The sequence below is a fragment of the Schistocerca serialis genome, chromosome 2 (genome assembly GCF_023864345.2).
Source record: "Schistocerca serialis cubense isolate TAMUIC-IGC-003099 chromosome 2, iqSchSeri2.2, whole genome shotgun sequence".
In the NCBI taxonomy this organism is placed as follows: Eukaryota; Metazoa; Arthropoda; class Insecta; order Orthoptera; family Acrididae; genus Schistocerca; species Schistocerca serialis.
The window spans coordinates 817,740,129-817,854,513 of record NC_064639.1 but is presented as its reverse complement, the minus strand read 5'-3'; the positions used below and the strand labels follow the sequence as shown (position 1 = coordinate 817,854,513).

At 39.5% G+C, this 114,385-nt stretch overlaps 2 protein-coding genes across 2 annotated transcripts; both read right to left on the bottom strand.

Moving 5' to 3' along the window:
* Positions 1-8,004: 8,004 nt before the first annotated feature.
* On the bottom strand, positions 8,005-83,233 carry LOC126458062 (cryptochrome-1). The gene is made up of 10 exons (XM_050094862.1): positions 82,700-83,233; positions 82,472-82,617; positions 72,481-72,675; positions 47,877-48,147; positions 44,420-44,548; positions 44,163-44,342; positions 43,902-44,042; positions 43,556-43,707; positions 40,178-40,365; positions 8,005-8,406 (listed from the first exon to the last, which is right to left on the bottom strand). Exons 1-10 carry the CDS (start codon positions 82,781-82,783, stop codon positions 8,339-8,341), a joined length of 1,554 nt encoding a protein of 517 aa, XP_049950819.1. The 5' UTR covers positions 82,784-83,233; the 3' UTR covers positions 8,005-8,338.
* Positions 83,163-87,606, bottom strand: LOC126456444 (uncharacterized). Its single transcript, XM_050092194.1, has 2 exons — positions 87,081-87,606; positions 83,163-83,218 (listed from the first exon to the last, which is right to left on the bottom strand). Exons 1-2 carry the CDS (start codon positions 87,604-87,606, stop codon positions 83,163-83,165), a joined length of 582 nt encoding a protein of 193 aa, XP_049948151.1.
* Between the last annotated feature and the right edge of the window lie 26,779 nt (positions 87,607-114,385).

The window sequence follows — 114,385 nt, the reverse complement described above, 5'->3', positions numbered from 1 at the left end:
TGAATATTTCTTGGTAGGGGAGATGTAGCATGTTATCTTGGATGGAGAGTCTTCGACACATGTAGAAGTAACTGTGAGTGTACCCGGGGAAGTGTGTTGGGTCCATTGTTGTTCATGTTGCATATTAATGACCTTGCGGACAATATTAACAGTAACCCTCAGATTTTTCACAGATGACACAGTTATCTACAATGAAGTACAGTCTGAACAAAGCTGCACAAATATTTTGTCAGACCTTGATAAGATTCCAAAGTGGTGCAAAGACTCGCAACTTGCATTAAGTGTTCAAAAATCTAAAACTGTGACTTAAAAAAATGAAAAAATATAGTATCCTATGAATATAATATATGTGAGCCAGAGTTGAAATTCATAGTCATACAAATACCTTGGTGTGCGCATAGTGGAAACATGAAATAGAACAATCACATATGCTCAGTCATGGGTAAAGCAGCTAGCGAACTTCCATTTATTGGTAGAATAATTGGGAAATGCAATCAGTCTGCTAAGGAGATTGCCCACAAATCACTTGTGCAACCCATCTTAGAATATTTCTCAAGTGTGTGGCACCCTTATGAAATAAGACTAACAGGGAATATTGAATGTATACAGAAAAGGGCACCTTCACAGGTTCGTTTGGCACTTGGGACTGTGTCACAGAGATGATGTTGAAACTGAAATGGCAGACTCTTCAAGGTAAATAAGGTAAATGGAAACTACCCTGAGAAAGTCTACTTACAAAGTTTCAAGAACTGATTTTAAATGATGACTTAGGAATATAGTCCAGTCCCCTACATATTGCTCCTATAGGTATCATTAGGACAAGAGTAAATGAGCACAAACACAGGCATTTAAACAATCATTTTCCCTGCACTGTGTACGTGAATGAAACAGGAAGAAGCTATAATAACTGGTACAGTGGGACATACCCTCTGCCGTACACTTCACGGAGCACAGATGTGGAGGGAAACAGAGTGAGATGCTATGCAACAAGAAGTAATGGACAATAATGCTACACTGAGCCTGAAATAGCCAAGGACAGCTCAAATTTCAGTATGGGTGGTGACAGTCACAGAACGAAACACAGACCAGTTTGATATCTCATGGCAAGAAGCGTAATGAGCAGTGTGGCAAAAAATGTCGGTGCAGGTTAAATGGGCTGGTAACATGCATGGGATTTGATTCATCATTGCCAGGTCATGCCGGCGAGTAGCAAGGTAGCATTGTAAACACACCCTAAGGAACTTGGATGTCACTGGCATAGGGGAGAACTGGAGCTGACTGTATAAAGTAAGAGGACTGAGTAACACTGTTAAGCAAACACTGAAGAATGTTAGTTGCATGTAACCTATTGAAATTAATGTTACAGTTTAAATATATGCAAATGTTCAGAATATACTGTATACGTACCTGGTATGAACTAGCAAAGGCCACAAGTACAAATAATAAAAAGGCCCATTGCTTTCAGTATAAAACATAGATTTAATAACATAAAAACGTTCTCTCAGGGTATTTTGTTTGATGTCAAAGGAGGAACTGTGTGAGCTATATCATGCCACTGTAATTAAATATACTAATTGTTTGAAAGACTAAATCCATTCTGTCCATGAGAGAGAGAGAGAATCCCAACTTAAATGTTGTGTGTTGTTTGTATTTAAAATTATATGTAAATTTTTTTTAAGCTGTCAACAATTATAGTTTATACAAAGTAATTCTCATCATGAGTTTTCTTTTGCAAACAAAAATATTGCATGCAACAAAAAAGCTGTGTGGAGAAAAGAATTTATTTTCATTTTTTTCAAAGTATACAGTGTTTCTTGAATTTTACCTGTCATGGTACAATAACAAATTTAGCCAGTATTATCTACTAAATAGAACTAAATTAAATAAGGGAAATATAGTTTTCCATTGTAACAGTGTGCAGTTATCCAGTGGCAATTTTTTGTGTGTTCGCGTACTTCATTTATAAATGGGGAAGAGATTAAAAAATACGGCAAGCACCTTTACGCATTGCACATCTGTGGTAAAGGATCACATTTGAGCCCAAGATTAATTCGCAGAAACAGAAAAAATAAACTTATTTAACATATACTGCTCAACCCTGTTGCGGGACAGAGCCAAATTTTAAATCACAATAGCTTGTTTGACAATATTACCGAAGGTTTCCAGAGTGAAATTTTCACTCTGCAGCAGAGTGTGCACTGATATGAAACTTCCTGGCAGATTAAACTGTGTGCTGGACCGGGACTCAAACTCGGGACCTATGCCTTTCGGAGGCAAGTGCTCTACTGACTGAGCTACCAAAGCATGACTGATGACCCATCCTTGCAGATTTATTTCTGCCAACACCTCTTCTTGAACACTCTAAACTTCACAGAACCTTTCCTGCGAAACATGCAGGATTAGTACTTCTGGAAGAAAGGTATTGTAAAGATATGGCTTAACCAGAGCTGGGGGATGGAATTTACACACTGCTGCAGAGTGTGCACGGGTATGAAGCTTACCTAATGTTACTCATAATACAGACCTGTAAGTGGAATGAGGAGATAATTAAAGAATAACTTCTCTATCCAGTTGTAAACAGGCAGTATCTTCAGAAGCATTTAGGTCCCATTCCATTAGGCTGTCACATGAATTAGGGCGAACACTTTTAGTTTTCATACTATTCTGTAGCTTGCTCCGTGAACAGCAAATTAACAAATATTAAACTGATACTGCAGTTTGACATTCTCTCCCGCAAGCATTGGGAGAGGGAACAATGCAGGGTAGGAAAAAGTGGGGGTCTAGATTGTGACATACACAAATAATTTCATTGTTTTTATCTTTTGAAATTCTGCATTTTTTTTTTTTTTTTAAAGTAGGAGACTAAGTAATGCATAGTTAAAGAAGATACAAAAATAATAGCAGAAGCATTCAGTTTGAAGCTAGAAAGTTGAGAGGAAATGAAACTAATGGACTGATTCAAAAATTCTGGTTCATTCGCAAGATATATTCATCAAACAAATTTGGGAAAAAGCAACATGACATTTAAACAGTTATTATACATCACATCATACTTGCAAAAAGTAAAAATGTAAGTAGCACTAGAAGAGCTAAAGACTTACTAACATCATAGTTCTTGAACTAATCAGTCACAAATGAAGAGGCCCGAGGAAGAAATTTTGTGATAATTAGTCTGATAATGCTATCTATTATGGTTCTGATTGCACTAAATGTTATTAATATGTAGTTCCACTTACACCCCTAGAAAGTGCTGATGGCTATATGAATCATTTTGTCTTGTCATAGTTTTCTTCTTGTCTGTGAATGAAAACAATGCCATGCCACAGAGTAAACATGGCAGTTATGTTGAAATCTTTTAATCGAATAAATAAACGGATGTTTGGACAGCCAGAGAAGTGGTCATGTGTGTGTGAGTTGCATTTATGTGAATGTGAGTTAATGTATGTTGTCTAATTCAGAACAAGGCCTTTTGGCCATAAGCTTACTTGTTTCCCAGTCTTTTTGCTGTATATGTCAGCGACTCAGCATGTCTACTGTATGGTGGGTAGCAATCCGTCCTCCTCATAATATTTTCAGTATTCCATCCCGGATTTACCATTTGTTTGTTTAAGTGTAGCTTAGCATTATACTGCCACCAGTTTAACCACAAATGACAAATGATTTAAGCACAGCATTTATTAAAATTCTGGAGACTTCGTTAATGTTATGAGTACATAAATGTAATGTGAAACATATGCGTGAATGTGTGTAATGTTATTACAGTCTCCCATTTCACCTCATAACGACAGAAAAATCTATAGTGCTGGTTTAAGGTCCAAGTGAAACAAGCAGCCGCTTGGTATGCCAAGTTGTGTGAGGGGCACCAGGGATGCCCCTAGTGCAGAATTTATATGGTGTACCATAATTAGTAGCCAAAACAACCCATTTCCACACTCACTAGATTTATATTTATTTTTGAAGGTCTTACCAAGAGGCCAAGAACAACAACTTGCGTGTATAAGGAGGGAGGGAGGCAGAGAGGGAGAGAAATGGTGGGGGCCACCAATTGATATGTTGCTTGTGTGCATAAAAGTTATCAAATACTCCCTGTTACATGTTTTTGGTGCTTAGCATTGTTTTGGTACTAATGTTAAACACTTTGGGTTAGCATTATTTTTATTGGTGTTTAATCCTCTAGAAATGTTTGCCTGTCTGTATTTTTATAACAATGAAAACAATCAATTACTGACAAAATTGTGTAATTGGATAGATAAAAACTCTACTCACCAAGCAGTGGCAGAACACACACATAAAAGACTGTTGTAATTGGCAAGCTTTCGGAGCCAGTGGCTCCTTCTTCATACATAAGGGTTGAAGAGGAAGGAAGAAAGGTGAAGGAAAAGGGCTGAAGAGGTCTAGGAAAAGGAGTAGATTTCAGGAAAGTCACCCAGAACTGTGGGTCAGGGGACACTTGCTGCACGGGATAAGAAGGAAATACTGATTGTTGTGGACTGCATCGGCCAAGATTTGAAAACCTCAGGTTTTGGGAAAGTCACCCAGAATGTAAGGTTCTCAAATCTTGTCCGATGAAGTACCCAACAATCAGTCTTTCTTTCTCATCCTGTACGGTAAGTGTCCCCTGACCCGCGGTTCTGGGTGACTTTCCCAAAATCTACTCCCTTTCCTAGACCTCTCCAGTCCTTTTCCTTCAGCCTTATACCCTCCCCTTCAACCCTTCTGTCTGAAGACTGGCTCTGAAAGCTTGCCAATTACAACAGTCTTTTATGTGTGAGTTCTTCTGCCGCATGTTAGTAGATTTTTTATCTATCCAATTATATATGTTATATCTAAAAACAAAGATGATGTGACTTACTAAACGAAAGTGCTGGCCGGTCGATAGACACACAAACAAACACAAAAATACACACAAAATTCAAGCTTTCGCAACCAACGGTTGCTTCATCAGGAAAGAGGGAAGGAGAGGGAAAGACGAAAGGATGTGTGTTTTAAGGGAGAGAGTAAGGAGTCATTCCAATCCCGGGAGCGGAAAGACTTACCTTAGGGGGAAAAAAGGACAGGTATACACACACACACACACACACACATCCATCCGCACATACACAGACTGTCTGCTTGTGTCTGTGTATGTGCGGATGGATATGTGTGTGTGTGTGCGAGTGTATACCTGTCCTTTTTTCCCCCTAAGGTAAGTCTTTCCACTCCCGGGATTGGAATGACTCCTTACCCTCTCCCTTAAAACCCACATCCTTTCGTCTTTCCCTCTCCTTCCCTCTTTCCTGATGAAGCAACCATTGGTTGTGAAAGCTTGAATTTTGTGTGTATGTTTGTGTGTCTATCGACCTGCCAGCACTTTCGTTTGGTAAGTCACATCATCTTTGTTTTTAGATATATTTTTCCCACGTGGAATGTTTCCCTCTATTATATTCATAACAATTATATATGTTTGTATTTTCAGGAAGAAGCACTGTCTACATCCACTTGAAAGAGAAACAGGAAGTGAGTCATCACATCCTACATCAGGTAACCCACAACACAACTGAAAAAGGAAAAGAATAATTTCTAAGAAGGCAAGAAAAAAGCAAAGACTAAATGAAACCAGGCCTTATACAAATTGTAAAGGGGAGATAGTTCCTGAACATGCCCTTGGAGAACTGAAACGTGACGAAAAACTTTCAGAGGTGAAGAATGATATTTTTAATGGCTCCTGGGATCTGCTTGACTTTGACATACAATTCATATTTATTTGATCTTATAAAATCATATGCTGTGAAAAGGAGGTATGATCAGCCCTCAGCACCATATTCTTATAAGCGTAAGTGCTATAATTTTAACATCAATAAAGATGGGTAATTGTAGAGAGGGAGAGAGAGAGAGAGGGAGGGAGGGAGGGAGAGAGAGAGAGAGAGAGAGAGAGAGAGAGAGAGAGAGAGAGAGAGAGAGTGTGTGTGTGTGTGTTGTGTGTGTGTGTGTGCACACAGAAAGTCTTTTCTGGTTGTCAAAGCAGAAAATATAAAGACTGCCCAAACTCTATTCCTGGAATACAGAGTCCAGGGTGTCTATGACCATATCATAGCATACCTCCATACGAGATGCATTATAACAAATGCAAAGCCCAAATAAAGTGTATTTTAATAGTGACTTGAATATAACAGCATTATATCATGATTACTTTGTAAAGTACTGTGACGAAAGAAACATTCAATCTGTCAGTGAAGACAAGTACACGCAGATATTTTGGCAATTGTATAATAATGGATTTCAACTACCAAAGTCAGATACTTTCAAGAGTTGTGACAAACTGCGTGTTATACTCACCAACCTGATGAACCCTGAAGATGAAAAGAAAGAAGTCCTTAAAGAAAAACAGCGGTACCTGAGGAGACCTGAAGGTTTTAGGGAGAAATTTCAAGAATTGAATGCCAAAGCAAAAGGTAAGCCAGGAAACATGCAATTTCTATTGATCTCCAGCAGATGCTATCCTGCCAAAACTTCCATCTGGTCCTGCTTTTTATTTGTGCAAAATTTGGGCATGTAATGTGAGAATTCATGACTGCACCACAGATGTCAACATTGCATTTATGTGGGACAACAGTGTTGGTGCTAGAGGCAGCAATGAGGTAGACAGCTATTTACTGAAATAGGTCCATAATATGAAGATACAGTATGCAGGTGGTAACTGTGATGTCCAAAATAAAAATTACAACATGGTTCCCTTGTAAACTAATTTATCTTAACATATGTCTTTGCAGAAACTGAACATTACTTTCTATTACCTGGTCACTATTTTCTTTCATCTGATCGAGATGCCAAAAAAGTTGAGAAATATCCAAGGAAACAGTCATACTTTTCCACAACTGGGCAGTGAAGAAAACTCATTTCAAAATGTGGGTGTTAAAACACTTTATAATTACACAGTTAACCAGTGAGGACTTTTAATTCCTACACACTGAAAACAAAGCTTAACACAGCAAAGAAAAATATGATGAGGGTCAAAATATCAACTTCAAAAATAATATTGGTCTTAATTGGATCACAAAAGCCCGACAGTAATGAAGATCAGACACCAAGTAAATGCAAACTTTTTAAATCAAACTATAGAAAATCCAGGATGGAATGTAACAATATTATGAAAAGGATATTTGCTACTTACCATATAGCGGAGATGCTGAGTCACAGGTAGGCAGGCACCACAAAAAGACTGTCACAAAATGAGCTTTTGGCCAGCAAGGCCTTCGTTGAAAGTAGACAAAACACTCGCACACACATGACCAAAGTCTGGCCTTAGCAGCCACAAACTTTCGCCTTGTATGTGTGAGTTGTGTGCGTTTTCGACAAAGGGCTTTTTGGCCAAAAGATCACTTTCTGACAATCTTTATGTTGAGCCTATCTGTGACCCGGTATCTCCACTAAATGGTGAGTAGCAACTATCTTTTTCAAAATATTGTTGCCAACTTTTTAAATGTTTCATAACAAAAAAGGGGGATAGAGACAATTTTCAACATCTTAAAGCTGGCTAGGAATTAACAGTGGCGCAGGCATGTGAATTTAAAAAAAATTGAATGATATAAGTCAGTTACTTGCATGTGCACCACCTACACACCATAACTATTTTGAAAGCCCTCACATGAATAATGAAGAAACTGGAGATCCTGAGCCACTTTATTAGTGTTGTGACTACAGTTAACTAAAATATGTTGTTTCTTTGTGAGTGTGTTATACATACTGCATTGTAATTTATGTATGTTTGAAGATTTAGTTGCCTAGTATTCAATTTTTTAATGCAAAAGAAAACAAAACATTTTATCTAGTTACTAAATTGTGGATGAAAACTGATGTTGTCACACTGTGAATGTTTCATCATTATTGCAGTAACTGTTTAATCTTTCTTGTGTTTAGAAACTTTCGTATATTATTCTCCGATGTATTATAATAAAGAAGTTTTGCAAGTACTTTTGATGATGAGCATTCAACCACAAAAGTAGGGACAATGTTACAAATAAGAAGTTTTCTGGGACTGACCAAAAATTTTTTACACATAGATCATATTGTGTAGCTTAACAAATACTATAACCATCTGTAGAAAAAGTTACAGTTAAATCCATTGTGACATACAATTTGTAGATTCAACCAAACATATAACATGCAATAGCTCAAAACTATGCTCTTGTGGGTTAGCACTTTCTTCCACCGACCCCTTCAAATCATAAGCTATGCAGGAATCAGAATGTCTTAAATGAAATTTTGAAGTGCTTCTCTCTGAATCCTGACATTTCACAGTACAAAATTACAAAACTATGAACCTGATACAGCATTTGAACAAATGATTAAAATCCACTTGCTATGTAATCTTCATCTTCTTATTCTTGACTGTGTTTGATATTTTGTCCTCTTGCTTACTTTTCCCACCTGAAAAGGTAAAGAAATTGGGGAATTAAGTGTTATGGCATGCTCTGTTTTATTTTATGAAGATAAAGAGATGAAAAAATAAAATAAAAAAAATATTCAAAATGAAAGCCAGGAGAAAATGCTTTCTACTGCCAACCAATAAAATTTCAACACCAGGTAGAACAGCAAACAACAAATTTTACTTATTGCCTGTGTACAGCACGGTAGGAAGAATGCATTTTAAAATTTTTATGTGATTTACGGGTGTCCACCTTTGTAGCTCAGTGGTTAGTGTGTCTGGTTGCTATGCAGAGGAACCAGGTCCAATTTCTGGTTCTGCCAGGTATTCTACCTCAGTGGGAGAAGTGTTATGGGGTGCACTCAGCCCTGTGAGGGCGATTGAGGAGCTACTCAAATGAGAAGTAATGGCTCCAACATCAAGAAAGCCGACAACGGCTGGGGTAGGCAGACATGAGGCCACTCCATACCACATCCAATGATGCTGTTGGCAGCAGATGACGCAGAGGTCATCAGTCGGTCAGTCCTGACCGTCAGACATCATTGCCAGAATGCGGAACTTTGCTTTTGCTTTGCCTGATTTTGAGGTACACAATGTGCAAAATTTATTTACAGAGCAGTAACAACGGCGCTGCCCGAGCTGGACATCAAATAGAAATGGATGGCAGATACGCGTATCTCATTCCATGCTGTTACAACTGTATGCCACAGTGTATCAGTCACTGTGCTTGGCAAGTGAGTGCCATGCTAGTCTCTTGGCAACTCGTGAGCAGGTGACTTCAATGGCTGAGAGATTTGGAGAACCTGCTGGTCAGAGCAGCAATCAAACACCCTCAGTCTCGAGGTAGGTTACGACACCATGTGCAACTTCACTGAAACCTCGAAGGTAAGGCAGCGTTACCATAAAATATGTAATGTTTGGTGACCAAATTACAGTGTAGGCAAATCAGAGGTGATCATGTTGTGCACACAATAGCACAACAGCACACAATAGCACAACATATCATCATGTCACATGCTGGACCCTCAACAACATGACAATGACAAATGCACCCTGGCAATGTTCATTCTACTCAGATACATCCATCATGATGATGTGTGCACAACTAGTACTTGTTTCAAAAGATGATTCAGTGCTGTTCGTGAGTCAAGGGTTGTTGGGCATATTATTGTTCGCACTTCTCTCTCTGCTGTAGTGTGAAGGGAAGCCATAACAATAACCACCAAGTCAACAGTCTGTGGTGCTCCAGATGTCATCGCCCTATCTGTGTGGCTACTTCCCGCAAACAAACCCATTTCCTGATTCGAGGCATGTGATGTGACTGTATGATCCTACACAGCCAAGCAAAAAATGTGTGTGTCCTTTTGGTTAGTAGTCACATTGGCTGTTGAGATCCTCCATGGTGTGGATTATGGCACTCCTGAACCAACTGATCCATATTTGTATGGCAGTCATGGGATCCCAACCAACACAAACAACAATTATCATATAACTATAGGCCATAATCTCAGCAGGAATCCTGCTGCTGTTGAATTCCGAGATGTACTGGTAGATGCTTCTTATTCTTAAACAAGGCACAAAAAATCGTCTCACAAACAACCAACATTCAGATGGGATACAGAATATAAGTTGTGCTGTTGCATCAAAATGCTAATGATATGCATACCCAAACACACCAGTTCAACATCTGTTGCGTACCACAATCACGACATTGCAGTTTTAATGGTCAGAGGTGAGCCATCAAACTCCCTTTAATTCTTGTTGCTTACAAAATATTTACAGTGGCAAATTGTTATTAATTAGTGTTTTTTTTTAACTTTATATATAAATGAAGAATTGGCTGACACTATACTAAATTATGGAGAATGATAGCAATGGCAGAAATAGTAACAGCTGTTAATACAGTTATGAAAAGCTTCTGGCTGTTATTTTATGAGCCCACTGAGAATTTTTATCAGAGAGAAAGTAGATTATCAACATCTTTATTACACAAAAAATCCAAAGTGTGAGATGCCTCACCTATATGTGTGGCCTGCAGGAGTGATGTACCCTGAGACCATGAAGGCCAGTTGTTTGAAATTCCCTTGATTCTTATTCAACTGAAAAAGGTCAGAGACTGAATGAAATGGAATAAAATCTCCATTTCAGGAAAAACTAATCTGTGACCGGCAACTAGCATGTAACTTGGCTACTAGTTTGATCTTGGCATATCCATCAAACTTACTAGATACAGTGTGCATGGTAATATAAAGTCCTTGGTGGAATATAAATAATAGAAGGACTAAAGGCAACAATTTGCTGTTTAGATGAGGCATTAAGTGGCCAACAGTCACATACAACAAACAGGAAATATTACTAAGCTTTCAGATTATCTCCTTCTTCAGAGCTAACAATACATATTACACATACAACCACACAGTTACATTTTCCAGGCTGAGTATATTTAATCAGCACCACAGATCATTTAAGCTGAGGGGTTGCATTGGGAGGAGTGAGCATCAGGTGAAAAGAGGCTGGGAAGGGAAATGGGTGGGCGACAGCTGTGCAGGAAAATTAGAAAGCACACTGGATAGGAAAATGGCACCAGTGAGCTCACTTAGGTAAAAGTAGGGGAACTAGTGAGTGGCACACAATGATGCGGAAGAGAGGACTGTCCACCAAGATGAACGGCCACTGCTAAACTATGGCCAAGAGCAGAATTGGCCAGCCACTCACTGTTGAGCACAACACAAGCTGAACTGCTGTGACTGTTTCATAACCTGTGTCATCTGGATTCCCCCCCTCCCCACACACACACACACACACACACACACACACACACACACACACACACACACACACACACACACCTACAGTTGCTTATCTGAACTATACAGATGGAAACTGTACTTACAATATTCCTGATCTCAACTTCCACAAGCCCCTGCCTCTGCCCCATCTCCATGCCCGCCACTTCACTCATTATGCACTCTTAATCCCCCCCCTCCTCCATGCCATTAAGCACTGCATGCATTACCCCCTGCCTGTAGTCAAAATGAGCTAACCAATACCACACTCCTATTCCATGCCTGTTCCTCTCAATCGTCAGATAACATTCTCTGAATTCCTCTCTGTCCTTTCCTTCCTCTGTTCGCACACTATCTGATAAATCCATCATCCCAGCCGAGTTACACAATGTAGTCATCTGGACACTCAACGCCTCACAGTATATGGTGAGTTATTACTTTATTCCTTCCATCATATATTGGTATGTGTGATTCTTATGCCTTTCTATAAAGGAAACAACTATGTTAAGGAATTAGGCTCCCAGAATGCATCTTTGATGTGTCTCACAGGACTGTCATCACTAGCATCAATGGTGCACCATTGGTATATGGATATGGAGAGCAGCACACTATTATGCAGGGTTGGCATCAATGCAATTTAGTGTGGGTATTTGTCACTGTGAACACATCATTCTTACATCATTGCTTTATTGGGTCAGAAAAATCAACAGATGTGTCTTGGACATATCCCCATCATCAGAACATCGGTCACATGGAAAATAACTGTCATGGAAGTACAAGCTCAATGAGTACATGACAGAAATATTTAAGAACATTCGCAATTAATTAAGTTTACACGCCATACAAGTGGCCTAATAGAGTGATGTTACAAGTGGTATGTCCACTGTATAAAGTCTTAAAAAATGGCAGGTTTGGTGGAGCATCATGTAGCTGGTAAGTTACTATGAAGTGACTAGATTACCAAATTGTTTATAACAACACAGACAAATGCTTCAGAAACACTAAATACGTGCACGAAACACCATTGGATAGGTCTTGGAAGACAGCTGCAAAACAACCATATCTATTTTAATACCGAACACACAATACACAGCGGTGACAAAAGTCAAGGGTATCTCCTAAAATTGTGTTGGGCCTCCTTTTGCCCAGCATAGTGCAACAACTCTACACGGCATGGATTCAACAAGTCTGCCTCTATAATTCTGAAAATGTTGCTGGTGCAGGATTTTGTGCATGAGCTGACTTCTTGATTATGTCCCATAAGTGTTTGATGGGATTCTTATCGGGCAATATGGGTGGCCAAACCATTTGCTTGCATGTTTTTCAAGCCAATCATGAACAATTCTGGCATGGTGACATGGCGCATTGTCACTCATAAAAATTCCATCACTTTTTCAGAACAAAGTCAATGAATGGCTATAAATGGTCTCCGAGTAACCAAACTAATGATTTCCTGTCAATGATCGGTTCAGTTGGACCAGAGAACCCTGTCCATTCCATGTAAATACATCCCATACCACTACGGAGCAACCACCAACTTGCACAGTGCCTTGTTGACAGCTTGAGCCCATGGTTTCATGGGGTCTGAATCAGACTCGAACCCTACCATCAGATCTTACCAACTGAAATTGGGGCTCACCTGACGAGGCCACAGTTTTCCAGTCATGTAGGGTCAAACCGAAATGGTCATCAGCCAGGAGAGGTATTGCAGGTCATAATGTGCTGCTAACAAACGCACTCTTGCTGGTTGTCTGCTGCCATAGCCCATTAATGCCAAATTTCGCCACACTGTCCTAATACATATGTTCGTCATATGTCCCACATTGATTTCTGCAGTTATTTCATGCAGTGTTGCTTGTCTGTTAGCTCTGACAACTCTATGCAAATACCATTGCTTTCAGTTGTGAAGTGAAGACTTGCGGTCACTGCGTTGCTGTGGTGAGAGATAATGCCTGAAATTTGGTATTTTCCTCACACTCTTGACACAGTGGATTGCGGAATATTGAATTCCCAATGTCCCATGCTGCATTAGCTCCAACTACCATTCCAAGTTCAAAGTCTGTTAATTCTCATCATGTGGCCATAATCAAGTTGGAAATCTTTTCACATGAATCACCTGAGTAGAAATACCTTGTGTACACAGTAGCACCGCCAACTGTATATGTGCATATCACTATCCCATGACTTTTGTCACCTCACTGTAATTGTTATAAGTTATTTATTCAAAAGTTGTTAATATTTAATTAGCATGAATGATTTGTTCTATTACTCAAGTTTGTTTATGCATGTTAAATACGAATTTTTATAATATAGCGTTTGTAAGATTGATATTTGAGTAGAAGAGTATAGCAGCTGCAAGCTGAATAAAGTTGTGTGTTTGACTAGCTCTTGTCATTCCGTTTTGCAGTGTATAAATAAATATCACAGCTGATTATTCTGCAATGTTTAATGTGTAACAAAGTAATAACTGTCTGCAAATTGTCTAAAGAAGGTAGGCTATATATGAGTAGTGTTCAGATGAAAAGGTATTTGAAATTTGCATATGCTTCTTTGGGATAACGTAGTGAGGCATCTAGGGACATGGATATAGTCTCATCACCTCCATCAAAAAGATTAAAAAAAATTGCCCTCAGCAGGCAAAGTGATGCTCACCATCATTTTTGATGCCCGAGGTACGATACTCATCGAATTCCTTGAGCACAGGGAAAAACCATTAACAATGACATGTACACTCAGTAGCCTATGCAAGTCCATCAAGAGCAAACGGTCTGGGCTGCTCACAGATGTAGTGACTCTGCTCCACAATAATGCATGTCCACATGTCTCCAACATCCCACAAAGGGTAAAGGCCAAGTTCAAGTGGGAGCAGCTTGAGCATCTGCTCTATAGCCCGAACATGCTACTCTGTAAATACCATGTGTTTGGTCTACTAAAAAGACATCTCAAAGCTAAATGCTTCAACTCAGATGACGAACTGAAGGCCACAGTGGAGAACTGGCTCCTGTCACAGCCAAAGGAATCTTTAGGCTCGAGAAACAGTGGGATAGTTGTGCCTAAGCTTATTTCTGTGGAAAGACTTCAATTATATTCACAGTGTTATTTCATACCTTTTCTTCTGAACACCCCTCATGTGTCTGAAGTATGTAAAGATTTAAAATATGAACTTATGAGAATGGTGGCCTAGATCATGATGCTTACATGACTGTAGTCGTACATCATGTGAAATAAATTTTAATTAGGCAAGCAAGGCATAATTCATGGTCTTTTGATGTTTGTGTCTGGCTGTGCAAGGCCACTGATAAGATCTGAGCAGCCAGTGAGCCGTGTGTGTTTAAGAAAGTAATTGAAAAGTGGGGACTAGTAGAGGTATCAGTGACTGAAGTTTGCTATGGTGAATTGGTTATTGTTCATAGTCTTGAATGAACTTATTGAACTTCAGGAATTTTATTCAGTTTGAGTTATTTAGTTGCACTAATTGTAAGCTTTGGCTTACATTCATCAATGCCTGTGAATGCTAGGTTAGTTATTTCATCTCTTATTGCTTCACTGTGTTTAAAGGTTATCCTGTGTAAACCCACCATTCGAAGTAACTTGTGTTTGATCTGAACAAAATTATATTCAATTTAATCCTGCGGTTAGGCTACATCATTAACCTTTCTTAATCCCTTTATTTAATAATCTATTTATTTATTTGTGTGCTTTTGTAAACTATCCATTGAGTGTCTGCTAGGCACATCATATGAGTAATCAGTACTATTTTAGGGGTTTAAAGCAAAAGTGTATGACCAAACCCCTAATTTGTGGACAATCCATATGCAGGTTTAAGGTTGTGTACTCCCCATCTTAGGGTTAGGTAGTAATAAATTATTGGTCTCAACTGGTGATCAATTTCACAATATTTATCAGTTAATGAAACCTACAGTGTAATTGTAATTGTTTGGTCTCGTCTGGGATTAAAACGGTTGTAGCTAGTAGCATTGCCTGTATGGCCTGTATTTGATCTACAAAAGAACTTGCGCTAACTTGGACCTGCTGAGGTCAATATGAGCAAGCAAATTCAAGCCCTAAGAACATTGTATGTGTGTAATGTCTTTTGTTTTATTCTTGGTCTTTGTCTAGTTCATTTTGGACTGTCTGTGATAACACATGAGTTTTATGTTGCACGATCATTCCCGTCTAATAAAGTGGTTACATATCAGTATGTGCATCTTATTCCACTTGCTCACCACACTGGTGACCTGTGACGACCGCACAATTTTTATGGACTCAAGAAATGTGCAGCATTACCTGACAACCAAGTAATGAACACTGATACTCAACAAAGGTTATTGGGACTTTTCACTTGTACTGATTGTGTTTCTTGTGGTTTGTTGGGTGCAATGAACAAAACGAACACTATATATAAATGAAGCTGTCAATGGGCTCGATTCTTCTCTCACTCGTGTTTAAGAGCACTTAGATCACACAGATCACTGTTCTGTCATACCTTCCTCGGATTGTGTGGATTTCTTTATGGAGATGAGCAAAAGAGACCAATACAAACAGGTGTTCCTGGACTTGCATCAGATTTCTTTGTGCAAGTACTGATTGTGTTTCTCGTGGTTTGTGGAGTGCAATGAGCAATATGGAACACTATATACAAATGAAGCTACAAATGGAAATGATTACAATTTTCCTCTCACTCATGTACAAGAAAACATGGATTAAGCAGATCACAGTCCTGTCTTCTTCCTCAGATCATGTCCAACTAGTTCATCAGGCAATTTATTCATAAAAGTTTAAGTGGGTGCGGAGGGGGTGGCGGGGTGGAGAGGGGGGGGGGGGGGGGGGGTGAGGAGGAGGAGGAGGAGGAGGAATGTCTTCACAGCCCTGTACCATCTACAGAACATAGTGGATCCAGTGGATGCCGGACAATACGTTGTGGGCAATATAGGAAAGTGAATTGCCTCATGTTACTCAAATGTTCTTGACTGCAAATGAAAGACTCATGTAAAGAAGACCCAGGTCATAGCAATCTATAAAAAAGGTAGAAAATCAGACACACATAATTATTGGCCAATTTCACTGACATCAATTTGTTGTAGAATCGTGGAACATATTTTGTGTTCAGACATAATGACCTTTCTAGACTCTTGAGAAGCTCATCTGCAGAAACCAGCATGGTTTTAGGAAACAGCGGTCATGTGAGACACAGCTGGCCCTCTTTGTGCATGATATACAACAGGCTCTAGATACCCGCTACCAGGTTGGTGCCATATTCCTCAACTTTCGAAAGGTGTTTGACTCAGTTCTGCACTGTAACTTGCTCCAAAAAGTGCACACTTATGGTCTATCCGATGACATATGCGGCTGGATAGAAAGTTTTCTAACAGACAGAGAGCAGTATATTGTCCTGAATGAAGAGACTTCAACAGAAAAAAGCTTAACAGCAGGTATGCCCCAGGGCAGCGTAATAGATGTGCTGCTTTTTACTATTTACATAAATGATCTGGTTGATGGAATTGACAGTTGCATTAGACTGTTTACTGTTGATGCTGTAGTCTACAGGAAAGTCGTATCACACGAAAGTTGTGAACAAATCAATGAGGATTTGCAGAAAATAAATGTGTGGTGTAATGACTGGCAATTATCTCTCAACATTAGTAAGTGTAACCTACTGCGTATAATAATGCAAAAATCCCCATTAATGTACGAGTACAAAATAAATGCCCAGTCTTTGAAAGCAGTAACACCCATCAAGTATCTGGGTGTGACTATTCGAAATGATCTCAAATGGAACAATCAGATTATACAAGTAACGGGTAAGGCGAACTCTAACAGGTAAGGCGAACTCTAGACTGTGTTTTATTGGTACAATCCTGAAGTAATGCAGTCCTTCAACAAAGAAAATTGCTTACAATACTTTAGTTCGTACAGTCTTAGAGTACTGTTCATCTTTGTGGAGCCCTTACCAGTTGGGTCTGATTCAAGAGATTGAGGAGGTGCAAAGAAGAGTGGCAAGATTCGTGACTGGTACATTTAGTCATCATGAGAGCATTACAAATCTCATAGAAAGTTTGAAGTGGGACACATTTGCAAGTAGACGATGCGCTAAACGTATGGGGCTGCTCGCTAAATTCCAAAATCCAATCTTCACCAATGATGTAGAGCATATACTATTACCATCTACTTTCATATTGTGCAATGATCACCATTCAAAGATAGGGGAAATTAAAGCTCGTACTGAGGCACCCAGATAGCTGTTTTTCCTTTGCGCGATCTGCGAGTGGAACAGAGGGGAGGAAATATGACTTTGGCATGAATAGTGCCCTCCTCACACACCGCTTGGTGGCTAGCAGAGTATATATGTAGATGTAGAATGTCAGACTACAGATCACCATCAATGTTTCCACACTCTAAGATGGACACTTGCTATCCAGAAGCCACCAGCAAGCAACACCTAAGGCAAACATATTCAGCTATGACAAGCATTTGGCAACCAAACAGGGCCAAATGCATCCAGTGTATAATGATGCACCTTCCATGGGTCATCACTTCCTGGCTCCCAAGATTCAATGCTATCAGCTGTATATAATGGACTTGCTACTGCCTGATACCACTAACAGCTCTAATAACAAGTGACTGAGAGCTGAGCACAGGGCACTTTTCTGAGAGGACTGCCATTAGACATGTCAAGAAGGGTGCATACAGCTGTACCAAAGGATCTGTATTCTGCTATTAGGTTGGTGATAATGCAAAGAAATAGACATGTCAGCAGGGAGAAGAGGTAGACGTGGAGTATTTTGAGCAAACATTGTGTGTTACAGGTGCGGACGAAAGAGGCTTTTACAGAGGCAGTGTTGCCAAACACATGGAAATAGAGGAAATGGAGGGTTACCGCGGCAGAATTTTGGTAATGGATGTATTGGTGAACGAGGAAGTGGCAAGCAGCCGTTAAACACAAGGGCGAATCCAAAGTTCACCCATAGGTATTCCTGTTAAAATCAGATGCAATGAATACATATGCAGAGGTGTGGTGTGCAGTAATGGATGTTGTAAGAGGCAAAGAGTGCAAGTTTTTGTTGGGCACAGGGGTGCATGTGTCGGTTAGCAGCAGACACATAGTGGACTGAAACCAATGGAACTCACCATGCTATACTTGACGTGAGGCCAGGGATAATAATGTGAGACAGTTAGGTTCAGTGGAGACAAATTTTTGTATGTGGGCTGTTTGATTTATGCAGTGTGGAGGTAGTACCGCATGTGTGTGAGGGCTACAGCAGGCAATGTAGAACAGTATTTAGCAGAATGACATCCCAGCTAGAGGAAGCTGTTGACAGTGTAGAACTGTAGTGAGGGACATCTATTGTACGGGACAAACCAGTTGAACCATGTAAAACTGCCCTACGGCTTGATTCACATGAATATCAGTTGGCACCAAGATGTTGCTGTGGGTATGTTAAGTGTTGCAGAGCCTCTGGAAAAGAACAATGAACTTTATCCAGCAAGTTATTTTATTAAGGTAAGTATTATATGCATACAAGAAAGGTATATATATAAATATTGAAAATCATGGCACCAAGAATGTAAAGCTGAGTAGGGGATATTGATACCAAGTTGAGACATTCTGGATGTGAATGAGTGGTGCATGAAGAGCTTGAACCACAAGCAACTGCGAGCTGCCATTAAGGCTGCATTACCTAGGAAAGTGGAGCACCTAAAGGGAACAGATAAACAGAGCAGATGGTAGAACTATTGTTCTAATTTGAGGATTTATTTTTTCAACAGTGTCCACTGACAGTAACGTCTGTGACTCAACACTGAATACCAACAGGAAATGAAGCACAAGTATACCAGAAATATATCGCATGGCTGTGTATTTGCAACTGATTAGAGCAGGTTTTATTAACCAGCAGTTAGCTCATAGGATAATAAAATAGAGTGGCAAGCCGTGGAATGCTGGAATCGTGGTTGTTCCAAAAAAGCCAACAGATGGTTCTAGGCTATACAGGTTCTACTGTGATTACCATCACCTGAACAGCAAGGCCATAATGGATGCACAGCTCATCTCCAACATTACTGGGACCAGAATGAGATTTTCACTCTGCAGCGGAGTGTGCGCTGATATGAAACTTCCTGGCAGATTAAAACTGTGTGCCTGACCGAGACTCAAACTACTGATAAGACGTCACCGCACCAGTTATCAGCGCCGTTGCGCAACCGAACTGAGTTTTTCTGCAACACGGTCCTAGTAAAACTAGGGACCGTGTTGCGCAACCGCCTCGTTCTGCGGCTAAGTCCCGCTGTGTGCGTTCACCGTATGCCGCTGTGTAAGGCGGGTGACCTTGAGCGGCACTTAGCCGCAGAACGAGGCGGTTGCGCAACACGGTCCCTAGTTTTACTAGGACCGTGTTGCAGAAAAACTCAGTTCGGTTGCACAACGGCGCTGATAACTGGCGCTGTGACGTCTTATCAGTAGCAGCATCCGGTACTGAGGCAGCTGCACGCTCATTCGACTCGAGGCAGCCGCACGCTACACATCGCCATGCCGTAACGACGCAGAAGATACATGAGGAGGAGCAGATTGCCAGTGTACAAGACAGTGTAATTGAAAAAGTGTCCACTGTCTTGTACACTGGCAATCTGCTCCTCCTCATGTATCTTCTACATCGGTACAGCATGGCGATGTGTAGCGTGCGGCTGCCTCGAGTTGAATGAGCCTGCAGCTGCCTCAGTACCGGATGCTGCTACTGATAAGATGTCACCGCGCCAGTTATCAGCGCCGTTGCGCAACCGAACTGAGTTTTTCTGCAACACGGTCCTAGTAAAACTAGGGACCATGTTGCGCAACCGCGTCGTTCTGCGGCTAAGTCCCGCTCAAGGTCACCCGCCTTACACTGCGGCATACGGTGGACGCACACAGCCATAGAAATATCCTTTCTTTCAGGAGTGCTAGTTCTGCAAGTTTCGCACGAGAGCTTCTGTAAAGTTTGGAAGGTAGGAGACGAGATACTGGCAGAAGTAAAGCTGTGAGTACCGGGCGTGAGTCGTGCTTCGGTAGCTCAGATGGTAGAGCACTTGCCCGCGAAAGGCAAAGGTCCCGAGTTCGAGTCTCGGTCTGGCACACAGTTTTAATCTGCCAGGAAGTTTCATTACTGGGACCGTTGAAAATGTGATTACCATAAACTGGATGCTGACCCAAAGACTGTCCAACAACAGCATTTTCAGTACCATGGGACCACTATCAGTTCAAGAGAAGGCTGTTTGGATTGAAAACTACAGCTGCAAAATTTCAGAAGTTATTAGAGCGTGTGTTGAGAGGTTTGAAACTGTGTCAGTGTCTACTTTACTCAGACAATATCACTGCTTTCTCAGAAGACATGGAGCAGCACAAACAATGTCTGAAGGAAGTGTTTAAGATATTGAGGACTTCACATCTGCCATCCAGCACAAAGATTAAATAACTACAATATTTTTGGGGGATCTCAAATTACTACAGAAAAGTCATGAAAGGCCTTGCTGACATAGCATGACCACTCCTGCAGTTGCCAAGGAAAGATGTGAAATTCATATGGACAAGAGAGTGTCTGTGCACTTGAAGAATTAAAAGTATGTCTTGACATCTAGCCCAGTTATACACTCCTGGAAATTGAAATAAGAACACCGTGAATTCATTGTCCCAGGAAGGGGAAACTTTATTGACACATTCCTGGGGTCAGATACATCACATGATCACACTGACAGAACCACAGGCACATAGACACAGGCAACAGAGCATGCACAATGTCGGCACTAGTACAGTGTATATCCACCTTTCGCAGCAATGCAGGCTGCTATTCTCCCATGGAGTCGATCGTAGAGATGCTGGATGTAGTCCTGTGGAACGGCTTGCCATGCCATTTCCACCTGGCGCCTCAGTTGGACCAGCGTTCGTGCTGGACGTGCAGACCGCGTGAGACGACGCTTCATCCAGTCCCAAACATGCTCAATGGGGGACAGATCCGGAGATCTTGCTGGCCAGGGTAGTTGACTTACACCTTCTAGAGCACGTTGGGTGGCACGGGATACGTGCGGACGTGCATTGTCCTGTTGGAACAGCAAGTTCCCTTGCCGGTCTAGGAATGGTAGAACGATGGGTTCGATGACGGTTTGGATGTACCGTGCACTATTCAGTGTCCCCTCGACGATCACCAGTGGTGTACGGCCAGTGTAGGAGATCGCTCCCCACACCATGATACCGGGTGTTGGCCCTGTGTGCCTCGGTCGTATGCAGTCCTGATTGTGGCGCTCACCTGCACGGCGCCAAACACGCATACGACCATCATTGGCACCAAGGCAGAAGCGACTTTCATCGCTGAAGACGACACGTCTCCATTCGTTCCTCCATTCACGCCTGTCGCGACACCACTGGAGGCGGGCTGCACGATGTTGGGGCGTGAGCGGAAGACGGCCTAACGGTGTGCGGGACCGTAGCCCAGCTTCATGGAGACGGTTGCGAATGGTCCTCGCTGATACTCCAGGAGCAACAGTGTCCCTAATTTGCTGGGAAGTGGCGGTGCGGTCCCCTACGGCACTGCGTAGGATCCTACGGTCTTGGCGTGCATCCGTGCGTCGTTGCGGTCCGGTCCCAGGTTGACGGGCACGTGCACCTTCCGCCGACCACTGGCGACAACATCGATGTACTGTGGAGACCTCACGCCGCACGTGTTGAGCAATTTGGCGGTACGTCCACCCGGCCTCCCGCATGCCCACTATACGCCCTCGCTCAAAGTCCGTCAACTGCACATACGGTTCACGTCCACGCTGTCGCGGCATGCTACCAGTGTTAAAGACTGCGATGGAGCTCCGTATGCCACGGCAAACTGGCTGACACTGACGGCGGCGGTGCACAAATGCTGCGCAGCTAGCGCCATTCGACGGCCAACACCGCGGTTCCTGGTGTGTCCGCTGTGCCGTGCGTGTGATCATTGCTTGTACAGCCCTCTCGCAGTGTCCGGATCAAGTATGGTGGGTCTGACACACCGGTGTCAATGTGTTCTTTTTCCCATTTCCAGGAGTGTAGTATTTCCAGACTTTCAGAAGAAGTTAATCCTTCTGTGTGACTCATCTAATCATAATTTGGGATGTATTTTAAGCCAAGAAATTAATGGTGAAGAGCACCCTGTAGCCTGTGTGTCGAGACGACTGAATGTAGTGGAGAACTATTCAATGACAGAGAAAGAAATCTTGAGGCACATTTATGGTGTCACATATTTTAGTGTTATGTTAACAGGGGAAAATGTGAGTAGTGACTGACCTTGCTGCTTTGAAGTGGTTACTGGGACTGTAGACCCCAATCTAAAAGGCTGACAAGATGGGCCCTGAGACTTTGTGAATTTGAGTAAAAAGTAGTATACGGGCCAGGGAAGAGGCATGGGAATGCAGACATGTTAAGCAGGAAGCCAGCAGTGTTGAAAATTCTGGGTTGTGGTCTTGCAGAGTGGCAGGCAGTGCAGTGCAGTCACTGACAGTGACTAAACAGTACAGGATGCAATCACGGTTTAGCACATACGATGGACTTTTGTGTAAGGAAACAAGGATAGGGCCACAGGTTTCAGTGAATCTGAGGAGAATATTTTGGAGAAAGCACATGATCATGTGTTATCTGGTCATGGAGGGTGCAGAGCAACAAAGGAAAGTGGCTGAGTGATACTGGTCGAGAAGAAGAAAAATGGATGTAGATCAATATGTAAGGAAAGGCATACAGTGTGCACAGTGAGCTGACTTGAATTGTCAGTGAGTGCCACTGTAGAGGCTACCGGAACCATCAAAACCATTTGAAATGGTTGGGATTGATGTATTAGGACTGTTCAGTCATAAGCAACCAGAAAACCAATTTGTATAAACAATAACAGATCATTTTTACTGCTATGTGAAGATGGGTGATATACTGAATCAGCAGGAAGTGACAGTCACAAATCAACGGTTAGCAACTGGATGTTGAAGTCTGGAGAGCCAGGTATGTTGTTGTTGTTCTTGTTGTGGTCTTCAGTCCTGAGGCTGGTTTGATGCAGCTCTCCATGCTAATCTATCCTGTGCAAGCTCCTTCATCTCCCAGTACCTACTGCAACCAACATCCTTCTGAATCTGCTTAGTGTATTCATCTCTTGGTCTCCCTCTACGATTTTTACCTTCCACGCTGCCCTCCAATGCTAAATTTGTGATCCCTTGATGCCTCAGGACATGTCCTACCAACTGATCCCTTCTTCTAGTCAAGTTGTGCCACAAACTCCTCTTCTCCCCAATCCTATTCAATACCTCCTCATTAGTTACGTGATCTACCCACCTAATCTTCAACATTCTTCTGTAGCGCCACATTTCAAAAGCTTCTATTCTCTTCTTGTCCAAGCTATTTATTGTCCATGTTTCACTTCCATACATGACTACACTCCATACAAATACTTTCAGGAACGACTTCCTAACATTTAAATCTATACTCGATGTTAACAAATTTCTCTTCTTCAGAAACGCTTTCCTTGCCATTGCCAGTCTACATTTTATATCCTCTCTACTTCAACCATCATCAGTTATTTTGCTCCCCAAATAGCAAAACTCCTTTACTACTTTAAGTGTCTCATTTCCTAATCTAATTCCCTAATCACCCAACTTAATTCGACTACATTCCATTATCCTCGTTTTGCTTTTGTTTATATTCATCTTATACCCTCCTTTCAAGACACTGTCCATTCCGTTCAACTGCTCTTCCAAGTCCTTTGCTGTCTCTGACAGAATTACAATGTCATCGGCAAACCTCAAAGTTTTTATTTCTTCTCCCTGGATTTTAATACCTACTCCAAATTTTTCTTTTGTTTCCTTTACTGCTTGCTCAATATACAGATTGAATAACATTGGGGAGAGGCTACAACCCTATCTCACTCCCTTCCCAACTACTGCTTCCCTTTCATGCCCCTCGACTCTTATAACTGCCATCTGGTTTCTGTACAAATTATAAATAGCCTTTCGCTCCCTGTATTTTACCCCTGCCACCTTTAGAATTTGAAAGAGAGTATTCCAGTCAACACTGTCAAAAGCTTTCGCTAAGTCTACAAATGCTAGAGACGTAGGTTTGCCTTTCCTTAATCTTTCTTCTAAGATAAGTCGTAAGGTCAGTATTGCCTCACATGTTCCAATATTTCTACGGAATCCAAACTGATCTTACCCCAGGTCGGCTTCTACCAGTTTTTCCATTCGTCTGTAAAGAATGCGTGTTAGTATTTTGCAGCTGTGACTTATTAAACTGATAGTTCGGTAATTTTCACATCTGTCAACACCTGCATTCTTTGGGATTGGAATTGTTATATTCTTCTTGAAGCCTGAGGGTATTTCGCCTGTCTCGTACATCTTGCTCACCAGATGGTAGTGTTTTGTCAGGACTGGCTCTCCCAAGGCCGTCAGTAGTTCTAATGGATGTTGTCTACTCCCGGGGCCTTTTTTCGACACAGGTCTTTCAGTGCTCTATCAAACTCTTCACGCAGTATCATATCTCCCATTTCATCTTCATCTACCTCCTCTTCCCTTTCCATAATATTGTCTTCAAGAACATCGCCCCTGTATAGACCCTCTATATACTCCTTCCACCTTTCTGCTTTCCCCTCTTTGCTTAGAACTGGGTTTCCATCTGAGCTCTTGATAATCATACAAGTGGTTCTCTTTTCTCCAAGGGTCTCTTTAATTTTCCTGTAGGCTGTATCTGTCTTACCCCTAGTGAGATAAGCCTCTACATCCTTACGTTTGTCCTCTAGCCATCCCTACTTAGCCATTTTGCACTTCCTGTCGATCTCATTTTTGAGGCGTTTGTATTCCTTTTTGCCTGCTTCATTTACTGCATTTTTATTTTTTCTCCTTTCATCAATTAAATTCAATATTTCTTCTGTTACCCAAGGATTTCTACTAGCCCTCATCTTTTTACCTACTTGATCCTCTGCTGCCTTCACTACTTCATCCCTCAGAGCTACCCATTCTTCTTCTACTGTATTTATTTCCCCCATTCCTGTCAATTGTTCCCTTATGCTGTCCCTGAAACTCTGTACAACCTCTGGTTTAGTCAGTTTATCCAGGTCCCATCTCCTGAAATTCCCACCTTTTTGCAATTTCTTCAGTTTTAATCTATAGTTCATAACCAATAGATTGTGGTCAGAGTCCACATCTGCCCCTGGAAATGTCCTACAGTTTAAAACCTGGTTCCTAAATCTCTGTCTTACCATTATATAACCTATCTGATACCTTTTAGTATCTCCAGGATTCTTCCATGTATACAACCTTCTTTTATGATTCTTGAACCATGTGTTAGCTGTGATTAAGTTAAGCTCTCTTCAAAATTCTAACAGACAGCTTCCTCTTTCATTTCTTAACCCCAATCCATATTCACCTACTATGTTTCCTTCTCTCCCTTTTCCTACTCTCGAATTCCAGTCACCCATGACTATTAAATTTTCGTCTCCCTTCACTACCTGAATAATTTCTTTGATTTCATCATACATTTCGTCAATTTCTTCGTCATCTGCAGAGCTAGTTGGCACATAAACTTGTACTACTGTAGTAGGCATGGGCTTCGTGTCTATCTTGGCCACTATAATACGTTCACTATTGTGTTTGTAGTACCTTACCCGCACTCCTATTTTTTTATTCATTATTAAACCTACTCCTGCATTACCCCTTTTTGATTTTGTATTTGTAACCCTGTATTCACCTGACCAGAAGTCTTGTTCCTCCTGCCACCGAACTTCACTAATTCCCACTATATCTAACATTAATCTATCCATTTCCCTTTTTAAATTTTCTAACCTACTTGTCCGATTAAGGGATCTGACATTCCACGCTCCAGTCCGTAGAACGCCAGTTTTGTTTCTCCTGATAACGACGTCCTCCTGAGTAGTCCCTGCCCGGAGATCCAAATGGGGGACTATTTTACCTCCAGAATATTTTACCCAGCATGATGCCATCATCATTTAACCGTAGAGTAGAGCTGGATGCCATAGGGAAGAATTATGGCTGTAGTTTCCCCTTGCTTTCAGCTGTTTGCAATACCAGCTCAGCAAGGCCATTTTGGTTGATGTTACAAGGCCATATCAGTCAATCATCCAGACTGTTGCCCGTGCAACTACTGGAAAGGCTGCTGCCCCTTTTAGGAACTACATGTTTGTTTGGCCTCTCAACAGATACCCCTCCGTTGTGGTTGCACCTATGGTACGGCTATCTGTATCGTTGAGGCACGCAAGCCTCCCCACCAACAGCAAGGTCCATGGTTCATGGGGGGAGGTATAATAATTATGAACTAGGACGAATTTCATGTCAGACTTATTGAATGAGCTCTGTCGGTTATTGCATGTGGAGAAGTTAAGAACTAGATCTGTTCAGCTACAGACTAATGTTAGAACAGAATGGGTACATAGAACAAATGGGCAAATGTTAAGTTACTACATGAACAAACATCTCATCAACAGGTATACTTATCTAAGGTATGTCAAGTCAGTGTATAATTTGAAAGTACATGTGAGTACTGGGTTGTCTGTATATGGGGTGGTGTATGGTCTGTAAATGCCAACCCTGTTCAATTTGATAAAGACAAATCTGGAGGCTCAGTAAGCAAGTTTGTAAACACAGTACAGGAAGTAGGGAAATGAGTATATAAGACAAATACAAAGTGTTAGAGAGGCACGAGAAATCAGAGACGTATGGTATATTAAGTAGGACAATGGGTGATGTTCTCCAGTCCTTACATGCCAAAAGGGATGATGAAGAAGTCATCACAAGGTATCAAGGATCCTATCAGGTGGAGGAGATTTCTTTGCCAGTTAACATGAAGCTTCAGATGCCAACAAAAATGATGATAGTACGTGTTGCAGGTCTACGATGTTTTTGAGGAAGTCTGGAGTCGATACCAGAAGTTTCCAAGGAGTAGTCAGAGAAGAACACAAGAGAAAGAAATGCAGGAAGAGACAAGAAGATTTGGTTGAATATGTGCATGAAATACGGTATTTATTAGGATAAAGAAGGTGAGTGATGTTTGCCAAGGATTTCCTTTGTTTATATGTTTGCATATGTATAGGATTACAGTGAATAAGTTATGTTGTTGTTGTTCTTCAGTCCAAAGACTGGTCTGATACAGCTCACCATGCTACTCTATCCTGTGCAAGCCTCTTCATCTTGAGTAGATACTGCAACCTGCATCCCTCTTAATCTGCTTACTGTATTCATCTCTTGGTCTCCTTCTATGATTTTTGCCTGCCATGCTTCATACCAGGACTAAATTGGAGATCCTTTGATGCTTCAGAATGTGTCCTACTAACCAGTTCCATCTTTTAGTCAGGCTGTACCACAAATTTCTTTTCTCCCCAATTCAATTCAGTACCTCCTCATTAGTTACGTGATTTACCGATCTAATCTTGAGCATTCTTCTGTAGCACCTCATTTTGAAATCTTCTATTCTTGTCTTCTCTAAACTGTTTATAATCAATGTTTCACATCCATACATGGCTACACTCTATACAAATACTTTCAGAAAAGGCTTCCTGACACTTAAATCTATACTCGATGTTAATAAATTTCTCTTCTTCAAAAAAACTTTTATTGCCATTGCCAGTCTACATTTTATATCCTCTCTGCTTCAACCATCATCAGTTATTCTGCTTCCCAAATAGCAAGACTCCTTTACTGCTTTAAGTGTCTCATTTCCTAATCAAATTCCCTTAGTATCACCTGTTTTAATTTGACTAGATTCCATTATCCTTGTTTTGCTTCTGTTGATTTTCATCTTATATCCTCCTTTCAAGATACTGTCTATACCATTCAACTTCTCTTCCAAGTCCTCTGCTGTCTCTGAGAGAATTACAATGTCATTGGAAAACCTCAAGGTCTTTATTTCTTCTCCCTGGACTTTAATTCCTACTACAAAATTTTCTTTTAATTTCTTTACTGTTTGCTCAATATACATATTGAATAACATTGGGGATAGGCTACAATCCTGTCTCACTCCCTTCTCAACCACTGCTTCCCTTTTGTGACCCTTGACTCTTATAACTGCCATCTGGTTTCTGTACAAATTGTAAATTGCCTTTCGCTCCCTGTATTTTACCCCTGCCACCTTAAAAATTTAAAACAGAGTATTCTAGCCAACATTGTCAAAAGCTTTCTCTAAGTCTACAAATGCAATAAACATAGGTTTGCCTTTCCTTAACCTATCTTCTATGAGAACTCATAGGGTCGGTATTGCCTTGCATATTCCTACATTTTTTCCAGAATCCAACTGATATTCCCCCAAGGTCAATTTCTACCAGGTTTTCCCTTCTTTTGTAAAGGATTCTTGTTAGTATTTTGCAGCCGTGACTTATTAAACTGATAGTTCAGTAATTTTCACACTTGTCAGCACCTGTGTTATTTGGAATTGGGATTATTATATTCTTTTTGAAGTCTGAGGGTATTTCACCTGTCTCATACATCTTGCTCACCAGATGAAAGAGTTTTGTCATGGCTACCACTCTCAAGTCTATCAGTAGCTCTAACAGAATGTTGTTGACTCCCAGGCCCTTGTTTCAACTTAAGTCTTTCAGTGATTTATCAAATTCTTCATGCAGTATCATATCTCCCTTCTCGTCTTCTTCTACGTCCTCTTCTGTTTCCACAGTATTGCCTGCAAGGACATCTCCCTTGTATAAACCCTCTATATACTCCTTCCACCTTGCTGCTTTCCCTTCTTTGCTTAGGACTGGTTTTCTATCTGAGCTCTTGATATTCATATAGGTGGTGCTCTTTTCTCCAAAGGTCGCTTTAATTTTCCTGTAAGCAGTATCTATTTTACCCCAAGTGATATATGCTTCTACATCCTTACATTTGCCTTGTAGTCATACATGCTTAGCCCTTTTGCACTTCCTGTCAATCTCATTTTTTAGATGTTTGTATTCCTTTTCGCCTGCTTAGTTTATTGCATTTTTATATTTTCCTCTTTCCTTTGATTAAAGTCACTATCTGTTGTATCATCCAAGGATTTCTACCAGCCCTCATCTTTTTACCTACTCGATCCTCAGCTGCCTTCACTATTTCATCTGTCGAATCTGCCCATTCTTCTTCTGCTGGAGTCCTTTCCCCTGTTCTTGTCAATTGTTCCATAATGCTCCCTCTGAAACCACCAAAAACCTCTGGTTCTTTCAGTTTATCCAGGTCCCATCTTTTAAATTCCTGCCTTTTTGCAGTTCCTTCAGTTTTAATCTGCAGTTCATGACCAATAAATTGTGGTCAGAGTCCACATCTGCCCCTGGAAATGTCTTACAATTTAAAATCTGGTACCTAAATCTCTGTCTTACCATTATATAATCAATCTGAAAGCTTCTGGTGTCTCCAGGTCTCTTCCACGTATGTAACCTTCTCTCACATGTTTTAAACCAAGTGTTAGCTATGATTAAATTATGCTCTGTGCAAAATTCCACCAGGCAACCTCCTCTTTCATTCCTTTCCCCCAGTCCATATTCCCCCCACTACTGTTCCTTTTGGAATTCCAGCCCCCTTGACTATTAAATTTTCAGCTACCTAAATCATCTGAATAATTTCCTTTATCTCATCATACATTTCCTCAATCTCCTCTTCATCTGCAGAGATAGTTGGTGTATAAACTTGTACTACTGTGGTGAGTGTGGGCTTCACGTCTATCTTGGCTAAAAAAATGTGTTCACTATGCTTTTCATACTATCTTATCTGCACTCCTATTTTTTTTACTCTTTATGAAACCTACTCCTGCATTACTCCTATTTGATTTTGTATTTATAATCCTGCATTCATCTGACCAGAAGTCCTGTTCCTCCTTTCACTGAACTTCACTAATTCCCACTATATCTAACACTAATCTATCCATTTCCCTTTTTAAATTTTCTAACCTACTTGTCCGATTAAGGGATCCGACATTCCACGCTCCAGTCCGTAGAACGCCAGTTTTGTTTCTCCTGATAACGACGTCCTCCTGAGTAGTCCCTGCCCGGAGATCCAAATGGGGGACTATTTTACCTCCAGAATATTTTACCCAGCATGATGCCATCATCATTTAACCATACAGTAGAGCTGGATGCCATAGGGAAGAATTATGGCTGTAGTGTCCCCTAGCTTTCAGCTGTTTGCAATACCAGCTCAGCAAGGCCATTTTGGTTGGTGTTACAAGGCCAGATCAGTCAATCATCCAGACTGTTGCCCCTGCAACTACTGGAAAGGCTGCAGCCCCTTTTAGGAACCACACGTTTGTCTGGCCTCTCAACAGATACCATTCTGTTGTGGTTGCACCTGTGGTACAGCTATCTGTATTGCTGAGGCATGCAAGCCTCCCCACCAATGGCAAGGTCCATGGTTCATGGTGGGAAGTTATATTAGTGTAGTGATTTTTTCTCTTATAGTTGTTGTATGTGAATAGGCTTGCTAATGGCAGCAGCCTTCTGGGAAGGGTGGTCCTAAGGTTGTGATACATCTAGGGCAAGAATGGAAAGAATGTGAGTTATTTCATTTTATCGCCTGGATCAAGGTGCAGGCAGTAGAGAATCATCACCTGGAAGGAGGAGTGCTGTTCTTCAAGCAAGAGGATGTGATACCTACCAGCAATCGGTGGGCACTGAAGGTGGTTTTTAATACATGGGAAATGCTGAATGAACTGAGGAGGTTGGTAGAAGCATTCAACAGACTTAGGTAAAGTGCGAAGAGTATAGGGGTACACAAGAAAGTGGCACAGGAGGTGATGAACTGCATAGATCCTACAAGCAACTACAAGAACAAATGACACAAGTAGTGGAAGTTGTGCCACATACATGGCAGAAGAGAGGATGGTTGAATGCTGGGGGTAAAATTTTGAAAACAGTGTTAGGAATGCCAGAGAAGAGTGATAGAGAATTAAACAAAGGTGTGGAAACAATTACAAAAATTTGGTGAGCGAAATAGGTCAGCAGAAGAAAGGCATGCTACACAGATAAGTGAAGTGCTTAATAACACATGGTTGTTCTGGAAATTAACTTGTAGAGTAATAGATTATGCTAAAGCATTGGAGGATGTGATGTATCAGAATTTGGGAGTGCTGCAAGCGTGGGTAAAAGTATGGGACAAGGGAATTGTAGTGACAAGGCTGTTACAAGCATTAGTGGGTAACATATGGGGGCATGCACGAGTGGTAGTGTCAAACTTGCAAGAAGCCATATATCATGCATAGCACGGACAACTGAGTGCTAATCTTTGTCATCTGAACAGTACCTGTTGTGGTTACAGGGAGCACAGCATGAGCAATCGGCTGAGTTAAGCCTGATTATGGAACTCAGTAGACAAAACATATCCTTCTGCTACCACATAGCATCAGTAGAAGTGGAAACTGATGAAGCACAATTGCACATTCTAATTCGATTCCCAGAAACAAGGAAACACACACCATTTAAGTTTTATGCCATTCACACATACCCAGTGAAATGGGAAGTTCTTGGGAAATTTGAGCAGTTGAGGATCCAAGCGGTATTATTAATTTTGGAAGATAGTAGCAGGTATGCAGTAATGATGGAGGAGGAGTTTCAACATTGTCGAAGGGGGGCAGTCATGGTGTGTCCAACCAGGATACTACAAGCCACCCAAAGCACATGTGCAGTACAGTTGTTCTTAGCCAGACAGAAGGAGCTAGACTGTCTGGGGATATTGCAGAACCCAGACTGCATTTCCACAAGCAGGTTTTCACTGGATTTACACCCACTTATGATGACATGGTAACAGTGGGAGTTGGTATAAGCATGAGAAGTTCATGGAGGCCAGACAGATTGAAATTAAATGAAATGTGTTATTGATCAATGGGACTACACGTGACGTAACATGGCCAACCTACCACATTCCACCCACGATTATGGAAATCATACAAGTGAACATCTCACAGCCACAGTTGTATTGGCTAGATGTAACTTTGGAATTATTGCCAGCATTGAATACAACATTCCTAAATCAAACATCCACCCCATGAACCATGGACCTTGCTGTTGGTGGTGAAGCTTGCTTGCTTCAGTGATACAGATAGCTGTACCATACGTGTAACCACAACGGAGGGATATTTATTCAGAGGCCAGACAAACGTGTGGTTCCCGAAGAGGGGCAACAGCATTTTCAGTAGTTGCAGGGGCAATAGTCTGGATGATTGACTGATCTGGCCCTTGTAACATCAACCAAATATATGGTGAGATAAAAGAAATTATTCAGGTAGTGAAGGAAGATGAAAATTTAATAGTCTTGGGGGACTGGAATTCAATAGTAGGAAAAGGAAGAGAATGAAAAGTAGTAGATGAATATGGAATGGGGGTAAGGAATGGAAGAGGAAGCCGCCTGGTAGAATTTTACACAGAGCATAACTTAAATAACTGCTAACACTTGGTTTAAGAGTAATGAAAGAAGGTTGTACACATGGAAGAAGCCTGGATACACTGGAAGGTTTAGACAGATTATATAATAATGGTAAGACAAAACTCTAAAAAATCAGATCAACAGGAAATGCAAAATGGCTAAGCTGGGATGGCTAGAGGACAAATGTAAGGATGTAGAGGCATATATCACTATACAGAAACCAGATAGCAGTAACAGGAGTTTAGGGGCATGAAAGGGAAGCAGTGGTTGTAAAGGGAGTGAGACAGGGTTGTAGTCTATCCCCGATGTTATTCAATCTATATATAGAGCTAGCAGTAAAGGAAGCAAAAGAAAAATTTGGAATAGGAATTAAAGTCCAGGGAGAAGAAATAAGAACTTTGAGGTTTGCCAGTGACACTGTAATTTTGTCAGATACAGCAAAGGACTTGAAAGAGCAGCTGAATGGAATAGACAATGTCTCAAAGGAGGATATAAGATGAACATCAACAAAAGCAAAATGAGGATAATGGAATGTAGTCAAATTAAATCAAGTGATGCTGAGGGAATTAGATTAGGAAATGAGACACTTAAAGAAGTAGATGAGTTTTGGTATTTGGGGAACAAAATAGCTGGTGATGGTCAAAGTACAGAGGATATGAAATGCAGACTGGCAATGGCGAGGAAAGCGTTTCCGAAGAAGAGAAATTTGTTAACTTCGAGTATAGATTTAAGTGTTAGGAAGTCTTTTCTGAAAGTACTTGTGTGGAGTGTAGCCATGTATGGAAGTGAAACATAGACAATAGTTTGGACAAGAAGAGAATAGAAGCTTTCGAAATGTGCTGCTACAGAAAAATGCTGAAGGTTAGATGGGTAGATCACGTAACTAATAAGGAGGTACTGAATAGAACTGGGGAGAAGAGGAATTTGTGGCACAACTTGACTAGAAGAAGGGATCAGTTGGTTTGACATGTTCTGGGACATCAAGGGATCACCAAGTTAGTACTGGAAGGCAGCATGGAGGGTAAAAATCGTAGAGGGAGACCAAAAGATGAATACACTAATCAGATTCAGAAGGATGTATGTAGGCTGCAGTAGGTACTGGGAGATGAAGCAGCTTGCACAGGATAGAGTAGCATGGAGAGCTGCATCAAACCAGCATCTGAACTGAACACCACCACCACCACCACAACAACAAATCAAACATAAGAACTCAACCTAATACATTCCCCAGTTCAAGTCATTGCCAGCAATGAAGGGCACATTTCAGCTGAGCAGTTCAGAGAAGGACAACATGTGATGGCGATATGAAGTGCCTCAATGCCACAGTGGCTTTAATTCTGCTGTGTGCAGCTTCTATTCTTTTGAGGAGGAGAACCAACTGTCAGCATAAACTACCACTAGTCCAGTTTCCAATAAACTGTATCCTAGAGCAGAAGAGACAATGATAATAAAACCCTACGTGTGAATGAAGAAAAAATGTAAACGGTGAAGAGGAAAGGAAGCAGTCTGACAAGCCGTGAAGATCAAATTGCTAGAAGTGCAAAACAGTTGTGATAAATAGATTCATATGGAAAGCAGCATAGTAAGTACAACTGGATGCATTGCCTAACCTATGTGGGCAAGCTGCCAATCTCTAAGATCATGTAGTTTAATATGAAACTGGTTTTAAGTTTGAGCCAAGGGACAGGGTCTTGTACATAGAGGGGAAGGTATGTGTAATGTACCATAGCGATCATATCTTGGCATAATACTGCATGCATGAGCAACGTGGTGCAGTCTAATGCAGAAAGGGGCAAGGCAGATACCAACAATGACTGTGGCAATGTGTTTTAGAATACATCACTGATAGAGGCACATATGCACCATAAATGCACCACTGTTAACCATATGTGCTGGACATTTTTATAATACAATTATTCTAGTCTTGCAGCCCTGCCAAAATGATGGGGTAGTGTCATATTAGGATGTCACATGAACACATCAGCAGAAGTCACCAGTCCGAGGCCACGGCAGAGCAGGCAGATGGTCACACTCCATGCACACCAGCCATCATCCACCGTCACAAGAAGGGTGTCTCATTGTGGTGGCCATCGACTTCCATGACGCAGCCAGGCATCGCCCTGGGCCATAGTGAATACAGCGTCGTTGAGTGCGTACTGCTGGTGCAGGGACCACATGGCCACCTTATGTAACAAGGCCACCAGCATGGTGGAGTAAAGGTAGCGATGCAATGCTCTGCAATGATACCACACGAGCAGCTATGCCCTCACGAGATGCTACAGTGTGGAGACCAAACATTCCCTATCTTGCTTAATAGCAAATGAGCAACTGTCTCTGTCCAACACCTCAAGCCAGTTTTGATGCTGTGGGAACAGGAAGATGAGGATAACCTACCACAATTACTGGAAGATTCTACATCTACCTCTATTTCAACCAACATGAGCCTTCATGCCAGCTACTTTTCCTCCTATGAGGAATACAGCGCCTCACCACCATCACCATTGTTGAATGGCATACCTCCCTGTAGCCTATCTTTCCAACAAGAGTATCTTTCTGTGTCCCACACTGGAGAGTGTGTGTGCTCTGAGGTGATATAGACCTGTAGAGGCCAATATGAGCAGGTAAAATCGAGCTCTATGAACATTATATTTATGTAATGTCTTTTGTTTTATTCTTGGTCTTTGCTTTTTCATTTTGGACTGTCTGTGCAAAAGCACATGTATTATACTGTATGATCATTCATGTTTAATGAAGTTGTGAAATCAGTACGTGTCTTGTTCCATCTACTCACCAGCACATGGGGGGGGGGGGGGGGGGGGGGACCACACAGACTTAAAATCAGGTTCCTTAATTGTACTCATTATTACTAGTCCATCAAAAGTAAAGAGAATAAGAAATATGAATTGGAATAGTGTGTGCACTTCCATCTGTTCACGCACACACACTGCCACAGTTAGATTTGGAAAGGTACAACAATGGTCAATGACTGACGTGCTGAAACATTCTTTTCTATGTTTTTTTAAGAAAATTTAGTAGTTGTAGACAAAGATTATCTCACCAGGTATCTTATATCATAACAATGTGTCTGCAATCAGGATGAACGAACTATGAGCATATATTGAAAATTCTTAAATCCAGGCACTTCTGCAGCCAATTAGTAACTCATATCTGTTTCCTTGTGATTTATTTCTCTTTGGAATGAAAAGGACACCATCCCTATGAATAGTTCAAAGGTATTGAAAACAGCTGCATCTGACTCCAGAGCATTCTTGTACAACACTGCCAATGTGGTTTGAAAAATATGTTGGGAGCAGTCAATTTTCTTTGGGGAGACTTTTGATTACATATTACAACTATCAGAGTGACCTAACAAATGTACACTGAATGTGCTACCTCACTACCTGTCAGATGGGTACATTAAAGCTTGGTGGCCCCCTTGGTGCTGCCCATCAAGGTATCATAGTCAACAATGCTATACAACTTTACTATACCTCACTATACATTTTTCTGCCAGAATTTTAAGATTATTGGTATTTCTCCCATTAAAGATGAGGAAAACAAAATTCTGATTGCTGTGCTGCCAGGAGAGCAAGACATTTACAAGACAGAAGTTAGAAGATTTATACATTTACATGAAAGCTGGTACAGGAAAACAGGCACATGTGACAAAAGAAAAGTACAGATCATTCAACAAAGGCAAGCAGAAGGAACTTTGCCTGTTTATGTATATTAGAAGGGAACATAGAGTAAAGAGTTCCTGAGGACTTATCAAAATTTTGAAACAATATTTTGTGTTACTTCAGAGGAATGCATAGGGCCTGAAAAATTTACAAGTTGAATAAAGACACTGACAAAATGAAAGAAATTCCTTAATACCCCCCAAATCAACTGACTACAGCCCAACCCTATCCTTGCCAAGTCCCCACACTCTCCCACAAGCAGCACTACACCTTCCCCCACATCTACTTTGATATCCCTCCCTGACCCACACTTCCTCTTTATCCCCACCACTCACACCAGAAGCATCTGAACTTCAGTCAAGTGCCCAGAGACAGTGGTCATGTGTGCATTAATTCTGCTTGTGTGAATTTGTGCGTGTTTTCTACTTCAGAAGAAGGTTTTTCGGTCAAAAACTTAAATTTATAGCAGTCTTTTCATTGTGCCTCTCTGCGACTCCACGTCTCCTCAATAATGTTGTTGACACTCCTTTTTATCTTACATATTATGAGACGTGGTTATGAGAGGTTTTCCAGCCTTTACAAAGAGGAATGAAAGGAAGAGGGTTGAGTTTGACATTTTACTAGGCTATTACCAAGATAATAAGAAGCAGAGCAGTAACCCAAAGGACAGGTGAAATAATTGCCCATGCTCTTGCTGAAACAAGACCAATATTCCTCTCAAATAATTTAGGGAACCATGCAATATCTATAACATAGTAGGTGGGTGATAATTTGAACTCTGATTCTCACAAAAGTGAGTCAACTTACATAAATCAAAACTGTTAATACATGCTGGCTTTTAAACTTTCTATTCCAGACACATCAAAATCTTCATTTTGAAAACTGTAGTTGATTTCACAAAAGCACTCATGTCCATTTCTTTTCCCCTTATTTATTTTCCCGTCCATCCAATTGTTTTCATCTGCTTGTATATAAATTGTTAATTTCTACAGTTTTCTTTTCAACGTGTTTATTAATTTTGCATTCAAGAAATCATTCGTGCAGGAGAATTGTACACACATACCGTCATTTGACCATCATACTGGCTCCCATATGGATGACATAGTAATGAGCATCCCTGGTGTAGAGAAACAACTGAAAAATTTGAAAGCAAATAAATAACCATGTCCAGATGGAATCCCAATTCGGTTTCACAAGAAATACTGTGCGGCATTGGCACCTTTGCCTAACTTGCATTTAGCATGAATCTCTCACCCAAGCGACTTGAAAAAAGTGCAGGTGACTCTTTATATAAGAAGGGTAAAAGAACGAACCTGCAAAATTGCAGACCAATATCCCTAACTTTGGTTTGCTGCAGAATCCTTGAATATATCCACAGTTTGAATATATTAATTTTTCTTGAGACCAAGAATATTATGTCCACGAATCGGTATGGTTGCAGAAAGCATCATTCGTGTGAAACTCAACTTGCCCTTTTCTCACATGATATACTGCAAACTATGAATAAAGGGCATCAGGCAAATTCCATATTTCTAGATTTCCAGACAGCATTTGACACAGTGCCCCACTGCAGACTGTTAATGATGATACCAGCATAATGAATAGGTCCACAGATATGTGAGTGGCTCAAAGACTTTTTAAGTTATTGAGCCCAGTATGTTGTCCTTGATGGCGAGTGTTCATCAGAGGCAAAGTATCATCTGGAGTGCCCAATGAAGTATGATCACAGTGCTCCATTGCAGGCTGTTAATGAAGATAAGAGCCTATGGAATAGGTTCACAGATATGTGCGTGGCTCAGAGACTTTTTAAGTTATGGGACCTAGTATGCTGTCCTCAATGGCAAGTGTTCACCAGAGGCAAGGGTATCGTCAGGAGTGCCCCAGGGAAGTGTGAAAAGACTGCTGTTGTTCTCTATATAAATAAATGATTTGGCAGATATGTGGGCAGCAATCTGTGGCTGTTTGCTAATGATGCTGTGGCATATGATAATGTGTCAAAGTTGAGTGACTGTAGCAAGATACAAGATGACTTAGACAAAATTTCTAGTTGATTATGAATGGCAGCTAGCTCTAAATGAGAAAAAAAGTAAGTTAATACAGATGAATAAGAAAAACAAAGCCATAATGTTTAGATAGAGCATTAACACTGCCAGCTTGACACAGTCACATCGTTTAAATATCTGGGTGTTACATTGCAAAGCGGCATGAAATGGAACGAGCATGTGAGGACTGTGGTAGGGAAGGCGATTGGTCGACTGCAGTTTATTGGGAGAATTTTAGTAAAGTATGGTTCATCTGTAAAGGAGACTGCATACAGGAGACTAGTGAGATCTATTCTCAAATACTGCTTCAGTATTTGAGATCCGTACAAGGTCGGATTAAGGGAGTACATCAAAACAACTCAGAGGTGGGCTACTAGATTTGTTACTGGTAGGTTCAAACAACACATAAGTGTTATGGAGATGCTTCGGGAACTCAAATAGGAATCCCTGGAGGGAAGGCAATGTTGTTTTCAAGGAATTTTATGGAGAAAAATTTGAAGCTGACTGCCGCCACCATACACTGTGGGTAAGGACCATGAAGACAAGGCTCGAGAAATTAGGGCTCATACGGAGACATACAGACAGTCATTTTTCCCTCACTCTAATTGCTAGTGGAACAGGAAAGGAAATGACTTATAGTGGTACAGGGTACCCTCCGCAACACGTCTTATTGTGGCTTGCGGAGTATCTATGTACCTTTAGATGTAAATTATACATTCTTTCACTCTTATTATAAATGATTTTCAGGCTTACTTTAAACCTTAACAAAGTAAATTCTTTCATTAATTGTAAAGTTTATGTGCACTAGAGGTTACAGTTCATTGTTATCAACAAAATGGGTTCAGTATGTTCCATCAACATATCCTCCTTTATTTTCCCAGTTAACAAATCTGAAAACTTCATCTAGGACTGATGAGAACAGTATTGGTGATGTGGTCTTTTCTTGATTGATTTATCATAGTATTCTAATTTTCCACTATCCTCGTGATTTATAGTGGAAGTGATCATATTAAGGTATAGATTCTTCAGTATCTTAACATAGATCTAATCAGTGCTTGCTTTTCAAGGACTATTAGTACAGATTCAGTAAGAACTTAAATTTATCACTTTAAATGAAAAACAAGTCTGGAATTCCATATGTATGCTTTAAGGTGTTTCTTACTATGTAAAGCAGTGCTAACAAAATACATAGAAACAAACAAAACAGTGATAATGGAATTGATAATATACACAACACTCTACCACTACTGATGAAGGCTTTATTTTACCAAGTGGGTCATTTATATTTACATTTCCTACCCAAAGAGTTAAATTCTTGCCATGAAAACTGAACAGATTTTTGAGATCTGTCACACAAAGGCAATGAAAGATAACAAGGAGTTTCAAATAATGGTTGACATATTTTTAAATGTTTTTATATGAAACAGTTATTGGAGTGCTAAAGTATTTGGTCCACAAGAAAAAAAAAAAAAAATATTCAAAAATATTTCCTTGTATCCCATGATCAATGTTTACTCATTCAACATCATGTTCTTTAAATTACATCAAGAAGGAGGCCTTTCAGGGATGCAGAAAGCATCAAGTTCAATATTAACAGACAGAACTAACCACTGCAGACTAGTTTGGGTGACTGTATGAAAAACTGTATTTGGCTAGTACTAACTGAAACATTAACATCTGTTTAATATGAACATAAGTGTTAACAAGAACTTTCCTCCCCAAACCTAAATATTCTGGTAAACTATAGGATTGGTTTATAAGTTTCCACATAATAACAGCCGAGCAAGTCTTCTCTCTCATAGTAATTTTCTTAACAGGTAATGACATTCTTATCTCTTTTGCAAGCACTCTTAATGATAATAATGACAAGGATGATGGTGATAAAAATGTATTCACTACACTAAGTTCACCCACCTTTCCACCTTTTGTATGCCTCAGACATTTTGCTTATGTTAATTTTGTAAACATCTTCATGTATCACAATTCTTTTCGGATAATCTTCTCCAACAACACAACCAGCTTGTTTCTGCACAGAGAGTGGTGCTTTCCATGGTTCATATATATATTCTGGAGGGTATTTACGCAAAACTGGGACATATTTCCTGCAAGATACAGATTTACTTAAAAATTCGTATTCAGTGACAGACTCCAGTAATACAGCACTTAATTTGCATAAATTACTGATAAATTATACACTTTGTAGGATGTCAAGCCAACAAAACTTTACCTCAGTAACTATCAGGTACCATAAGAAAAATACATATAAAATATGGCACAGAAGTCTAAAATGCCTAAATGGTGACCATAAATATTTTATTTAATATTTAAAAAAACAATGTAAATCTAGGTAGGAATATCAACAATATAGGCAAAGACAGATTGCAACTTACTGTAAAGAAGACATGTCAAGTTGCAAACAGGCACAATTAAAAGACACTCGCATAAAGCTTTTGGCCACAGTTTTCGTCAGTAATAGAGAGACACACACACACACCATTCACACACACACAGCAAGCACACCTCACGCACACATGAACGCCAACTCCAGCTTTTTGGCCTGAGATGCTGGAGTTGGGTGTGTGCGTGAGGTGTGCCCGAAAGGTTTATATGAGTGTCTTTTAATTATGCTTGTCTGCAACTTGATGTGTCTACTTCACATTAAGTAGTAATCTGTATTTCCTACATTATTTAATATTTAAAATCTTACATGGTCTGTAGTTTCGAATCAAACATTCACGTATTTTTCAACATTCAGTATTATCATTTGTTGGTTAAAGAGCACATAACTACAGTTTTAATAAACTAGTTTCAATATTCAGTACTGTGACAGTTTTTTTCTGTTGTAACAATTTATATTTCACACTGTTTCCTCTTACATAAGGAAAATTATACAAAAAGCAGTGTGTCATACTCAAGTAATACAAATCAGGTATTTACAAGCTGCATGAACAATGGCAAATTGGACAGTGCCAAGACGAAATGGCTAAGATTAAACTTCTAGATTCATAAGGCATCATTATTAAAAAACTAGATGTTATAAAATATATATGCATAAACATGTAAGGGGTAGCAGAGAAGACAAGCTGCTTACATATTTTGTTTGAGAGACTTTTGGTTTTTTTCTGATAGAAAAATTATGTTCAGTATGAAACTACAACTAAAGCAAGATAAATTACCAAATGGGAACAATATATGAATCACCACACAAAAAATACATTTTCCCTCTGTTGCTTCTACCACTTTTTCAAACATTACATTCAACCCTGTGCTCATTTTCACTGCTAATGCAAAAACGCTAACTTTTGGACATCCTGGCCTACAAAGTAATTGCACATGCCATTTCTTTCTATTTTCCTAATACTAGTCACAAACCTATTAACCCGTCATGAGAAAGAATTTACTTTATAATGAATACCATGTCAGGATAGAGTAAAATAAGCCCCATCCTCTTCCAAGATTTAGATGCCTTTTTTTAATGTCGTGAAATGATGAACAGTATCCTAAAATCATTCCTGCTTCTCCCAAATGTGTATTATGTTGCCATGTAATATCATTGTGCATTGTCTGCCCCTGGTAGCCGAGTGGTCAATGCAACGGAATGTCATTACCTAATGGCCCGGGTTCGATTCCCAGCTGGGTCGGAGATTTTCTCCACTCAGGGACTGGGTGTTGTGTTGTCCTTATCATCATCATTTCATCCCCATCAACACACAAGTCAACGAAGTGGCGTCAACTCGAAAGACTTGCACCAGGCGAATGGTCTACCTGACGGGCACATTTCCATTGTGCATTCATATGGCCCTACTGTTCTCAATTCCTTATTACTTTAAGCAATGATTCTTCCCACTCTTGAAAGGAAATGGAATGGGGAGAAACCCTAATACACAATACAATGAGAAGCCAACTATGAAAATAGATTAAAGATAAAAGTGGTTAATATATCCGATGTTCCTTCCAACACTAGTTCTGTCATTAGCATATTCAATTGCCTCTTCTCATGCTTAATCTCCTCATATTTCTCCACATATCTTGTTACACATCCCATTCTGCCTTTTTAAGGTTACTTTAATTTGTTTACACTCCTTTTTTGTTACGAATTCCCCTATTTTCTTAGCAGTCTACCCCTACCTCACTTCATTATCCCTCTGCTATCTGATGTGCCAATAAAGAATGCAAACTTATGAAACTGAGCAAGAATCTCACAACATCTGCTTTGAATAATGAGGAGGGTTATCTTTATAAAACAAACAGATTCTTAATTTTGTACCAATAAATATTAGGAAACAACCATACACGGCATTTTTTAAAAGTCAAATAATTTTAATGGACTGTTAGTAGGAAACATTAGCCTGCAACACATCCAAAAAGTCTATGCATTTTTCTGAATCAACATTATTCATATATCAATTCAGTGTTTGGATAGTATTATTGGAAAGCTGAACTGATATTTATTTTAATTCACTAGCAGTATAAATATTTTTTTATCAATTACATTCTTCAATTATGTATTTTGTAATTTTGGTCAGGAATTTTGTAGTTTACTGCAAAATTTATGCTCAAAATTAAAGCAAAGAGTAAATGTTACAATACTTAACTATGGAAATCCAGGCTGGAATAGTGAGAGTATTATGAGAAGGATGGATTCCTACTCACCATATAGCGGAAGTGCTGAATTACAGGTTGGCACAACAAAAAAGACTGTCAAACAAATAAGCTTTTGGCCAAAAGACCTCCTTCCAAATTAGGCAATACACACACACGCACACACAAAAATGCAACTCACACACACATGACCACTGTGTCTGCTCTGAAGTAAAACAAGTCACTCTTGTATCTCAATGTTTGGAGTTACTTTTGCTTTCCTTCACTCCTCTGCATATATTCTTCCCTTTATTTTTCCCAGCTCTGTATCCAGGTTAAAGAGATTTGTTTTTAATTCTGAAAACCGGATATTCAACTCTTTTCATTTCTATGTTTGTCTGACCTGATGAGGTACAGTATTATTTACAGATATTAACTAGATGCACTAATATGATTTTAAATTTTTGCCACTTGTGTCTAACCCTTCATCTGACATATGAAATGCTTCAGACATCCACTGAGATTTAAACAATAAAAAAAATTAATTTATAATTTTCATGGTTCTGTTGGCACTGCCCAAGTTGCTCCAGTACCTTCACAGGTGTTAAGCAAAACTTTCCCCAGCCCTCACAGTAATCTCTCAAATCATTTCATTGTAACTTTGCTTTACATTTATTATGATGAAATTCAATAAATTAAAATAAAAGTTACTTTATGTATTCTCCAAGTTTGTCAGTTTTCTTGCCAAATGCAACAGGGCTATAAACCCTGAAGAACTGATGAAAAAATGCAGAAGCTGATAACCACATCCAGTTACCAGCATTTAGTGCCCAGTCAGCATCCAAAAGTAATTCTTCAAACACCTTAAAACATATACGAGACAATGTTAATGAAAACATTGAAACATAACCACATTAATTGGACACCCTGTTCTAACCTAGTAATATAATAATAATAATTATTTTATGACAATTCATTTAAGAACACATCATAAATGCTTTGCATTAATAAATTTTAACCATGTAGAAAAAAATAAAAATAAACATGTAAAACATACCTTCTGTCCATCTTCCCATGAAATCCAAAGGTCTCCGCGTGTTAGGAAACATGCTACAGCATGACGACTTAGGTGATGAATCCACCCTTCAGTGCGTAACTGAATCATTATTGCATCAATGAACGGGTATCCTGTTCTACCCTAGTGAATAAATAATATTTTTAATGACAAGTAATTTAAGAATGAAATAATTAATGCTTTACAATATTCAGCATTTAAAACTGGTATTCATAAATTATTATTCCAATTACAGGTGCAAACCTCTGCCCATGCTGCAAGATGTTCTTCATTTTTATTCCATGGTACTTGACAACATATAGGATTTCCAACCATTTTGTCAAAATTTGGAGTCTCTGCAGCCACAACATAGTAAAATTCTCGCCATAAAAGTTGTCCCAACAGTGACACAGGAGGTTTCGTGTGTGGACATGTACCAATAACCTAGTAACAGTGCTAGTATTCACATAATTATTTACATGTATTTTTATTAAAATTATTCTATGAGCAATTTCTCTTACCTCTTTTAACTTGTAATAAAATGTCCGTGCAGAAAGGCAACCAAATTTCAAATATGGGCTAAGAACGGTTGTGCTGGGTTCCAAGCTATTGGGAGAGGTGTTTGGCTTTTCAAACTTGCATACCCACTCCTAAATAATGAAAAATGAAACTATAGTTTATATATTAAAAAAACAGAGATTTTGCTTGCTATAACATTTCAAGTCAGTTAATTTATAGGATCTCTGTCAAAACGGATTTTGGTTCAAGGAGCCATCTCTACAACATAAGGCAGCAATACAGCTTACAGTTATGGTCAAATTCAGGAATAATGCCAGATATAACACATGAATATTAGATGATTTTATAACAAAAAACTTGTGCTGTTTGAGAGTCTCCTAATGTAATAATTGCTTGAAACATACTCCAGACCAGTGCTGATGGTATTGTCTAAACTACGCTATGTTCCTAATTGTGCCCGTCAGTTTGTGCCACATCTAACCTGGATCCGCACAATGATCTCCACCTGCCACTGTTTGAGTTTGTGTATTGTGGGCTCTGACTACGGACTTCTGCTGTACCACTTAAACCAACTTCATCACCACTATCCCTTTCAGCAGCCACCTGCTTCTCTGCCCCCAGTGGACCATTCAGTCCCATGGCAACTCAAATATCTCCACATCTCCCATCAAGCCTCATCCTGTATCAGCATTTTACACAAATGCACTAAAGAGTAAGCACCACCTGTGTCTTCTCCCTCAGAGCCACTGCCAGGGGTAAAAGACTATCTGCAGATACAAATATTAGCAAGTATAGAGAAGAACTTAAGTCTATAGATTGGAATACTGTTATACATTCCTCCAGAAATGTTGATGAAGCCTTCAGCACATTCCTCAAAATCATTTCTGAAATCTTCCACACATGCTGTCCACTGGTTAAAAAACAAAAAAACAAAAATGTTAGGAAACCTAGCCACTCAACTTTACAGGAGTGGTTTTCACCCCAATTACAAAAACTGAGACCATTGGTAATTACTTGTCACGATAAGGTCAAAAAGGGAGCAGTAGATAAAGAAACTTACAAAAACCTGAAAAGAAAATATAGATCTGAAATTAAAATAGCCAAGTGTAAGGCAAATGGTGATTTCATTAAAAAATCACACAATAAATGTAAGGCTGCATGGAAAGTAATAAAAGCAGAGCTAGGTATGGATATAAACTACAAAGACAACACAAATGCTGCTAACGTCACTGCTGATGATTTCAATCACTTTTTTGTCAACTCTGCCAATCTTAGCCTTCCAACCCATAGCAACCAGAATTCCAATTCAACACATACACCTATTTCTCACCCCATATCTGGCAGAAATTTTCAACAAAACATTACAAACATAGTGTCAGCTTGTAAATGGAGAGAAGTACAAGTAACTTATATAATTAAAGCAACCTCTAAATTAGGATACTCTAGATCTGAAGATGTGTATGGCCTGTCAAACTATGTAATTAAAAAAGTTGTAGATCTCATAACATACCCCCTTTGCATACTGATAAACTGGATGCTCTCGAGTGGACACTTTCCAGAATGTCTCAAAAAAACAGTTGTCATACCATTATACAAAAAGGGTGACAAGTCCTGTATCAATAATTATAGACCAATTTCACTTGTGCCTATTCTTTCAAAAATAATAGAACATTGCATAATGCAGCAAATATGCATACACCTATCAGACAATAATATATTAAATGATTCTCAGTATGGATTCAGGTCAAACTTATCAACAGTCAAAGCAGTTGAAAACCTTCTCTCTTTTGTACTAAGTGCATTCAAGTCAGAATTATCTGCTGAAGCCATTCTAATTGACTTGAGTAAGGCTTTCGACTCAGTTAACCACAAATTATTATTAGATAAACTGTGTTGCTATGGAATCAAACACCTGGAACTCTCACTAATTGAATCATACCTCAGCAATAGAAAACAAATAGTAAAGCATAATGACCAACAGTCACAGACTTTAAGTATAAAACGAGGTGTTCCTCAGGGCTCAGTGCTTGGCCCTCTACTATTTATATTGTTTGTAAATGACTTTCCGAACAACTTACCCTGTAAATCTATCCTCTATGCTGATGACACAACATTAGCTAATTCTGGAAAGGATATAAACATATTGAAGGAGGAAAGTGAAGAGTGTCTCAAAATATCTAATATCTGGTTTAAAGCTAATGACTTATCTATGAACCATGAAAAGACTGTCAAGATAATCTTCAGTTTATCAAACAGTAACATGGAGTTATCATCTGTTAAACTACTAGGAATACACATTGACTCAAAATTAACCTGGGACACACATACAGATTATGTATGTCGAAAGCTATCACGAGTTATCTACCTACTAGCCAAACTACACACATGTGTTACACAAGATTTATTGCTTCAGTCATACTATGCCTTCTTTCATTGCCATCTACAATGTGGCATTCTTTTATGGGGTAACTCTCCAGGAGCCAAAAAAATTTTCACTTGGCAGAAGAAAGCAATTAGACGTTTGTACGGAATCACTGACAACAAGACCTCATGTAGACCTTATTTTAGAGACTTAAAAATTCTCACAGTCCCATCTCTTTACCTATATTGTTGCCTATTAAACATAAAAGAAAACTTAAACCACTACACTATAAGGAAATCGGTTCATCAACACAATACTCAACAAACAAATATGATTGATATACCCACAACCAGGCTTAAGAAAACCCAATCTAGCTATGAATACATAGGCATAAAATTATTCAACACTTTACCCGTACAGGCTCAATTGGTTTCAATGGATATTTTCAAAACTAAAACCAAAGTGTGGATGAAGAAAAATACTTTCTACAGTGTAGAAGAATTTCAGAATAGTTGTAAAGATGATCTAATTTATTGATAAACTAAGGCTTACTATTATGTATAGTTATGGATGTAGAGGCAGCTAGCTATAAGCTAATAGGGTACAACACTATCTTTTTTTTTTCCATGTAATATTTTTGCTATATGAAACATAATGTACAAATAGCTATAATACTTCTGACAACATTGATTGCATGTTAATGCTGATAAATTATGGCTTACTGTTATGTACGGATCTAGGTGTAGAGGCTGTTGTAAGCTAATAGTTTACAACATTGCTATATTTTTACTATGTAATATTTTGGTATGTAAAACATAATGTACAAATAGCTGTAACTCTTCTGACGACATCGATTGCATGTAGGTGCTGAAAGATGGATAAAATAAATAAATAAATAAAACAGCGAGGGTTGTGCACTGTGAGTGATATAGTAAGCTACTGGCTACACTGTATTATAGTATTAGCTAAAATGTTATTCTGGTGGACTCTGTTTGTAATAGTCAAACTACTATTTCACATGATTATTGTTGACTTGATGAAATGTTCTTGAAAATGTACTTAAGATACATTCAATTTAACATAATAAAGTAGCATACCTTATTTTTCATCTTTAAATTGAGTCGATCAAGAGCAGCAGATTCTCCACCAGGAAAAATTGTTGGTTTTAATAGTTTCTCATTCACTCCAAGCTCAATAAGGGTTGGCACGCAATGATTATGATCATCAATCTTCACAGAATTTAAAGTTATTCTCTCAGACAATTTAGATGGTGAGTTCACAGGTTTCTCAGGTGGCCCAATGATGTCTACCAATGACAGCAACTTCTGATATGTTAGAGGAGGTTTCCCCATATTTTTCTGTACAATACTGCAAAAAAGAAATAAAAAACATGGATATTTACAACAACAAAACTGGAACAGAAGAAATAAAAGGATGGTCATTTCTCTCTAGTAATGACTAAGACATAAATCAAATATATTTTTTCTTTACTCATTGTTACCTAGCATTTGTTGCAACTTAATTATCTATCTAAATCCAAAATATTGTCATTAAAAACATTGCTTCTGGATTTTTTTCCTGAAAACCAGAGTGAACATTGCTGAACAATTGGATTATGGGTGGATTTTCCTCAGCAAAATAAAGATTCTGAAATCTAGTTATTCAGAACATTTAAATTGAAGGGAGTGGTACTGTAGACATTCCTGTAATAATGAAAAAAAATAACTGAGCTGCACCCACTATTGCCAAAAAGACATTTAGAAATAGTATCTTTGGATACAGCTGGACCCTGTCCACAAGGGAAATGGGGTGTAAAATATATTGTTGCTTTGTATTATGGTTTTTTTTTTTTTTTTTCAAAATACATCAAACTGCATGCTGTGCAGTTGGTGACTGCAAGGATCATCATTAGAAGAATCACAGAAGACTATATCTTGTGGGTAGGAGAGCTAGAAATATTATTAACTGATAATGCATCATATTTTGTAGGTAACAACAGAAAGGAGTCATTAACACTAACAAAACAAAACACATACTAGTGTCCACCTACAGGGAAGCCCGATAGAGAAATATTTAAAGAATTCAATAGCTTCACTCGCACCTATACCTCTCAAAAACATACAAAATGGATCAAGTATGTTAAGCCATTCCAACAAATCATCAACAATCTTCCCCATACCTCTACTGGCTTTACATCAATTGAATTAATGTTTGGAAAGAAGATTGGTAGATGACTGGGAAATACCACTGCCTAAAATTCCTAGAAAAGAAATTCCACTTGAGGATAAAATACGCCAGGTGTTGGTCAATCTTGAGAAAAAGGCAAAGCAAAGAAAGAGATCAATGGTAAGAAATCAGGACACACTGTTCAGTTCCATGCAGGTCAACAGGTACTCCTAAGAAAACACCAAAAATCCACAAAGAATGGGAATTAAACCACAAATGGCAGCTTTGTATATAGGGCTATTTGTCATATCTAAAATCTTACATCCAGGTGCTTATATGTTAGTCTATGACTCTAAGTGAATGGTGGAAAGGACAAAGGACTCCAGCCACATAAGGATTTGTGGGAATTTGTGCACTAGGCAAAGTTAGCATAGGTTAAAAAACCAAGAAGTCGTATACATATACACATAATGACATAGTTCATTTGCACCTGTAAATCGCAATTTTATGCTTAATATTAAGGAAAGACATTCATATACTTATTTCATGTTTGTTGTTGAATAGAATGTAAGTTTTACTTATTTAAGATTTCGATTAAATGTCCATGAGCCATCGAAAGCTCTGGAAACACTTCCATTGTCAAACCCAAGATTTATTTTAATAATCTTTGCACTCTCTAAAGACACTGTAGTAATAAGCCTGAGACACAAAACACATGATGTAATGAAGACAGGGGGAGACTAAGCACACGCAATGGGCCTAGCTTAAAGGTCAACAGCTGCTATGCATGCGCACAGCACAGCATAGTCCAACACACTGCATAGCCAACAGACTGAAGCAGCTTAGCAAATGAACACCAACCAAATTGTACTTTAGAAATTTTACAATATAGGTTAACTACTATAGCAGTGAACAGTCTACACTACAAAGCTGAAACTAAAAGGAGAGAAGAATTGATCTAAGGAATATTTACAGCGGACAAAATAAAAAAATTATCTACGAAAAAATATCCAGACACTGTATTACTACGTACAGTATTTAAACATTAACAAGCTCTGCATACAAGCTACACTAAACACTGTAGGAGGATATCTATATACAATGAAGGAAGGAATAGGTGTTAAGTTTTGAATAAGCTACGAAAGATAATGAGATTGTGCCCCACATATGACAATACTTGTATTAACACTTGCAATTCAGCATTGTAGCATATTCTCCAGCCTTCTTCCTCCATTATTGGACCATAGATTTTGTGTAGTATTTTCCACTCACAGATTTTTAGTGCATTTTTGTCATGTTCTGTCAACATCCATACCTCTGACCCATATGTGATAACTGGTCAGACTAGGGAGTTTTATATTAGCAGTTTTGTTTTTCTTGTAACAAGGTGATTTCTGGAAAATTGCATGTTTGCAAAGTAAGCTCTGTTTCCTGCTTGTATTCTTTCCCTTATAGCTTTTCCAATACTGTTATCATTAGCTGAAAGAGGACATTCCTTTGAAGCATTTCCCATTGATGTTTAGGTCTTTTGGGGTTCTGGCCACAGATGGTGACATTATCATATATTTTGTTTTGTTTTCATTTACTATGGGGCCAATTTTTAAGGCCTCTGTTCCCACTGTCCAGTATATTTCTTGTAGCGTATTGATATTTCTTCCTACTATAGCAATGTCACCAGTGTATGCACATATCTGGCAAGTTTTCATAAATATGGTGCCTCTTTTGTTGATTTTATTTACTACACTATGCAGAGCTGTATTGAACAAGACAGTGGAGAGACTATCACCTTGCTTCACGCCTTTATTAAAGTGTTAATACAAAGTACATAATAAAATTTGTGAAAATACAATGGCCAGAACACGTAGAGAGAATGGCAGACGATAGGATTCCAAAGAAAATGATAACACGTGTGATCCATTCAGCAAGGTGAAAAGGGAGACCTAGAAGAAGATGGATTGATGATGCAATAGTAGATCTCACCAGTAAGGGGCACCAGGGGCGGAAAAGAGCAGCAAACACCCAAGAGATGTGGATGAAGATCATTGAAGAAGCCAAGGCTCACCAAGGGCTGTAGCGTTACCGAAGAAGAGATGACAACACTTTTATTTTCAGATGCAAAAGGTAAATCGAAATGACAGCTACACTATAAACATTTGCGCTCTTGTAACATGAGTTGACTGATGAATACAGCTGCGTACAGATGGAAAATGAATATGTGTATATTGGAAAAGTGATGCATTAGTAGCCATCAAGCAACTACATGCCTAGTTTTAAGTTACTATTAAGTTTCCTTCCAGCGAATGTTGCATGAATGCGTCCTGGGATAAATGAGGAACACAATCGTTTCACGTTAGGTACCACAGCAAAAGGGTTGCACCATAATACACACATCAAAAAAAGTTTTGCATTACCCCAGTTCCCAGAATTCCTGAAGATAGATGTTGACTGTCGATATTCTATCACAGACACAGTCCCTTTGACTGTTCAGAGAAGCCACTAAACCTGCCCAAAGATGTAAACAACCAAGCATGAGCAACACCTACTAGACGGAGGGAGTTCCAGTCATTCCACCAGGAAGGAGATACGCCGGTTGTGTTGTGTTGTGTTTAGTTCAACCATGCCTAGACGGTCAACACCGTGGTTTGATCACATTTACATTATTACTTTGTGCGTGGAAGGGCTCTCAACAAGGGAAGTGTCCAGGCGTCTTGGAGTGAACCAAAGCAATGTTGTTCGGACATGGAGGAAATACAGAGAGACAGGAACTGTTGATGACATGCCTTGCTCAGGCCACCCAAGGGCTACTACTGCAGTGGATGACCACTACCTACAGATTATGGCTCAGAGGAACCCTGACAGCAACGCCACCATGTTGAATAATACTTTTCATGCAGCCACAGGATGTCATGTTACAACTCAAACTGTGCGTAATAGGCTGCATGATCAACTTCACTCTCGACATCCATGGCAAAGTCCATCTTTGCAACCACAACACCACGCAATGCGGTACAGATGGGCCCAACAACATGCCAAATGGACCACTCAGGATTGACATCACGTTCTCTTCACCAATGAGTGTCACATATGCCTTCAACCAGACAATCATCAGAGATGTGTTTGGAGGCAACCCGGTCAGGCTGAACGCCTTAGACACACTGTCCAGTGAGTGCAGCAAGGTGGAGGTTCCCTGCTGTTTTGAGGTGGATTTTTGTGGGCCTGATGTACGCCGCTGGTTGTCATGGAAGGCACCATAACGGCTGTATGATACGTGAATGCCATCCTCCAACCGATAGTGCAACCATATCAACAGCACACTGGTGAGGCATTTGTCTTCATGGACGACAATTCGCGCCCCCATCGTGCACATCTTGTGAATGACTTCCTTCAGGATAATGACATCGCAAGACTAGAGTGGCCAGCATGTTCTCCAGACATGAGCCCTATCGAATATGCCTGGGATAGATTGAAAAGGGCTGTTTATGGACGACGTAACCCACCAACCACTCTGAGGGATCTATGCCGAATCGCCGTTGAGGAGTGGGACAATCTGGACCAACAGTATCTTGATGAACTTGTGGATAGTATGTCACGACGAATACAGGCATGCATCAATGCAAGAGGATGTGCTACTGGGTACTGGTGTACAGCAATCTGGACCACCGCCTCCCTGAAGGTCTCGCTGTATGGTGGTACAACAAGCAATGTGTGGTTTTCATGAGCAATAAAAAGTGCAGACATGATGTTTATATTGATCTCTCTTCCAATTTTCTGTATAAGTTCCAGAACTCGGAATCGAGATGATGCAAAACTTATTTTGATGTGTGTATAAATAATTATAAGTATAAAAATATGTGTGCGAATGTATGTGTATGGAAAAGATACAGTACATCAAACATTATAAAAGTGAAATTGAAGTCTCATACTATCAAACCACAAGGGGTCAGACCAGGTACTATAAGGTGCTGATAAAGAGTATCATGCATGTGTGTTTATGGTGCATCAGCATATAATCACAAGCTACCCAAACATTGTCTTACAGCTATTCCAGCTATTCACTAACACAATCTTCGTAGCGATATATTTATACACATCATGTAGTGAAAAAGTTATAAGTCACAAACACTGAACAACGATCAGTGCAGGCATTTTCAAACAGTTGTGCTGATGACTAGTATAATATGGTACTGTACTGTCAGAATTACCAATAGGCAGGAAACACTAAATAAGTGAGTTAACACAAAAGCAATTATATGTTAACAAAGAATGTACTCAGCAGTTCTCTTATAGATATACACTCCTGGAAATTGAAATAAGAACACCGTGAATTCATTGTCCCAGGAAGGGGAAACTTTATTGACACATTCCTGGGGTCAGATACATCACATGATCACACTGACAGAACTACAGGCACATAGACACAGGCAACAGAGCATGCACAATGTCGGCACTAGTACAGTGTATATCCACCTTTCGCAGCAATGCAGGCTGCTATTCTCCTATGGAGACGATCGTAGAGATGCTGGATGTAGTCCTGTGGAACGGCTTGCCATGCCATTTCCACCTGGCGCCTCAGTTGGACCAGCGTTCGTGCTGGACGTGCAGACCGCGTGAGACGACGCTTCATCCAGTCCCAAACATGCTCAATGGGGGACAGATCCGGAGATCTTGCTGGCCAGGGTAGTTGACTTACACCTTCTAGAGCACGTTGGGTGGCACGGGATACATGCGGACGTGCATTGTCCTGTTGAAACAGCAAGTTCCCTTGCCGGTCTAGGAATGGTAGAACGATGGGTTCGATGATGGTTTGGATGTACCGTGCACTATTCAGTGTCCCCTCAACGATCACCAGTGGTGTACGGCCAGTGTAGGAGATCGCTCCCCACACCATGATGCCGGGTGTTGGCCCTGTGTGCCTCGGTCGTATGCAGTCCTGATTGTGGCGCTCACCTGCACGGTGCCAAACACGCATACGACCATCATTGGCACCAAGGCAGAAGCGACTCTCATCGTTGAAGACGACACGTCTCCATTCGTCCCTCCATTCACGCCTGTCGCGACACCACTGGAGGCTGGCTGCACGATGTTGGGGCGTGAGCGGAAGACGGCCTAACGGTGTGCGGGACCGTAGCCCAGCTTCATGGAGACGGTTGCGAATGGTCCTCGCCGATACCCCAGGAGCAACAGTGTCCCTAATTTGCTGGGAAGTGGCGGTGCGGTCCCCTACGGCACTGCGTAGGATCCTACGGTCTTGGCGTTCATCCGTGCGTCGCTGCGGTCCGGTCCCAGGTCGACGGGCACGTGCACCTTCCGCCGACCACTGGCGACAACATCGATGTACTGTGGAGACCTCACACCCCGCGTGTTGAGCAATTCGGCGGTACGTCCACCCGGCCTCCCGCATGCCCACTATACGCCCTCGCTCAAAGTCCGTCAACTGCACATACGGTTCACGTCCACGCTGTCGCGGCATGCTACCAGTGTTAAAGACTGCGATGGAGCTCCGTATGCCACGGCAAACTGGCTGACACTGACGGCGGCGGTGCACAAATGCTGCGCAGCTAGCGCCATTCGACGGCCAACACCGCGGTTCCTGGTGTGTCCGCTGTGCCGTGCGTGTGATCATTGCTTGTACAGCCCTCTCGCAGTGTCCGGAGCAAGTATGGTGGGTCTGACACACCGTTGTCAATGTGTTCTTTTTTCCATTTCCAGGAGTGTACGAAGGACTGTCATAACTGAGTAAAATGAATGCTTCTTCCTTTCTAAATAACCATTTCTGTAGACTAGTAGACACATTCTAGTAGACTTGCAAGAGGCCTGGGTAAGTGTAGCTATGTTGGCTTATTGTGATTTGTATGCCATGAAATTTTCTTCTCTTCAGCATCTGGAATGACAGATGCTCATGTCAAGAGGATGCGTGAATGGGGGTTTATGCTCGTGTCAATACGATGCATGAACGGAGGTTTATGCTCTTCATGCGAAATTTATGTAAACGTGTTGTCCTGTTAATATTGAAAGATGAAACTTAAATTGGGTTGACAAATGTCTTATGTAAAGCAAAACTATGTGAATATGAAACTTAAAAATACCAGCTGCTTGTAATGAATATATAAAATAAAAGGTATTGACCTTGAGCAAAAGGTTGTAAAACGTTGTAAAATTGTAATGTAATGCTGAAAAGTTCCATGGGGTCAAGAGGGTATAAAGGAATGAGTATAGTAGTAATAGTTTTGAGTGGTGCCCTTACAGCAAGAAATGTAACTAACACCTTAGACACACACACACACACACACACACACACAGATGTAAATACCTAGTTTAATACAATAATGAGGTATCGTTACATTCATTTCTATGTATTTCATTGTAAGACCAGGGCTATGTTGAAAGATGGCATCTCAAAAAAGGACTGTCAAGTTATACAAACACTTAACAAATGCAACCAACTAGTGGACCTATGGGTCAAAGTGAAAAACGAGTGTGAGTGGTTACCAAAAGCAAAACATTTCAACATTCGGTAGAGGGTTCAGAATAACATAGAAAACATTGTTAACTTACCTTGACCTCGATCAAATGTCAATGTGGTACTAAACCCACAAGATGGGTTTGATCACTGAAATATGTGAATTACGATGGTGAACCACTGCCCTGGGCCATAAATTATGAGCCTACTCATTGCAGCATTGATAATGCAAGAACTGTTTGTCCACGACAAGTTGCAACTGGCGCAGAGGCTGTCAGGCTGCCCCCACATTATGGCTGCCAATTGGGGAGGAGCGGGGAGGGGAAGCCAGTTTCGGCTGCTTGCAGCAGTACTGGCACCACTATCCATGTTTCGTACTTAACACGAAATCAGAGACGGCACTCGCAGAAATACTGCGCACTTAAAAGACACTTGTAATTTATTGACATATTCATACTCAAGAGTTTTATCTGCAACTTATGTATTACATATTTATCACAAATAATGAAAAATGAAAGTAGATGAATGTATAACTTACAGCACTATGAATCAAAAGTCAAAAACATGAATTTTGAAACTGTTTGCGCACTGCATCTGTTAAATACGGCACAGCAGTAATGTTTACAAAGTGTGATTAACTGTGCCTGAAAGAAATTGTCAAAATGATGTTCACTATAGGTCACTGTCATCTGTATTTGACTCAAGATCATCTTTGTCATAGCTTGAGGGCACGGTATTGATCATACCTTAATCAATGGCCATTTACTTTATTCCATCCCGTGTCCAATACTCTTGCACCAGTTGTTCCACCTTCCTGCAGTAACCTTGCCAGTCCTGTGCAGTAACTGAAAGGAAAGCTGCATCAACAATATTCTGCAGTCATTCCTTCGACATGTCACCAACGAACCGTTCCTTGAAACGGTCTTTTATTTTGGCCCATGCCAATTCTATTGGATTTAGATCGCAGTTGTAGTCCAGTAAACAGAATATTCCATGGCCTCTGCTATCAGTGATTTTATCCACAATTTACACTTTCACTGCTGGTTTGTTTCCTTTATAGACAACAGGTCAGTCTTCCTCATTGAATTGTTGCACTTTATTTGCTTGTCTTGCTAACACTCTAACATAATAATCCTAAAATCATATTTGTTAGGCTGTCTGTCAAACTTCCTGCTGTGGTATGGCGCATTATCCATACAATAATATGCGTGTGTGGAATATAGGAACCATCGTACCTGCAAACACTCCCCCCCACCCCCTCCATCAATGTTCAGCAGTTTCGGTTGGTAACTTCAAGACAAGAAATTCGCAAGTTAGTGAAAACAATTTCTTGCATGAAAATTTTTGCCAAACTAAAACTGTATGCCAGACTGGGTTCCCATGTTTGAGTTCCAGCCTGGCACACAATTTAATTTGTCAAGACGTTTCAGATAAACACACACTTTGCTCTAGAGTGAAAATTCATTCAAGTTTCTTGCATCTTGCTGCAAGTACTTGCCGAATTTGTCATTTTGTGGCAGTTTTTCTTAAACTTACAGAAGTTGTGTGTGTTCAGTACTGATATGAAAAAGTCAGAGTCGAAAATGAGAATGGCACAAAGACACATGGTCAAAACAAACTTACCGTTGGAACCACCAATCAAGGAAGCGCAAAATGAGTTTACCAATCAATTTGTTTCACGAGAAAGGAAAGTAGAATGGCAGTATAGATGTCTTTAAATTTTAGCTGATTTTTTAAAATGTTACTGTAAACCTAAATGCATCACATTTATAATAAAAGCAGTAAATACTGCTTGCAAAAATCAAAGAGCAATTAAAACTATTGGTGAGATATGGCGCCACATTTTTGTCTCCTGTTATTGAATATTTGATTATACAGCAGTCGAGATGTTCGAAATTTGCATATGACATCCTCAAAGCTTTTAATCTAAGTAGAGTTGTCTGGTTTTACTTAATCGAGTAGTGTTTCTTGGTAACATCAATATACACTACTCTAACATTTTTCTATTTTTTTATTTTTGTTTTTCATCAAATTTTATTCCTTAATAACAATGCAACAACAGTGAAGACTGCTCTGGTTTTAAAGAACAACTACACTTCTGCAGCAAGTACTTGTAGAAATTTCCTGAAATAAACTTTCCCCAGTTACTTGAACGAATAACTTGAGTAAGATTTTGTTCTTAATGTAAACATCTCAGCAAGTGCTTACAAAAGTTACTTGCTAGTAAACACAAGCCTTTCATAATACGTCGCATCTAGGGCAGCTTGATGTTGGCAGTGCCCGGAGATAAATAAATATCTTTTAAATGGTGTTGATTTTCTCTGCTTCCGGCAGCAAAAGCACAATCATCAAATTATTGTGGCCAAACAGTATACATGGGCCACAGTGCATCACTTTGAAACAATGTGATGAACACTTCCAGCAAACTTTGTGATACAAACTGAAATGATATCACAAACTCAGACAGCCTGATATCACCAACTCATACAGCCTATCTGAAGCTGCAGGACCAATGAACTCACACGGTGTACACCATGTGACATGCACAAGCTTAACGCTGCCAGTAGAAGGCAACAGTTATACTCCAATAAGTGGAGCAAAAACTTTGACTTCCAAATTGTTATAAATTATCTGTAAGCATTAATGTACATATTATAACACTGACATGTCCTTGGCAAAGAAGAAATTAAAATTTTAGCCACCACTAAAGTTCTTTCATACCCATTCAGGGCAAAAATCATAATTTAAAGTGTTTAAAGATAAAAAAAATTGAAGATGTTGTATTGCGCCGCCACTGTATACTGTCGTCCAGTGATAACGGACAATGTCAGTACACAGTAGGGGGCAGCTGTGTAGGTACCTATAAGGTTTATCTACGTAGACAAATGAGACACATTAATTCATACAGGCACTAGTTGAATGCACCAAAGATATATTAATTCAAAGTATGACACATTAATATAATCAGAGAGTGTGGAGGAAAAATTAAAAATTATGCAACTTCAGATTTTTTACAATACCTCTCTTGTTTTAATGCTTCTTATATAGCTCTTCTGTTCTTGTCTGCCGCAGTGTACAGACGTATTTTTGTTTCTATGTGTCTAACAACTAAAACGTGTATAGTGTAATATTGTGCCCTGCCCGCAATGTAATTTCCTATCAAAATATCAAGAGTTAAAGATATAATTTAACCACTGAGTCAATGAACTGTGCTGCAAGTCAGCAAATATGTGTGCCCAGGAAAATGAGAGCGGCGTAAAATTATCATCTGTATTTTGTTCTATATAAGAATGCGGATCATCTTTTCTCTCTCTTCTTTAGTCACGTGCCTTTCCAACAGCATCTTACATCATCAGTCTCTTATTTTCTTCCATTTTGTTCAAATGAACTGAAATTGTATTCCTGTTAGGAATTTGTTTAATTGTGCCATTATTATTGCCAATTACGATTACTGATATGACTTTACTATGAATACTTTTTTCTTTCGCTCCACAGTCGGGCTAAGATTATTGTAATTTCTCCGTATTTCTCCAGAATACGGCAAAAATTCTTTGTTATGTCCAAAACTGTGAGATTATTGCATGAGATGTCAGATGGTTGTATAAAAAGCTTCTTTCATTAAATACTAATTGTTTAATTTGGCATTTATGTTTTCATTTCATAGTAACGAGCCCCCCCCCCCCCCCCCCTCCCATGACCCTGGACCTTGCCGTTGGTGGGGAGGCTTGCGTGCCTCAGCGATACAGATAGCCGTACTGTAGGTGCAACCACAACGGAGGGGTATCTGTTGAGAGGCCAGACAAACGCGTGGTTCCTGAAGAGGGGCAGCAACCTTTTCAGTAGTTGCAGGGCCGACAGTCTGGATGATTGACTGATCCGGCCTTGTGCCTTGTAACATTAACCAAAACGGCCTTACTATGCTGGTACTGCGAACGGCTGAAAGCAATAGGAAACTACGGCTGTAATTTTTCCCGAGGGCATGCAGCTTTACTGTATGGTTAAATGATGATGGCGTCCTCTTGGGTAAAATATTCCGGAGGTAAAATAGTCCCCCATTCAGATCTCTGGGCAGGGACTACTCAAGAGGATGTCGTCATCAGGAGAAAGAAAACTGGCGTTCTATGGATCGGAGCGTGGAATGTCAGATCCCTTAATCGGACAAGTAGGTTAGAAAATTTAAAAAGGGAAATGGATAGGTTAAAGTTAGATATAGTGGGAATTAGGGAAGTTTGGTGGCAGGAGGAACAAGACTTTTGGTCAGGCGAATACAGGCTTATAAATACAAAATCAAATACGGGTAATGCAGGAGTAGGTTTAATAATGAATAAAAAAATAGGAGTCCGGGTAAGCTACTACGAACAGCATAGTGAACGCATTATTGTGGCCAAGATAGACATGAAGCCCACGCCTACTACAGTAGTACAAGTTTATATGCCAACTAGCTCTGCAGATGATGAAGAAATTGAAGAAATGTATGATGAAACCAAAGAAATTATTCAGATAGTGAAGGGAGACGAAAATTTAATTCTGGAATTCGGTAGTAGGAAAAGGGAGAGAAGGAAACATAGTAGGTGAATATGGACTGGAGCTAAGAAATGAAAGAGGAAGCCGTCTGGTAGAATTTTGCACAGAGCACAACTTAATCATAGCTAACACTTGGTTCAAGAATCATAAAAGAAGGCTGTATACATGGAAGAAGCCTGGAGATACTGACAGGTTTCAGATAGATTATATAATGGTAAGACAGAGATTTAGGAACCAGGTTTTAAATTGTAGGATGTTTCCAGGGGCAGATGTGGACTCTGACCACAATCTATTGGTTATGAACTGTAGACTAAAACTGAAGAGACTGCAAAAAGGTAGGAATTTAAGGAGATGGGACCTGGATAAACTGACTAAACCAGAGGTTGTACAGAATTTCAGGGACAGCATAAGGGAACAATTGACAAGAATGGGGGAAAGAATGGGTAGCTTTGAGGGATGAAGTAGTGAAGGCAGCAGAGGATAAAGTAGGTAAAAAGACGAGGGCTAGTAGAAAGCCTTGGGTGACAGAAGAAATGTTGAATTTAATTGATGAAAGGAGAAAATATAAAAATGTAGTAAATGAAGCAGGCAAAAAGGAATACAAACGTCTCAAAAATGAGATCGACAGGGAGTGCAAAATGGCTAAGCAGGGATGACTAGAGGACAAATGTAAGGATGTAGAGGCTTATCTCACTAGGGGTAAGATAGATACACCCTACAGGAAAATTAAAGAGACCCTTGGAGAAAAGAGAACCACTTGTATGATTATCAAGAGCTCAGATGGAAACCCAGTTCTAAGCAAAGAGGGGAAAGCAGAAAGGTGGAAGGAGTATATAGAGGGTCTATACAAGGGCGATGTACTTGAGGACAATATTATGGAAATGGAAGAGGACGTAGATGAAGATGAAATGGGAGATACGATACTACGTGAAGAGTTTGATAGAGCACTGAAAGACCTGAGTCGAAACAAGGCCCCGGGAGCAGACAACATTCCATTAGAACTACTGACGGCCTTGGGAGAGCCAGTCCTGACAAAACTCTACCATCTGGTGAGGAAGATGTATGAGACAGGTGAAATACCCTCAGACTTCAAGAAGAATATAATAATTCCAATACCAAAGAATGCAAGTGTTGACAGATGTGAAAATTACCGAACAATCAGTTTAATAAGCCACAGCTGCAAAATACTAACGCAAATTCTTTACAGACGAATGGAAAAACTAGTAGAAGCCGACCTCGGGGAAGATCAGTTTGGATTCTGTAGAAATATTGGAACACGTGAGGCAATACTGACCCTACGACTTATCTTAGAAGCTAGATTAAGGAAAGGCAAACCTACGTTTCTAGCATTTGTAGACTTAGAGAAAGCTTTTGACAATGTTGACTGGAATACTCTCTTTCAAATTCTGAAGGTGGCAGGGGTAAAATACAGGGAGCGAAAGGCTATTTACAATTTGTACAGAAACCAGATGGCAGTTATTAGAGTCAAGGGACATGACAGGGAAGCAGCGATTGGGAAGGGAGTGAGACAGGGTTGTAGCCTTTCCCCGATGTTATTCAATCTGTATATTGAGCAAGCAGTGAAGGAAACAAAAGAAAAATTTGGAGTAGGTATTAAAATCCATGGAGAAGAAGTAAAAACTTTGGGTTTGCCGATGACATTGTAATTCTGTCAGAGACAGCAAAGGACTTGGAAGAGCAGTTGAACGGAATGGATAGTGTCTTGAAGGGAGGATATAAGAAGAACATCAACAAAAGCAAAATGAGGATAATGGAATGTAGTCGAATTAAGCCGGGTGATGCTGAGGGAATTAGATTAGGAAATGAAACACTTAAAGTAGTAAAGGAGTTTTGCTATTTGGGGAGCAAAATAACTGATGATGGTCGAAGTAGAGAGGATATAAAATATAGGCTGGCAATGGCAAGGAAAGCGTTTCTGAAGAAGAGAAATTTGTTAACATTGAGTGTAGATTTAAGTGTCAGGAAGTCGTTTCAGAAAGTATTTGTATGGAGTGTAGCCATGTATGGATGTGAAACATGGACGATAAATAGTTTGGACAAGAAGAGAATAGAAGCTTTCGAAATGTGGTGCTACAGAAGAATGCTGAAGGTTAGATGGGTAGATCACATAACTAATGAGGAGGTACTGAATAGGATTGGGGAGAAGAGAAGTTTGTGGCACAACTTGACTATCAGTTGGTAGGACATGTTCTGAGGCATCAAGGGATCACCCATTTAGTATTGGAGGGCAGTGTGGAGGGTAAAAATCATAGAGGGAGACCAAGAGATGAATACACTAAGCAGATTCAGAAGGATGTTGGTTGCAGTAGGTACTGGGAGATGAAGAATCTTGCACAGGATAGAGTAGCATGGAGAGCTGCATCAAACCAGTCTCAGGACTGAAGACCACAACAACAACAGTAACGATCATCAATCCCCAATTTATAAATGTTACAGATTTTGCTTTACTACATTTTTTCTTACATTGCCAATGCGATACCTATGAAATTAAATCCAACTATTCTGAATTTTCTTGCAAGGCAAGAAGACAGCTAGTAATTTCCCTGAGATTATAGAAACCCAAATTAAATGGTTTTCAGCACATCAAGAGTCTACCGACCTTCACTTCAAACAATAAAAAAAGGTAAAAAAGAGTAGAATAAACTAAGAAGTGAGGTGATTTTTTTTTTACATAGTTGATAATTTCGTGTGCATTTTTGGACAAAAAATAATTTTCGTTTTAGAAACTAAGAAAGTGGTGTGTGTGTGTGTGTGTGTGTGTGTGTGTGTGTGTGTGTGTGTGTGCGTGTGTGTGCGCGCGTGCATGTGAAATATTTAAGTTCATTTTACTTTTCATTTAGTAGATTATCTTTTAATTATTTATTTATTATCAATTATTATTATTATTATTATTATTATAGCTCATGAAAGAAAAGTATTTTATTTCCACAAGCATCAGGTACACCTGTTCCCTCTATGCACATCATGAGCCATTGCAACAAATCTTCAGATGCACAGGAATAATCCTCAAGAAGACGACCACCGCATCATCATCAGCATTGTTGTACTATGAGAGAGAAGTGGTAATCATCATTAATAGGAAGAGAACATTCAAAACTATTTATTTTGAGTTCATGTTGCAGAAGATTGAAAGCAGTACCTATTGTCATGTCCTGCATGGTGTTTGTCTAAAAGAAAGAAAAAACTTTCCCAATCAACAAGCGCTGCTGAGTATGATACTATCATCATACCCTGTCCCTTGCCAAATTAATTATATATAAGTGGGAGGCACTGTGTTTACAAGCTCCCACAGTCAAGCAGGTACTGGCTATTGCTCAGCTGTTCAAAGTGTCCAAGCTGCAACTGAACAGTTTGAGGATATGACGGACATAGTGGTGATGCACTCAGTTCCACAGTACATGTGTTGTTCACCAACACAGTCATCATTTTTTACTCATTCACACTATTCACAATCGGACTGTGGCTCTTCTCAATGCAGTTTCCCCTTGTATCTTCATTCGTTTCCAAACACACTCCTGTAGTCACTGTTTGCACCGGCAAGTATGATGTGCAGCTTGCTGTAAACGTGGTCATATGGCAGCTGTCTGTCGTGGCTCCCCAACTGGCCTGTCCATAGACTTGGAGTTTATTGAGATTTGTAGTGTCACGCTGGTGCTCAGCCGAGATCTCAGTGTTCCCAGCAAGATCTATATCATACTGCAAACTCAGCAATGCCCATTTCATTTTCAGGTCAATACCAGGGCTTCTGTGTCTCTCATTAATCTGGAAGCACTTGGGATGCCCTTCTCTTTCCTCCACTAATCATTGTTTGATCAGTGACAGTGAGCAGCCCTTTCCTGTTAAAAGCCATTCCAGAACCAATGTTGAGTATCAGCATGTCACAAGGCCAGTCACATTTTTTGCTGTATACAGTGTGACACCTGAAAAGATTTTTGGTCTCAATGCGGGACCTGTGGTTTCCAGGTTTGAGGTGCTGTGCATCTCATTTCTCACTCCATCCAGTTTCAGACATTAGAGGATCTCTGCCGCAAGTTTGTGTCACTTTTTTTTTGCTGGTATTGGATGTGGCAGAAGACTACAAGACCTACATCACCATTACACAAATGGCCATTCCCAAACTATGTCATACTCTACTATTCCGTGTTCTCTGCAGCTGGCTGTAGAGGAATAACTGGACAGGGTGCAGGGCCTGGGCATCATTGAACCTGTTCTATCCTGCCAGCAGGATACTCTTCTGGTGGTTATCCAAAAGCTTATGGAGTATTTTGTTTGTGTGGGGATTTTAAGTCCACCATTAATGCCCATTTGGTAGTGGTTTGCTACCTTACTCCCTGTCCCGAAGAAATACTCGTGATATTAGTGGATGGTGAGTGTCATTAAAAATCTGATTTGGCAGACGCACACCTGCAGCTTCAGCTGGATTCTGTCTCTCAACAGATTACAGTCATCAACACTCCCTTCAAGTTGCACCATTACACGTGCCTGCCATTTGACATCGCGAGCTCTCCTGCCATTTTCTAGAGATTTTTAGAACATTTAATGCAAGGTGTTCCATGCTGTGCAAACTATCTTTAATATTACTGTCACAGGTTCCTCATGGCAGAACCATCCTGCTAACCTTTAGATCCTCTTCACTAAATTGTAAGAGGCAGGCTTGAAGTGAAATCTCCTGAAAGGAAGCTTTTTCTAACAGAAATCAAATATTTGAGCCACCTCCTTTCGAAGGATGGCATAAAACCTACAATGCACCATGTAAAAGCTATCGATAACCTACCTCAACTGAGGAACCCACAGAAACTCCTATCATTTCTGGGCAAAGCCAATTATTATTTGAAATTTCTCCCCAGTGCAACAGATATCATTCATCCATTGAAAAATCTGCATAGAAAATATGTTCCTTCCATTTGATCTGCAGACTGCAACAGAGCATTTGTCCACATAAAGTCTCTACTGAAGACATCACTGTGCCTTGGTACCATTGCACTGAGCAAACTGATAGATGCTTCCCAAATTGGGGTTGGAGCAGCTTTGGCTCACAGAAATGATGATGGCTCTGAACAGCCTATCATGTATACCTCCAAAACTTTGATAGCCATTCAACGCAGTTATTCTCAGATAGAAAAGGAAGCTTTAGCCACAGTGTACACAGTCCGGATAAGCCACTTGTGGCATTCTTTGGCCCCCAATCGCGACTTCCTGACAGGATTGTGCAATGACTCCAGCATTGATCTTCGTTTTTAAGTGTGTATTATTATGAAATTCATTATAGATCCACAACACAGCAAGCTAACGCGGGAACATTGTGTTTGCCCATGGGATCCCCATCAAGCCTTCAACAAAGCTGAAGTTGTCTGTTTTTAGATGAATTATCACTTGCGGAATGCAGTGGATAGACTTCCGGTAACATGCCATTGTGTTGTGCAGGCCACCCAGCAATATCTTGTGCTCTGACAAGCAGTTGATTTTGTGTGTAACGGTTGGCCTGAGCGACTGCCCACCAAGCAGTCTGGTCCGCTCTGCATCTATTTCCTCCTCTGACAATGGCTGGTCACTGTTGACAGCACTCCCCTCCTTCACAATGACTTGGACAATTCCCAGATCATTATCCCTCTGGTCCTGCAGGACTAATATCCTTGCTCTCCTACAGCGTGGCCATTGGGGTATGACTCGCATGAAAGTTCTTGCGTGGCATTTTATTTACTTGCTTGGCACTGACTTGGCTACTGAGTAAGATTATCTGTGAGAGCAAGCAGTGTGTTGAGCAACAGGCAGCACTAGCAGGAACTTTTGCTCCATGGCCCATGCCTAGTTAGGTAGGGTACTACGTTCACATGGACTTTATAGGTCCATTCTTTCTTTCTATATGGTTAGTGATGACCAATATACTATCAAATTACCCAGATATCCTGTCCTGAGCACTTTGCTGTGTCATTACATTTAAGTAAGTGATAGAGGTAGATGTGTTCAGTGACCAGTTGAATGCAACACAAAATGGTGCTCATGATAAGACAGCACGTGCTCATTGTCGAGTATTAAGTGAAAACTGTATGGAACTGTTTGTCCAAGAGTTAATTACTGAAAGTGTTCTGGCACAATTTCCAGCAAAGTCTGCAGCACAAAATCGATGTCAACAATGACCATTTCCAGCATCTTCTATCATTAACATGGGTCAATCCTGCCTCAGTCTTATTGTAAATATTTTCCAGGTCCATTTTATTTTGCCCATCCTGTATGTGATCCAATTATTGCCACATGTTATCAATTTAAGGAATAAATCAAAAGCTACATGGAAAGTCATCAAAAAGTATTTGGCAAGAAAGGCAAACTCATGCGTCGGAAAGAGGGACATCATTATTTGTTATGCTAAAATTTATGTTATTTATAATTTACATGCATAAAATCTGGTTACAAAATCTTCTTCTTCTAATACCCTCCCATTCTTCCTTTCCTCAGATCTGTTAATATTTCCAAGGTCTCTATTTCTTAGTCCAGCAACAAAATCTGAAATAACAGGTATTACGAGGCAGAAATCAAGGTTACTCTCATATGATTTTGATGGTGTATCCGATTACCTCCTTTAAAAATCTATTATATTAAGTCTTGTCACTTCTCAAATATGATTAGCCCTGGATAAATAATGCTGTGAAGTGCGTTTTTAAGCAGAACTGTTTATGCATGTATGGATCAGAGGACACATTCAAGTACGGGCTTTGCATAGAACTTGCAAGCTGGTACTCATTTCAAGAGGATGATTCTATGGGCATGAAACATTCATGGAAGACATGGAGAATGATAAATCAGCTATGAGCACATGTGACACAAGTATATATTAGAGTGGTCTGCTTCTTCAGTTCAGTGTTGTCTTGAAGATTTATGGAAGCAAGTGAGGGTGCCACTGATGTAGCTTACTATTGGGATGAAAAAGTGTAAAATGTTGATGACCTTCTGGCATGGAAATAAAGACAGAAAGATAAAGTTCTAGCGATAGTCCTGATATTGCTGACTTTCCACTATAGTGATGCCTTGAGGCATTAATGGCAAATGTGGTTTCACGAGGCATGGTCTTTACAATGAAAGATTTTGAAGAGGAAATTGGTAGAGCTGATTAAGCAGAATATAGTGATTTGAGCTTGGAACATCCATGGCGAAATTCCTATCATTAGACATAGGACAGCCAGTCTTTTATAGGAAAAGATGTGTGCCAACAAAAACTTCAGTATCACAACATCCTGCATCAACAAATCCGTCAGTATTTTTTTAAGCATCAAGCAGTCATTCCCTAAATGAGGTAAGAACAGATCTATCATTAAACATGGCGAGTCATCAAGTACATGAAACACCAATAAATTACTAAGCACTCCAAGAGAGATATTTCTGTATGCATCAAGAAAATGGCCAGACAGAAATATTAATGAATAGTTAGAATTTTTTATGGCATAAGATGCCCTAACAGAAAAAAATAAGTGAATATTGTCCTGGTGTTCACCTCTGCCAGCACACCAGTCAGCGCCAGGAAACATTGTATAGGAGGCGCTAAACTAGGCACGACTATGACAAGAGAAGACCAATACACACCCCCAGGCAATGCGCTGATAAAGACCCCTGGGCAAAATGCATATAGGCCACCACCACCGAACAAGCTGGCTTTATCTCTCAATCTCTCAACCTCAGTACCTCTGTACATTGCATCGGGACTCAGTTCGCATCGCATCTCAATACTTTGCACTGTGCTCTAGTCTTCCACAGTGATAGTTGTCGCCTCGCACCTTGGCTACCTGTGGGGGAATGTTAGTCATTGTATAAAGTTGTGATATGGACACGGACAACACTCACGAATTAGTACATGTCATTTGATTGCTGTTAATCACATAACTTCAGAATGGACACCATTGAAGTTAAGTACTCAATTGGTTTCTGTAATAAAGTGTATTTTAACAATGCACACATTTTGTGTTGTAGTGAGAGGAAACTGGCCACCTACCTATCATACAACCCTCTCCTCATCCAGCTAGGAACCAAAAACATTACAAGAGCGCACAGTCACAACAAATAAAACCGACTTAGCTATAGAAGATTAAGCAATTGTACAGAAATGAGCCTTAAGAAAGGAGAATCACAATTTAGGTAAGCAGAGAAGTCAAGGACAGCACCCCATGCACAGCATGAATACAAATATTCTAGAGAGGGAAGAATCCTATATTACACATACAAAGTACTGACCAAAATTCCTGAGAATTTGAGTATTACACCCACACAATCAGCAGTACAGTCTTCCATAACTACACACCTCTAGTTGTGTCTTTCAACTGCCAGTCTGCCACATGGCATCTTTGTGAGTGCACTGGTGTGAATGTTGTCTGTGAATTTCAAAATGACTGACTTGAAGGAACAAAGGATATCTGTGAAGTTTTGTTTTTAACTCCACAAAACTTCAGCTGAAATGCATCTCATCCTCAGGGAATCCTCTTGAACCAAGCAAGAACATTTGAGTGATTTAAGCAATTTACAGACGGCCAGAAGTCTTTTAAGCCCTTAACCTTGGCATGAAGTAACTCGATATTAACTGGAGGTTAAGGGCTTAAAACTGGATGTTTTGGAAGAAATGCAGGTCTTTAAGCATCTGCAACATGCTAAAAACAATATCCTTAACGACCAACTCCTACTAATAAACAGAACATTTTTTTAAGGTTTCGCACCTTTAATTTGTTCTTCATACTTGTAAATTTGATGATCTGGGGATTTTCACATGCGTGCGTTGATTGGCAAGCGCAGTTGGTCAAGCTGTTCATCTTCTTTCTTTTTATCCTCATTTTAGCCCGTTGAACACCTCACGTTTTATCCCCATAACTTTATTACCACAACGTCTTTAGATAGATTACACGTCCCCTTAGCCCCCCCCCCCCAGGCTAACTACTGGCTTTAGGTATAGTTTTTAAGAGTTCCTCCTGTTGTCATAAGTAGCTTCATATATGTTTCTTTCCTAGCATAAGCAACCGTGTGCGGTTATTTTTATGTTTCATCTCCTATTTAGCTCGTCACTTATTCTATCCGTTCCATTTTTTGATATACGTTGATCCACAGTTGGGAATATTTGGGCTATTTAGCCCCGAATTACAACTAGCATACAAAACCTATCAGATAAATGAAACTCAGGACAGATCTGACACTTATAGAGAAAAGAAGAAAGCAGGCAGTACACTAATACAATAAAGCAAACACTGCTCCTAACAAAATGAAATTCCATTTTGAAATAATATTAAAAAGACTCTGTGGTTCCAGGAAAATAAAAACATGAGATGTTCTGATAAAAGAGATGAAGATGATAAAATATAAGGCAGTGCAGCTAAGGCCAGTGACATTTCTAATCAGCATCATGATGGGGTAGTGCATAAACTCACAAGTGAAAAATCTCTGACAGAATGTTTGTTTAATCCATTACCTTTTGCAATTTCCTCGCATTTTTTGTTGTTCCTCACTCAGAATGTTATGAACAATACTCGAGAAGTGTAGTCTGTTGCAGTTGATAGCCTTCCACTTCTTTGATTGTACCAAGTTATTCCCCAACCTTTACAGAAACATGCAGACCACCAAGATACCATGCTCTGATCCACTACACAATTCCCACACACCTCTCTCAAAGCACTGTAAATTTCTGTTGATTTACTTCCATGTAGTTATTCAATGTTGATGTAGGAACACTGGGCATTATGTGTAATCCAACCTGACTCGGTTTCAGCTTCCATTTTAAAACTAAATTACTCATGACACAGCCACATAAACCAGCAAACACATAAACCATTGTCATGCCTGAAGTCCAGCTCACAACTGGCATGAATTCCACCACTGTAATCGATGCGCATGCACAGTGTGCAGGACTTTTAGAAAGACCCTCATATAATGTGTACAGAAGATGAGGATACATACAAATTCTGGTAGTAATAATTTCATATGGCTCTTCTGGTAGTAATAATTTCATATGGCTCAATGCCCTGGTGCAATTTTTTCAATTGGGCAGTACTTTAATGACTTGCATATCACTGACCTATCCCTGTTAACCAACTCGGGCAAGGGAACATGCAGTTAAATGTGGAATCCAAACAACATGTTGTTTCTCGTGAATCTCCACATCACTGAGAGAAGAATTCTAAGTTAAAAGGTGGACTGCAATGTCAGTCATTCAACCAGAATTCAATCCCGCAAACTGTTTATTTCAAGGCATGTGCTTTACTGCTAGACCAGCAGGCCTGACAAAGAACCTGGCTAAGATTCACTTCTCTCTGTAGCTGCGGATATCACGTCCTCTGTAGCTGACCAGCTTGTAGTTCCCATCATTGTCACAAGATGTCACTCCAAACGCCAATTAAGTGTGGAATATATAACAATACATACATTACATTCTCATCATTACTTAGTGGTAATACATTATATACACAAACCTTCCTTCTGACTCATCTTATCTATTAGTGAAATCTGTATGAAAATTCCTAGACATTCCTGACATTTGCCTGAACACACAGTCGGAATCTGCATTGGGGGACTTTATTATACAATAGATATAGAAAATAGAGTCATACTTGCTTAGTCTGTAATTTTTATCATCAGTACAGACATGTCTGAGCAAATGATGTCAAGTTGAGAGGCATCTTTGTTGTTTGCAACAGTTCATTTTAGGAATTATACATAATTAAAGGCTTGGCTAATTTAGAATCCAGTTAAATGGTTTTGCTGTGTACAGAAGCATTGTTTTGCATGACAAGGTAATATATGAAGAGAGAATAAGTGAAATAAAGCATAATCAATTCTCTGTTCAGCCTGTTGCAGATGTTAGGCAAGAAATGAAATATAGGATTTTTGGCTGGTATGCTCAGAATGCTGCAGTCCAACATCCATTTCATCAGCAGTGGTTATAACACATAGTGGCATGTACAATGGCAGATTCTGCCTCATCTTTGTCTCCCCTTGACCTCACAGTAGGTGGGTCTTTCTCAGGCTGTGGTCTGAATGGCCTTCCCTCCATTCTAATCTAACTGAACTTATGCCTCTTTTCTGACGAAGAAATTAACAGTTCCCGATGCTAGCATAGTCTTTTTGTGTATGTGCACATACTACCTGCATCTGTCAGCTAAATATTAGAATTTTGCTCCTGAAGATGTGTACTGGGCAGTCATTCTTTCTCTCTCTAATTTTATAATGTAATAATGTATTTAAATGAATCAAGTGATTTTCTCAAAATTATAAATATTTGAATGGGTAAAACAGCTCTCTAAGTATGGGTTACTCACTTTTACCTAGTTTTATAAACAGCTGTAACCACTGAATATTTAAGTCTTGAGGAATTATAACTTACTTAACTGGCTGCAAAAATAAAACAAAGATTGGGAGGGATTGAGTCAAATAAATAGAAGATTTTGATATTTTGCAACTATCTCCTTCACAGCAGGAAGAATTATTGTACCTATAGTGACATGTGCAATGTCTGCCCCACAAAGTTTAACACGCTTTTATCTGAGTGTATGTTTGTAGTTACTATACTTAGTGCAACTGGTTCAAAAAACTAACTGTATATAGACAGCAATGACTTTATATGTTTTTACTCGGCTCACCTGCTACCATGCAATTCAGCAAATACACTGAATAAATAAACTGCTACTGCAATGAGTAAAATTGCCACATATAGCATGAAAAAAAACTTGTTTCGTGAGCCACACATCGCACAATGTGGGTGGCATGCGTCTCTCGTGATCTCGTAGCACATGAAGCTCGCAAAGAATCAGTAAAGTTAACTGGCTTTTATTAAAGGGAATTAGTTGCCTGTTATATAGTAAAGTAAATATTTTCTTACTTTCACAAGTATTCTAAGTGCACCTCATGATGAATTGCATCTTCCACACTCAGCAGATATGGTGTCTACCAGGACGGTGCACCACAATTAAATCCTTGCTGTGATATGGTTATAGAAGCTCCATGGACCAACAAGTTCCACAATGGAAGAGTGCTAACTTCCTTAGAGTTCATCAGCAATGTCAATGTTAGAAAAAAGAAGCACATTTGATTACATGCAGACAGTGTAGGCTTGGTCTGGATGAAAGACAGTTGGTTCTTGTATAACAATATTTATAGACAATATACTTTAAATGTTCAGTTGCCTTGAAAGTGTTTTATCTTAACTATAGGTGTTGATGTTGTTTGATGTAGTGGAGCATTGCAGAAAACGTAAGTCTGAGGTTATTTGCATAAAATCTGAAAGGGAGATTGAATTTCAAGTGAATGAGTACTTGGGACTGTACATAGAGAAAACATAGCATTGCACTATGATGGTAAATTTATTGGCAAAACTTAGTGATGTAGCTGGATACATAGCCAAATATAGTGCTGACATTGCCATTATTTCAGGGTTATCACAGAAATCAAGGAATGTGAAGCACTTGGTTGAAATCTGCTATGTGCAAAGCAATGCCTTCACTGGCAATAAAAAAAACTTGAAGCAAAGCATACATATTGACATTTCCTTGTAAAACTACAATACTTACTGTTCAGGATCATACAGTGTATGTGACACCTTCTGAACAACTCTTGCTCCTGCAGTTTTGGCAATCTTTATGACACTTTCATCCCTTTCTCTTGCATATGGTTCTATATCTGCTTCAAAAGTGATAACTTTGACTTTCCATTCTTGAAACTTATCTTTGAAAGTCTCCTCAGGGGTACCACGCAAAACATACAATCTGCAAGAACAGAAATACCAATGAGAAAATTCTTATATCCCAAATAAGACTTCACTTGTATTTAAAATAACGTAAATGAACAACTCTGAATAGATGCTCGCAATAGATTTATCAGTTTCTTGTTAAAGTATACTGAAATTATAACACCGATTAGTGAGGTGTAAGCAGCAGCATAAAATGTTATTTCCAAGTGATGGATAATCATTACACAAATGAGAATACTTGATTAAGCAAATACAAGAAACTTCTCTGCAACATGAACAATTTTAGGTCAAAAAATTCACCACCAGCTCTGTTAAAGATAGAGTAAAATTGAGGAAGGTTATGGTTTAACATCCTGTTGAAAAAGATATCATTAGTGACAGAGCACAAGCTAGAGCAGAACAAGTATGTGAATGAAAACTGGTCATGTCCCTTTCAAAGGAACCATCCCAACATTTAATTCCAATTTGAAGTACAGATAGATATCTAGTATGACACAAAGTAACAGACCAAATGTCATAGAATGGGTACAACTTAGTAATCATTTGCTTCATAACACATGATACAATTTCTATGCTTTGGCTTTGAAATTAAGAATCATTCAAGCAAACTTTGCCTCTAGCTTATAATTATTGATGACCTGCCTGCAACCCAAACTGATCAATGAATATTAAACATTCACGTTGTGTAATCTGTGCAGTATTTAACTTTATAGTTTTAGCTCCAACATCATATTATAAATAACAATGTCCCTTCATCTTTCCCATTAAAATTCTATAATGGTTCTTATTATCCTTCCTCTGAAATACAGTAGGTTAACTTTCAACTAGTAAATTATAATCTGAAACTTAATGCAACTGGTTCAAAAAACTAACTGTATATAGACAGCAATGACTTTATATGTTTTTACCCTGCTACCATGCAATTCAGTAAATACACTGAAACTTACATTCCAATTTACAAAGACACTACTTTAACACACGTGTTCATCACAGTCATGAGTAGTCGGACTAAATGACTGATGAATAATGGCAGCAGCAGCACACTATAGTATGGATTTCACACAAAATCATTAAGGCATCATTGCGATCCACGATCCCCATAACTGTTGTTGTTGTGGTTATAACTAATTCTATGGTGTGTACATCTCACAAAGTAGCATCCCAGTTGTACTCATTAGAATATGGAAGTCATCTGACTGGGAAGAGATTGGAAGGGGGGGAGGGGGGGGGGGGGGGGGTAACATAGGAGTACAAACAACTTTATGTCAGGCACAGGTCACCTACGAGGTGCAACGGGTTGCCAAACAAAGACCCATGATAATAGGTTCTTGTATTGCGCGCCAGTAAGAGATGATCACAAAATTTTAAGCTAATCCCCACTCATCTGAACAGTGCTCTGTTGTCAAGGAGGACGCATTGTCTGTTAAACATAATAAGTGAGCTTTTTCATACTTCAAACATCCAGCGACAGTGCTCCTGGGCCCATGTTAATCTTGGTGCCGTGCGACATGCGGAAAGGTATTTGAATGTGGCTGTGGCTACAGTACCCTAGAGCAAAGAGGTGATTCTCAGTGGTACAGCTACTTACTTGTTCTTGATATCTGGCTTTGAATTAACAAGTGACTTGCTGCACTGTGGCCAGTTCATAACCAGTACAATCCACAACAGTGACTGCTGGCATAAACAAGTTGCCCACAGCAAGTGACTCTAGTGTTGGCACGTGAAAAGCCCATTGAGTGTATGACTTCAAAGCTGGAGTGTCCTAGGCACTGAGCATCCACAATCTGACTGCACACACACACACACACACACACACACACACACACACACACAGCAATAGCAGAGTAGTGTAACTGGAAAAGCAACAGCAATTTCAGATACACCTATTCTTCTGCGCTCCCTCTCTCTGTCTCTCTCCCTCTGTGTGTGTGTGTGTGTGTGTGTGTGTGTGTGTGTGTGTGTGTGTGTCAGAGGGAGAGAGAGGCAAGGATGGAGATGGGTTGTGGGGAGGGGAGGGGTGAGGGGGAAAGAGGAGAGGGGGAGGGCGAGGGGGGTGGGGTGGGGGAGGGGTGAGGGGGGAGGGTGGGGGAGGGAGAGTTATACACTCCATAACATCTACGGCCTTGCTGGATAAAGATAATCATGATGTGTTATTGTTTCAGCCTTATTTCTTGTGACACAACATTCAGTAAAGAGCAGATTGGTTGTTATGTTCATGAAGCATCATCTGTGAGTTCCACAAGGTCTCTCAAATCAAGGGATCCCCTATCAGGAATAAGTAAGCCTGTTACCTCATCAGAAGTAAGTTTGTGTCATACTCTCTGTAGTGTCGGCAGACTTGCCAACACTACGCACACTAAATGAAAGAGGCGGCCAAGATGCACGCGCTAACTCACGCAGGCGGGCGTTAGGTCTGAAACAGGATACGTAATGAATGCTATAAAGAAAAGTACGTAGCTTCTGGAATACTTAACTTTAATCCATCATTTGTATACAGCGTTCTTGATGATACAAGTGAGACTCTCTCTAGATAAATGCAATATAATGCTAATGGCGCCTTGCTAGGTCGTAGCCATGGACTTAGCTGAAGGCTATTCTAACTATCTCTCGGCAAATGAGAGAAAGGCTTCGTCAGTGTAGTCGCTAGCAAAGTCGTCCGTACAACTGGGGCGAGTGCTAGTCCGTCTCTCGAGACCTGCCGTGTGGTGGCGCTCGGTCTGCGATCACTGACGGTGGCGACACGCGGGTCCGACATGTACTAATGGACCGCGGCCGATTTAAAGCTACCACCTAGCAAGTGTGGTGGCTGCGGTGACACCACACTCTCACCCTCTGACTGATACAGTTACTACATCCAAAAAACTCAGAAGCATCCCTTTGTCACCCAGTACCAAAAAGGCTTTGATAGCTCAATGGCTAAAGTGCACTTACTGTGTCAGCAGACCTTTCTTTGCATGCTGAAGTTGGCAATTAGTTGACATTAATCATAGCCAGTCAGGTGATTGTACACGGTAACCAATGGGAATCTCTGAATATAATGATTTCTTTTGGCAGATGATACAAATTTATTACGGCTTTTTTCAATATGGAGAGTACCACAATTACTTTTACTGATCTGGTTATTATGAATTTTAAGATTTCTTACTGATTGTTGCATTTCTAAGGTGACTGGAAAAAAACTAGATGTTCTGCTAGATTGGCCTCTAGTTGAGACTGAAGCATAGGGACAGACTGATCTCTAGTGAACACTAAAGCATAGATTAAGTTGGAATGTGATAATTTGGTCGAGAGTTGGCGAAGCCAACAAATGTAAATTTAAGAAAATGGGATGTACTGACAGATTGCCCTGCAGCACAGCCTGAGGCCAAGGTTAGGTTGGAATGTGACAGTTTGGTTGTCAGTTGGCGATGCCAACAAATATGAATGGAAGAAAACTAGATGTCAGCCCAGCAGTATCAAGACTGATGTTATTTGTTTCAAAGAACACTGGCTCAAGAAAGATACCGTATCATTCTTGAACTTTACAAATTATACAATTGGTAACATTTACTTAGATCTAACAGTCAGGGTTGGGGATGGGATGGGAGGGGATGGGTTATTCAGCACATACTATGAAACTGCCCACTTGAATACTGAGAAACACTTTGAACATTTTCCTATAGAACTCAAGCAGTCTAATATTATAATAGTCTGTCTTTACTATTCTCCCAGTGGAAACATATCCCAGTTTTTCAACAGGCTTGCAAGTGTCATGTATTTTTACAAATTGCAAGTAAAGAAGGTATTATGTGGTGATTTTGCTAACAATTCATGTACAGCAAATAGTGTCAAAAATCTTTTAGCAACTTTCAGTACCTAAAACATAATAGCCCATCAAATTAGAATAACACATAATTCAAGCAGCTGGTAAATGCAGTGTTCCAGAACGCAGAACCTCTTCCATTTATGAATGTCCTCAACTGATCCAGTATACACTCTGACCATCAGGGTATCATCCACTTTCATCTATAGAAGACATATCAAAGACCTTAGCAATACCGGCCAGTTTAAAAATCTATTCCGGTCTCAGAAAGACGATGTAGATAAGAAAACTTCACTATTCCTTGGCATAGTGTGTCTTCATTTCACGGTGGTGTTCCCAGTAAAAGAGCCAAAGTACAATATTCAGCCTGGAAAACTGATAACAGATGGATCACAATAAGATAAGAATGTTATGTAAGAATAAGAAGTCACTCTATGAGCAAAGTGTAAAACCAGATTATCCAAATTTCCACAGTTATCTAATATTTTATAAAAAGGTTCTTCATAAAGTAAAATCTAAAACAAAACAATTAGTAAATAAACCCTGCATAAATGATTCTAATAACAAATCTAATGCCATGTGGGATACTATCAGAAAAATTTCACAAATTTATATCAAATGGAAAACACCAGAATCTCTTCAACATAATAATCAATCAATCAATCAATCTCTTCATTCATCCATTAACAATATACATTGTATGGATGTAGTCAATTACAATACAGTTTTTTATCTTTAATTTGTTTAAAAAACTTGGATAATAAATACAAATCTTTTTTATCAGAATATATAAATAATATTGCTTTTCCATATTCAGATATTCTTCAATGCTATAAAAACTATGTGTTAGTAAAAATTGTTTAAGATCCACCTTGAATTTATGAAATTCTTTAATTTTCTTTATTGTAGAAGGCAATGCACTAAAAAGTATTTTGGGCTGGTAGTTTACACTTTTTTGGTACAGTGCTCCTTTGTGGGTGTGTCTGTGAAAATCATCCCTGTTCCTTGTTTCATAGTTCTGAACATGATTATTTAATGTTGAAAATTCCTGGTGAGTTTTCAGAAAGCATACACATTCATAGATGTATAAGCTAGGAAGAGTCATTATTTTAAATTCTTTAAGTATTTCCCTGCATGACACTCTGCAGGGAACCCCTTTCATTATTCTACTAGCCCTTTTTGAAGTTTGAAAGCTTGTTTTGCTGTACCTGTATTTCCCCAGAAGATCACACCATATCTAAGCAAACTATTCATGTAAGCATAATACGCACACAGCAATGATTCAGTGTTGCAGCATTCCCGAAGCATTCTTAGCACGTAGCAGCATTTACTTAAATTTTTACTCAAATCTTCTAGATGCTTTTCCCATCCAAAGTACTCATCCACCCATATACCGAGGAATTTTGTGTATGGAGCTTGTGCAATAACATAGTTCCCTAACTCAGCTTTTACTCTTCTTCTAGCTTTACTTTTAATTTTACTGAAATTCAACAATACCGTTTTATCCTTATTTATGATCAAAGCATTATCACTGAACCATTTTCCTGTCTCATTTATTGTCCTAGAGACACTCTGCTGTAGATCATCCTCAGTGTATCCTTTTATAAAAATGCTAGTGTCATCAGCGAACATCACCGTTTCTGCAACCATCAGATGGTTTGGCAAATAGTTTATGAACATCAAGAACACCAGAGGGCCTAACACAGAACCCTGGGACACTCCATAGCTAGTTTTTTTTTTTTTTTTTTTTTTTTTTTTTTTTTTTTTTTTTTTTTTTTTTTTTTTTAAATCTGAATGACACCCTTTGCATTCATGACATATTTGTACTTTCTGGCAAGTCCCCGGACCGCGTTACATTCTAGTTTCATACGCAATAAGTCATGGCTGATTAAATCAAATGCTTTAGATAAATCTTAAGAATATTCCACAGCTTAATTCGTTCTTGTCCAAGGCATTTAGAACCATTTTCATGAATTGGAAGATTGCCGTTTCTGTGGATCTGTTCTTTCTAAACCCATTTTGAGCATTAGTCAGTATTTTATTTTTATTCAGGAAGTCAGCTAGCCTTTCATACATTACTCTTTCAATTACTTTAGAGAAACCTGACAATAATGACACGGGCCTATAATTATTTATGTCATGAACACATGAAAGACACCAAACACATTTGTGATACATTTAATAAACACTTTTCTAAAATAACTAGTAGCCTTTCAGCTGGTTGCTGTCCACCAACAAAATCTTTACCTCCACTGTAGTTAACATCTGACAAACTGGTAACGGTGGAATTATGGTGCTGTTGCCTTTCGCTTTGCATGCTCCATTTGGTAAAAGTCTGCACAGTGAATACTGAGAAATGAATATGGTGAATGATGAGTCAGATGTTTAGACAGGATGGCCAAACCACGGAGAAAATAGTGTTTGATAAAGGTCATCCATGATGTGGAGTGTATGAAATTGCATGGCAGCATAATGGAATATACTGAGCAGAATGCTGTCACATAAAACAGAATAATCTGTAAAATTTAAAATGTACTCTTCGGTTCCTGCATAACCACAACCTTAGAAATCACAACATATCAAAAATACCCCACAAAGTTTTAAAAACAATCATTCATCTATGATACAGATCAGTCCATCACCAGTCAGTTTTACTCCAGTCACATTTGTTGGCCTTACCAACTCACAACCAAACTGTAACATTTCAATCTACCATGTACATTGGACTAAGCTGCAGATCAGTCCACTATCACAAGCAGTTTTCTTGCACTCACATTCATTGGCTTTGCCAATTCTCGACCAAACTATAACACCAAATTACGAAACTATATCCAAAAACTCCTATCATATTCTAAAACACAGACAATATAAGAAATACATACAAAAACCAGCAACCATCTTCATGATTCATAACAGCCAAATCAGTAACTGTCAATTTCCAGTATCCATGCCGAAAATAAATAAATAAATTTATATCTTCCACTGAAAAAAGTTATTAGACCCAGCTGCTAATCATTGTGTACTGTATGCTATCACCCAACTGGCTATAACCAATGGGAACTAATTGCCAACCACAGTATGCAGCAGAAGATCCGTCAACACTGTAAACGCAGTTTAACTGACAAACCACTTTTTCTAATACCTGCAGCTTTGAAGGAAGTTCTAATTACTAGGAATATGAAAAATTACCTCTCATCTGGCCTTGAAGGTTAAACTAGATATTTCCTCTCATCTGGCCTTGAATATTAAACTAACTATGTAATAAAACATGTTGCTAATGAAATAGCATCACCACCCTGCAATATAATCAACTCATCTACAAGTACCGTCATTTTCCCACAACCACTGAAAACGTTCAAGAGAGTTCCAATACACAAGAAAGGGGGCAAGCACAAGGTCAACAACCATCAACCTATATACCTCTTCCCAGGTGTACCAAAAGTAATAGAAAAAATGGTATATGCTTCAGCAATGTCTTTTCCTTGAAAGTAATCCCTACAAGCAGCACAGCAATTCAGCTTTCATAAACATAAATCCATCAATGAGTTTATATTCACATTTACTGACCAGATAGCTGGTAGAAATAACAACACGTGACAGAACAACAACCTGTTCAGAAATAATATGTCACACATCAGAGGTCCCATAAGTCTCAATTTTAGGACCCCTCCTTTTCCTTCTCTTAGTTAATGACTCCACAGAACACCAACCCTCAACACTGTAAAAGTTACATATTGGACCCCTTGCATTTTTCAATACCGCACAGACATAAACACTAGGAATCACTACCAGTCAATTTGTTACCACAACCACATTTTCTGGTTTCACATTTGTTGGCTTTTCCAACTCACAACGAAAGTGTCACCTTCGAATCTAACCTAGAATTCGGGCTGTGCTACAGATCAAGCTGTCAGCACAACCAAGATTTTTCTTTTCTTTATTTTTTTTTTTTTTTTTTTTTGGGGGGGGGGGGGGGCGGAGAGATGGTCAATTGTTTCTTACCCATCACCTTTAAGTGAATACATTAGTCAGGTGAAGATGATGGGTACAAAACTCACTGAAACTTTACAACAAGACAAAGCCACCACTCAGATGATCACCCAATATGACTTTATCATTGGAATATGCTGAGAAAGCCTGCAATCACAACTTTTGACTGTTCACAGATTGCCAAAAAATCAAATAAAAACTTAAACACTGACATAATTTTTTTAATATATAGTGTCCATTTTGCACGTTTTTGTTTTCCATATGCATAAGTTTTTTCAGTTTGCATCATTTGTCAGTTAGGTAAAAAAAAAAAAAAAGGCAGTTACAACTGAACTGAGGATTTTTTGGTAGGGAGAATGCAGCAAGTTAATTTGGATGGAGAATCATCAACAGATGTAGAAATAACTTCAACAAGGAAGTGTGTTGCGTCCCTTGCTGTTTATGTTGTGTAGTAATGACCTTGCAGACAATAATATTAACCTCAGACTTTTTGGAGATGATGCAGTTAAATGTAATGAAGTGCAGTCTGAAATAAGCTGCACAAATACTCAGATAGATATTCATAAGATTTCAAAGTGGTGTGAAGATTAGCAACTTGCTTTAAATGTTCAGAAATCTGAAATGTGTACTTCACACAAAGAAAAAACCAGAAAATAGTGTCCTATAATGTCAATGAGGCATAGTTGGAATCCACCAAAGCATACAGAAACCTGAAAAAAAATGAATCTGAATCTGTGTCAGTCTGGGTTAAAGGTACTGACAATTGCAAAAGAATTAGTCGTGGGTGATCTCACTCATTATTATAGAAATTAAATAAATTGTTCCCTACTACACACTGATCTTGCCAAAAGCCGAGAAGCGATTCTTCTTAGCGTTGTAGCTCTCTGGGGCACTCTGGGATGCACTGTACAGATATGAAGTGGAATGACATATTGTCTCAATTGTGGGAAAGTCAGGTAGCAGACTTCAGTTTATTGGTAGAATACTAGGAAAATGCTATCAGTCTACAAAGGAGATTGCTTACAAATAATGTATGACCCATCCTAGAATACTGCTCAAATGTGTGGAACCCATACAAGATAGGACTAACAGAGGATATTGAACGTATATAGAGAAGGGCAAGATGAATGGTCACACGATTGTTTGACCCCAAGGAGAGAGTCACAGAGATGTCAAAAGAACTGAACTGGAATACTCTTCAAGATTGGCAAACTATCCCAAGAAAGCCTATTTACAAAGTACTCCTGGAATACACTGCAACATTCTACATGTCACTCTCATAGGAATCATGGGGGCAGATTAGATAAATTACAGAACACACAGTAGCATTTAAATGATCATTCTTCCCACACTCCATATGTGAATGGTCCTGGAAAAAGCCCTAACAAATGGTACATATCCTCTTCCAAGCACCTCACAGTGATTTATAGAGTACAGATGTAGATGTAAGGATGAATAAATATTTTACATAGACGTTCAAAAACATAAAAATGTGTAAGCAACCATTTAAGTCCATATTCACGACAGCTACTAAGTTAACTGAATACTGAAAATTTCAACATGCCACAGCTAGACGAAGTCCAACAAATAATTGATCCCATTAGATAAATTCCATGACTGTATTCACAGAACAGAAACACTACCTCCCATCTCATTTATTGCTATTCTGTATCCATTTACCGCATTCCTTTTTTATGTACTGGTATCAACCTACAGTCATGTGTATATTGCATAACACAGTTTCTTCTCTTTTCATTTCGCATCGCTTTTTGGTGAGTGCACATAATTAAAGTATATGTGTTAGAGTATCCACGTTGGTCTCCTGTCGTACCAAAGCAAATATTTCCAGCGTATTCAGGAATCTCATTTATTTCCTCCTGTAACGCTACCCCACAGAATACAAGTTGCCCTACCTTTTTGTTCTGTTATTGTCATGATTACGATTTCAACTACGTACAGTATCGTGTGTTAGTTGTACATAATTTTAAACAATATTTAGCAGCAATACATACAGGCTAACCTTGTTCCGATTTTACGGAGATTTGTGTCCAGATCACACAACGATTGCTGTAAGAACCTCCAACGATTTGGGCCAACGCGCAACTTCTGTATGATCCAAGGGTCGAGGATAAAAACAGGGCATAATTCCAGGTTTTCATTGTAACACTGAAATATACAAAAATTTCGTAGCCCTAATATCAATATAACAGATTACACGTTTATAAATTGGTATTAAGTTAATACGCACAGCGGATATCGCTTCCAGAAGCGCTGGGTTGTCATGTATCCTAAGGCCTTTTCTGAACCAATGTATTGCCACTCCTTTGGCCATTTTACTGGAATACTAATATACGGTATAAAAAGAGAACTAGTGTGCGCGCTTCCCCCTCATGTTACGAAACATCCACAATACCACAACGGTAACATGATCTTTCGTCGACAACAGCCCCGAAGCAAAACCAGTTTGGTTACGGTAAACGAACACACATCCAGCTCAAACTTGAAATATTTAACATGTGTGTACTGTGTACGCGAACGCTAGGTCATGAAAGTCACTAGTCCATTGGGAACTAGTTTTCAAACAGGCGCGTTTCAAAACAGACGACTCACTAAAGGGATTGGAAAATGTCAGTATTTGAAACCATTATTTTCAGACAAAAGCATATTAAACTTTAGCTTTATCATAATGTATCAAAAGAGGAAAGTGGTTCTTAAGATCTACTTGACTTCAATTCTCTTTTACATATCGACACAACATTCCGCAATTCTGAAACACAGACAATTAAACAATAACTGGACAGTAATCTATCGATTGTTAGCACGCAAAACTATCGAACTAAATTGTGCTTCTCGAAAGTTTCAAATGAAAAGTGCGAGTTGCATACGACGTCAATTTACAATCCCCCATATTAGGCGGCAGAAAGAGGACAAGTTTCGCCTAAAATAGTCCTCCAGGAATTATTAACGATCAGGCTAGGCCCCCAAAAAGTCATTCAACAGTTGCTGGTGAATTCACTGTGAAATACGTGACAGCGGGTATTTTTTATTGTAGCTACCAAGTGCATCAAAGTTACCTTCCGCTCCATCCCCAGATGTAACGTGGGGAAAAAGACTTAGTGAGAGACATAGGTCCAATTTTATCAGCAATACCTCAATGGGTTCGATAGGTTAAATAGGATATTTGTAGCAGTGTTCAAGTAAAGGCACCACATACGAGTAGAGGTGGCAAAAAATAACTTACCTAATAGAGACAATCGGTTACTGAGAGGTAGCAACTACTGTAATAGTTGCTCATCTGTTAATATCAATTTATTTATTTAATTTTTCCATATTTCAGCATTAACATGCAATCGATGTCGTCAGAAGAATTACAGCTCTTTGTACATTAAGTTTTAGATAGCAAAATATTACATGGTAAAAATATAGCAGTGTTGTACCCCATTAGATTATAACTGCCTCTACACCCATTTCTATACATAACAGTAAGCCTTAATTTATTAGCATTAAGATGCAGTCTATGTCGTCAGAAGAATTGTAGCTGTTTGTACATTATGTTTCATATAACAAAATATTACATAGTAAAAAATATAGCAGTTTTGTACCTTATTAGCTTACAGCTGCCTCTACACCCACATCTGTACATAACAGTAAGCCTTAATTTATCAATAAATTTGATCATCCTTACAACTATTCTGACATTCTTCTATGCCATAGAAAGTATTTTCCTTCATCCGCACTTTGTTTTTAGTTTTGAAAATATCCAGTGAAACCAATTGATCATGTACGGGTAAAGTGTTGAATAATTTTATGCCTATGTTTTCATAGCTAGTTTGGGTTTTCTTAAGCCTGGTTGTGGCTATATCAATCATATTTTTTGTCGAGTATTGTATTGATGAACAGATTTCCTTATGGTGTAGTGGTTTAAGTTTTCTTTTATGTTTAATAGGCAACAATATATGTAAAGAGATGTGACTGTGAGAATGTTTAAGTCTTTAAAATAAGGTCTACATGAGGTCTTGTTGTCACTGATTCCATAAAGACGTCTAATTGCTTTTTTCTGCCAAGTGAAAATTTTTTTGGTTCCTGGGGAGTTACCCCATAAAAGAATGCCATATTGTAGATGACAGAGAAAGAAGGCATAGCATGAATGAAGTAATAAATCTTGTGTAACACATGTGTGTAGTTTGTCTAGCAGGTAGATAAGTTGTGATAATTTTTGACATACATAATCTGTATGTGTGTCCCACATTAATTTCGAGTCCATGTGTATTCCTTGTAGTTTAACAGATGATAACTCAGGGTTACTGTTTGATAGACTGAAGATTATCTTCACACTCTTTTCATGGTTCATCAGCTTTAAACCAGATATTAGATATTTTGAGACATTCTTCACTTTCCTCCTTCAATTTGTTTATATCCTTTCTGGAATTAGCTAATGTTGTGTCATTAGCATAGAGGGTAGATCTACAGCGTAAATTACTAAGAAAGTCATTTACAAATAATATAAATAGTAGAGGGCCAAGCACTGAGCCCTGGGGAACACTTCGTTTTATACTTAGAGTCTGTGACTTTTGCCCATTGTGCTTTACAATTTGTTCTCTATTGCTGAGGTATTATTCAGTTAGTGAGAGTTCCAAGTGTTTGACTCCACAGCATTGTGGTTAACTGAGTCAAAAGCCTTATCCAAGTAAATTTGAATGGCTTCAGCAGATAATTCTGACTCGAATGATCTTAGTAAAAAAGGGATAAGGTTTTCAACTGCTTTGACTGTTGATAAGCTTGACCTAAATCCACATTGAGAATCATTTAATATATTATTGTCTGGCAGGTGTATGCATATTTGCTGCAGTATGCAATATTCTATTATTTGTGAGAGAATAGGCACAAGTGAAATTGGTCTATAATTATTGATACAGGACTTGTCACCCTTTTTGTAAAATGGTATGACAAGTGTCTTTTTGAGACATTCTGGAAAGTGTCCACTAGAGAGCATCCAGTTTATCAGTATGCAAAGGGGATATGATATGAGATCTACAATTTTTTTTAATTACAAAGTTTAACAGACCATAAACATCTTCATATCTGGAGTATCCTGATTTAGAGGTTGCTTTAATTATATCAATTACTTGTACTACTCTCCATTTACAAGCTGACACTATGTTTGTAATGTTTTGTTGAAAATTTCTGCCAGATGTGGGGTGTGAAATAGATGTATGTGTAGAACTGGAATTCTGGTTGCCCTGAGTTGAGAGGCTAACTTTGGCAGACTTGACAAAAAAGCGATTGAAACCATCAGCAGTGATGTTAGCAGCATTTGTGTTGTCTATATAGTTTATATCCATACCTAGCTTTGCTTTTATTACTTTCAATGCAGCCTTACATTTATTGTGCGATTTTTTAATGAAATCACTATTTGTCTTACACTTGGCTATTTTAATTTCAGAACTGTATTTTCTTTTCAGGTTTTTGTAAGTTTCTTTATCTACTGCTTCCTTTTTGACATTATTGTGGCAAGTAATTACCAATAGTCTCAGTTTTTGTAATTGAGATGAAAACCACTTCTGTAAAGTTGAGTGGCTAGGTTTCCTGAATTTTTTGTTTTTTATCCAGTGGATAGCAAGTATGGAAGATTTTGTGGAATTTGCTGAAGGCTTCATCAACATTTCTGGGGGAATGTATAACAGTATTCCAATCTATAGACTGAAGTTCTTCTCTATACATCCTAATATTTCTATCTGTAGAAAGTCTCACACACTGAGTTTGTTCCTGATCTTCTTTTGGTTTTTCAGTAATTAATTTCACCCATATACCTCTATGGTCCAACAGGTAAACGACATTAAATAAGCCTAGCTCAAAATCATATTTGTATACATTTGTTATTAGATTGTCAAGACAAGAGAAATGCCTTGTAGGTCTTTTATTAGCACAAAAGAGATTATAGGATCATAACATATTTACTAAATTAACATTTCTGGCTGTCATTTTCCTAATGTCTATGTTAAGCTCCCCAAAAATTAACATTTTGTATTTAGTATACTTTCATATACTAATTATAAGTATTTCTAAACATTCTATAAATTGTTGTACATTACTTTCAGGAGTGTGGTATAAAGAAACAGTTATGAGCTATATACTAGGTATAATCAAAGCAGCTGCTTCATAAACACCTTTAACACATAAGTCACCAACTTCAAGAACAGAAAACTTTAAGTCTAGATCATTGCTAACATATATGGATGCACCCCCATAAGATTCACTGGGTCTGCAGTAGTATGTAGTTAATTTGAAACCTGATGGTACACACAGTTTTATATCTTCTTCCTTTAACCAATGTTCGTTTATACATAAAATCATTCTTTTGTTACTTTTTAACAGTATACCAAGTTCATCAGATTCATTTTTCAGAGACCTGACATTTAAGTGCAGAAATAAGATAGAGTTTCTGTCACAGGAGGGGAGGAGTACAGTATTATGGGGCAATGGAGGACATTTAATTGTTTTTCCAGCTCTGGAATCTATGTTAGGTGGCGGTTGGTCTTCCTTGGAATAATCCATGAAAAAATCTTCATTTCTCTTTGGTAATTTTGTGGGTCTGCCTGAAACACAGTTGGAAGTTTGTTTAACATCACTGTCAACAAGTTTTATAAGATCATGTTTTCCAAAATCATTTGGTACCACTTTGTCATGAGACAAAGATGATACTTCACTTACTGTGACTTGTCTATTCTTTTCTGCTACCCCTGAAGATGATGGAGGAGGAGCTGGTTCTGTTTCTGCTGGTGGAGAAGTTGGTTTAGTTGCTGCTGGTGGAGGAGTTGATTCTGCTATTACTGTTAAAGGAGTTGGCTCTGCTACTGCCAGTGTGGGAGATGGTGCTGCTGCTACAGGAACTGGTTCTACAGCTGGAGGAGTTGCTTCTGCTGTTGCTGATGATATTTCTTCTGCTATTGCTGTTGAAGGAGTTTGTTCTGCTACTGCTGGTGAAGGAGATGGTGTTGCTGCTGTAGGAGCTGGTTCTAACGCTGGAGGAGTTACTTCTGCTGTTACTGATGGTGGTTCTTCTGACACTGCTGTTGATTCTGCTGTTGTTAGCATTGCTGCTTTAGGTACTTCTGATGCATTTTCTGTTACTGTATCTGATTCTGCATTAGTCATTCCTGGAAATACCTTCTGTGTGGATGATGCAGGTACCCCTGATGATGTTTTTGGTAGGTGTTGCAGTATCCTGATAATTTCCATTAGCTTTAATGTAACAAGTTGCTTTCCAAGGCCATTTAAGTGCAGTCCATGAGTAGTGTGGAATTTGCCTCCATTGGTATTAATATTAACAATAAAAACATTTCTATAATGCTTGCTTATACTGGAAAAAAGTTCTTTGCCAGCACCAATTTCCTTGTTTACAGGTGACAAGGGCATCAAGTTGTGCCTTTGTGGTATATTTACGAGGATAACATTTGTATGACTTATTTCAGATAAACACTTCTTTAATTCGCCGCAGGCTTTAGATGTATCATTTTGGTAAATGTCATTAGACCCGTCAAAGAAGACTACAAAATCTTTTGAAGACAGCTGTTTTATTTCTTCCGAAAAAACGAATTTTCTTATTTCTGAGAGGGGCGCCCAAGGCTTTACAAAGCTCATCTATTTCACATTTTAAATTTTATTTATGCATGAGACAATAACGCGGCTGTGGCCATCGCCTAAAATGTAAAGTTTTGGAACATGTTGGGGGGTTTTAGACCGATGTTTTGTTTCGCACTTGCTACAGGTAACACCACTGTTTATTTTAATAACAGCCAATAGCTCGTGGTGCCATCTGTTTACCAAAGTGCGCACTATGCTTTCACGTCATTAAATGATTTGATGTCCAGCCATGGATAAATGACAAAGGAGAAGGTCAAATCATCTAGAATAATTCCAGAAGGTATTCTATAGGCTGGTATTACACTATCAAATTTCTTTGTCAAATATCTTTGTCCAAAATCTTTGTCAAAGATATTTGATGGTGTAATAGGAACTTTGTCAAATGTCGTCCAATATTTGACCAAATCTAGGGCCTCGCTGTAGATTTGATCAAAGAAATTGCTTGTCTTCTGTTCACTTCAATGTGACATGTTACCACATGGAGCGCTAGCATCGCTGCAGCGTTCTGTCGTCTGTAGTGTTTTTATAAACATTGCCGGTAAATACAATTGGTGTGTGCTGACAACTACAAAATTAATAGAGATGTATGAAGCCGACGAGGTGCTTTACAACGTGAGGCACCCTGAATACAAAAATAAAATAAGAAGATTGGAGACGAGACCTGACTTAACCTAACCTAACCTAACATAACATAACGTAACCCTCTCCTGTAGCAAGGAATCGGAGTGTTACCACAGTCTAACATAACAGTCACGACACTTCGCCTCGATTTTGTTGCCTACAGCGCCAGCAGCGCCCCAAGCGGCTGGTAGGTTGAACTGTGAGTTCGGCGCGATCGTGAAAGCGAATAGTGATTGAGTATTTTGATTTATACAATGGTTTATACCATCGGGAGCGTTTGTAGCGCAATAAATTGCAGCAACAACAGGAGGAAGACACCACAGCTGTCTCTTTTTAGGTTTCCTAAGGATCCTGAGACGTATATACCATCATGTTACTAAACTGTATCGTCAGGATTCACTTGCAAACTGTATGTGTATAAATGATGAATGTATCGTTTTAGGAGCAGAAAATGGCTTGTTAATAGCAGACGAGAAGACCTTATGAAGAAAGACCCAGTTTACCCGCATAATAATGTTAGGTTTTGTCCGCTACATTTCGAAGAAAACCAGTTCATAAACGCAGACAATAACAAACTCGTGTGGAATGCAGTACCCACACTGTTTGACATCCTAAATAAGCCACCTCAACTGACGATGAAGAGGAAACTGCCACAAAGATTCGACAGTCAATCTAAAGCTGTAAAACAGTCGTATGACACAGAAGCAGCCAGTTCAGCTCTCCATGTATCAGTGCCAGATTCGTGCGAATCGTCACCACAGATGTGCTTTGACGATAAAGTGGTTAGATTAAGTGCAGCTGGTCATGTCTTACAAAAGCGTGTGAAGTGTCAGAATGTGCAGATCGAGCGAAACTATTACGGGGCAAGGAAAGTGCCAACAGACAGATTGTTTGAAAATTACTCAAATATTTGGTTTTTCGTGAAATGTAATGTAATCAGCTCATTATAATGTTTTCAGCATATTTCTGCCACTATTTGGCATATAAAGATGAAGGTCGTACTTGTGGCAACAGGCGACAACAGTGACACACACAGTAGGCCTACAGAACGATAAACGAGCTGTCGATCGCTTTTGCATGTAGAGGTACATGTCTGTGCTTCTTACATGTGAATCTGTGTGTTTATATTCTTTTGATATCAACGTGGTAAGCAGCAATTCTGTCCAATGTCACAAGTGTTTCTTCACGAATGTGTTGTAGCTTGCCACTCTATTCATGGTTTTTGTCCATACTTGCGCTTATTTTAGAATCATTAATAGAAACATATATGCGTTCCGATACTAAACAAACTCTTGAAGGCAAGAAAATAACTCGAATAATTCGGAAACTACGTAGGTAATGGATGTAAACAAACATTATGCTTACAACGCGTCTGACGTTCACCTTACCTGCCGCTTGGAGCGCTAGTGTCGCTCCATCTGTCAAACGGCAACAACTTTTACAGCAGTGAGTGTCGCGACTGTTATGTTAGACTGTGGTGTTACAGTGAGCCTGTCTTCTGAAGATGTAGCAGTTCTTAAGTGAATATTGTGCTTTGTGATATGAGGATACACTTCACTGAGCACATACAGGAATGTATGCTCATCCATTCTTAAGTAACTGATGTACCACCTGACGTCTTCCACTGTAAGCTCACGTAAGAAGTTTTGTTGAATGCTTTTATCGTGTCGTCGTAAAACCCATGGCTTCACCCAGATTAGATTAGTTTTTCGTTCCATAGATCCATGCTGAGGAGATCCTCGTGGATGTGGAACATGTCAATTTTTTAAAGCTGAAATAACAATACTAAGAGTATGAATAAATACAATACATCATTTGTTTCTATTAAAAATTTCGTCAATGGGGTAGGAGTTGGCCACTAGTAAGTCTTTCAGGCTCCTTTTAAACTGATCTTTATTTGTAACTAAATTTTTTATGTTTGCTGGCAGATTATTGAAGATGAGTGTTCCTGAGAAGTGGACCTCTTTTTGAGCTAAAGTAAGTGCTTTTAAGTACTTGTGTAGATCATTTTTGTTCCTGGTATTGTATGTATGAACTGAGTTGTTTGTTGGAAAAAGAGATATATTATTTACAACAAATTTCATTAAGGAGTAAATATACTGAGAGGCAGTAGTTAGTATACCCAGTTCTTTGAAGAGGTTTCTACAGGACGTCCGTGAATTTACTCCACAAATAATACGTATTACAAGCTTTTGGACTCTGAAAACTTTTGTTTGACTTCAAGATTTACCCCAAAATATTATACCATATGACATTATGGAATGAAAGTATGCAAGCTTTTTCATTTTTATGTTGCCTATGTCTGCTAACACTCGAATTGCAAATACAGATTTGTTAAGGCCTTTCTGCAGTTCTGTGGTGTGCTCCTCCCAACTGAATTTATTATCAAGTTGTAATCCCAGGACTTTTAAGACTGTCAACCTCGTATGTATGGTTCCATTTTTTCCCCCACTTCTTTTCCGCATGTGGACACAATGCAATTGGAGTACGTAGAACTGCTGCGGTTAATAACAAGTTGTTGTCAGCCATCTTGAACTTTGACGAAAAATTTGATGACAGTGTAATACCCCGTCTAGCGCTACGTCAAAGATCTTTGTCAAATATATTGGACGGAATATTGGATCACATCTTTGATCAAATCTTTGACAAAGAAATTTGATAGTGTAATACCGGCCTAAGGTCATTCCCATTAGCCAACGCGAAAAAAAATAAATGTAGTTTTTGCAGACAGTACGCAGTGACCATAACCGCCAGACGTCAGGAGACCGTGCTGGCCATGGAAGATGCTGCAGTTCAGTTGCATGCTCCTCCTACCACGACTGTACTGTCCTGGCTGTGTGAATGGGTGCATTATCGTCCTGAAATATGGCATCATTGTTGGGGAACAACATTTGAATTGTGGGGTGCAACTGACCACCAAAAATGTTCACTTAATCGTTGCCTGTAACACCGCCTTTGAGAGTATTTATGGGACCAGCAAAATACCATATGATTACTCACACCATCACACTTCCACCTCCACACTTAACTGTTGGAATCAAGCAAACAGGACTGCAGGCTTCTTTCGGCGTTCTCTAGATCCAAACATGGCTCGATGTTGGAAATAACGAAAACATTGACTCGTCAGACCATATGACGTGTTTCCAATGATCAATCGTCCAGGATATATGCTCCTGACAACCTGTTTAACGCTACTTTGTGTTGGTTGTCGTCACTAATTGTTTTGGTATAGCAGCTCGCCCATGAATATTCACTTTATGGGGTCTCGAAGATGGCTATTGAGCTCTGCAGTCACTTTAGCCACTGCAGCTTTGTCTTGTTTCGACCCAATTCGTGTTAGCGTGCGACGATATCTGTCATTTAGTTTTGATTTGCGCCCACTATTAGATTTACACGATGATGTCTTACTATGTTTTGTGTAGACTGTCATGACTGTTGAAACAGCTGCTCTTGAAACATTCAATAAGTTTGCTGCCTTGGTTACTGATGCTCCAGCTAATTGGGTCCACACAATCTGTCCTCTTTGGAACTCTGTAACGTTTTTCATTGCACGTCGATCTCGTAAGCAACCTGCACTGATACCTAGTCTGTACTGAATATGCACAGTTCAGCCCGACACGTACCGTAGCTGTACTGTTGACCGTCGAACACAACCATCCCATTACTATCACTGTTCACATTTTTTTTTTTTTTTTTTTTTTTTTTTTTTTTTTTTTTTTTTTTTGCTATCCCCTGTATGTTCGTTTCAGTAAGTGAGTATCTTTCTGTGGAAATGATAGTATTCGCTTACAATTCTTACTGCCTGTGAGTTAACGAACTACCACTACAGTTAAGATGGAAGTTGCTAAATGTGTTGCAGACTCCAGTAGGTCGTACAAGCCGATGATATTATTCAGAAAGGTCAAATGGGTCAAATGGCTCTGAGCACTATGGGACTCAACTTCTGAGGTCATTAGTCCCCTAGAACTTAGAACTAGTTAAACCTAACTAACCTAAGGACATCACAAACATCCATGCCCGAGGCAGGATTCGAAACTGCGACCGTAGCGGTCTTGCAGTTCCAGACTGCAGCGCCTTTAACCGCACGGCCACTTCGGCCGGCATTCAGAAAGGATAGATATTGCAGTGAACAAGTATTTTCTTACTGCTACGGAAATAACTGCCGGCCATCAGGAGGTTCCACCATATAGAGTATAAATCTGATGAACGAGTGTAAAGTTTGTACAATTACTAACATTATTTGCTCAAATGGGCTTAATTTCCTTCTGACACTCAGTTATCATGTTTATTGGTGTTATGTTGATTTCTGTATGTGGGCTTCCTTGACTTTCTTTTCCAATGGGGGCCTTCTATATACAAAGTAACCTGTTGTGAAACTTCCTGGCAGATTAAAACTGTGTGCCGGACCGAGACTCGAACTCGGCACCTTTGCCTTTCACGGGCAAGTGCTCTACCAACTGAGCTACCCAAGCACGACTCACGCCCTGTCCTCACAGCTTTACTTCTGCCAGTACCTCGTCTCCTACCTTCCCAACTTCACAGAAGCTCTCCTGCGAACCTTGCAGAACTAGCACTCCTGGAAGAAAGGATATTGCGGAGACATGGCTTAGCCAAAGCCTGGGGGATGTTTCTAGAATGAAATTTTCACTCTACAGCGGAGTGTGCGCTGATATGAAACTTCCTGGCAGATTAAAACTGTGTGCCAAACCGAGACTCGAACTCGGGACCTTTGCCTTTCGCGGGCAAGTGCTCTACCAACTGAGCTAGCCAAGCACGACTCACGCCCCGTCCTCACAGCTTTACTTCTGCCAGTACCTCGTCTCCTACCTTCCCAACTTACCTTACCTGTTGCTTGTGTTTATCCTAAAAAAGACTTATTTGCTCTACCCATTACTAAGTTAATACATTTCATGCTAATTAATGCCCCAAATTCATGGTTTTACTTTCCTGATCATATGTAGATTATTGTGTACTCGTCTGAAGAAGCCAAAGAATAAATGAAAACTGAAGATAATAGTGGGCAAGCAGATGGAGTAAACTTCTTATTTACTGTAACAGTTCATGTCTCCAAATGTGTGTGTGTGTGTTTTTTTTTCATTCCCCCCCCCCCCCCCCCCCTTGACACTTTGCTGCCTTATACAATGTCTTCTTAACGCAAACAGAAATTCGACAGTTTGAATAACTGTAGTAGAAAACAAAATAAAATCGTTGTCTGTCACTTCTTTTTCACGTAACCGAGAAAAAAGGAAGCAATGTAGAATCTGAGCTATGACACAAAAGCACAGTATCCTTGACCTTTACGTGTTTAAACGAAATTCAGTTCCAGGTATGAAATTGTTAAGATGTCTATAAATGCGTATACGAAGATTAGCGATATTTTTTAAGGTGTTCTACGTGTAATGACACATTCAAAATGATTTGAGCGCTACATGGACTGTAATGCGTGGTTCCAATGCCACATGACTTGAGCGCAGGAGACGCTATGGGCGGTGTTGGAATTGTGTGAACAATATATTTCGTGTGTGACGGCGCGAAGTGCACTGTGTAAAATAGACCTCTTTGGCATTGTCTAACACTCTTTGTGTGCGCTAATTATTCTGTTGCGTTCGCTGTAAATTTTTTTTGTTCTTGAATGTGCAAATATAGTTATTGGTAAAATGTCCTTTTTTCTCTCGTTAATACTTATTCAGCTGCGCTAATTCCAATAGGTTATGGGCCCAGGCTGCATTTGGAATAAGTATATCAATAAAATAGTAGGGAGAAAGTATTGGAAAAGTTCCAATTTACGTGAAGTGCGAGTTATCCTTACAAGACGATCGCAATTTTTTTTCCGCATTATTTTTCGGTGTTCTTTACGGCAATAAAAAGCAAGTTACCGTTAAGAATGAGTGCAGCACAAATTCCACAGATAGACTTATAGGTCTCGAAAACTATGCAACCTGGAAGTTCGCAGTAGAAGCGTATTTACGTTTAGACAACCTATGGGACGTGGTAGATGGGACAATGAAATCCACAGGTCAGAATTATTCAAATAAGGATAGGAAAGCAAAATCAAAATTGATATTTCTGATTGATTCGGTGAATTACGTTCACGTTGAAAAAGCTGCTACAGCGAAAGAAGTCTGGGACAATTTACGAAGTGCATTCGAGGATGGTGGTCTTACGAGAAAAATAGGATTATTACGCGAGTTAATTACCACTCGTCTGGACAAATGTAAGAGTGTAGACGAATACGTTAACAAAATAATAACCACGTCGAACCGACTGAGAAACATCATATTCGAGATAGCTGACGAATGGATAGGAACATTGCTGTTGGCAGGACTTCCCGAAAGGTATGCACCTATGATTATGGGACTTGAAAGCTCGGGTATACCAATCACAGGCGACAGTGTTAAGGTGAAAATCCTGCAGGACGTAAAGAGTGCTCCAAGCTGTTGTGCATTGGAGAAGGAAGGTGCGTCTGCTCTCTACTAAAAAAACAAAAAGAAGAAATTGGTGAGGTGCTATAAATGTCAGAAGATGGGACATATTGCGTCCCAGTGCAAAGAAAAAGTAAGCCCAAGATCAGACACTCAGCAAAAGAGGTATGTTACTGATAGCCCAGAGAGAAGGACCAATAACAAAGGTAAGGCACTCTCACGTTTTTATTCTTTTGGTGGGATGAGTAATCGTGATATGGAATGGATTTTAGACTCAGGTGCATCTGTGCATATTGTTAAAGATAAATCACTTCTTTATGACATCAAAGATAAGACTCATATGGGAATATCTACTATTGATGGCAACCAGCTCCAGTGTCACCTGGCTGGGAAACTAGATCTACATGTAAGTGTAAATGGTGAATCAGATGTGGTTACAGCACACAATGTTCATTATGTGAAAAATGTGGCAACTAACCTGCTGTCTGTAGGGGAAATTGTCAAGAAAGGAAATACAGTCACTTTTGACATGCAGGGTGCAAGAGTAATCAGTGAAAGTGGTGAAGTTATAGCTACAGCAAGTAACGAAAGGGGCATTTTTATGTTGGATACCATTGACAGTAAACATAAAAATGTTAGTGATTCTGTATATTCAGCAGAAGGTTTTTTATGGCACCGGAGGCTTGGACATCTAAATAGAAAGAGTATGTCTATAATAAAGGATATGGTAAAGGGAATACAGAATTTTAGTGTGTCCAAGGATCCTTGTGAGACATGTATAAAGGGAAAACAAGCAAGGTTACCCTTCAAGACTAGTAAGAGTAAATCCACAGAAGTCTTACAGTTAATCCACACAGATGTATGTGGCCCGATGGAGTGTGAATCCATAGGTGGGAGTAATTATTTTCTTACGTTTATTGATAATTACTCACGATATACTCATGTTTATTTTCTTAGTTCTATAGACCAAGTGAGAGATATCTTTGAGGAATATTGCAATATGGTTGAAAGGTGGATGGGAAAGAAGATCAAGATCATCAGGTCTGATAATGGGAGAGAATATATTAACCAGAATTTGAAGAAACTTCTGGCAGAAAAGGGAATCAGGCATCAAACTACCATAAGGTACAGCCCATCTCAAAATGGGGTTGCTGAGAGGGCTAATAGGACCATTGTTGAGAAAGCAAGGAGCATGATGACTGACGCTGAATTATCCAAAGTTTTTTGAGCAGAGGCAGTGTCAACAGCTGTATATTTGAACAATAGATCACCTACAAAAGCATTAAACAATAGAACCCCTTATGAGATATGGATAGGAAATAAACCTGATCTAAGCAATATAAGGGTTTTTGGGTGTGATGCAATGGCACATATTCCAAAACAGCTAAGAGGAAAATGGGATCCGAAAGCTATAAAGTATATTTTTGTAGGCTATTGTGAAAATTAAAAGGGCTACCGATTAATGGATCCATTGACTAAAAAGATTGTCACAAGTAGAGATGTAATATTCTTTGAAAATAGAAAGGACTCAAAAGAGAGCAAAACCACTAAGTCAACTGCACCTAGTTGAGAAGGTGAAACCTTGTGTGAGGAAATAGAAAGTGAAGAAGAGGAAGACGACAGCCAAGGACAAATGGATACAATTATGATGACAATGAGTTAGAGGATGAAAAAAAATAAAGAAAACAATGTAAGACGTTCTTCTCGTGTACCAAAACCGAAGGAATATCCGGATTTTGAGATGTATACAGCACAGTCTTTTAATGATGAGCCAAGAACAGCAGAAGAAGCAATGAGTGGCCCAAACTCTTAAGAATGGAAGGAAGCGATGAAGAGAGGATTAGAATCTTTATATCAGAACGAAACCTTTGAATGGGTAGATATGCCAGGAGATAAGAAACCACTGCAGGCAAGATGGGTATTCAATTTGAAGAACCCTGAAAGCTCATCACCAAAATACAAAGCAAGACTTGTGGTAAAGGGATATTCACAAAAACAAGGGGTAGATTACGAAGAAACTTTTTCACCTGTAGTCAAGTATGCATCATTGAGATATCTTTTAGCCTTGGCAGTAAAACGAAATTTAATAATTCATCATATGGATGTTAAAACGGCATATTTAAATGGGAAATTGGAGGAGGAGATATATGTCATTCCACCAAGGGAAGCCATAAAAACCAGATCAGAAAATAAAAAGATTTGGCGTTTGAGAAAAAGTATTTATGGACTTAAACAAAGTGGACGTTGCTGGAATCGATGTCTACATGAAACTCTAATAAATATGAATATGAAGCAATCCAAGGCAGATCCCAGCACTTACTATAAAGGGAGAAAAGAAGAAATAATAATAATAGCGATATGGGTGGACGATTTCTTTATCCCGACTGAAAGTGAAGGCCAAATGAGAATTTTCAAGAAACAGCTGCAAACCAAGTTTAAGGTGCATGATTTGAGAAGTCAAACGTTATTTAGGTATGCAGATTACTAAGGATGAAGAAAGACAAGAATTGAGCATAAGTCAATCATCATACACGGAAAAAATATTAAAGAAATTTGGCATGAGTGATTGCAAACCCATAAGTACTCCAATGGAAGTAGGAGTGAAGTTAAGTGTAAATGAGACTGATGTGGAATGTGACAAGAATGTTCCTTATTTAGAAGCAGTAGGGAGTCTGTTATATTTGTCTCAAACGCCACGACCCGACATTGCTTTTGCACCAATGCAGTGAGCAGATATTGCAGAGACCCAAAGGAAAAGCACTGGAAAGCTGTAAAGAGGATATTCCGATACCTAAGACGAACCTCAAACTATGAGTTAAAATACCATAGAGATGGTAACGCAAAACTAGAGGGATATAGCGATGCGGACTGGGGGAGTGATTTGGGAGACAGATACTCCACCACTGGCTGCTTTTTTAAATTAATGGGGGGCCTCACATCGTGGTCCAGTCAAAAGCAAAAAACTGTTGCATTGAGCACCGTAGAGGCCGAGTATATGGCACTATCTTACACCACACAGGAAGCATTATGGCTACGAACATTAATAAGTGAAATAGAACCCAATTTAATTGTGGAACCTACAACCATCTTCTGTGACAATAAGGGAACCATAAACCTAGCTAAAAATGATGTTACTAGTGCTAGGACAAAGCATATTGATATACAGCACCATTTCATTCGGGACCACATAGAGCGACAGAACATTGCCGTGGACTATCTGCGCACAGAAGACATGTTAGCTGCCCTTCTGACCAAACCCTTGGAAAGGGAGAAGTTTGAGAAGATTGTGCGACTATTTGGTTTATCTTGTGGAAGCAACACACAAAATATAAGTTCAAGGAGGGGTGTTGGAATTGTGTGAACAATGTATTTCGTGTGTGACAGCGCAAAGTGCACTGTGTAAAATAGACCTCTTCGGGATTGTCTAACACTCTTTGTGTGCGCTAATTATTCTGTTGTGTTCGCTGTAAATTTTTTTGTTCTTGAATGTGCAAATATAGTTATTTGTAAAATGTCCTTTTTTTTCTCCTTAATACTTATTCAGCTGCGCAACTTCCAATAGGCGGAATTCTCATTCTGTGCCTCCACATCAAGGAGGTTGTTCCAAATGCTCATTCTATAGATATTTATATTCTGTGAATTCCACCACAGAAAACAAAAATATAAGAAGTGTAAGGTCTGTATTACGATATACAGAGACCGACAGTAGCGCTCAAAGTGGCCTTAAATGAACTTCAAACTCGGGAAAATATGGCACGATAATTTGTGTTCTTGCAAAATACAAGTATTAGATTATAACATTGTTCATTTATACTTCACAGGTAGGTCTGGTAGCCTGATGGTAAAGCGTATTTATTTGTAAAATCCAATATTGCAGTTTGGACTGTGTGCCTGTTATCAAGAGGAAATTTTGTTCCTTGTTACGACCTTCACTGTGTATTGCGCTCTTTGGATTACATTGTAAATATGTTGCTCATATTGAGTTTAATTTTTGCTATCATCCGTAACAATGGCAGGGCTAAATGAGTCCATTTCATGTATTATATGAAACAAAAGCCGGTTTTGTCGCATGGTATCCTGTGGACTGATGTCTGTTTTTTTTACTACCTACACATCCATGTTCGAACTGTTCCTTTTAAATACATTGGAAGTATTTTACACGTATACTACGTTATCGTTGTACTCTAGCATTTTAAGGAGGCCACCGAAAGTTTCATTGACTTATGCTAAAATGTACTGTTTGTAGTACCGTATGTGTAAATAATGTGTGAAACATTTGCAGAACTACTGTCGATTTTTAGTATTTGCAAGGAAAAAATGCTCTAGTCACTGAGACTACAAATCATTATCATCTACATCTACAGTCATACAATGCAAGCCACCGTGAAATGCATGGCACTCAGTGGTTGGAAACAACACCATTCAAAGCAGAGTTACATATTCCTTGACGAGATGTAATAAAGCAGAGTACCGATATCAGTATTGTGAAAATCTGCCAAAAAATAAAATAAAATAAAATAAATAAAGTGCAACAGAAACACTGTACTTAACATACATTTAAATCGTACAGTTTACACACAGATTCGTAAGCAGTAACAAATACACAAAAGTCCACAGAACACCGTGTGACGAAGCGAATTTCTGAAACAAAACCAAATATAAGATCTTTTATCCCATCCAATGTTAAGGAGCAGATCGAGCGGAACTCAATCAGCATACGAGAGGCATATTTACAGCGCAATTCAAAGAGTGAAATAATTATGAGAAGTCGTAAGCAGAAGCACATTATGCTGAAATCAGCTTCTCTAAATTTCTGTTAACCACGAATTGTTAGCTGCAACAGGCAGATGTGCTTTGTTGGCCTTGCACCTCTTCGTGATAAACTCACGCGGCAGTGTTCTTCGGCACACCAGTGTAGAAGTTGACACAAAAACAAGTAAGTACAAAAACCCGTGCAGTTCGCATGTTTATTTATATGTAAAAGCTGACTTCGGAATTTTCCTTTGAGTAAGACCACACGTGCAAGATTCATGTGCCGATTTGAAATTCTACCCTCGCATGTTGGACGGTTTGCGAAGCTTCTGCATAATCTTTCACTGACTGTATCACAACCCGTTTCTATGGTGACATACTGTGAAATTTGGAACATTCGCGAGTGCCGCGATAAACTCGTACTGTTGTCGTCAATCATATGTTTAAACTTATTTATGCTCTTTTAAAAATTTTTAGAACAGTAAGTCTGTCCTCTTTCGAAACAAATCATTCTCTAATTTCGTAGTACAATTACATGAGAAACAGGTTATTTTTAAGAATTTTCGGCGCTTACAAAACTCTATTTTCGTAAGTTATTGGTACGAGTGTTTTGGATAACTTATTCCGTAGTAAATCGGCGTTTGTGATTCACAGTTAGTGCCATGGAACAGATACCCTGAATTTCGTTGTAAATCAACACAAATAACAGTGCGTTTTTGAGAATTTTCTGGAGTAACTGTTGGCCTCTGCATAATCAATTTGTAGTAAAACGGGTTTTCTGATTTAGTTACCCTAGCAGATTTTGCAGCTTACATATTGCATTACATATACACTGAAGAGCCACAGAAACTGGTACAGCTGCCTAATATCACGTAAGGCCCCCGCGTGCACGCAGAAGTGCCATAACATGACGCGGCACGGACTCGACTAATGTCTGAAGTAGTGCTGGAGAGGCTTGACACCATGAATCCTACAGGGATGTCCATAAATCCGTAGGAGTACGGAGAGTAGAGATGTATTCTGAACAGCATGTTGCAAGGCATCCCAGATATGCTCAATAACGTTCATGTCTGGGGAGTTTGGTAGCCAGCGGAAGTGTTTAAACTCAGAAGAATGTTCCTGGAGCCACTCTGTAGCAATTCTGGACGTGTGGGGTGTCGCATTGTCCTGGTGGAATTGCACAAGTCCGTCGGAATGCACAATGGACATGAATAGCTGCAGCTGATCAGACAGAATGCTTCGTACATGTCACGTGTCAGAGTCGTATCTAGACGTGTCAGGGGTCCCGTAGCACTCCAACTGCACACACCCCACACCATTACAGAGCCTCTACCAGCTTGAACAGTCCGCTGCTGACATGAAGGGCCCATGGATTCATGAGGTTGTCTCCATACCCGTACACGTCCATCCGCTCCATACAATATCAAACGAGACTCGTCCGACCAGGCAACACGTTGCTGGTCATCAACAGTCCAATGTCAATGTTGATGGGCCCAGGCGAGGCGTAAAGCTTTGTGTCGTGCAGTCATTAAGAGTACAGGAGTGGGCATTCGGCTCCGAAAGCCCATCTCGATGATGTTTCCTTGAATGGTTTGCACGCTGATACTTGTGATGGCCTTGCATTGAAATCTGCAGCAATTTGCGGGAGGGTTGCACTTCTATCACTTTTAACGATTCTCTTCAGATGTTTTGGTTTTGCCTGATTCCTGATATTCAGGTACACTCGTGAAGTGATCGTACGGGAAAACCCCACTTCATCGCGACCTCGGAGATGCTGTGTCCCACTGCTCGAGCGCAGACTATAACACCACTTTCAAACTTACTTAAATCTCGATAACCTGCTATTGTAGCAGCATTAACCGATCTAACAACTGTGCCAGACACTTATTGTCTTATATACGTTTTGGCGACCGCAGCACCGTATACTGCCTGTATTTGAATATGCATGCCTATATTAGTTTCTTTGGCGCTTCAGTTTAGTTTTCTGTTAAAGAGGAGTATATAGCATCTCAATTTATGATAAATTAACTCTCTTTTCGAGTTTACCAATAACTGTAATAAACTTTAAAAGTTTTAGGTGACCAGTAGTTTTTACCACACGTTTTACTGTTGCCTTAACTGAAATCTCATTTTGTGTGTTTGCTTCAATTCTTATAGGGAATTAGTAAATATTTTGGCTCAACAGATTAAAACATAATCAGGAGGCTTACTTTAAAGTTATTTGTTCATTGTCCTGCAAAACAATGCGCCATCCAAATACAGCCCCTGTGAATGCTGTTCTTGAACACAAGATAAATTAGTTGACGTTCATAAGCTGCTGGCCATCGCCCTGACTACTATCAAATCATTGGCAGCTGCTGCGAATCGGTATGTTATAATAGCTCCCAAGGGTCATGTATCTGTCGTGTTGGAACCAAAGGTATCTCAAGTGCTATCCTCTCCTGTGGATTTGTCGTAATTCATCCACTTCACTGCGGGTGGTGTTTCGATGATAGATTTAGGCAACCAAAATGTGGTGGATGGGGACCAGGGAGGACTCAGAGTATTATATCGATGTCCCTAACCAAAAAGTTGGAGGTGCTGTTTTTCACCAAAAATGAAACTGAGCCAGTGGGACTCACTTCGCCTGTTTTGGGGAAACCTGTTTTATCTGGTGTCAAGAATAGGTAAACGCAAAAGAGTAGGGATCTGGTAATTGTCAGCAGTTCAAATGTATGGTGAATGATGTTACCCCTTAGAGAAATACCAGCATGGGATAAAAAAGGACATGAGGTACACCCAGCGTGTATGGCTGGAGGCCTAATTCAACATATTTAAGAGGCTATTCCAATAGCCATTGAGGGAACGGCGTGCAACCAACTGCAGATTGTGGTATGCATTGGAACAAATGATATTTGTCATCTGGGCTCCAAGGTCATACTTGGATCATTTTAGCGACTGGCAGAGAGGACTGGAAAGACCAGTCTTGTCCACGGAATTTCAACAAAACTCACAATTTGCAGCATTGTCCCCAGAACTGATAGTAGCCTCTTGGTTCTGACTCAAGTAGAAGGACTGAACCAGAGACTCGAAGGTTCTGTGATAAGCTAGGCTGCTACTTCCTGGACTTGCGTCATAGGGTTGAGAACTGTAGGTTCCCTCTAAATGAGTCAGGTGTGCACTACACATCTCGGGTTGCTACCTATGTAGCTGTGTATGAGATGCACACAAGGGTTTTTCAGATTAGGCGAATCTTCACCCAGTCCGGAAAACGATAGCTTTAGGAAACCCAGAAGTATCAGAGTAAGATCGAAATAAATGCCTCCCGCCGGTAACAGTATTAAAATCATAGGGGTTAACTGCCAAAGCATTCGCAACAACGTGCCTGCGTTCGAAGTGCTTCTGAAAAGCAGTGAAAATCACATAATACCAAGTACAGAATGCTGGTTTCATCCTGAAGTTGAGAGGAGCAAGATTTTGGGGAAAATTGAAATGTTTGTGGAAAGGATAGACTAAAGGGAAATTTAGGTGGTGTATTTGTCGCAGTAGACAAGAAATTCAAATCCATCGAGATGGAAGTTGAAACCACAAGGGAAATTGTTTGGGCGAGATTCACTACGAGGACTGGATATAAAATGATTGGTTGGGTTGGGTTGTTTCGGGGAGAAGACCAGACAGTGTGGTCATCGGTCTCATCAGATTAAGGAAGGACGGGGAAGGAAGTCGGCCGTGCCCTTTTAAAGGAACCATCCTGGCATTTGCCTAGAGCGATTTAGGGAAATCACGGAAAACCTAAATCAGGATGCCGAACGCGGGATTGAACCGTCGTCCTCCCGAATGCGAGTCCAGTGTGCTAACCACTGCGCCACATCACTCGGTCATAAAATGGTAATCAGATCGTTATCATACACTAGATCCATCTCATGATGTAACCGAAAACTTTAGAGGAAACCTCAGTTCACTTGTACATATGTTCCCCAGTCATCCTGTAATCATCATGTAGAATTTAATCATCCAACAATAAATTGAGAAAATTATAGTTTTTTTAGTGGTGGGTGTGATAAGACATCCTGTGAAATACTGCTGAATGCTGTCTCTGAAAACTATCTAGAACAGACAGCTTGGATCGCACTCATGATGGAAATATATTGGATCTAATGGTAAGAAATCGAAATGTCTAACTCTGTTTTAAGACATTCCTTTACAAAGGAAAATCCAGGAGAGTTGCCACAATTTAATCCTCAGATCACTGAAAAGATTACTGAAATCAGTATTCGTTTCAGTCGTGTAAAGAAGCAGCTGAAATCGTTAAAACTTAACAAAGCTCCAGGGCCTGAAAAAATTCTATACTGAATTGGTGCCCAAATTAGACCCTCTTTTATCTTTAATCTATCATACATCCTTCGAACTAAAATTCATGCCCAGTAGATAGAAGAGAGTGCAGGTTACATCTGTACACAAGAAGGCTAGTAGAAGTGATCGAGAAAAATACTGTGCTATAGACTCTTATACGATACTCTGAGCTCTAACCTAATGAGCTATCTTGAACATAACGATCTTCTACATGCCAACCAGCATGGGCTCCAGAAACATCGATCTTGTGAACCGATCTCGCACCTTTTTCACATGACATACTGAAAGCTTTAGATCGAGGCAGTCAGGTAGATGCTGTATTGTTTGATTTCAGAGAAGCATTTGACTCATTACCGCACCTATGCTTATTGTCAAAAGTTCTATCATATGTCGTGTCATGTGAAATTTGCGACTGGACTAAGGACTTTTTGTTTGGGAGGACGCAGCATATTGTCTTGGATGGAAAGTCATCGCCAGATGTAGAAGTAACTTCGGGTGTGCCCCAGGGAATTGAGTTGGGGACCTTGCTTTTCATGCTGTGTATTAATGACCTTATGGACAACATTAATAGTAATCACAGACCTTCTACAGATGATGCAGTTATCTATAATGAAGTACTGTCTGAAAGAAGCTGCATAAATATTGAGTCAGATCTTGATACGATTGTAAAGTGATGCAAAGACTGGCAACTTGCTTTAAATGTTCTGCAATGTAAAACTGTGCATTTCACAAAACGGAAAAAAAGTAATATCCAATCACTACAGTATCAGAGAGTCACAGGTGGAGTTAAACAACTCATACAAATACCTGGATGTAACACTTTGTAGAGGTATGAAGTGGAATGATCACATAGGCACTGTTACTTCATTTAATTGATAGAATACAGGGGAAGTGCAATCAGCCTACAAAGGAGACTGGCTACAAATCACCTGTGTGAACCATTCTAGAATACTGCTCAAGTGTGTGGGACCCATACCAAATGAGACTAATGGGTGATATTGAACATAAACAAAGAAGGGCAGCACACATGGCCATTTGTTAGTTTAACCCCTGGGAGAGTGTTTACTAAAGAAACTGAACAGGCTATCTCTTGAAGATAGGTGTAAACTACCCAAGAAAGTCTACTAACCAAGTTTCAAGAATAAGCTGTAAATGACGACTCTAGGAATATACTACAACACCCTATGTATCACTCACATAGGGATCATGAGGACAAGATTAGAATAATTACGGGACAAACAGAGGCATTCAAACAATCATTCCCCACACACTTTATGTGGATGGATCATGTTACTAGAAGTCCCTATTTGAATTTCACCCACGTGGGTTTCACAGAGTTTACAAGTAGCAGGATCTTGTACATGTGCTTAAAGAATGCTCTGTTCTGGAGGGCAGCCTCTGAAGTGACATCAAAATAACGTGTGTGTGTCTAGCAGTATATTTGAAGTACTCTGAGCGTGGCACTGATACCTCCTTGTCCTGTAGGTGAGTGGTCGCTCGGAAATCACAGAAAAACGGCTAAATATTTCACTAGCAGCAATATGGTCCGACTGGGGACGATAGATTTCATTACAAATGTTCGCACTAGGCAGAGTTGGAGTAAATAAGGACAAGATTCTATTAAAAAGGAAAAGCACAAATCATTTCCGTGAATGTAAACAAATGGAATGTATATTTATTATGCTGATTAAAATTAAAAATATGCAGAAGATCTTATCATTCTCGTTGCTATCTGAAATTTCGTGCCTGAAGTATCACTGCCATGTTAGAGACTTTTTATGATAAATAAGAATAGTTTACCCAGGATTATGGTATCTGTCCTCTAACAACTAATATAACCGATTTTATTAAGTAATCGTGTGACAAGTCACATTTATATTTCACATTTCATTAGTCGGCCAGGGTGGCTGAGCGGTTCTAAGCGCTACAGTCTGGAATCGAGCGACCGCTACGGTCGGAGGTTCGAATCCTGCCTCAGGCATGCATGTGTGTGATGTCCTTAGGTTAGTTAGGTTTAAGTAGTTCTAAGTTCTAGGGGACTGATGACCTCATAAGTTAAGTCCTATAGTGTTCAGAGCCATTTGAACCATTTTTGAACACTTCATTAATCATTTTTATTGACATTATTTCCCTTATATGTACTTTAATGAAATCCTTGAAGTGCTTCACATAAGTCGCTACAAAACACCAGAAACTGTCTCAAGTATAGCAGCTACCGAAATTCAAAACAGTCACTAATATCAATGTCTCCCAGTGTTAATAAACAGAGTGTTAATGCTAGTCTTTCTTCATGTTACGTTGGTTGTCAGTAAGTCGTGTTCTGCTTTCAAATTTCCTCCTTAGTTGCAATGAGAATCTAGCAAAAAGTGACAACTCATATTTGTTCAGTGCTAAGCTCGAACTGCAATTCTGGGCTAAGTGCACTACCTCAACATATTTCACGTTTATATATATATACATTTCGCAGTACTTTAGCACAAAAAACCATATAAAAATGAAGCATTTTGGAGAGATCTTTATTGCAATGCAGTGTATCAAAAAAACTGCATATTTTAAGCAACAAACAATTGCACAAATGGAAACCACCAAATAAGGCATGTTAGCTTTGCACAAGATCGAATACAAATGTGATTGTTAGTCCCAGAATCGGTTACAAAATGCAATGATGAAAAGAAAATTAGCATGCATTAGGACATAAACCTACTTCCTTCAGCTTTTTAAAGATCAGAAAACTTTGTTTGATTTGGTATGTACATACAATTAGCAAAAATTATTAAGAAATCTTACATTACTTTTCGTTTCAGTTTTGCCTTTTAAACTTTTCTCTTTTACATTTTCATTCAATATCTTTTCGGTTTTTAGAGTTCATTTTGTTTTTGGTTTTACGATAATTTTCCTTGCATTCTGTTTTTGGAATGCTTTCAGTCTTTTTGTGAAGTTTTAGAGTTAGGCTTGTTGGCTTCTTACCTCATTGTGTATGTGGTTTTTGTTTCACAGTTAATGTCAACAAACAAATAATTTTGTGGTACTAGCATGCAAATTTTTATAGAATACGTATGTATGAGAGTAGGTTGACAGTCTGCACTGTTGCTAGTTTGCAGTGGGATCTTCAGTATATTTTTATTTTTGGAGGACTTCATACTTTGGAGGTCCACATTTTATGTGGAAAAGGTGTCCCAAACATTTATTGTGGGGCAATGCAAATAAAAAACCCTTTATGGTTATAACATGGCTTACAATTTTAACAATATTAAGACTGTGATAGAGAGATTATGACACATAATGGTACCTAAATAAAGATAATATGGCAAAACACATTGAGGGATAGTTTCAATCAATCACCTCATGTTTAGAGTGATTTGATGTCAGATTTCAAAGTAGAATTTATCTTTTTGTATGGGTGCATTTGACCATAGTTATATTTTTCTTTAATTTAAGCATGTGACAATTAATAAAGCACTAAATTTTTTGGCTAAAATATGACAGAGCATATCACACTTTTCTGGAAGATAGGGAATATCAATTTTTCCTTTCGATTTCTCCTTTCTCTGCTATTTACTATTCACTGGCGCTGACGTTGACATTGGATGGCACTAACGCAAAGCAAGTCACACGGCACTGAAACACTGCACTTTTGACGTTTTTCAGGTGAGGAATCCCTGCAGTCGGGTCGTGGCCATGGCCTGGAGCCGCGGCAGCACTGTGAGCTGCAGCTTTCTCTGAGCTGGACTCCCATTTCTGAGGAGCAGAGGCGGCGGCATCGTCGCGTTATTTGGGGCTTCTTGAAGGCCGCCGCGAGGGCTACTTGTAGAAATGTCAAGAATTCTGATCTGTATCTTTTGCAAACCATGGCTTTTTTATTCTCCTCCCAGAAGTATGATAAGTATGACATGTAAACTACGTTGTCTTTGTGCTTTAATTCGGTTATTGAATACACAATCTGACCTAAAAATCCATAGAGTGCTTAACCTGTTTTGTTTGGGTAAGGGGTTTGTGTATGGTGTGGTCAGTATCTCTAAGTTTACATTTATCAGAGTGGTTCTGTTGATGAGCATTATCATTTCTTTGCATGCTAGCCATATTCTTGCTTTCTTTGCCCACTGTATGCACTAAATTGTCACTGGAGTCCTAATTATGGCGTTTGCCAGTTCAGTTGCTCTCAGATTGCTTAGTCCAAGTTTTACATTTGTGGCCATGACGTCGTTTATTACCTTACACCAGGCTTTTACCTTTGGTATTTTAAGGCAACTTTGTCCAAGTTTTGCCACATTTGTTTCCATATAAGTTTTTTTATTTCAGTTTTGTTGCATAACACTCCTCCCCTCAGTCCTGTGTATAGCTTTTTTGTTGTCCTTATATGTGGGTCACCAGCTGTTTCTAGTATGTATCCTTTTGCAAGAAATATTCCCTTACATCTTTTAGTTGAAATGGATCTTTGGTAGGTTTAAGGCCCTTTTTTACTCTTGGCGGTATATGTTTAACAAGGGAGCTATGAAGCAGTTAGTTTTCTGTGGTGACACCTAAGAATCGCAGCACATTTTCATTGTAGGTCGATAAAGCTTCTCTTCCTTTGTGTATATCCAGTATGCACGTGGTGCGCTGCACTTTAAAAGATTTCGTGGCGCCATAAAATGTAGTGCATTGCCCCTTCTATAGCTGTTTCTGTCGCTTTTGGTGGACTTGACGATTGCGCCAGGAACAACAATTTTTATAGTAGCATCATTTCATCTCACATCACTATTTCAAAGTTGAATGTTGAAGTTCCACATGATACCTCTCCAAAACTACAATATTTTGACCTTTTGATGATTTGTTAAAACGCTAAAAACCTATCTAAATGAGAGCATTTGTGAAAGTATCGTAACAAAAGGGAAAATTGAGAAATGTAATAAGGAAACCGAAAGAGTTAGAGATCTGTATTTATTTTCAATAAATACTTTGTTCCCAATACTATGAGACATGATTAATACATGCACACTTCTGAGCTTTTTCTTAATTTTTTTTTTTTGAAAAATAAACTAAGAAAATTTGTAACTTTTTGCGAATTTCAGAATCATGTTTTGAAAATATGAAGAGTCACAGGAAGTTAACTGTCTTGAGAAATGATAAAGTGGAAGGACTACTAACTGATAGTTATGACATTAATTCATGAAATTCTTAAACTGTCAACATATTTGTACATAAAGATGAAAGAACATGAAATTTTTTGGTTATTTAGAAATTATATTCTCCAAAACCCCCATCCTAAATGTTCTATAAATTTTATGGTACATTAGTTGGTCATTGTACTTAAGGAATGTACAATCACAGTGGGCAGTACTTGTCTGTACAAAATGTGAGAAACTTTTTAGGTAGACATATCTCCACTCGCAAGGTCAAAAAATCATGGACGCTTAAATATTTAAATGATCGCTGATTTTAAGTATATGTCATGAAAAACTGGTATTTCTGAATCAAAATAATTACATTACAACATTATAAGTGAGTGGAAAAACAATTCATATTTTCAAAATGAAATTTTCACTCTGCATCAGAGTGTGTGCTGATATGAAACTTCCTGGCAGATTAAAACTTTGGACCTTTGCCTTTCGTGGGCAAGTGCTCTAACATTCATATTTTGTTTGAAACCATTTTATAACAAAAATGTGATGTAGGATATTTATACCCATTTTTCTTTTTATGATATTATTCACACATTATTATTGTCTTCTGTCATGATTTTACTCCTTTTTGTGTTTCTGTGAACTAAAGTTGCCTACAATGTAACAATCAACACAGCACTGTTGAAAAGAGTTCATTTTTTTTTTATAGTCTACTTGAACCTGTATAGCCAAGCTGAATTTGCACACAGACAAGGATGATCCAACAAGAGCAGTACTTGGGAAATGAGAACTGCGTACTGATATTTTGATGATGGCCATTTGAAACCATTAGCAGGACCATGAGGTGTCATAATGGCGGCATTTAATCTTGCAGCTCATGAGAGACACTTATAATCTGTCACACCCACCACTGATTTTCATACACACAAGAAATGAAGTGGCACACTACAAAGTCTTCCAATGTATACTGTGGTCTCCGCATTTCACACACAGTTAAAGGCTACATTTTGTGGAGAACCGTTCTTACAATGAATGTGCCACTCTGGGATGCAACCCAGTAGTGACTTGACTGAATTCATACCACAGGCTTCATAGCACACCACTCTTCTTTCCTTTTTAAACCGAATTCCCTTAATGTACTTTCATTTAGAATTAAGAGTTATATGTTTGTTACCAATGTTAATATGGTGTGTACAAATCCAGTAGCATTTCTTATCGCATCAACAGCTTCATGCTGGAGATGAAATCTTGCTGCAAGATGTTTACAGAAACCTCCTACCCCATCACATGCATTTCTTGTGACCTTTCGCTGAAACTTTCTATTTTTCGCCTTATTTCCTGTTCTGCAATGTTGACCAAGCTCATAAAGCTGAAAGCAGTTTTTAAAATGAGGTGCTGCGCCATCAGTCACATACACATGTGTGGGAAATGCATGGCCTCTGTCATCAATTGTCATGCTGACAGTGTAGCATGCATGTGCACTATTATAAATGAGATCATCACTGACAATAGCAAAATAGTGTGGTGATCCAAGGAAGTGAGCAACACATGTGAATATTGATAACTGTGATGTGTGCCAGTGGTAACTATGAATTTCGTTCTGCAAAGCAACTGACCAATTCACAGCAAAGTAGAAATGAAGAACTAATGTGTCAGTATTCTGGGATATGGCTGATTTTACTTCTGCTCCAGGTATCATGGTGAGCTATTCCTGCCGGCTGAAGTGGCCGTGCGGTTAAAGGCGCTGCAGTCTGGAACCGCAAGACCGCTACGGTCGCAGGTTCGAATCCTGCCTCGGGCATGGGTGTTTGTGATGTCCTTAGGTTAGTTAGGTTTAACTAGTTGTAAGTTCTAGGGGACTAATGACCTCAGCAGTTGAGTCCCATAGTGCTCAGAGCCATTTGAACCATTTGAGCTATTCCTTTCGTGAGCCAATGCCTAACCTCTGTAATAAATTTCTCTGGCTCTACTGTCTTCTTCACCAACTCTCCTCCCTCCCACAATGCACAGGTTACGTCGTTGTCAGTATCCTGAAGGTGTAATGCGTCAATAGTCATCACTTTGGCACCAGGACACATTGCATATCCTGAAACCAACATTCATCTTGTGTCTCTTGACATATATACAAAATCATCAGGTTCATGTCTGTGTACTTCGTTCCTGTGACATTGCCTATGCTCTGGTAAGTTGGGGAGGTGGACGGACCAGCCCAACCAGATGGTCACCCACAATGCCTGCCCAAACGTTGAGCGAAAATCTTTCCTGGTGTCCCTGGATGTACGTGACGTGAGGATTTCCCCCTACCCAGTAATGAACGTTTCGAGTGTTGTAAAGGCTATCCTGATGGAAGGTGCACTCGTTGGAAAACAACACAATGGCGGGGAGACGGGATCTCGTGCAACACGTCGCAGGAAGCACCGGCACCACTGTAACCTGTGTCCATAGTCCGCCACAGGATTCAGGACTTGACAGGGTGGAAACTGAGTGGATGCTGGCCGTCATCTCTCAAAGCCTCCCACACTAACCGACGAGTGACCCCCATGTCATGTCCAACTGCTCGAGTACTTGTCGTAGGTGCTTCCTCAAAGCGCTCGAGAACAGTCTCTTCAAATGCAGCATCTCGTCGTATTCGAAGTCTTTCAGCATCACCATGATTTCCTGCTAACGAGCCTCTTTCGCCAAGTCGCCAGTGAATTGCTGTAAACATTTCTGGGTGTGGGTGGCATTTCGCTGGATACCATTTCTCAAACATCCGTCGAGCTTCATGTGCATTACCGGAAAATCATGTCTCGTTGTTCTTCAAACGGATACTGTGCTGCCATGCTTACTGTATGGCTAAATCGCAGGTGACGTGTGTGTGCTCCAAAGCGAAGCTTACATGTGAATGCCTCTGACGTGAGGTGGAGACAAACAGCTAGACCTATTCGACACGTGTGCATATCAGGTTGGGCAGTAACGGGGCGAGGGACGTTTGTATGTGTGAGTCGACGACCAAAGCGCTGCCCGTCAACCGACGAACGGCACCAGGGCAATTCCCTTATGTAAACATTTTACATGGAGGCAGTATTCTAAACGCATATTTTTTTCTTATAGTAATTCATGCAAGAAGCTTCGATGCTTATTTAAGGTATTATTCTGATAGCTTTATGCAGAATGAGAACTTGTAGTGTCTAGTGGACGAAGGTTTTGATGAAGTTAATTGTATATACACTGTCCAGGGATGTTGCATGTTTTGAGCTTTTCTTTGCTTTGACTTACCTCACGCGTGACTTAAGCACGATTCCGATTTTTGTTGCTGTGCCGTGTGCACATATTTCCTATGTGATATAGGATGTGCCATATGCCTGTATTTGAAATAGTGTAGCGCCGATATCGTACTGAGTATTCAGAAGACCGGGTCGGTCTAGCTGCTACCCACTCTCCTTTATCTGATGTAATGATACACAAATTAAACGCTTTTGTAAAGGACAAGGACAGACTAATAAATGTAAAGGATAACTATTGCTGTTTCTAAGTAGAACATGCAGAATAAGCAGATTTGTTTCTTGTCAACATCCGAAGGGACAGAAACCAGAACTGGTATTGTGCCACGTAAAAAATTATGATGAGCTACGAACTGAAAGTGCTATATCGGAACTAGAGTGAAAACTATTGGAAACCATTTTGCGAGTGCGTGTGCATACTGTGACGTGTTCTTGAAAGTAACTGTCTGAATCTAGATAGGGTCGAGCGTTCAGACATTTTGCTTACCTGAACAACATCCAGTGTGCAGTTGATTACTTGAGAACTATGATGCGAGATGCTGGGTGCCACTGGACTCTTTCTAGCGGCATCATTTTGCGTTTCTCATTCGAGGACACGTTTTACCCTCAGCAACTGCTCACACACTACGTTTACAAGCGACAAGTCTTCCGAAACACGAAAATCGATTTTCAGAAACCGTTCTTCACTGTCGTGTTTAGATGTTAAGGTCTGAAGCGAATTTGCTAGCCCAGTTAAATATGGCGCGTGGAAAACAGCTGATACAGTTTCTGATTTAGTCAGCACAATCGCTAATTCTCTTCAATTAGACAAGGTGTAAACAGCTTCAGTCCAATATTTCAGCTTCTACTTCATTGTACAAATAGTAACTGAAAATTTTTAAAAACAACAGGAATCGGAACAGCCTAAGCACACTTAGAAATCAGTTGCATTTACGTGGGAGCCAAAATCGATTGCAGAATTGGAAAACTGGCAACTAGAAGAGAATTTCCAAAATCGATTTTGAAATGTTTACATGACCATGGAGAAAGGGTCTTGAGAAATCAGTTAACAAAAATCGGTTTTGGGAACTGCATGTAAACAAGGTGACTGCTTCGCCACATACACACATCCAGGAACGATGGTAATTACGTGAGTAGTGGGACAACCTGCGTGTCCCCCACCCTGCACTGTTGCCATGTTTATTCATAATGGCGGCCATAGATGTGGCAACATGACAGTGATTTTATGGCCGGAATTTCAAATTTTGGAGGGAAAATAGGTCTATTGCGCTACCTCCACTAACCTAACCCTACCCCCTCTCTTCTCCCCTTCCCTCCCCCTATCCTCTTCTCTCCCTCATCTGGAAATTGGCAGGAAAAGGACTCAGACTGTGCTGGGCTGCTGAATAGGACAGATGAAATTCTTTATTTTGTATGCATTGTTTATTTAAACAGTTTGAGTTGTTGTAGACAGTATCCCTATCCTGTGTGTTCACCATGAGGTCCTGAGCCAAATGACCTAGTTCACAGCACCACCACCAGATGGCGCTGTTGGCCCTACTTCTTCCCCTCCTGTGACATAATCCAAGATGGCGGTCTGAAGGAAAATGGCGGGAAATTCGCTCAGTCTGTGTCTAGCTGCTGGACTGGGAGGACGGAATAATTGTTTACTGTGTGTACTATGTGTTCAATGGATGAGATGTCTGTACTAGAGAAGGAGGAATTTAACAGGTATATTAGCTGTAATCATGCAACTGAGGACTGTGTCCAAAGCCACCTGCACAATGTTTGGAAAGCAATGATATTTGGTGAATATATG

Coding starts and splice junctions, on each gene's coding strand:
- LOC126456444 (XM_050092194.1), bottom strand. CDS start 87,606: ATGACTAATGCAGAATCAGATACAGTAACAGAAAATGCATCAGAAGTA. Junction 83,219..87,080: donor TCTTATAAAACTTGTTGACA/GTGATGTTAAAC, acceptor TCTGTGTTTCAG/AATTGCGGAATGTTGTGTCG.
- LOC126458062 (XM_050094862.1), bottom strand. CDS start 82,783: ATGGCCAAAGGAGTGGCAATACATTGGTTCAGAAAAGGCCTTAGGATA. Junction 44,549..47,876: donor ATTTAAAGATGAAAAATAAG/GTATGCTACTTT, acceptor TTCATTATTTAG/GAGTGGGTATGCAAGTTTGA. Junction 40,366..43,555: donor AAACTTGGAGAATACATAAA/GTAACTTTTATT, acceptor TGTATCTTGCAG/GAAATATGTCCCAGTTTTGC.